General features: G+C 36.3%; 15 protein-coding genes and 3 long non-coding RNA genes across 30 annotated transcripts in view; 14 read left to right on the top strand and 4 right to left on the bottom strand.

Annotated features, from left to right (window-relative positions):
* The window catches only part of LOC113730901 (F-box protein At1g61340-like), a 2,138-nt gene extending 501 nt beyond the window's left edge, over window positions 1–1,637 (top strand). The window contains exons 2-4 of one of the 3 annotated variants that reach the window (XM_027255883.2): window positions 21–388; window positions 709–783; window positions 896–1,637. In XM_027255883.2, the coding sequence (XP_027111684.1) occupies window positions 92–388; window positions 709–783; window positions 896–1,147 (624 nt within the window). In that variant the 5' untranslated portion in view covers window positions 21–91 and the 3' untranslated portion in view covers window positions 1,148–1,637. Of the gene's footprint in view, window positions 389–708; window positions 784–895 lie in introns of all 3 variants that reach the window. The other 2 variants (XM_027255884.2, XM_027255882.2) reach the window with 2 other exon arrangements.
* A 5,479-nt stretch (window positions 1,638–7,116) lies between these two features.
* Window positions 7,117–12,475, top strand: LOC113730900 (uncharacterized). Its single transcript, XM_072078886.1, has 9 exons — window positions 7,117–7,378; window positions 8,612–9,375; window positions 9,493–9,681; window positions 9,811–9,919; window positions 10,026–10,084; window positions 10,168–10,264; window positions 10,527–10,889; window positions 11,023–11,358; window positions 11,880–12,475. The coding sequence occupies exons 1-9, from the start codon at window positions 7,213–7,215 to the stop codon at window positions 11,975–11,977; spliced, it is 2,181 nt and encodes a 726-aa protein (XP_071934987.1). The 5' UTR covers window positions 7,117–7,212; the 3' UTR covers window positions 11,978–12,475.
* A 6,061-nt stretch (window positions 12,476–18,536) lies between these two features.
* Window positions 18,537–19,250, top strand: LOC113730899 (uncharacterized). Its single transcript, XM_072077370.1, has one exon. The coding sequence runs from the start codon at window positions 18,537–18,539 to the stop codon at window positions 19,248–19,250; it is 714 nt and encodes a 237-aa protein (XP_071933471.1).
* Window positions 19,248–21,282, top strand: LOC140036645 (uncharacterized). Its single transcript, XR_011840210.1, has 3 exons — window positions 19,248–19,817; window positions 20,172–20,193; window positions 20,284–21,282. It is a non-coding gene; the product is annotated as an uncharacterized lncRNA (long non-coding RNA).
* A 1,720-nt stretch (window positions 21,283–23,002) lies between these two features.
* Window positions 23,003–28,800, top strand: LOC113730898 (external alternative NAD(P)H-ubiquinone oxidoreductase B2, mitochondrial-like). The gene is made up of 10 exons (XM_027255879.2): window positions 23,003–23,293; window positions 24,225–24,507; window positions 24,808–25,014; window positions 25,315–25,565; window positions 26,381–26,600; window positions 26,741–26,845; window positions 27,344–27,616; window positions 27,700–27,821; window positions 28,168–28,287; window positions 28,418–28,800. The coding sequence occupies exons 1-10, from the start codon at window positions 23,205–23,207 to the stop codon at window positions 28,503–28,505; spliced, it is 1,758 nt and encodes a 585-aa protein (XP_027111680.2). The 5' UTR covers window positions 23,003–23,204; the 3' UTR covers window positions 28,506–28,800.
* Window positions 28,801–29,927: 1,127 nt separating this feature from the next.
* LOC140036101 (uncharacterized) lies at window positions 29,928–31,680 on the top strand. Its single transcript, XM_072077369.1, has 3 exons — window positions 29,928–30,281; window positions 30,782–31,520; window positions 31,646–31,680. Exons 1-3 carry the CDS (start codon window positions 29,928–29,930, stop codon window positions 31,678–31,680), a joined length of 1,128 nt encoding a protein of 375 aa, XP_071933470.1.
* Window positions 31,681–33,242: 1,562 nt separating this feature from the next.
* LOC140036100 (heat stress transcription factor A-6b-like) lies at window positions 33,243–34,376 on the top strand. The gene is made up of 2 exons (XM_072077368.1): window positions 33,243–33,482; window positions 33,849–34,376. Exons 1-2 carry the CDS (start codon window positions 33,243–33,245, stop codon window positions 34,374–34,376), a joined length of 768 nt encoding a protein of 255 aa, XP_071933469.1.
* Window positions 34,377–39,911: 5,535 nt separating this feature from the next.
* On the top strand, window positions 39,912–46,842 carry LOC113730897 (protein TRANSPORT INHIBITOR RESPONSE 1-like). 4 transcript variants are annotated; one of them, XM_072078881.1, is made up of 6 exons: window positions 39,912–40,059; window positions 40,173–40,584; window positions 41,275–41,810; window positions 43,414–43,906; window positions 44,601–45,362; window positions 46,194–46,842. In XM_072078881.1, exons 3-5 carry the CDS (start codon window positions 41,290–41,292, stop codon window positions 45,351–45,353), a joined length of 1,767 nt encoding a protein of 588 aa, XP_071934982.1. In that variant the 5' UTR covers window positions 39,912–40,059; window positions 40,173–40,584; window positions 41,275–41,289; the 3' UTR covers window positions 45,354–45,362; window positions 46,194–46,842. The 4 variants fall into 4 exon arrangements, with proteins under 4 accessions (XP_071934982.1, XP_071934981.1, XP_071934983.1 ...); XM_072078880.1 differs by lacking the exons at window positions 39,912–40,059; window positions 40,173–40,584 and adding an exon at window positions 40,597–40,806; XM_072078882.1 differs by lacking the exons at window positions 39,912–40,059; window positions 40,173–40,584 and adding an exon at window positions 40,937–41,107.
* Window positions 46,843–52,572: 5,730 nt separating this feature from the next.
* On the top strand, window positions 52,573–55,112 carry LOC113728544 (uncharacterized). The gene has a single exon (XM_027252940.2). The coding sequence runs from the start codon at window positions 52,936–52,938 to the stop codon at window positions 54,694–54,696; it is 1,761 nt and encodes a 586-aa protein (XP_027108741.2). The 5' UTR covers window positions 52,573–52,935; the 3' UTR covers window positions 54,697–55,112.
* Window positions 55,113–68,665: 13,553 nt separating this feature from the next.
* On the top strand, window positions 68,666–71,966 carry LOC113730896 (sugar carrier protein C-like). The gene is made up of 4 exons (XM_027255877.2): window positions 68,666–68,978; window positions 69,141–69,463; window positions 70,527–71,156; window positions 71,277–71,966. Exons 1-4 carry the CDS (start codon window positions 68,846–68,848, stop codon window positions 71,751–71,753), a joined length of 1,563 nt encoding a protein of 520 aa, XP_027111678.2. The 5' UTR covers window positions 68,666–68,845; the 3' UTR covers window positions 71,754–71,966.
* A 7,371-nt stretch (window positions 71,967–79,337) lies between these two features.
* Window positions 79,338–83,116, bottom strand: LOC113730890 (vesicle-associated protein 4-2). Its single transcript, XM_027255870.2, has 7 exons — window positions 82,574–83,116; window positions 81,112–81,182; window positions 80,831–80,912; window positions 80,595–80,713; window positions 80,013–80,090; window positions 79,807–79,926; window positions 79,338–79,673 (listed from the first exon to the last, which is right to left on the bottom strand). The coding sequence occupies exons 1-7, from the start codon at window positions 82,824–82,826 to the stop codon at window positions 79,614–79,616; spliced, it is 783 nt and encodes a 260-aa protein (XP_027111671.1). The 5' UTR covers window positions 82,827–83,116; the 3' UTR covers window positions 79,338–79,613.
* A 1,825-nt stretch (window positions 83,117–84,941) lies between these two features.
* On the bottom strand, window positions 84,942–86,052 carry LOC113730891 (uncharacterized). The gene is made up of 2 exons (XR_011840209.1): window positions 85,642–86,052; window positions 84,942–85,495 (listed from the first exon to the last, which is right to left on the bottom strand). It is a non-coding gene; the product is annotated as an uncharacterized lncRNA (long non-coding RNA).
* A 3,577-nt stretch (window positions 86,053–89,629) lies between these two features.
* On the bottom strand, window positions 89,630–90,369 carry LOC140036644 (uncharacterized). The gene is made up of 2 exons (XR_011840208.1): window positions 90,137–90,369; window positions 89,630–90,039 (listed from the first exon to the last, which is right to left on the bottom strand). It is a non-coding gene; the product is annotated as an uncharacterized lncRNA (long non-coding RNA).
* Window positions 90,370–93,354: 2,985 nt separating this feature from the next.
* On the top strand, window positions 93,355–99,964 carry LOC113730889 (putative 3'(2'),5'-bisphosphate nucleotidase, mitochondrial). Of its 4 annotated transcripts, none has more exons than XM_027255867.2 (9): window positions 93,355–93,722; window positions 93,833–93,935; window positions 95,451–95,553; window positions 96,362–96,570; window positions 97,074–97,133; window positions 97,413–97,801; window positions 98,704–98,782; window positions 98,858–98,908; window positions 99,459–99,603. In XM_027255867.2, the coding sequence occupies exons 1-9, from the start codon at window positions 93,628–93,630 to the stop codon at window positions 99,513–99,515; spliced, it is 1,146 nt and encodes a 381-aa protein (XP_027111668.1). In that variant the 5' UTR covers window positions 93,355–93,627; the 3' UTR covers window positions 99,516–99,603. The 4 variants fall into 4 exon arrangements, with proteins under 4 accessions (XP_027111668.1, XP_027111669.1, XP_027111667.1 ...); XM_027255868.2 differs by having other exon boundaries at window positions 99,419–99,489; XM_027255866.2 differs by having other exon boundaries at window positions 93,356–93,722; window positions 96,401–96,570; window positions 99,508–99,964.
* A 7,106-nt stretch (window positions 99,965–107,070) lies between these two features.
* Window positions 107,071–108,763, top strand: LOC113730888 (transcription factor MYB102). Its single transcript, XM_027255863.2, has 3 exons — window positions 107,071–107,345; window positions 107,495–107,624; window positions 107,714–108,763. Exons 1-3 carry the CDS (start codon window positions 107,213–107,215, stop codon window positions 108,612–108,614), a joined length of 1,164 nt encoding a protein of 387 aa, XP_027111664.1. The 5' UTR covers window positions 107,071–107,212; the 3' UTR covers window positions 108,615–108,763.
* Window positions 108,764–118,822: 10,059 nt separating this feature from the next.
* Window positions 118,823–120,257, top strand: LOC113730887 (protein MOTHER of FT and TFL1 homolog 1-like). Its single transcript, XM_027255862.2, has 4 exons — window positions 118,823–119,196; window positions 119,438–119,499; window positions 119,619–119,659; window positions 119,794–120,257. The coding sequence occupies exons 1-4, from the start codon at window positions 118,993–118,995 to the stop codon at window positions 120,018–120,020; spliced, it is 534 nt and encodes a 177-aa protein (XP_027111663.1). The 5' UTR covers window positions 118,823–118,992; the 3' UTR covers window positions 120,021–120,257.
* Window positions 120,258–124,181: 3,924 nt separating this feature from the next.
* Window positions 124,182–129,282, top strand: LOC113730886 (uncharacterized). 3 transcript variants are annotated; one of them, XM_027255861.2, is made up of 5 exons: window positions 124,182–124,671; window positions 125,172–126,510; window positions 126,899–127,168; window positions 127,305–127,335; window positions 127,687–127,725. In XM_027255861.2, exons 1-5 carry the CDS (start codon window positions 124,634–124,636, stop codon window positions 127,704–127,706), a joined length of 1,698 nt encoding a protein of 565 aa, XP_027111662.2. In that variant the 5' UTR covers window positions 124,182–124,633; the 3' UTR covers window positions 127,707–127,725. The 3 variants fall into 3 exon arrangements, with proteins under 3 accessions (XP_027111662.2, XP_071934980.1, XP_027111661.1); XM_072078879.1 differs by lacking the exon at window positions 127,305–127,335 and adding an exon at window positions 128,643–128,835 and having other exon boundaries at window positions 124,185–124,671; window positions 127,687–127,842; XM_027255860.2 differs by lacking the exon at window positions 127,305–127,335 and adding an exon at window positions 128,855–129,282 and having other exon boundaries at window positions 124,192–124,671; window positions 127,687–127,842.
* A 244-nt stretch (window positions 129,283–129,526) lies between these two features.
* On the bottom strand, window positions 129,527–139,028 carry LOC113725900 (lysine-specific demethylase JMJ28-like). 3 transcript variants are annotated; one of them, XM_072078878.1, is made up of 14 exons: window positions 138,038–139,028; window positions 137,760–137,890; window positions 136,764–136,866; window positions 136,539–136,671; window positions 136,399–136,462; window positions 135,562–136,300; window positions 134,521–134,685; window positions 132,199–132,780; window positions 132,044–132,116; window positions 131,817–131,902; window positions 131,274–131,393; window positions 131,113–131,180; window positions 130,123–130,340; window positions 129,527–130,004 (listed from the first exon to the last, which is right to left on the bottom strand). In XM_072078878.1, the coding sequence occupies exons 1-13, from the start codon at window positions 138,680–138,682 to the stop codon at window positions 130,313–130,315; spliced, it is 2,937 nt and encodes a 978-aa protein (XP_071934979.1). In that variant the 5' UTR covers window positions 138,683–139,028; the 3' UTR covers window positions 129,527–130,004; window positions 130,123–130,312. The 3 variants fall into 3 exon arrangements, with proteins under 3 accessions (XP_071934979.1, XP_027105132.1, XP_027105133.1); XM_027249331.2 differs by having other exon boundaries at window positions 134,521–134,850; window positions 138,038–139,016; XM_027249332.2 differs by lacking the exon at window positions 130,123–130,340 and having other exon boundaries at window positions 134,521–134,850; window positions 138,038–139,018.
* Between the last annotated feature and the right edge of the window lie 258 nt (window positions 139,029–139,286).

The raw sequence follows: 139,286 nt of genomic DNA, 5'->3' as shown, positions 1-139,286 counted from the left end.
GGTCTGTGTGTTATTTATAGGTAATTTGTTCGAGTGGGAAAATTGGGTTTTCCTTTCTTTTCTTGGTGTTTTGGGTGCTGATTGATTTTGTATGCTTGGTGGAAAAATCAGATCTTGGATTCACGGAACTTTGTTGAAGAGACAGAACAGGACAAAGATGGCATTGGGGAAGAAATGTGGTTGCAATTCCCAGAGGGGAAATGGAGGGTTTGGGATGGGGTTGGTCAGGAGCACCTCATTTGGGCGGAAAAGGGTTGCTTTACCATCCAATGATGTGATGGAAATTGATTGCTTTGATAGAACTCCCACCAAAAAACGCTGCAGCTATGAGGCCTCATTTTTCACTTCAGACAAGTCTACTCTTGAAGCATTGCCTCAAGATGTCCTGGTGAGTTGAGATTTTAACTGAGCGTTGTTCTTAAGCTTTCTGTGTTAATCATACTTGGATATGCAGTTTGTACTTTAATTATGCTGAAATGTAGTTATTGGCTTGGTTTTATGGAGTAATTTTTTTTAATTGCTTAAGAGTTGAAGTGAATGTTCTGCCCTTTTCTTAGGGGCATTTGCATTTACGGTCACTAATTAAGTTTTGCTTTACTGGTGAAAGATGAGGGCTTTTTTGGATGGTCATATTTGGAAATTAATCTTAAGGTTACCTTTTGGGCTGAATGCTATTACTCAAGGATGGGATTTGTTTTTGTCCTGCAGATTAGGATATTATGTGGTGTTGAACATGATGATTTGAAGAGGCTGTTTTTTGTGTCCAAATCGCTAAGAGAAGCGGTAAGCTTTTATATATCTCTATGAATTGAATTAATTTAAAATTTGAGTGCTTTCTTCAACTTGTCTTGAGCATTAGTTGATTTTGATTTGGATTTCTTAAACAAAAATGCAGACTTTGATTGCAAAGCAATGGCATTTTGCATATAGTACCCCCAGGAAGACCCTTGGATTTCCAAATGCTATTGATTTGGAAAATCTGGATGAGTTCAATGAAATCGAACAAGCTCCAAGGCAAGTGAGAATTCCGAGGGCTCGATTGAGCAGCAAGAAGTTGGCTGACATTTCGGTGGCCTTATTTACTTCTGCTGGCGAAGAGAATTGGCCACGAAGAGAGCTATTTGTGGCAATGGATGCAGAAATATGAGTTGAATAATCTATGAAGATCCAGAACGGTCTTCTTCTTGTTGTACAATTGGTAACTTGGTTAAGCCAAATAGATAGAAGACAGAGAGAAAAATCTGACGTGCGGGTCAGATTTTTTGATAGTTTGTACATGACAAAACAAATCCATGCAGGCCCATTTTCTTCAATTCTTTCATTGAAGATAGGATTGGCTTGTTTATACTTTGTTTGTACATGTAGAAGAAATGGTTTAGGGATTTCATTTAAGGAGCTGTAGTGGCCCTTTTTATTCTCAAAGGCGTGTATATATGAGCCTCCTAGCTCTTTGGTAAACTTATTCGAATTGGTTGAAGGAATACATCTCTTCCAAGCTGATTTTGCAATTTGATTGTTCTTCTGTTCTCCCGACACAATGTTGTTCTTCCTCCTCCATGTAATCACTACGGTGCAGTAGAACTATGTAAGAGATTATTGTTGGCCAATTTGAGACGTCAGCTGAGATTCTTGTTTCATTTAGCATATGTACTATATTTTTTTTTGCCCTTTTATGTTCTGCATTAATGCATCTGTGTCTGAACTCCGCTGATTCTATTTGGTCAATACCTTTTCAACAATCAGGTGATGGGGGGCTACCTGTTGATTTCTTGTTGAAATTATCAGTATTAAATCCTTTTGTTTTCGGGGACGGTTATCGCCAAGATTGTCAGGCAGAGATTAGTACATTATGAAAAGGAAAATGAAGGATCTACCATTATGTTTATTTCCATTCCCTACTTGTTTTGGTGAGCGGCGTCTTCAGAGAACATGGACCTTGCGCTTTCTGCATTAATAATAAGATGTTAATTTCCTATTCTGATACCTAGGATTTCATTGAGGATCTGGCTGTATCGGAGTTAAAGGTTTGAGGGAACCTGGCTGGAATCCTTGAACCTTAATTACAGGATCAAAATTTGCGCCGCAATGATCTGTCCACCCAGTCAGGGTTTAGTTTTCGGTGCTAAGCTGTCCCAATCTAGAAAAGCATGCTGATAAGCTGCCAGCCAGATATCACCAGAGAAACACGCGGCTTCGGAAACTCCTACTTCGTTTTCCTTTTACCAACAAAGAATCTACTTTTAAGTCCCAATTATCCAACCATTCATATATTGTTACCATTTGACTCGTAGGGAAGGTGCCCTTACATGATGAAGGTCTATTTGCGGTTACTTTCTAGCACCTTGCAAATTCCATTTGTACTAATCCACAATCCTTTAGTTAGCCTTACCTTTCAGAAGATTTTCTTGTAGCTGGCTATGATCATGCATGGGAAGTAAAACCAGAACAAAGAGAAGGAAAAAGAAAGACCAATGTTGCATGCTTGAATACGGTAGGCACAACACAACCGATGTACATACCTTGACACTCAGAATTTAGATACAGGATTATGCCTACTTTTGTTGGTCAAGAATATCTTGTTTGATTAGCAAGTACTGGCACTCGTTTATAGTGTAGTACCTTATAGTCAGCATATAAAATAGGATTAATCTTATATACGTTATCAGTGTATACACTACTATCACCATTAGATATATCACATGTGCAAAATTTGAATTTAAAATTCAAAATTTGCTTCTGTGTCGCCCATCCAACCATGATAATGTATACACTGACAGTGTATATAAAATTTACTCAATATAGGCCGTACTTGTTTTATTGGTTTGTATGGAAGTGATTTTATATTGACAATACTATCCTCGATCTGGAGTTCGAAATTTGCATAAAAAGAAAACAAAAAATATAAATGAAGATAGATAAATATTACTTCAGGTGGAAAGAAGAAGAAACATGAACTTAGCATCATGATAAAATAATAATTTTTATTTCATTTTCCTCGAACTTTTTATAAACAACGTACTAAAGGTTAGAGCAAATGACACACATTGTCACTAAACTATTTAGACTTCTCTATTTTGATCACTAAACTCTTTATTTAACTAAAATGATGCGTTTTGTGACTACAAAGTGTACACTCTCATTAGATTAGTGACTTAGAAATGTAAATATTTACTACGTGGCTGACAAAAAATTATACTTTTTTTATTAGTTCAATGATTATTTCGGCTAAATAAAATGTTGAATTACTAAAACAAAGAATGCCTACTAGTTTAGTTACTAGTTTTGCCATTTGCTTCAAAGGTTATTAAGATGTAAAACAATTTACATAGTCTGTTTGGTTTTCACATTGGTATTTCGGGCTCAAACACTAATGTCATTTTGTCCTCAAAGCATCATAAAAGTAGAGGCAACAACCAACCTCGATATTGCAAATATAATTGCAAGTGTTACCAGAGTTTGTGACCAAGGAATAAACAAATCTAGTATTTCTTGATTGGTGGTTAATTTGCTTGCAATGGGTTTTGTCGTTCTGGTTACGAGGCTTTGTTTCAATGGTGCTCGAAATGATAATATTTATGAAGTTGTTTGGGGTCTATTGTTTCATAATTTTCATTTCAGCTATTATATTGCTGGTTCCGACTATATGCTAGTTTAATGAACCCCTTGGAAAAGCAATTACCGTTTTTACAAATCTCATACACACGCACACATAAAATAAAAGTGTTTGGATAGCACAAATATCTCAAATAATATTTCGCTTGCATCATAAACACATTTTCCAACCCACCTTTTTATATTCCCAATTACTTTTTTATCTCACATACATCACATCACAAAAAGTACTACAGTAATTATTCCAAATAATATTTCAAATAATACTCTATCCAAATGGTAGATTGCTGAGTTGAACGTATCCGCATTTTGTCAAGTTGAACATATTCATGTTCTGTCAAATGGACTATCCATCTTTTCGCCACTTCTTAAGAATTTGTGTTTTTTTTTTAAATTCTTTTCTGCTTTTTTTTGTAATAATTAATTCTCTTCCTTTTTTACTTCCTTATTTATAGTAATTTTAATTAATTTATTAATTTCCACTTTATATATATATTCGTATCACTTATGTCTTACTAAGGCCCTATTTGATAATTCAATTCAGTACTTAAATTTAATGGATTCAAATCTTAACATATTCAGATTGTATGATAACCAAAAATTGAATATCTGAATTAATTTAGTAACACTGAATTTTCTGGGCAAAACTTGCTCCCAAAATTAAGTGATAAGTTATTCACTTGTCACTGAATATGACATACACTCAAATGTATTAGATTTAATACTTAACAATTCAATGACTTAATATCAAATCGCACCCTAAATCTTTTTATCAATCAACTTATAGTTTTTCTTTTTTAAAATCTTTCAACAAATTATGGGCAGTTACTCTTAAGTAATAGGTTAGGAACTAGTTAAACGAATATTTCTGGGTTATGCTCCCAATTGCTTTGGGGCAATTTCTATGCCTTGATTATTTTGGGGCAATTCCTGTACCTAAAACTGAAAAGTTAGTATTAGTCGCATGGACAAATCTTTTAGGGCTAAAGGTACTAAGCCGTGGTTCTCTTCTGCAAATGAACAGAACTTTGACAGGCGGAATTGGCAAATTGCTTCCTCTGTTAAATACTGTTTGGATTGCTGTGGCCTTCCTCTGTTAAGCCGTGGCCTTGCTTGGATTGCTGTTTTCCGTAGAAAAATTTCGTCATTTTCTGTGAACACATTTCCCTATTACCTTTTTTCCTCACATACATCAAATCGCTACAGTAATTTTTCCATGAAAAATGACGGAAAATGCAATCCAAACGGAACCTAAAATGTCTAATGTTTCAATTTCGTCCTTATCTCCATTTTCTTTTATTCTTTTTTCCCCTGCCCAAGCTTCTCATGTCATCCATTTTTAACAATGCAATTTTTTATTTTTTTGGCAAATCAAAAAGTAAGTTTCCAAAACATTCCACTTCTATTAACAAAAAATTATACCATATTAAGTAAATTCGAAAACTTTGCTATAGTTAACCTTATTCATTCTCAGATTATGGATATCAATAGATGGAGGTAAGTTACAAATATGGTAAGATGTCTCTTATACACATATCGTGTAAATTTAAATATTTAAACAGAAAATTTTGTTTTTAAAGTTATATCGTATTCTTTCTTTTGCAATCATTTTACGATTTTTTTTGGCACTTGAAGTGATTTTATTTTAAATTCTAAAATAGATTTCAAGGGCACGTGATTTTTTTACGTGGTTGGATTCCATTTTTAAGAACATTCGCTTGAAACAAAAAGCCAAATCTTCTTTCCGAGTATTATTTCTACTAATTATTGTTTTGAGATCATTAATTTTTTTTTGCCAAACTATTAATATTGATTGTTAGTTGAGGGAAGAAAGTGCAATAAAAGTAATGTTAGGGGGAAAGATGCAAATGGAACCAAACCATTAGCGGAGGAGAAGGAAGGGGTTAGTGCTTTTAACCCAATCTTTCATATGTAAGTCAGATACTGATGACCTCACTACTTCTCGAGAAAACTAAAACCAGTATGAAATAAAAAGATTTTTGTAATAAAACAAGTACGAAAATTTTTCATCCTCAAGAAAACTTAAGAGTTAGTAGTGCTAGGGATAAATCTTTTATCTGTAACTTAACATACTGATGTCTTAATTATCAAAAAAAAAAAAAAAGCATACTAATGTCTTTAATAAGACATCATTTTCTAGGCAGGAAAAAAAAGATTTTTGTAAAAAAAGAAGGGACAATTTCAAAAACCTCCATTGAAGCTTTTAATAATTTCACTTAGCACCTTGAACTTTGAAAAACATCACTTCTCTACTTTTGACTTTTTGTAACAATGACAATCCATTTCAAAATTTATTATTACAAAACTCAATTCTGAATTGAGAAATATTTTCATTCTAAAAGTGCCCTTTGTTGTCCTTTTTTTAAAAAAAAAAATTTAAAAGTACATTAAAAAAGGCTTGAAGTTAATAGACAAATTATGTGCATGTGCAAATTTAGTGGGATGTAATATAACAATAGGCACTTTAAGGTATAAATAATTTAAAACTCATTTTGGAATTGAGAAGATGTTTTCATTCTAAAAGTGCCCTATGTTGTCCTTTTTCTTCAAAATTTAAAGTATATCAAGAAAAGCATGAAGTTAGTAGACAAATTGTGTAAATGTGCAATTTTAGTGGGATACAAATATAACAATAAGCACTTTAAGGTATAAATAATTTATTTTTAGGAGTATATTTAAGGTGTTTCCAAACTAAAAAATATTATTAATTATTACAATGTGTTTACAATCAACTCGAGGAGTTTTTCAAATTGTTAGAATTTCTAAAAATTAGAAAAAATTGTGTTTAAAATTATGTTTATAAGCTCATTTGAGATGTCTTCAAAGACCAAAAAAATTATTCTTTTACTAAAAAGTGTTTTTGAATTTCTAAATTTTATATTTACTGTGCCAACTGATTTCTCCATTTCTTATTAATTGCATGATCCCTTACTATTGTATCCTTTGCAAGTCATGAATTTGGGAAAATTAGGAGGGGAAAATTGTCTAGTCCTTTTATTTATATAGTTTGGACTCTCGTTAAAGAAATTGGCGAGGGAAATTGAAAAAAAAAAATTAGGGTTGAGGGCTTGTGACACTTTTCTATTTAGCTTTATATATAATTTTTTTTTTTTACTTTTTACTAATGCACATACCATGCACGTCATCAATTCCATTAGTATTCTTAAATTTTCGATCCAAATCATCTCTCCATTAACCATACCTTAACGGGATGAGAGATTAAACATAATGGATCAAGACGACCACAAAAGATGATTGACTAAAATAACTTTTTAAATGATGCACCTAAAGTGCACCTGATTAGTTTCTTTTAAGGTTATTAGTTTCATCATAGAGGCTCCCTAGTGGTGCCATCAACTGCAATCCCAGATTACAAGTGTGACGCAACCAATAAAAGTTAAAAACACATGTCACGTGCCATTGCACAGGCAAGGCGGTGCTCAGGTTCTCTATAAATACCCAACTCAACGTAACGGATATGCCAGCAGAATACTGGCTATATATAGTGAAGTGAAATGAAGTGAAGTGGAAGCGAGCATCAGCTTACCTGAGAGAATTTGCGAGAGACATTGTTGAGCGATGGCGTCATCTGCAAAGCGTCCTCAGCCGATCGAAGAGGGTTACGGGGCGCCGTGGAGGGATGCCAAGAAAGGGAAAATTGAAGCAGAAGAACAAGCCTCTGCTGATTATCATCCGGCGCTGCCGGTTCGTCGCGTCCTCCTCAATCCGGCCGATTGTGATATCGGTATGAATTCCATTTCTTGATCGCCGATTTCTTCAATTTCGCAAGATAGAGGGTTGAATTTCGATATCCTATAAAAGGATTCTTTGCATGTTTTTTTTTTTTTAATTTGTTGGGATTATTTTGTTTTGTGGCTTCTCTTTGTGTGCATTGGGAAATGATTACATGCATTGGTTAATCCGTCAATTTTAGGTTTCTGTTCTGTTGCTTTAGTTTTTTAATTGTGACAAAAATGTGTGTTTTTTTTTAAAAAAAAATTTAGGTAAGAAGTCATTCGATTAGGCTAGTAACTTGGGTTCAATTTGCCTTCTCTTATCGTTGTTTAAGAAAATGGGAGAAGAATGGGAGGATGTAAAAATCAAGAGCCCCTTTTCCCCGAGAGTCAAAGGAGGAAAAGCAGGGTTTAGGTATATGACAAATAATGCTTCTGAGTGGTTTCGGTGAACTTTTTCAAAATTTTTCCCTCTTCATAAGAGACTGTCATCTTCCTTATTGCAAAGGACTGAAAGAAAATTTTGTTAGATAATGGTGGGTTGTTGGAAATTCTTGCCATTTGTGTATACCTTCTTTTACTGATAAAATGCCTCTTGAATTATGTTCTTGGTGAGGCGGAGGGACTTGAATAGGTTGAACAGATCCATTCTGTATAAAAAATTGGCACATATGACAATTAAACCTTTGTGTAGTTTCCCTCGTATGATGATTGATTAACTTAATAATAGGTGCATCAATGAAATTGTTTCTCAACCTATGTATATGTGTGTACACAAGTACACAAAAATTGTGATCAAACAGTAACTCCATTTGGAAAGTTACCTTGTACCTTGTATCATTTAGCATTTACATCAGACATGTCAGGACCCTGAATGTTTAAATTGAGGTAGAGGTCAAGTATATAGAACATTTTTCAGTTAAACTAATCAGAGCTGGGATTTTTTTCAACTAAAACAGTCAGGGCTTGGATGCATTCTACTACCCTATGAAAAGAAACCGTCAGGCATATTCTTTTTATTATTATTATTATTTTGATATTGGGGGTGATACACTGCTAGTTTTCCAGCTCGTATGTGAGATTTTCTTCAATTGTTTGCAATCAAGAAGTGTTTCTTTGTGATAATCTAGGGTACAACTCAATCACAATGAACAGCTATCTTCGATCTAATATTAGGAGTAAATACTTTTCCATTATTGGTTTCACCTTTCTATAGCTTGATGTCGGACATCACTCTTTGACAGATTTCAATATTGAAGAAGATGGTCTGCGTGGTTCAGCACTTTATGAGGAGGGATTTGCTTATTGCTGGTCTGGTGCCCGGGCCAACGTGGGAATCACTGGGGGAAAGTATTGCTTTGGGTGCAAAATTATTGCACATCAGCCAGTTGATATGGATGACACTCCACTGGACCAGCAGCATATATGTAGGGTTGGCATCTCAAGGGGAGATGATGTTGTTGGAAATCTTGGGGAGACCCTACACAGTTTTGGTTTTGGGGGCACAGGAATGTTTTCTAATGCAGGAAAATATTCAGGTTATGGAGAGCAGTTTGATGATGGTGACACTATAATTTGCTGTGTCAACCTTGAAAGTAAACCCATGGCTTCAATTGGTTTCTCAAAGAATGGGAAGTGGCTGGGAACTGCAATTCAGTTTCATGCAGGTTTTGGTGGCCTCGAAGTGGTTAATTGTCCAATCAAAAACTTGCAATGGGAATCAGCACTATTTCCTCATGTTTTGCTAAAAAATGTTGAAGTTCAGATGCAATTCAGGACTGAAGATGGATTAGTTCCACAAGAAGGCTACAAACCGTGGGCCTCTGCAATTGAGGATCGGAAGGTGATATTGGGACCTACGTTTCAGAATGTAAGTGATTGTGAACTAATAATGATGGTTGGATTACCTGCTGCTGGCAAGTCTACGTGGGCTGAGAATTTGGTCAGGGCTCATCCAGAAAAGCGATATATTCTGCTTGGAACCAATTTAGTCCTGGATCAGATGAAGGTTGTACGCCTTTCATATTCACGTCTTAGTATCCTTGTTTTAGTTTTAGAGCTTTTTCATTTTTAAGTAGCATTTTTCTCTTCTCAATTTTCTGATAAAAGCTTGAATTTCATAAAGGTGCCTGGTCTGCTTCGTAGACATAACTATGGTGAACGATTTGATCGTCTGATGCAACGAGCAACTGCGATTTTCAATACTCTTATGTCCAGAGCTTCCAAGGTGCCTCGCAATTTCATAATCGACCAAACAAATGTCTACAAGAATGCACGTAAACGCAAGCTGAAGCCATTTTTGAACTACCGTAAGGTAACTTTTTCTTTCTCTTCAAAGTATGATTCTTTCTTTTCCTGGAGATTTATGTTAAAAGGTTGAAATTATGCTTCCCCATGCTTGCATGAATATTGTGATATTAAAGGCTGTGTTTTCTTGAGGCAGATTGCCGTTGTTGTTTTTCCGAGACCGGAAGAGCTCAATAATCGTTCAGATAAAAGGAACAAAGAAATGGGAAAAGAAATTCCTGCTCAAGCTGTAAATGAGATGTTAGGTTTGTCTAGATCAGTAGTTCCTTCTATCTAAATTGCCATGCTTTGGCCTTTCCTTCTTCATCATCTGTTTCCTTTTTGTGGTGACCTGTAATCGGTGCATGGCAGCCAATTATACTTTGCCAATGAGCAAGGACATGCCCAATACAGATGAGTATTTTGATGAGGTAAATTGCATTCTTATTCTTCCTTCCTCTATTCATGTTTGGGTTTTAGGCTGCATTGTAACCTGTACTTTTTGTGCTGTAAGGTTTTTTTCCCAGAGCTCAGCCGAGCAGAGTCGCAGAGATATTTAGATCAGATGAAAGCAAATCTCAATGCGAGTGTGGTGGTTTCCTCTCATTCTGGTAAAGGCATTGTCCATTCTCATGATAGTCCTTCATTGTCCTATATAGATCTTCTAATCCTTCATGTGGAGCCCCTGTGCAAAATTATCAATGAAATTCTCATGAAACATCTATTCCTTCCTATGGAATAGAAAACATATATTCCAATGGAACCCCTGTGCAAAATCAATGCAGTTTACCTAGTTTGTCTCTCTTTTGTGGTGTCCAAAATTGCCACATGCAAATGATATGTTTTCGTCTTATAAATAATTTTCGTTTTCAGATGGCATGGGCTTTGCTGGACCTTGGTCTAATAATGCATATTCGCCTTATCCTCCTGTTGGAACACCTGCTGGAAGTAACTCATATTTGTGTCATGGAGGGTATTCTCATTCTGGTGGAAGTGATTGTGGAAATAGATTTGCTGCTTCTCTGGATGTGAATGAGCCTTACAGGAGCTATGGAGCAGGATATACGTCCATTGCTATTGATAATAACAGAATGCACATGACTGAACCCTATGCAAGTTTGGCTACAGTTCCATTCAACTCTCAAGATGTGTATGCTAGTCAGCCACGAGGAAGTTCTCATGAAATGTCTATTCCTTCATTTGGAGCCCCCCTGCGAAATAAAGGAAGTTTACCTGGTTTGCCTCTTTTATGGTTTCTAAAACAGCTACATGTTAATGCATTCTTTTCTCGTCTTTCTTAGTTATATTTTTTCCTTTTTGGATGGCTTTGCTGGACCTTGGTCTAATTCATGCTCACCTTATCCTCCAGTTGGAACCCCTGCTGGAAGTAACTCTTATTCGTATCCAATTAATAGACTTGAAAGCTATGGCAGTCATGGAGGGTATTCTCACTCTGGTGGAAGTGATGGTGAAAATAGATTTGCTGCTCCTGTGAATGGGAATGAGCTTTATATGAGCTATGGAGCAGGATATACGTGCAGTGCTGCTGATAATAACAGAATGCACATGACTGAAACCTATGCAAGTTTGACTACAGTTCCGTTTAACTCTCAAGTTGTATATGCTAGTCAGCCACAACGTTCATCACAGGAGCTCTTGGGTACAGGACCACCTACATTTGGGTCTACTACAGCAGGACCATACGGTTAGTAGCTTCCTTCATCACATTATATTTCTTTTAAGCAGAATTTATGAATTATTTGTTGTTCTGTTATTGTGACATCCTTGGTGATTTCCAGTAAAACTTATATTTGGAAAAATCTTGTTTTCATTAATTTCCAAATATTTGTAATAGGAATTAGGAAAATATTCAAGTATGATATCGAGTTACATTTTCTTCTAATATCTATGTGGTAAAACTTAATCAACTTTCAAAATGGTAAAAGTGGGTCATGAGTGCCATACACCAATATGCAACTTTAATTTTATTGCATCTTGGACCAACTGTGATGAGTTTCCTTCCTCGCTGGGTGGAATGTTTTTCTTTCTGTATTTTTGAGCTAGAGATGGTGACAACCTGTTGAAGAATATCAACTTAGTCGTTACTTTGTTTCTCATGCTTGGTATAAACATTTCTTTTTTATCTCCATTGTGATTCGAATGTGTTATTTGATTTCTTCAATGTACAGTAATGTCCAAAGAGTTTTCTTCTTATTATGATCCCAGGTTCTCCATATGGAGCTCCTGTTCCAAGGCCTTCATATGGAAACTTCCCCCCCGGTAAAGAGCATCATGGAGGTTATGGCCCCCCAGGCCCATGGTAGCATTGATTTCTCGGGGATGCCTTTCCAACTTCTTGAAATCCAAAGCGTTCTTGGATGGGTTGAGTTGGTGGCGCAGTTTTAAGTGAGAAATTGACCCAAGGTATCAGAAGATCTTGGAAGCAATGAAGAAAAAGGAACTGAAGATGTATGGAAGAAATACTCATACAGCCCATGGAAGGGCATCATCGATAGAATGACCTGCTAGGTTTTCAAGGAAATGCTTCTAACCACCTCCTAGTATTTCCATACATTCCAAGGTGGATAGGATTTTGCTATGTGCTTATTGTAGGTTACTTTCTTTTATGAGTATTTATTATATACAACGTTAAAAGTTTGTGGGAGTTTAGAGTATTGCACATTGTCGCTTGACTGTTGTCCTGTGAAAAATGACAGTAGTGCTGTCTGTAAACTAAAGCTGCGGTTATTTACATACAACGTTAGGCCGTTCTATATCTCCCGTTGGTTTGAGAAATGAAACAGAGAATCCTTGGGGCCAAATTTTGGCTGGCTGTTTGGGATGCTTTTACTCTTGCCTAGCTGCTTTCTGGTGGGCATCTGTCGCTTCCTCATGCAGGAACAACAGTATTCAAGGAGTCGTAGTTTGGTTTTCTCCATGATGGTCCAAGCTAATGTGTAGGATGGTAATGGTGTCTGAATGACCAAATGACCCTATCAGAGAAATCTTCTGTGCAATGTATTTGTATGTCAACTATAAAGTTTATGCTCTTTATGTATGTGGATAAAGAAGAAAAGAACTGAGATGAAGAGCTTCAAACAAGAAAATGTTTAATTCTTTGCTCCACTACCAATTCCGTTCTTGCCATTCTATTCAGAACCTTCTTGTCTATAATTTTTTTCAACCCAAACGACAGGGGAGTGTTGGGGGGTGGGGAAGAAGAGCTCTCATTTTAGCTAGTGGAAATGTGCCTAAACCATAAAAGCTAAAGGTTCAGATATTCATCAACATGAGGCTTGGGAGAGAAATAGAAGGGCCCTTAGGCATGTGCTGAATGCTGAACCCCCCCAAAAGTTTCTTGAATTGTCAGATGTTAAACATTAATTTTGAGGAACTTCTTCTCCCAGTTCCAATATCTTCAATTCGTCATCCGACATGAACTTCTACTCTGGTACAAATCATACACCCTTTAACGTGCACTATGTATCAATCGAACTGACGGCCGGGATTTGCTGTCTGCCACATCTAACTATTAGCCAAAAACCAGTCAGTCGTCCATGATCCTGCAGCCCCATATCCTCATACAGCTCAAGAGGGAGTTACATCAAGCAAAGCAATCCCGACTGTCATTGCATGGCCCCCTCCCCTTTCCTCTCTGCTTTTTCTGGCCTGGCCAATGGCCATGGATGATTTGTTCCTGAAGCAATGATGAGATAACAGGACGCTTATCATTTGAATATTATCCGATCACTTTACGGAAAGTTTGTTCAGCAAATCTGCCTGCCTACTCGATCTATCCAAAATCATGTAGCATTAAAGATTCCGTTCTCTGTGCAGGAATTAAATATTTACGCAATTATTGGTAGTTATACGATACCGTACATTGGGAAAGGAAGAAGTGGAACCTATTCCAGGGATCTGCATGACAAAATGATCGAAGTATATAAGAGCTATTACCAAATGAGTTGCATAATCAAGCCATTATTACTTTATGTTGAAAGGTTTCGATATCATTATTATCTCAGAAGTTGTCAATTTACTACTAATTTCACTGTAGTGTTTATCCTACCTTATGTAGGTTAGGGTTCATATCATGCATTCATTTTTTTTTATCATATCATGCATTCATTTAAATCCTTAAATTTCTGTATAATGTTTATCCTACCTTATATAGGCTAGTATTCATATCATGCATTAGTTTTGTATCCTTAAAAAAAAAAAAAATTAACCAGTCATTACCGACTTCATCAACTATTGCATTGGAAAACCCTTGAAACATAAGGTCATGTTCAATAATTCTTGAATAATGTCTTTGCCTTTTCGAAACCTTTCTATGCACATGCTTAGATTCCATATTGTCCAAGAAACTCGACTATGTGACAATTTCGCAATTTTAACTCTTAAATATTTGCTTTTTTTTTTTTTTCCATTCACTATGTTTATAGAATCTTCTAATTGATGATTTGCAGTTTAGAATATACATTCTAAATGTGCTTTAATATATCGAATTGTTTAATACTTGCAATAACTCTCGGTCAAATCACCATCAGGCAATCAATAACTTCGATACAATGATATGTCATTTGTATCATCAATATACAGTTAAATCAAGTCGAGATCAACTTAAATTAAAAGAAAAAAAATTCTTGAGCTGAACTCAGCACCACAAGTAGATCTTTTGTATCTTCAGGAGATGTCTTGTATCTATCGCTAATTTCTTGAACATTAATTACAATTTTTCCAAACGGAAGACGCATAGTAAAAGAAAAGAACCTTCGAAGTTGGAGAACCAAAAAGCAAATGTGTACTCCGTCATGTCTTTTCAAGCTAGTTTAATGGTAACCTTTTCGAGCAATTACTAGTTCTTTGCTTTTTCATGGGGACCCCTTTGCTTCTAGAGGCAAAGCAGTACTTGATAAAAATTAAGCAATTTTTTGAAGAGATGTTTATAACTTTAAAAGAATTATCACCTTTTATGAAACAAAAACTTGTAGTTCGTGTGTTGTGATGATATAAAAAGGAGCACCGATACATAGTCAGTTAGTTAGTTAGTTAAACATCTAGTACAATTAGAGGCTTAAGAGTTAAGACTTAAAGCCCACAGTGCATTTATTGAGTAAAATTTTCCATTGGGAATTTAGGTTACCATCTTTTCTGTTTTGTTGGTGCATTTTGGATGGAATCATATATAGAAAATCATTGTTGTTTTTGAGATATTCTTTCGACTTTTCATTGACTGTAAATGAAAGTGGCAGACAAGAAAAACTTTAATGGTAGATTTTCCATTTGGAAAGAACACGATGCTGTTCCAGGTTACCAATCATTTCTTAAGAATTTCAGGAATGAATTTGCATTATACGATTCTTCGTTGTTTTATCTTCGGCAGAAGCCTGTATTGTTGTATGTTATGGCAAATTGTAATTTTGATCTACGAGTTTAGAATTAGAAACTGTGATGGCTGTTGATTTTGTTATTCTGGTAATTAATTTGGTGAGGTGATGATAGTTTAACAGTATGTGTATAACAGCGTCTATAAGTGTAATAGTAGGATTTTTCCGGTTAATTAATTGGAGATGCATGGTAATTAAGTTGTTCTCCATTAATGAACTAAAAACACTGGCATCCAAGTTACATATTCATTAGGCAATGTTGTACTAATTGGGCTTTGCATTTATTAGTTGCTTGTCTTAGCTAGGGCGCAGTTGGATCGGTTTCAATGGTATCATAAATTTATTAAATTGTTTGGATATCACATTATTTGTAAAAAAAATTATTTGCTTACATCACCACAAATACATTTTTCAATCAACATTTTTATCTTCTTAATCACTTTTCTATTTCACAAACATCACATCATAAAAAATATGACAGACAATAGTACAAATAATATATTAAATAATCTCCTATTCAAACACGCTCCGTAATACTTGAGCTAAATTAGCATCATAGCGTGAAACTAACGTGTATACCCTATTGAGGATAGCTATATATATATATATATATATATATATATATATATATATATATCCCTTTTTGGACCTTGTGGGAGGAAAAGAGTATGAATCCTTGATTTCTTGTACATTTAGTTCAAAGTATCCAACTATCATACTACCGTACAAATACATATGTAACACTAGCTATTCGCTTCACTTGCTCCCCCAGCCCACGTCTTAAAAAACAAGCAACAAGTGTGACTCGTTGACAAGAATGCCTTAAAAGTATTGCCACTAGTCCCATCCCTATGTTCCCATACCCATAGGCATAGCATACATGTCGCTACACTTCTTTTCTTTCTTTCTTTCTTTCTTTGTTTTCTTTCTTGAATGCTTTTAAACTATGTAAATGCTACTACAAGTTTAATCAACCCATCAAGAACTTGGCAGTGATAAGATAGCAGGAGATGGGCGCACTATCAAATGTTGATCTCTTTCGTTCAAATGATATTCATGGCATTAGATGAATATCAGAGCCAACAATGGCTTAGGGCCAAAAAGCAGCCTAACTGGTTTATTTCCAGAAGATAATTGAACTGCAACAGATTAACCCAAAGGATATTCATGATAACACAACAATTGCTCCGTTCAAGAATATATGAATTAGTATTCAATGACAACTACCAGGTGCAATGTTCGCAAACAAAGATGGCAGAAATTTACCAAGGGAGATGCATCATAATAATATCTCACCACGTACGGGGCTTCTACAGGGCTAGAATTCTCATCTTGTATTATTGCCTTGGGTGAGGGTAATATTCAGCAATAGTTATAAAGTCTTTGGTTTTTTTTTTTTTAAGTTTGATAGGTATCCTGCATGTATATACAGTTATACGTTTATCAAATTAAAACTGTGTTAGAATCTGGGGAAATTCTACAATGTGGTATATCACATTATGGTAAATCATATTGTAAAAATAAGAATGTAAAAAAGAAAAAAGAAAAAACTCATGAGGTACCACAAATGTGATATACCACATAGTAAAAGAGCCACGAGCTGAGAAGTATTGATGAAGTCGCAGAAACCAAAGATTATCTCAAGAGCAAATCTTATATACACTGACAGTGTATATACTATCACGGTTAATTTTGTACGGGAATGAATATATTGGTGGACAAACCAATGACCCGCCAAGAACTCCATTCCCCCTTGTTTCTTTATTTTTCTTGAGTCAAGAACTCCATTTCCCATTAGTCTCCTAATATTCTTTTTAGTATTATTGCATTTAGTTTTTTCTTTTGGTCTCTTGATTTTTCCCCAGTTTCAATTAAATTCAATGACAAGGTAAGATTTGAACTTCAACAGATTATCCAGGTAGGAAGGCTTATTAAACCTGTCATTATAGTCTTTGACAAATCCAAACTCGGCCCAACAAAAGAATCTCACCTCTGGGCAGGCGGCACATCTGCATCTAGTGTCGAGCTTGGCACTTCCGGCAGAATGGGCTTCCATTTGAGATTGGACTACCAAATTAGTTTTTAATCCTTTAAAAAAATTGAGTTCCAAAAATTACGCAATACAATCTAGGAAATATGCTCCTATTAACCCCTTTTTTTTGTTTGCATACTAATACCTAGAATTGCTTCAGTACACCTGAAAATCCCCACAAAATTGGTACTACTTTAGAAGTTAATTAGGCACACGAACTCCATTTCGATTCTATGCACTTATCTTGTAGAGGGGCCGTTAATAAGGTTGAGGTCCTATGTAGTTATGCTCAACAATTTCCTTTTCAGTTAACTTTTTATGCATCAGCAGTATAATGATTTTTTTACACTAACAGTTATAGATGTATATTACGTTTGCATGATTTGAAAAATCAACTTAAAGCTTAATAAAAAAAATGCTAATAATTCTTTGTTTTATCCTTTTTTTTTTTGGGTTGGGGTTGGAAGCATTTTGTTAGTAATATTCAATACCTTACTTGTAGAACAAGCACTCAGTGTAGTTGTGTTTTGTGCAGTTTCATCCTATTGCTGTACGTATTCAAATTTTGGATGTATAAATATTGAATATATGTCAAATATTTTATTTATATACATCACTTTTACTACAAATACAGTAATTAGGCACACGACCTCCAGTTCGATTCTATGCACTTATCTTGTAGAGGGGCGTTAATAAGGTTGAGGTCCCTATGTAGCTATGCTCGACAATTTCCTTTTCAGTTAATTTTTTATGCATTGACAGTATAATGATTTTTTTATACTAACAGTTATAGATGTAGATTACGTTTGCATGATTTGAAATCAACTTAAAGCTTAATAAAAAAAATGCTAATAATTCTTTGTTTTATCCTAATTTTTAGCCTTTTTTTGGGTTGGGGTTGGAAGCATATTGTTAGTAATATTCAATACCTTACTTGTGGAACAAGCACTCAATGCAGTTGTGTTTTGTGCAGTTTCATCCGATTGTTGTACATATTCAAATTTTGGATGTATAAATACTAAATATATGTCAAGTATTTTATTTATATACATCACGTTTACCACAAATACTGTAATGTAATCTTACACCAAGTAGTTTAAATGATACGAAAGACATAACAATCAGATCGAATCGTATGGAACCCAAGCCCTTTCCATTATTTGTATGATCATTTTTAACCCATCATACATTGCCACCCCTATACCAAAACCCATAAAAAGCATTTTCTTGCTACAGTCCCATCCACCCCACACTCGCTCACAAGATATCAATGCATGGGATGGATTTAAGTCTCGTCAATCACGTAATCTAATTCTCTTCCTCTCTCAACCGAATCCCATTACTTCCAAGTCCCCAAGTCTGATCTCTTTAGTGCTAGCATCCATCAAATTCTTGCTATAGATAAAGGCAATTCAAATGATCAGATCCTTTCCCCGTCAAAATTTCCCCCTGAAAACAACAATGTCATTCCTAGGAAAAACAATTTCCTCTCTCGTCAACGACCCATTATTCTCCACCATCATCACTCTCTGCATTCTAATTTTCCTCTACTTCCCGACTCTTTTCCTCTCCATCATCTTCTCCCCGGTCCTAATTTCCACCTCAATTCTCTTACTTTCCCTTCTTCGACTGGGCGCAATCCAGAGAACCATAACCTCCCAAGAGGAAACTTTAAAGGAAAATGATCCCATTTCTGCGGAATTCAGTGTCACCCATGATGATGACCATCATGTTGATCGCGGATGGGTCTCCTCCAAATCCAAGGAAAGCTCCGAAAATGGATTGGGTTCAGACTTTTGCAACATGCCGACGTCGTTTCGTACTGATTCCTTCGTTGAGTGGGACGTCGGGGCGCCACTGGAGGTGATATATGAGGAGTATGAAGGTCAAGAAGACGATGAGGACGACGTTTTGGAGGGAAAAAGAGATGCCCAGATGGCCGTTATTGAGAGGTACGCATCCCTGTCGAAGTTTTACCCGGAAACCGACGATTCGGATAGCTCCTCGGATGAGGATTTTCCGGCGATCAGAGATTGGGACCCGCAGGAGAATATGTGTTTCCGGTGGGAAGGGGAGGATAGAGATGGGCTGATAGAGATCAAACTGGAAGGGAAGGGGTATAGTGATGGTGAAGAAGAGAATCTAATTGAGATCGATCTTTCTCCAGCGATGTGATGGGCTTCCCGGCGGAAAATCAAAAGGTTTTCCGATGAGGTTTAGATACAATTATTAACCTTGATCAACGCAAAATAGATACGACTTACGAGTAGTATAAGTAGGATTTAGAGGGTTTTGGGTAAATACTGTTGTATAAGATCATTGTTAAGAGTGCTTTACTGTTAACGAGGGGGCTGTGAATGACTAATATGCCCTTAGCTTTTTGAGAAATGAAAAGGGCTCTTCATCCTTCTTTCTTTGTTTTCCCTCTCCATCTTGGACCGCTAGATTAAAAATTAAAAAAAGCAGTGGGAGAGCAAAAGCCAAAAGGTTGTTTTGTAAAGTACTTTGCAAGTGAATGTATGGAGGCATGTGATATCCTAACAATAAGGCGTTGGCAATTGAATTGACATCCAAAAAGTTGCTGAAATTGGCACTCAACTCACCATCTGGATTTCTTTCTTTCCTTTTATCTTTTCGAGTCTTCTTCGTTCCTTCCTGATAATGTGATTGCTACCAACGCTGGAAAGTCAGGCAATGAGCCCCATATATCCCCACTTTCCTCTGCTTGGCTAAGAAAGCGTGGTATATTTCTACTTATGGCTTTCATTCTTTAGCAGATTGGAATATTTCACAGCTTTTTAAACCAAGAAATACAGAAAAGCAAACCAACTTTGATTGGTCTTGCAATAATGACATTCTTGAAAGTTTTACGGTAGTTCTTCGCTATAGAACATGATGATCTGCTGCACACTTGCGGGTGCTAACCAACCATTCGGGTTAAAACTGTGTGGGTCTTTGATTGATTTTAGATTATGGCAGAAACTCTTATCCATTTCTTGATGGCTTTGCCTCTTGATCTTTGTTGTACTTTAGTGATTGATTTGCATTAACATATCTTGATTGATTTTTTTTTTTTTTTTTTGGGATTACCTCTAGCTGTGCGCATATTCTTGCAAAGGTGAGCATTATTGCTTTCTACAGTGTATTTTTTTTTTGGAGAAAGGCGTCCATCATTGCCAGTCCCACTAACTTTCAGTTCTCTAATCAGATGCCTTGACCGTAGCCACGAATTAGAGCTCCATCAAAATTATGCCATTTTAATCAGTACTTCCTGTTCTTCTTGGTGCATGTGGGAGTTCAAATTCTACTGCAGTGAAAAAAAATTTAAGGATGGTGTCAAAGCACCTCTTTGATCTAATAAGGTTTGTGTATCTGACAATCTCTGACACAAGTTTTTTTAGGTTCTTCTTTATAGTTTAAAATAGAATAGATTATATAATAGTTATCGTTTTTAAAAAAAAAAAATAAGGACTTCCTATCTTATACCTGCGCTTTATACTCTTTCATATAACATTTACTGTTAAATAAAGGAGAAAAGACAGTAGTGAAGTGTGCTCCCAACAAGCACAAAAAAAAAAAAAAAAAAAAAAGAAAAAAAAAGAGGAGAGATTGACTAAGGAATTTGCTAAAGTCTTTGTCCCCATCCTATCCCATCAGCCATGAAATATCCAAACGTAGCCCACTTAAATTGTCGAACAAAACATCGCCAAGAAGAAACCTTTATTCATGATGTTGAAGCTTTGATGGATTTATCATAGGGATTTCGACCTTAGTTGGCTCCATTAAATGACATAGATGTCTCTTATTGTATCGTCTTCTTTCTCATTAGGTAATCTTCTTTCTAGGTCTCTATTTTAGCTACAAGGAAATAGTAAAACCCGGATATTATTCTTCATTTTGCTAGTGGAAAATATCTCATTTTGTCTACTATCTCTTACCTTTGACTAGCTAACAACAAAATATCAATTATAGTAATGGGTTGTACTATCAAAATGGTGTAATTTTACCATCAAATTGAGGATAGACTTATTGGGCCTGGTTCAGTGGATGAGCCATGAGCGGTGTTATTGTTTCCGGCACTGGACACTTGGGCTCTATTTATTCGCATTGCGGCCGGAAATCATACTCGTGAAGGTGAAGTACTCATCCTCAATCTTCAACGTTCCAACTTCCAAACCACAAAAAAAAAAAAAAAAAAAAAATTAAAGTAACATTTTTATTCGCGTGCCCCAAACCCTCATAAAAAAATATAGTAAAGTTTGTGCGATTGATACGTGTTGATATATAGTAGTTTAATTTTTTCTTACTTTTCGTGTTAAAAAGGAACTTTAAATTTTGGCAATGAGGAAAATTCTTGAATAAAAATTTGAATTAACTTGCTCTACTGGATACTTAGTCCAAAAATGTGGGAGACGAGACGACAAACAAGCCTTCAACAGATTAATGAGTTTTCCATCCTTTCCTCCTCTTTAGCTGTCTGCCGCCATTGAACTTTTCCGCAAAGAAAGCAAAAGACAAGAGCAAACGAAACTTTCTTGAAATTTACAGGTCTGTAATCACTTAACGTTAAGGTGCAATGAAGTGCTAATTTTTTTTTCAAAAAAAAATAATTAATTAAAAAAATATGGTATAAATATAAGAGAGGACAATAATTATTAACGTATACACTCACATGATAAATTAATATAATCTAAGTGTATTAACGAGTATTCAATAAAAAAATTCATTTGAAAAACTCAAAATTTATTATTATCTGTACACATCTTAGCCGTCAGATCTCCGTTGACCAGTCGCCAATTCAAAGGGCGGCCTGACTCTAGCCTCTGCCACGAGATCTATTCTTTTTCCAACCCCCAAAAAAAAAAAAAATGCTTAAAATTTGTTCTTTTGCTGACTACAAAGTACAACAATGGAGGCACAATGTACCACGGCGGAAACAAATTGCATTATTCAACGCTTTGGCTGGGGCCCGTTAGGTCAAGTAAACGTAAAGGGAGGGCAATAATCTGCAGGACCTGAACGTGGTTGCCAAATGTGCAAAGACAAACGGACGACCACAAAGCACATGTGGCACATGACACTCGCACCCCCGTTCCGCTGCCGATTTACACGTGTCTGGTTCTTGGGCTCCAAGTCAGGCAATCAAAAATAATATAATATTTCAGAACTGTCGTACAGGTAAAGCTCCGTTTGGCTGGATTTATATCAGTTTGAGTCCTTTTTTGAGTGCGAGCAACTTAAGAAATTGGTTCATGTGCTGAATCTATTGATGTGTTTGGTTTTTACCTGTAAAACTCTTCACGCGAAATCCACAGTAACACGACAAGGTGCGTGAGAAATATTTTATTATTATAGGGAGACTCAGGATAAAAATATAGTTTAAAATAAAAATTTGCTTAAAAAAAAGAAAAAATATATAATTGGTAATAATTTTAATATAAATCAATATCTTGATCTAATCTTGATCTTGTCTTTCAAATTTAGATGTAATAAAATCTCTATCATGCAGGTTATAAATTTAGTCCTACTTTGTGACTTCAAATATCCATCATCTCTACACCTTATAATTCATCACATTAAAATGATGAAAAGTCATAAAATTTATGTAGTAAATTCTAGGTTTGGGTAGTATCATTTATAAAAACTTTTACTATTTCTGGCACACATTCAATTATCTTTTTCATATCACATAAGTTATATTATAAGAGAAAGAATACAAAAGAAAGGAATCAGAAAAAAAAAGGAAATGAAATGCCAAACGGATCCTTCAGAGAAACATAAGGAAAAAATTAGGAGGGGAAAAACTGTAACTAGAATAGCAAAGAAAAAATTTTGAAAAAAAGGGGAAAAAAAAGCATGAATACAGCGGAGCACCGTAGAACTTTCTTCTTCTTCTTCAGCTGTCTTTTCCCATTTCCCAGCTCTTTGGAGTGTTAGGCATCTTTGGCTTTTCATTTTGGTTTCGTCGTCTTCACATGCTTTCCTCATTTCATTGGCTCTGTTAACTAAAACTCTTCTCAAACTCAACTAATTTCATTCACGTCACATAACCTTCCGTCAAAATCCTTTCAAGTAGGTAGCGCTTGCTTTCAAGTAGAGGAAAGAGAGATCGGCGAGAAGATCATCAAAATGCAAGGAATGGCGTTTTTGGAGAGATTTTCGAGAACCTTCCGTCAAAATCCTTCCACTTCTAAGTTGCTGCTGGTCGTCGCCCTCAGGTGTTTCATTCCTCCTTTTTTTTTTTTTTTCCATTTTCCTTTCTGAATATTTTTTGGTTTATAATTCATGTAGTTTTGTTGTCTCTCTCTCTCTCTCTCTCTCTCTCTCTCTATTTTTTTTTTTTAAAGTTTTTACTTGTTATTCTTCGTTTTGGCTGTTGAGTTTGAGTTTCGCTCCTTTTTTTTGGGTTAAGATTTGTTTTAAGATTTCTGAATTTCTCCATGTTCATTTGAGTGTATAAGCGGCTAATGAAGTGAAAATGATGACGATAGGTGAATCATTTGATTCCTTGTGCTGTTTGACATTAATTTCTCCGTTTTAGCTGTTCTCTTTTCTAGGAGTAAGTGAATTAGGATTTGGAATTTCAGATGTACTCTGCTAGCGTGGAAAATTTGCTGTGGTCCTTAAGGAGCTAATAATGATTGTTAATTAGGTTCTTAAGTTGTGATTCTAGGCTACGAGAAAGTGGTTTTGCATTAATATTCGCTGTGATTGAGTCAAAATTTGGTGGTTGTCTATGTGGGCATCACAATAAGCAAAAGATTCACCCTTCTATGTACTTGATTGAACTAGTTGTTGATATGCAGGCTCGATCTTGGAAAATGAATAGATGTTTAACATCTACTGATGATGGTATAAAGCTGCCTTAGTTGTGTTGTTGTAGGCTCACGTTGAAACTAATGGTTCTTGCTTAGCTATTACGTGTTTACCAAAAAGTGAAAAAAGGAAAATTTCATTATTCTAAAAGTTGCTCCTAACTCATAAATCCACTATCCACCAATGTTAACGACACGTGAAAATCTATTCAGTTTTCTGATCCATTTCCCATAATTTTCATGTTCCTCTTTCCTATAGCTCCTTTCATGGGGGAACTACTCTACCGTGATTCACTGGATACTGTCTTAAACTCTATATCTCTTTAATTGTCAGTGGTGGAACCAGTGGCCTTGTTGCGTATTCTGATGCAACACCACAGAATAGTTCTAATATTGTTGATTCAGCTGAACCCGAGATTAAGAAAAAGAAGGTGGTGGTACTAGGAACTGGTTGGGCTGGAACAAGCTTTTTGAAAAATCTGAAGGATCCTTCATATGATGTCCAGGTGATATCACCACGTAATTACTTTGCATTCACTCCTTTGCTGCCAAGTGTTACAAGTGGTACCGTGGAGCCTCGCAGCATTGTTGAACCAATTCGCAACATTATTAGGAAGGTAACTGTAGGGATTGATTAGACATTTGTTGGATGGTTGAGTTACTGCTGACTATTTGTTACGAGGATCTTCAAAGTTACTCTTATCAAGTGCTATTGGCTTCTGTTTAGGTTATTAAGTATTTCTTGTCCGTTTCTGGTGGTAGTGCATTTTTCCAAAATCTATCATGCAAAATTTTGTTGCAATGGCCAGAAGAGGAGTTCTTCAGTTCCAGAGTTTAATCATCCATTTTGTTCAGTCGTTAAAATCTTTCATGAAGTTATAGATGCAAAGATAAAATGCTTCTGTCTTCTATTGCAGAAAAAAGTAGATATACAGTATTCAGAAGCTGAATGTGTTAAGATTGATGCTGCAAATAAGAAAGTTTACTGCCAATCTAATGCAAATGCAAATCTGAATGGGAAAGAAGAATTTTTTGTCGACTTTGACTACCTTGTGATTGGCGTAGGAGCTCGTTCAAATACATTCAACATTCCTGGAGTGGTTGAAAATACTCTTTTCTTGAAGGTAACTTCCAAAAAAGTCTACTTATATGTCCTTGGCAACTTGTTCTTGCTTGGAACTCAATCATCTTAATTAATGAGTTAAAATGGACCTAGTTGCACTGAACTCTTATTTTCCAAATCAATTCAACTATCTCAGTTTACTTTCTGGTGATCCATGAAATGCAAATGCATTAGTTCTTCTTCATGTGGATAATAGTTTTTTCTTTTTTCCCTGTTTGAGGGTATGATATTATACTGAATGGGTCTTCTATATGTGTAGAAGTACTCTGCTGACAGTTCCTTGTAAATGCTCACCTTGCAGGAGGTGGAAGATGCTCAGAAGATTCGTAAGAGCATCATTGACTGTTTTGAAAGAGCTGATCTGCCAAGTCTCAGTGATGAAGAGAGAAAGAAAATTCTTCATTTTGTCGTTGTTGGTGGTGGCCCAACAGGGGTGGAGTTTGCAGCACAACTCCATGATTTTTTGACTGAAGATTTAGCCAAATTGTACCCTGACATCAAGAATTTGGTCCGGATAACACTTCTTGAGGCGACAGATCATATTTTGAATATGTAATTTCTTCTCTGCACTTCCTTCTCTTTAGGATGTTTGATTCATACTGAAGAAAATAGTGTGGCAAGATTAGTGTAGAGGTTAACATGATAAAACTCAAAAGGCAGCCATGCGATATATTGGTTGACAATTTTAAGCTGAAACGCAAAGTTATGATAATGAAACTCTGCTTGACCGAATGTCCTTGAGTATCCTGTGAATATTGTTTCTATTCATTGGGACCTGTCATAGCTTCATATGCTGCCCTTGTTAATTCTGGCTGTAGCTATGTGTAATTCTTTCGTTCCATGCCTTAATTGCATCTGTGTATGCTACCTTCTTTTTGTCTCCTTAATTCATGGTCTATTATCTCTTTTAAAGTTTTTATTTGTGGATTATGCATTTTACTCTGTTGTTTGGAATACTGACTTTTACCTTTTGGTAATCAAAATTTTTCTTTGCTCTTTAGAAAATCATATTCCTAGAATCAATAGTATTCTCATATTAAATTCGCAACTGTTGAATGTGCACTAATGCAAGATGAGCAACTGTTGACCTTATGGCCAGAAACACCCCAAGTAACGCTTGTATTACATAGAGCAACTGTACCACGTTGCTTTTGTAAGATTTATTAACATAAATCGTGTTGTCAACATCATTCCACGACATGCTGCAAGCTGTTTATGTCCCTCTACAGAGTTGTTCGTGTTTTGCCTAGATGATAATTGCTTTCATAGTAAGCCATCTCTGCTTGGAAGAATAGTACAGATCTGACTTCTAGGCATGTCTTGTTGTATCTTTTGGTGTTAATATAATAGAACTTTCTGATTTGTAGGTTTGACAAAAGAATCACAGCTTTTGCAGAAGAAAAATTTAAGAGAGAGGGGATTGATTTAAAGACCGGGTCAATGGTTATCAATATATCTGACAAGGAAATTTCGACCAAGGAAATCAAAACAGGGGAGATATCATCAATGCCTTATGGAATGATCGTTTGGTCAACTGGGATTGGGACACGCCGTGTCATAATGGATTTTATGAAGCAAATTGGTCAGGTATATTCTTTATACACCAGTGTCCATATGATTGAGCTTTATTTTGCCAACTTTGTGCAGATCTATGCAGAATATTGGTGCCTAGACATAATTGGTTGATTATTACATCTGTGGATTAAGATCCATTTCATTGTTTACAGAGTAATAGACGTGTTTTAGCAACTGATGAGTGGCTGCGAGTCGAACGATGTGACAACATATATGCAGTAGGAGATTGCGCCACTATCAATCAACGCAAAGTCATGGTAAATCTTACATTCATCTAAACTTCAGAAAAAAAAAAAAACCCTTTTGTCCTAGTCTCTGGCACTGTTTTGGTGTCAACTTTAGTGGTTGACAAAACACCTAGAGTTTCTATTCTATAACCATCCATTTACATTCTCTTGCTGTTTAAAGTCATGTAGTCCCATTCTTATGTGAAGAGTTGACAAAGGAAGAAAACTAAGAAGCACACACTGAACCATGCACAACAAGAGAGCAGAGGAAAAATATTAATGTGCATCCACCCTTAGCAGCTGATTTCTGGTCTTGGCAGTAGTACCTGTTTCAGTTTTTGTAAAGCTTGAAACTCATTGTGCAGATATCTGTTGTGTATTTAAATGTCTTACCACGATTCTCCATAAATCATGACTGCAAAAAGAAGTGTCTACATGCAGAACTGCCCACGTCTCACCTATTTTTAAAAGATAGATGAGAACTCTCTTAGTCTATTTGCTATCACTGTCTTTTGGTCAATTCATCAGGAGGATGTTGCAGCCATATTTCAAAAGGCGGACAAGGACAACTCTGGTACTCTTACGGTCAAAGAATTTCAAGAAGTCCTTGATGACATATGTGAGAGATATCCTCAGCTGGAACTATATTTGAAAAATAAGCAGATGCATAGCCTAGTTGATCTTTTGAAAGATTCAAAAGGGGATGATGTAAAAGAATCCGTTGAGGTGAACATTGAAGAATTTAAATCGGCTCTCTCCCAAGTTGATTCTCAGATGAAGAGTCTTCCTGCAACTGCCCAGGTTTGTTAACTATGATGTCCAAATTTGGTCAATCGTATCATGCGAGTTACAGGAAGCAATATGTTTTTAGGATATTTTTACAGGTTGCATCTCAGCAAGGTGTCTATCTTGCCAATTGTTTTAATCGGATGAAGGAGGTTGAGACAAATCCAGAAGGTCCTCTTAGGTTCAGGGGAGAAGGACGCCATCGTTTTCGCCCTTTCAGGTATCAAGGGAACCTTTAGTTAGATATCTTCTGTATCCCCACTCATTAACAGTTCCACTCTTCTGACACCTACTAATGCAATTTGGAGAATAAGATGAAGTTGGAGATTAAAAAATCTTCTTTTCGGATGCAATTTGAGAATGTTAGCTTGTTTGGAGGCAGTTTATTCTACCAGATGATAAGAGATTCTTAAGAAACACCATATGAGAATGAATACTTGGATCAGAAGAAAAAACTGTCTGTATAGAGTTGGCAAAGATAGAAATCTAATGAAAAGTTGCTGGGTTATTGCATGAGCAGCTTATAGTTATCTTACTTGTGCAATGTACTTTGATGCTTGTTTCAGGTACCGGCATCTTGGACAATTTGCTCCTTTAGGAGGTGAACAAACAGCTGCCCAGCTTCCAGGAGATTGGGTTTCAATTGGGCACAGCAGCCAGTGGCTCTGGTACTCAGTTTATGCAAGGTCTGCTGCTCAATTCCCTCTTCATTTCACCTACTAAAAAGTCCTTTGAACTTGCAAGATCTTGCAATTGATACATGTCCACATACTGTTATGCTTATGATTTATTTGGTTACTACCGTTGAATTGTCAGCAAGCAAGTCAGTTGGCGTACAAGGGCATTGGTTGTATCAGATTGGATGAGGCGTTTCATTTTTGGCAGGGACTCCAGCAGCCTTTGAGGGAGCAAGGCTTCATTTTCTGCTTTCATTTACTCTACGGGCTTTGACGGAAATTTTGCTATTAATCTATCTCAAATTTTTCTCCCAATTGTCTTGAGCAACTTGGTGTCAATTGTTTTGGAACAAAGGCATTAGAGATCACAATTTTGCAGCTAGTTTGGTGTTAAATCTAAATGTTGGTTTATAGGGATACACAATCTCCCTGGTTTGTTACAAAAAGCAAGGAAGGAACCAAAAGGCAACAAAGCGGGTGTTTTTACCAATAGATATATTGACTACGCGGCGTTCTTGTTTCTGTTTAATTGTTTTCATGCTTTTGCTTGCTTATTATACTCGATGCGTGCATGATGTGTTGCTTTCTCTTTTTTTTTTTTTTTTTGGGGGCTATTTGACTTTTAAGAGACTTGTAGATACATGTTGAGATTACCTGCCTATGCAGGAGAATTCAAATGACCATAAACAATACAGATAAGAGAAGGCCGCGATTATAGATTGGGGCAAAAATGAGCGAGTCATGTCTCGTAAGTTAGCCCCAGCTTAGTGAAGGTGAAGGTTGTTAAAAGTCAAGACATCCGTTATCTATAAATTTGTTCAAATTGCAACAATTGGATGGGAATGTCGTTCTATTCCAGAAACATTTCTTCCCCAGGGTACTAGTATCTATTGTTAAAGACTTGGATAATGTGGCTATTAAGCATTAAGTTAACCAACAAAAAACAAAAAGTTTTTGTTCAATTCAATTCAGTTAATCATATTGGCCTCTTGGGTTACACGCAATAGCACTAAATAAACAGAAGGTAAGGTATTATTCTAACTCAATTTATCCCGTATGTCAAGAATAGGGCTTCTGTCTTGCCCCTACCACCTCTCCCCTCATCCCCACGAAAAGAAAAAGAATAATAATAATAATACTTCATAAATAAAAAATAAAAAAAAAAAGCAAAATTCTGTGTACCTATTTTAGAACTTTTTGGGGTTTAGATCACGGAAGAAATAGAGTTTTAATATATAATCATTGAGCAAAGTGTAGCTTTTATGACCAAATAGTGGACTGATTATCCATGTACATTTGGAATATCACGATAAAAAACAGAATATGAAGGACAGATAGTACTGCTTCTTTACCAAGATAGAGTAACAAGTGAAGATGGTGTGGTGTACAAGGAATATGAGGTGAGTTACAGTCTTCTGATGCATTGAAACATTTCACATAGAATTGGGGATGAGAAAATGATATAGTAACTAGTGCATGTTTGGCATTCAAAACAAAAGCTTTGTTTCAGAAGCTTGTAGAGGTTCATCCTAGAGAATTGGGTTGGCTACCATTAGCAAATGTCAAGTTGCCGAGTTGCTACAGTTTTTATTATCAAAAGATATTTGTAATTTTTTTTCCCAAAAGAACAAAGAAACTACTTGCCAATTATGGAAGCAACAAACCAGGAGACAAGTGAGGTAACAAACTCTATCAAATATGAGCTGAAAAACGGTGAGAACGAGGAAGAAAGAGTGAATCCAACAATACCAATGGGAACTGATGTTAGTGAAAGTAGTAGCAATGCTATTGTTACAGCTGCTGCTGCAGTTTTTGCAACTCCTCTTGCGAAAGAAGGTCGTGCTAATGGTGCATCCTCTTCATCCTCACGGGTGAGAGCACCACCTCCTTTCTTGCTCAAGGTTTATGACATAGTGAAGAACCCTGAGACAGATTCCATCATATCCTGGAGTTCCAGTGGCACCAGCTTCATTGTGTGGGATCCTCATAGGTTTGCTGCTGAGGTTCTTGGAAAATACTTTAGGCACAACAACTTTTCGAGCTTCATTTGCCAACTCAACACATATGTGAGTATCCTTCTTCAATCATACCATTTGCTTTGTCTCCTGTTTTTCCATCTTCATGTAGACTTCTTTAATTATTTAATAATGTTTTGCCTAGTGTATGTGCTTTTGCGAATTGTTTCTTTTTGAAGTGGCACTTTTTACTGTTATATTAAGAGTTCTCACTCTTCTTATGTGCACTGTAGTACATAAGTTGCAAATCAAAGCAAGAAAACTTGAATACCAAATGAACTTGCCTACTAGTATTAGTATAGATGTATGTGAGGTATAATATTCTGCATATCTTATAAAATCTTCTCTTTGCTGTTGTCGTGTGATCTGATATCATGGTTCTTTCTTTGTCAATCTGTTTTTCCTTTAGTGACATGGGATGAATAACTAGAATTTTGAAATTAGAAAAGAATGAGACATAACTGATTGATGCTGTTATAACATTTTAGGGGTTCAGAAAGATCAATTGGGATAGATTGGAATTCCAGAATGCGTGGTTTCAAAAAGGGAAGAAGAGTTGGCTAAAGAATATTAAGAGAAGAATTCAAGGAACTCAAAATGCACATCTATGTAAGCCATTAGAAATCGAAGGACAATTGAGTTTGTCTGGAAAGCAAAAAAAATTTGAAAGTCTAATGCAAGAACATGATGCGTTGAAGGTGGAAATAATGAAGCTGAAAGACATGGAAGAAAATTTAGTGAAAGAAATAGAAATCCTTGAGAAACAAGCCCAGTGTATTACATCCAAGCGACAAAATATGCTAAAGTATACGATCCATGAACTTCTGATAAGAAAAAAAAAGCTGCAGAACAATGATGTTGCAAATGAACAGGGATCAGGTGGAAGACAAAGCATTGAGAGCTCAGTAGAGCTCCTGGTTGAAGGGGGAACATCTCATGGAAGCCGGAAAAACTCTCCTAGGGCACAATCAGGTACGGGAAAGACTTTTTCAAATGTTGACTTGAGCACTGCTGTTCAGGAGGAGGAGGATTGTACTGTTTCCATGGGAACATTTTCTAATTTCTATACTACAGTATACTCATCGCTAGAGAAGCAGCTAATGGATGATATAAGCTGTGAGAATGTGCCTGAAGAAGAAAGAGCAAATCTTCGGCAAAATGAAGTCATCCATTTGGAGGATTTGATTGAAGGACCGGCAGATTGGAATGAGTTTGCTAAAGAAATAGGTAACAAATCCAGGAGTTAGGAGTTCAAGAATTGATTTTACTGGTATTACCTGGACCTTTAATTTCTTTTTCACAATTGAGATATCAGTTTCTCTTAATCACATTTATCTGCTATTCTATGTCAGGTACCTCATCATGGTGTTTCACTGGATTGCCATAGCTCTTGCAAAACCAGTTCAGGAGCAAATCCCTCTATAGATATCAGATGATGTCCAGCTTTTATTCTATCTTTCTTTTTCTTTTTTTCTTTGTCCATCAGACTATTTCAACTCATTCACTACTGACTTTGTCAGACTTCTTGAGACCTGTATTACTTCAGTTTGTTTTAAAGGTAAAAGATGTCTTGATCAATTGAACTACATTTCTTTCTAGTTTGTTTGGATGCCTTGCTACTGCAAAGGTTTGAACACAGCAACGACCTCTAAACATGGTTTCAGAGTGCCTTTTATTTGGAACAAATTTTCTTCCATTAGTCTGTTTACAATCTGGTCTGGATTTTATTTTTTACCACAATAACACCAGTAAATGAAACCAGAACTTTACTTCAAGTGTTAAAGCTACTAAGCTTGCACTTGTATCCTATACGGAAAGAGAGACTGCACTGTAGTTGCATCACATATTCTCTTTGGAGGAATTAAGTTGTTTTCAATTGAGAAATCCTTATGTTTCTATATGTTGCTTTACTGTTGTTATAAAAGCTCCCATTTGACAAACAAGGAAATGTTCCAAATGCAAGGTTTGTTACCCACTGCAGTAAACATTCTGAAACAAGATTTTCTGGGAAATGGGCCAAATTCTTAAGTTAATTGTGATTATCTCTCATTATCAATTAGGAATGGAGGTAATCACTATAAACGGATGAATGATTTTATCTCTTTTCCTATATAGAAATGGTTGTTAATCTTTCACAGTTTTTTCTGTCACACTAACAGAAGTTGTACTCATTTGCCAAAACAAATAACAGGAGTTTCACATATCATCATTCCTCCTTGTCTTAATTGCATATCGATGTGCCTTGGATTATGAAAAAGACAACCAATTCATCCTTAAAACTAAATAATGACTAGATGGATCAAAATTCATACCATATGTCTCCTTTCTTTTCTTCAATTTGTTTCCTCTCAGATTCCAAAATGCTTCAATCTTGTAACAGCATCAAAGTTAATTTACATGACACTTTAAGGAACAAGGCCGGTTATGGCACAAAACTTAGCTACATCCTAGTCGCTTGTTTTCGAATGATACTTGGAAAGGAAAAAAAAGTAGACGAGGTAGATTGCTGATCTATATAAGCCTAGAGTACACTAATGCAGCTTCTATTAACAACTCATTTTGAAGTACAAGCACACCAGAAACATGCTTTAAAATTGATGTTGTCCTCCCCCCACTTTGATTCTTAGATGAACAATCAAGGCCACTCAAATATGGAGATAAAAATCAGATTGTACTTTGTTACGAAATAAGTTGAAAGAGGAATATATTCTTGGTGAATAACGCAGTGATATAACAGTATTAGACTCGTTCTTGCTAAGGTTGGTAATTGAAAGATAGTGAATAGAGAGTCATGATTTCACCAGAGGGGGACTAACCTTTTTGATGAAATTTTACTTAAGAACAGCCACCGCATGCATTGGCAGTTTGTTTAGCCCATTTGAACATCTTTCAACTTAAAACAATATTGACTACTACCTCATGGAATGCAAAACAACTCGTCAAGATACAATGGAAGTACGTGGTGGAGGAATAGCCGGAAATGGTGGGATTGTTAGGCCATCTTCGCTACCCTCCAAGCAGGCCTCAGAGAAGATGAAATTCATGAAGGGAGTGCATGGTTTTACTCCGCCCCCCTTCTTGACGAAGACCTTTCAAATGGTGGAGGATACAGAGACGAACAACATGATTTCCTGGAATTCTGACGGTACCAGCCTAATAGTCCGGGACCATCTCAAATTTGCTGTAGAGGTTCTACCAAAATATTTCAAGCACAGCAATTTCTCAAGCTTTATCTACCAACTCAACAACTATGTGAGTTTATGCATTTCAGATTATTGCATACCTTTTAGAACAAATCCTTTTTCATAGCATGGATATCGTATTTTTAGATAATTTTTTTTATCATCATTAGAAAGTCTCTGTAAGAATTTGTTATGTCTATCACAACTCGTGAACCTAGGTAAATGACTTTTCTTATACTTATGCTTGCTACTTTTGCTCATGCTTTGTGTTTGCAGTTTGAATGTTAAATAAATTCCTCGTTGAGACTCGAATTCAACAACAATTGGGATCCTCCCTCCTAATTTTTGATTGTTTGCTTTCTAAACTTAACAGGGATTCAGGAAGATTGGACTGAGGCAATATGAATACGAGAATAAATGGTTTCAGAGAGGGCAAGAAAATTTTCTAATGAACATTAAAAGGCGAAATAATGAAGATCCAACAATCAGGAAAAGACGAGAATCGAGAGAACAACACGTAACGGCTGCAAGGCCTTCAATGGAGGCAGAGCTGGAAATTTTCGAGGATCACATGAATGCACTGAAGGAAGGAATCATAAGATCAAAATATCATATAGGGAAACTTGAGCATAGCATAGCAACCTTCAAGAAAAATATGAAAAGAATGGAGGCTAAGTCAAAAGCATTGATCAAGGTCTTAGCCAGAATATTCAGCCCCACCTTAGTTGAGGAGATAATTCAGCGTGTGGAGGAAGAACCAGAACTTGAAATCCTTCAGACCATGAAGAGAAGAAGAGTGATTCTACCACAAAGCTCTAAAACCACAACAAAGTCCACGGATGATGGAGCTTGTGGCATGGACCAAGATGATCAGGAGGCAACCACTTCAATGGCAGAATAAAAAAAAAGTGCTAATCAGAAACTATGGAAGAGGTTCATGGGAGATGATTCAGTTAGCGAGGATGAGTCGGAGCAACAACTGTTGAAGCAACACTCGAGGATTGATATGGGATTCGATGATTTGATGGTATCCAAGATTGTGAATGCCAAGGAGCCTAATTTGGACGTGGAGGGTGAAGTTGCTGTTGACCTCTGGACGTGATTATTTGTTTCGCAATCGTGTGATCTTCTTGCCTTGCTTTCCATTTTCCATCTCACAATTGACTTACTTTTCAAGTTATTGAATCGTTAAACAAAGTTTCATCAATGTTCTGTAGGGTTTCACTTGGTGCAACATTAAGAAGATGAGAGAAAGCAGCTGCTAGAAGAGTTGATGCAGCAGAATTCTCTTCTTCTTTTGGCTACTTTTATTTGCAAGATATGCATTTGATATTTGTAGATTGGGGTATCCCTATTTCGACCTGTGTTTGCAGCTTTTATTTGGAGATATTACTGGTTTGTAAAACTAACTAGTTACGTTGGAAAACATCTGTGGTGATATTATGCTAGCGACTGTTATTTATTAGTGTAATAAGCAGATATTGATGGTTGTTACTGCTAAATTTGAGAAATTATGAGTCTCAAATTCTTTCAATCAGCAGAGATGGCTACCTAGTACTTATTATTACTGGATGATGTCGATGCTTGATGCTGCTAATCTTGAGTAGTTGTGAAGCTGAAGTTTTTTTTTTGAGGTTCTTTCCAATTATTATTTCACGCAAAAGGCTGGTTTTGGGCCTTTTTGGCTGATAAGGAATATGTTGCATCAAAATTTTGTATGTTTCAAAAATGTACAATACACAAAATTGTAATCCCAGCAGAGTGATAGATAGATAGTATTTGGGTATTACGTGTAAGGCCCTACCCCCTAGACATCGAGTAAGGGGGAAAGTGGGATTGCTAAGAAGTCATCCTCTTCCAGCATAAAAAGATTAGTTAGGCACAGACACTAGACATACACACAGAAATTGAAGAAAAAGTTAGCCTGTTGGTTGGGGGGGGGTTGGTGGTAACATGGGGTTCTTAAAGCTTTGGAGACAAAAGATAAGAGGGGTCTCTATTCTAATCAAATGATGCATAAGAACAGCCATCTACTTCGGGTTCTTGAGAAACAACAGGTTTATCTTTATTGTTCATTAGTGATGTCAATTCCCCCCTTTTTTGGTCAAGTACTAGGCTTCATAGACTGGTTGATCTTATCCTCCATATTCAATATGGGATGAGAAGTGGCATACTATATCTTTACCTGATGCCCCCACACACACTCACACAGAGACTTGCTAAATTTTTTAAGAAGGGCTGCATGGGTCCAAAATTTGTTGACTTTGGACGAGAAAACTGAAAGTGTTAATTCATCTGTTTTAGAATTTGTTAGTAGCACCAAATTAAGGTTCTTTCTTTTTCAAGAAAATCAATTTGCATAAAGCAAAGCCCCAATGACTAGCTTTTGGTGGAGATCATAAGAGGTATATTGAGGGGTTCTACATAGAATTTCTCCATACAAAAAAAATGGCGATTTTGTCAAAAGTGAGATTAATTTCTCCTTAATCATTTGGTTTTCCCTCTAGTTTTTTGAGGAAAAATGGTAGCTCAGCTCACATATAATTTGTAAATTAATGTTAACCTTTGCTGTAAATTAGCAAGCATTCATGTTATCATTACTTTATATGTGATTCTATTGAAGATTTTGTCTTATAAATCGTAGGTGCACTTTGACCCCACTAACAACTAGGTCATCTTTGTCTTCCTTACCCTGAAATTTGATCTCGTAATTAATTCCACATAATACAAAATTAGTTTATGATTACATTCTTGAATTGATGAAACAATTGTTGCTTTGAAAGAATAAGTATCATCATCTTACTTTACATCATTTATCCATCAAAAAAACTTGGAAACTAGAGGGAAGGTTGGTGTAATTTACCCTTCTAATTAAGATTGATAATTTGAGATGCAATTCTTGGCCAAATGATTTATGCTAGTATATCTTTAGAGAAATTTCCCTGCATCACTAACAACAGATTTTCACTCCACCTTTCACTTTTCTCACTTTTCACTTTTCTAAAGTAAACAGAAGAATCAAATACATAAAATCAATCCAACTAATTCACTTATAATTAAACTCGAGTAATGGATATAAACAAGCAAATCTAGGTTGGCAATTGGCAAACCTTAAACCAAAATTCTATCGACCCCTTCGTTTTAAATTAGGGCCTTTTTTTAAAAAAAAAAAAAGACCCTTTTCACAATAATTGTCGGATGATTCGTTTCTTGAATTTTTCTTTTTATCTGTTTTTTCTAGAACAAAAAACAGGGTACCATGAGGTCCATGACCATCTATTGAGATTCAAGACAAATATTAAAGTTGATGAAAGTTACACACCACTGACCTCGTGGGGTTGAGGGAATCACGTGATCCCCTCACGTGACTAATAATTTTTATTGATGAATGAATGTACTCAAAACAGCGCGTGAGTGCCACCTTGTGCATGATTCTATCTCTTTTCCATGATTTTCCTCTTTTTCTTTTCTCTTTTTCACCACTTTTGGCTAAAAGGTTTTCTCTTCCAAGGACTTCGAGAAATTGAAATGCATTCCTGTTTATGTAGTTTTCAAGTTTCTGTGGAGGACAAGATTAACACGACTAGGGTTGCAAACGGTCAACGGCTCGAGTCCGAACTCGACTCGATTTCGAGCAATATCAAGTTCAAGACGAGATCAAACTGATTCAGTCGAATTCGAGTTTAAAAATATTCAATTTATCTCGAGTCGACTCGATTATATATATATATATAATTTTAATAGTAAAATTATATTTATATTTTATTATTTGTTAAGAAGAAATTATTATTTTATTCATTTTTTAAAAATAAAATAATTATTTTTTAATTTTTTTAAGTTCGAGCTCAAGTTTTACATTTTGATCTCGACGAGATCAAACTCGAATTCGAATTTCATAAAACTAAGTTGAAACTCGACTCGATTCCGCTCATTTGCACACCTACACGACTATAGGATTTAATTGTTTATAAACGTTACAATCTTGGTATATTTGGATAGGAGATTATTTAAAATGTTATTTGAAATAATTACTACAACACCTTTTTTATGATTTGATGTATATAAAATAAAAATATCATTGAGAAAACAAAAAAAAACTGAAAACGTGTTTGTAATACAAATAAATAATTTTTTGTAAATAATGCCAATCCAAATATAAAGTTATGAAAGGATAATGTACAGTTTTAGATATGTTTAAAGTTTTAGGATAATGCCAATACAAATATAAAGTTTTTCCTATGATGTTTTAATGAGTTTATTATTTCTTCTTCTGTTGCGCCTTTCACCTCATTATGTTGTTTTCTCTTTCAGCAACAATAGAAATAATCGTAAAAAAAAAAAAGAATTTGTCCATTACATGTGTTGGATAAATTAATGAGAGGAATTAAAATCTGTTGGGTGTAAACTTTTTTTTTTTTTTCCGAAACAGAAATAACACACACAATCAACTAATTTAGACAAACGCAGGAGCAAACGAGAAATCGGCCCGAAAGCAATATGAGAGGGTGTAAACTGATATGATGAATTTTGAGTGGCGTGGTTAGCATGAGAATATAATAATCCGCCTTTAAACTTAAAGTCAAAAGGCGGAGTAATGGAGTCTAACTTAGAGTATAGCCTTTTTAGTCTTTAGGCAAAACGGCTCCAACCCATCTCCTAAAGGCGCACTAGGAAAAATCACGCCTTCTGTGCCACCCAAAAAGGCTTAAATTATAAGAAAAAAAAGAAGCCCATGCGTCACAGGGCATTTTGATTTTAGAATTTACTTAGTCTTATTATTCTAAATGATTTTAGAATTTGTGAAGTTTTAGAATATATTTGGATTGCATATTTTTTAAAGAAAGACTATTGTAACACTTATTATGAAATCTAATATATGCGAGATAAAATGATGATTTTCAATATACACAATAAACGGAGTAATTGATGGCAAATTAATGGAAAAATTTTTTCTTCAAAAAATGCAATCCAAATAAGTCCCTAGAATTGTAGTAACGCTTTAATAAATTCTTGTTCATAAATCCAAGTTAACGCCTTCATTTCAGATTTGGAGTTCTTCAAAAATCGAACTGAGTTGACCGATCCTGATGGGCCACTACTAATCCAACTGGGATGCCAGCTGCTTATTAGTCACCCCGTCATAAATAACTGATACACATGAGAGCAACTAAGCAGCAAGATTGAAAGTCAATCCCTCACTTTTGCACTTTCTGGGATTAATTTACAGGATGAATATTAATGGAGGAGATTCCAACCCCTGGCTAGTAGTTAGAAGCGTCTTAAATGGTTTCTGAAAGCATTTGATGATACTTTTGCAGTGAAATTTTGGGAATATTTTCCAAAATAAAGGGTTGTAAATTGTAACTTGTACCTATACATGTTTGGCAATCATTTATTTTGTCTATTGATATTCAATTTGGAAGAGTCATGGATTTTTTCTTTTTAAATATTACTAATCATGAGTTGTTGGGAGAATCTAATATTCTTACTTTGTCAAACATTTTGATTGATTAGTGATTGATTTCATAACTGCAACATACACACAATCCCTAGATTTTCTTATGTTCTAGATCATCAACGATTATGACAGGGGCAAATTAAACGTTTGAGGAACCCTACATTTGCAAGGCCCTTGAAGCCATCCATCTTATCCAACATTTTGGTGTTGAGGAATGCTCTTACTTTTTTCCTTACATGAACTCAATTACGAACATCGGATCGTAATTACTCATGAAAATGTGCGAAAATTTCAGAGTTTTTTATCGTGAGTTTAAAACCTTTCACTTAAAAAAAAAAAAAACTCAGAACTTCCTTTCTATTCATGAATTTTTGTGCGAGCCTCAAGAGTTGATAATCTGAGAGCCTCAAGGGCTCATAGTTCTTCCCCCTCTTGACCAACCGAAAATGTGACAGTTTCTTGGATGCTGGCATAATAAATGTACTTGTTAGTTGCTATCGCTTATTTTCTTTTGATAATTCCTTCTTTTTTTTTTCGATATACAATTTAATTTCAAGGAATTGAGGAAGTTTCTACTGAACTGAACCTAAAGAGAATCAAAGATACCTCATCCACGCAATTACACTGCAAAATAGAAAGAGTTGAGTCGGAGTTTGAGTCAAGTTTGAACAAACTTGGCACTGTCGAGCCAAACTATATTTTGGCTCATTGGCTTTTCAAGCTGACTCAATTCTATATATTTTTACTAAATTTTTTATTAGATTCAATTGGATTCAAATTCAAGCTTGAGTCTTATACTCGAGACCTTGATTGATTTAAAACTCAAATTTGAGTTGAATTCGAATTAATTCTAGCCAAAGCTTGACTTGGTTCCATTCTTTTGCAGCACTTAGATTACAAGAATTCTTTTCTTTCGTTTTAAGCAAAAAGAAAGAAAGAAAACTCGTTTATTCAACCACAGTGAAAATTGCAACCCTCTCAAAGTTGCAGTTTGGCTTTGTTAGTAAATAAGCCTAATATTTGCATTTAGTTGTTGAACCATGAGTTTCTAAGCTAGATCTTCTAATCTCACATTTATTTCTTTTCTTTTATAATGTATTGTATTACCATCAGAGGCTAGAGTCAGGTAAACACTTTCTTTTTTTTTTTTTTTTTTGGGGTTTCTTTTTCTTTCTGTGATCTTTGGAAATTTTCTTGATTGACCCATTGTTAACTCTTGCGAAAAAATGCACGTGGCAGCAAATAAGAGAGAAGGGTGGACAAATCACACACCAAAGTGTACGTTGGGTTCCGCTGCCATGTCAGACTTGTCAGTTTGCCACTGCCAGCTTAAGCTAAGTACTTAAGATGGGATTCTTTAATCAATTATTTAGAGCTTTCTTTCCTAAATTATTGTGCATAATTACTGCTCCCCTTTAATAAATTATGCTTCATCTCAGTTCTCCCACACTTCAATGCCTTTAAGAAAAGCAGAAAAAAAAATTTCAAGTATACCTGGTTCTTTTTTACTTTTTGCTTGTCTATATCCATAATATGCAACAAGGAGTGGTTAAGTTGTGCTACCCCTTAAGTACGGTCTTGTAGCCTTATTTATCAAATGTGGGGTGGCCCAATAAATTTCTAGCATTCAGCAATCAAGAACGCAAAAGAGGTAAGAAAGTGAAAGCTCAAAGCTCCACCCTTTTGTTCATGGCCTCATGCATCCCCCACTCAATCATCCACTTCTTACTTGTATAAAAAATTATACTTGCATTGATTTCATAGCTGTCAACTTATAGCATAATTTGTGTGTGTAGTTTTTTTGGGCCTTTTTCTTTTTGTTCTACTGTTTCTCTTCTTCTGATTTCTGAGGTAGTCTTGAGTAGTTGTAATGGTAAGTAATTATGTTTCTTTGTTTTTGTGGTGGATCTTGAGTTTCAGTTATTGGGTAGTGCTTCTTGTTTTCTAATTCTCTTTGTGTTGGGGTTGGTTTTGTTTGCTTTAGGGGAGAGGGAGGGGGGGAGGAGGTGGAAAGGGCCATATCAATGCTTGAGATACTCATGAAATTTTGCTGAGTTGCTGCATTAAGTACTTGTCATTCATGAATATCTGTCAGAAAGGTTGCAACTTTGGGATGAAAATCCCAGCATGAGGTGTAAGCGTCTCGGTAATTCATTTCAAGATTTGGCTGTCATGTTAGTATCATTTCTTTGAGTGTGGAGTATTCCCAATTACTTGGTACTCTTTGATGTTTCCATTTTTCCTTTTGCATTTATTAACTAATTTTAGAGAATTTCCTGGAAAACAAATATATAGTCTCAGTGATGCTGTCTAAACTTTGGTATTTATGTTAATGAATCAGAACCAGCTGTGGAAAATGGATCCGAATATAAAGAAAACCAAGAACTCAGCAGATTCGGCGAACTACCCTGAGGCAATTCAGTCACCATCCCAATTTCCAGATGAGGTCTTAGAGAAAGTCCTCTCTATGCTGCACTCCCACAAGGATAGAAGCTCAGTTTCCCTCGTCTGCAAAGATTGGTACAATGCTGAGCGTTGGAGTCGGACCAAAATATTTATAGGCAACTGCTATTCTGTCTCTCCTGAGATTGTTGCCAGAAGATTTCCAAGAATTAAGAGTGTGACTCTCAAGGGAAAGCCTAGATTTTCGGATTTCAATTTGGTTCCACAGAATTGGGGTGCTAATATTCATGATTGGCTTGTTATGTTTGCGAAAGTTTATCCCCTTTTGGAGGAGTTGAGACTAAAAAGAATGACTGTGAGTGATGAGAGCTTGGAGTTCTTGGCTATGTCATTCCCTGGGTTTAAAGCACTCTCATTGCTTAGTTGTGATGGTTTTAGTACTGATGGGCTCAAATCAATCGCTACTCATTGCAAGTAAGAGTTCTTTTACGTGTTTTTCCCATTTATTTTTCTGAGTTTCATGTTTGTTGGACTAGGATCAGGTATTTATTTCGTGACTTATCTGGGCTCTGTTTGCAGTGTGTTTATGCAAACTGTGTTATGATTGATTTAAAGATTCAAGATCTGTTATTTGAGTGTCTTTCATGTGCTTGTTCTACGTGTATTCAGATTTGATTTATGCTTTGTTGTTTATGAATCATCTACAGTTCCCTCATTGATTTTTTTTTCCCTTGAGAATGGACTTAGGAGAATCTGATCACTGGAGGGGGAAAAAAGTAATTACTCTTTAGGGTCGAGTTTCTCTCTCTCTCTCTCTGAGTGTTCATGGACCAGAAAAGTTGAGAAAATTGTTTATGGTTTGATATGTATAAATTATCTGGGAAAGTTTTGGAGGAGATAGATAGGAGGGGGTTTTTGTTTTCTTGCTTTCCCTGTACAAAACAGAGTAGTAGTAGTGGAAGTTGAGTGCTTCTACTTTATGGGTTCTTTTTCTCTTCCTTTTGCTGTTGATTTCTGGATGTGACGTTTGACCTGTTGAGGAGCATTCAATGGATAGATTGTCCTTGATACCATAATTTATACAGATACGGTCATTCTCACTGTACAAGGCAAGCCGCATTTGCCTTGAAATCCGACAAGCTATTTATTCTTTGCTGGAAAAGTTGTCTTTTTGGCTGAGTTCAGATACCTCCATTTCAATACAAATGTTGGTCGTAGAAATGTTGATATGCAAAGATCTTTGCTCAGTTATTTGGTCCAAATCTGTATGCCAAGGCAAGTCTGCTTACTGCCCTGAACAAATGGAGTTCACAAGTCAAAATGCTGTCAACCTGGAAGATGAAAATTCTATCAGGATACTTTGGATGTCTTGTAATTCATATTAGCAAACCTGGAATTTTTACATAGCAATTGATTATTCGATATTCTTTATTTTCATTGATATTTCGTTGCATCTTGTTGTAGGTTTTGGTATCATTCTGTCTGAGGAAAGACCTTCTCTTTGTACTTATATTCTTTTTTTCTTATGAGTGTCTTTTGCTGCTGAAAAATCAGAAGGATTAAAGCAACTGGAAGTTATTTCGCTTTTGATTATCATTAGAGGTTTTACCAAATTAGTTTGTTACCACTACGTGGTTTCCACTGACATTCATTTTCATGGCTAAGAAAGAGAACCACGCAGGAAATTCAGTCTTGTGAAGCATATGTAGTTTAGTAAAACTTGGATCTACTCATAATTGGCAATTTGGCATCTTGTCATTTTCTTAGAAAATGCTCCACGTCTTCTTCAGAACATGAGTCAGCATTAAAAATTATCAACCTCGCCTCAGATATTCCATATTACAAATTCTGACTCGTCAATTACTTCTGCATCATTCTTTGGTGAATTTCATCAATCAAACTGAACATTCTTGTACATCATATACTGCTCTTCAACTTTGGTGTTTCAACAGTTTATCTTCTTTTATGTCCAGATCTATCTTTTTCCCTTGATGATCCTAAAGCCTTCTTTTTTTTGTTCTTTTCATTTTCTTTTTTCCCTCTCTAATGAGAATATAACTTGTAATTTGGCTTGCAGGAAACTAACTGAGCTGGACATACAGGAGAATGGGATCGATGATGTTAGTGGAAGTTGGCTAAGTGCCTTTCCTGATAACTTCACATCACTGGAAATACTGAACTTTGCCAGCCTGAACAGCGAGGTCAGTTTTGATGCCCTTGAGAGACTTGTCAGTAGGTGCAAATCTTTAAAGGTCTTGAAGGTCAATAAAGGCATTGGCTTAGACCAGTTACAGCGCCTACTTGTGCGGGCACCTCAGCTTATGGAGCTTGGTACTGGTTCTTTCCAGCAAGAACTCATGTTTCGCCATTGTATGGAGCTTGAGAATGCATTCAGAAACTGTAAAAACCTGCAAATCCTCGCTGGATTATGGGATGCCTCTTACGTCTATCTCCATGTTCTATATCCAGCTTGTTCCAGTCTGACTTTCTTGAATTTGAGCTATGCAACCCTTCGTAGTGATGAATTCACGAAGTTAATTGCTCACTGCCCTAACCTGCGGTGCCTCTGGGTAAGAAACTTTGCGTTTGAAGTTGCTTAGAATCTGCACAATCAGTTCCTTTCATTGGATCTGTTAAAACTGCAACACTGAATGAATGATCAAGACTGGAGGATTATCGAACATAGTAATTGCTGACATCATGAAAACCATGAACAATTTCGTGTTCAGACATTGGCCAAGTGAACAATCTTCTCTACCAGTCACCAATCTGAACTATCAGCACAAAATATAAAACTTTTTAAAGTCATTTGTATAAAACTGAGCTTTTCTATTACACAATCCCTCATGTTTTCAATGTGTTCGTCTTGCTGATGTCTGATACAGTAGTGCACAATTTGTCTACTTCTTGATGATTTGTTTGAGAGGTTTCTTTTTACTAGTATCCTTATTTTTTTTCATACTTGTTGCTTGGGAGATGGGAATGCATTGCCCCTGAAGCTCAGATATGCACATGTACTCTCTGTTCATGACATTTCATATATACACCTCTGACAAAGCTTAAATTCACTTATATGCTTATGCTGAAGAAATTAGTTGTTTAACTTAGAAAACCTCAGTGCTTACTCTGAGTTGAATATAAGACTGTTAAAACCACCAAATTTTCTACACGTGAAAAAGATAAATTGAGATTTGTTGCTTGGAGTACACTGAATATGCTATGCTCATGGAATTTGCATTCTCATATGTGAATGCTCTGATACAGGTTCTTGATACTGTTGAAGACAAGGGACTAGAAGCTGTAGGATCCTGCTGTCCCTTGCTTGAAGAAATCAGGGTCTTCCCTGCACATCCTTTTGATCAAGATATCAACCATGGCGTGACTGAGTCAGGTTTTCTGGCTGTTTCTCATGGGTGCCGCAAACTCCACTATGTTCTCTACTTTTGTCAGCAGATGACTAATGCTGCAGTTGCAACTATAGTGCAGAACTGCCCTGATTTTACCCATTTTCGTCTCTGCATAATGAATCCAGGCCAGCCAGATTACCTGACAGATGAACCCATGGATGAGGCTTTTGGTGCTGTGGTAAAGACTTGCACTAAGCTTCAGCGGCTTGCAGTTTCAGGCCTCTTAACTGACCTGACATTTGAATACATTGGGAAGTACGCTAAGAATCTTGAGACTCTCTCGGTGGCTTTTGCTGGCCGCAGTGATTGGGGTATGCAGTGTGTGCTTGGTGGTTGTCCAAAGCTGAGGAAGCTTGAAATTAGAGATTGCCCATTTGGAAATGCTGCACTACTGTCTGGGTTGAAGAAATATGAATCAATGCGTTCGCTCTGGATGTCAGCATGCAATGTAACAATGAATGGTTGTCGTTTACTTGCAAAGGAGATGCCAAGATTGAATGTAGAGGTCATGAAAGACGAGGAAGATGATAGCCATGTGGACAAAGTTTATGTATATCGTTCTGTAGCTGGGCCAAGAAGGGACGCCCCACCATTTGTTCTTACCCTGTGAGATTCTAAGGTAATCAGTTCTTGGTCATCTTTTTCTTTGAAGGTATGTGCATGTGCATCTGGTTTGTGATTTTTTACAGCAGACTCGTACATATTCAAGAACACGTGTTAAGGTTGGTTCATTAGTTCATTGGCTGGGGCAATCCCTATTCTGATATCTGCTGTGTCCATAATCATATTGGACATATCCTGGATACGGCACTTTTACACTAGCAGTGAAGCCTTGATAATTTATTGAACATGTTATAAAAAACTCTTGTTGTCAATGCATTGGAATAAAAAGATGTGCTTCTGGAGAGTTCTGCTAGTTACCTTGATAACTTTGATGTTATTGGATCTTTGAAACAATCTGGTTGCCTCATCTCCAAGTGAAAATTGTAAAAATTTGCTGGCATTGCATATGTGGTACCACATGCCCCATGAGTTTAACTATGTGATAGGATATCAATAAATGGGTTGAAGCAACACAGGAAAAAAAAATAATAAAAAGGTTGAGCCAACACTATGGCGTTAGATAAATTGTATAAGCCGAGTCCTGAGTATAATATGCTCTTGAATTTGCTATATTAAAGAAAAGCTGCCAAACCTGGCTGACAGTGTTGGAGCTTTTTCCTCTTCAGTCACACACATCTAACTTGCTGTGAATTTGGATATAAAATATATTCATATTCAGCTGACAAGTTCAAAAGCCTGTATTGAATGTCCCTGGTATCTGTGCCCGGGGTAATCATCTTCTCTTGCACTTTGTGCTGTCAGTTTCCCCATAGGCTGTTCATGTTATTTTGTTAGTTTCCCCATAGTTTTTGAGGCACGAGCAAAAAGTAACAAGTCGTGCATGCAGGGTTTATGCAGGTTTACGATGAATAACTTCCTAGCAGTCTTCCAGCTGGGATCTGATTATTGAATGAATGTTATAGTAGTGGTAAAGAAACTAAAAAAGTCCTAGTTCTTGACTGATGGCTCTTTCAAGTATATTATCTGTTCGCTTTGCATGGAGGAGCGGGATAACAACAAAAGGCAAGGATTGTGAGGCCCTCCTGCTTCAATTGCTGTGGAGTTGGTTGTACTTGCATCTGATGACTGAAGAATCATCATATATGCAAGCGCTCCAGCTATCAAGAAATGCAATCGACTGAGAAAAATGCCTTGCCTCTAGAGAGATAGATATATAAGGTGAATTCCAAAACCAAAGTGCCAAAATGAGCTACATCTTTAGAGGTGGCATGATCAAGACACAGGAATAGCCATTTCCCTTGAGCTTCTTCCCAGTATGTCATTCTAAAACTTCCAGTCCTTTTTGGCCCTCCTGTGTCGTGGTTTATTAATTTTCGGGGTGAGATCTTGTGCAGTAATTCCATTGTTGCTACCCTTATCTGCACTGGAATTACTTCCCCATTATTGTCACCCGGAGGAGGAGGATACTGTCACATAAAGAAGGAATAGTTTCTTTATTTATTTATGAAGATCCAATGCAACCTGTTCCAACTTCATTTTGTTGAAAACAACATACAAAATTACACAGAAGAATGCTGTCTATCCTTGTTTCATTTCCTAAAGACAGCCGGTAAGACAAGGACTAAATGCTGTTGACAGGAAGATACTAATTCATCCCCCCAAAAAATATATATATATACAAAAGACAAAAACCAGTTCAACTTTTAGTTTTGTTGAAAACCACAAACAAAATTACACACAAGAATGCAATCTTTCCCTGTTTCATTTCCCAAAGAAACTGCCAATAAGACAAGAACCTAAATGCTGTTGACTGGACAGCACTAATTCAACAATAAATAAATAAACACCGTAGCACTACTTTACTTGAGTGCCGCAGGGGTGTAAATTTTTCTCTCAAGCATATCATATGTGCAAAAATAAGATTTTTAATCTAAACAAAGATTATAGGACCTGTTTGTGTTTAAAAAAAATTTTTTTTTTTTTTACACCACCTGTGTAAGAATATGTAATTCTAAGAGTGTTAATAATTGTAGATGAAAAATGATCGGAGAAGTCCAAGTAGATCATATAAATTATCCATGTCCTAGGTCTTGAGAAGAGTCTGAGTGCCACTAGTGGATAGCCACCCAATGTATATCCCAAACCCCAACCAAATTGTTAGACCCAATAAGGGAGGAAGGCTTGTAGGACAACGGCCCACCAATGCTCCATCACCTTTTTTTTTTTTTTTTTTTTCTGGCAAGGGTGGTTACTGGGGATGGCGAGGTGGCGGTGGACGGCCGAGGACCCGGGGGGAGGGGGGGGCTGTGGAACTTCTATGAAGTACTTTTTCAAAAAAAAAAAAAAGAACTTCTATGAAGTAGCAAGCTTCTTTTGGTTTCTCTCTCCACCACAAGAATAAATAAATAAATAAAATTCTTTTGGCTTTTCAATATCAGTAGTTAAAGAAAAAGAAACCACTTGTAAGTGTAACCTGATTGGTTCTGCACAAACCCACTTTGGACAAACTTCAATATTTTTTTTTTGGTTTATAGAGAGACTTCAAACTTTACAAAAGGGGAAGGGAAAAAGGATTGGGATCGAGAATCAAATTAAGAACCTCACGATCACCTCACCTGATCAATTTTCCTACCAATTCAGTTGGATTATAATTTGACCAATACAGTTATTAACCTATATATAATATGTTTGGTTCTTCAACATTACCCATAAGTGATTAGGGAATGCTAACCGTTTAATTTGTGTGTATGTTTCTGTATGTGGTTGCACTGTTCAATTTCAAGAAAATTTTAAGCAATCTTTAGTATGGTAGGTTGCCTTGATTTGACCTTCTAGGCCAATAATAACCATTTATCTTAATTAGCCTATGAAACACTGTGCAGATCTCGTGGATGACCCCTAAGCTATATCTAGCATAAACCACCACAATGACTTGCGACCTAAGATGAAGACTGATCTAGCAGTTAAACACTATGCTAAGACCATATAATTGTTAGATATCAAGCAATTAAGAAGAAACAATCGTGTCAAATCACCTATCAAGATGTAGACCATAATAGAATCCGATCCTCCAATCTCAACTTTCCTGTATTATCTATCTACGGTATACATCTGTCTGTTCAACTTCAATCATGTCTGTGTTCACACTTAAAAAGGTATTGTTTCATAACTTGTAAATCAGGTAATTTGATATGATACCTATTGGTGCACCTGATTAAACAATGTTTAGTGTGAACTAGATTGGTCAGAGAGCATATGTGCAGGACATTCTATATGAACATGATGCTGCACAAAGTTGAGCTTCTTTTTTCGTTCGAGAATAAGCAGTTCCTACCGACCATTATACAAATATTGATCTATAGTATCATCCTAAATTCTAGAAACCCAATATATAGCCAACAGTTAGCAATCTGCAGTTTGGCAAATGGCAATTGAAGTCATGAAATGCACCATGCAGCAACCAAAAAATTGCACAACGCCAAGAGATTCATGGGTTTGGCTCATCTCGTCGCACAACTTCAAAGCTGACTAACTAGCAAATGCAAATGGCTGGTGGTTCCCTTGAGGCTTGAATGAAAAAGACTCGAGAGAGCGTAATAGAACACTAGTATATCCTCTTGCAAGTGTCCGTACCAACAATTGCAACAAGCCAACAGCCCTTGATCGGTTACATCATGGCAGCTAATTAAAGCACATTTTAACTAATTCCGAAAGTTTTTATTGCTATACCCTAGTATTTCCATTTTCTTCTGGCACTATTAATTGCTAAAGGAAACTCAGTTGATTTTTATTTCTATGACCAGTCCATCAGGCTCTCATCATCTCTTGATCTTCCGGGGAATTGTTGCTTAACAACTTTCTTGAGGATTTACTTTGAAGAAAAAAAAATCTAACACTTGGACAAATCCAAGCTTTAACAACCCCCAAGCCCTTTCTAAGTATTAGCTGTTGAAACAAATTCAAGCCCTTTGTACGGCAAATGATGATTGCATTATTTGGATCTACTTTTTCGTTGATTTTTTGCAAGCACTCATTTATAACAAATTCTCCTTTCTCTCTTTGTTTTTTTTGGCCCTTTGTTTTTCTAGTGGTTTTTGCATGATGAAGTTGGAGAATGCATATGAGCCTATGAAATTGTAACATGTAGTAGTTTTTTACTTCGAAGCTAAGGTATTTGGTAGCAGAGGATGTTCAGTTATGAATTTCGCTTCCTCTCCACTCAAAGGTGTCTTGAATATGATCACTGGATTTTTGTTCCATCTCTCACATATCGCCCTTTCTACCTAACCTTTGGATCCGCATTAAAAGACCACCACAGCATACAGTTGATGCAGCAAGCTTGTGCTTCTCCCCTCATAATTTCTTCACTATTAGACAACAACAGCTTGGCCCTTTATTTGCCTCACGTCGCAATCTTCGAAAATGAAAGATGTAAAGAGATGTTAAGGTAATTATACTCTGATGATTTGATTTTCGCATAATAATCATCTAGAAGAGAAAATCAAATTTCCTCCAAGTCGTGTGCAGTAGAATGCAGTATGTAGTAGTAATTGCTTCACAAGCAAATTCTTTCCGAATTTTACTTCGATAAAGTAATGCACGTGGCAGCAAAATGTTACCATAGAATGCAGTATGGTTAGAATAATAGAGTAAGCAAATGGGAAAAGAAATTAAGTTCAAATTAATCTAATGATTGGGAATAAGACTCTTAGTTGGATTTCAACAAACATTTGATGGATGAATTGGTCGGCCTGCACGCTTGCAAGTTAGAAAGCCCTTCAGGATAAGTTAACAAATAGAATTGATGCAGATGCTCCACTACTTTAGTCCAATTTGGCATGGCAGTAAAGTTATTCTTCAAAACTTTGTTAGAAATGCAATGCCGTAGACAAGAAAAGCTGAAAAGCTCTTTCTATAAAAATAACAATCCGTGACCAACAAAGCAATCCATGCTAATTTTGTCACTTAGTGAACACCATTAATTAGTAGTAAATTGGGCATCCAATCATATCCTAAATAGTACGTTTTCAATGTATGCTGTGTTTTGTGATGCCCGTTTTTCACCATTACTAAAGCCAATACTTGATTTGAATGTTTAGATATGCCAGATTACCAAAGCCAACACTTGATTTGAAGCAAACTTGACCGGTTAGTTCTGTTTATTTTTATCTTGTGAGGTGAGGATACAATACATAATCTTGATTTCCTAGTGAAAAGGTGAGGCACCGGAGCTTGGGGAATAGAACAAAGGGGCTTCACATGGTGGGGTGAGGTGGTGTCATCTCTACACTGAGGGGCATTGAAAGCTGCCCCCCCCCCCCCCCCTCTCCTTCCTTTCTTTGCCCTTTTCACCTAATCAAGAAGGGTGTCCTTATGAGGGTGGTCCATTGTCCCTCACGTTTTTCCCAGTTGAATGTTAATTGTCTTGCTTCGGCATCTTTCCTTTCCATACTTAGCCGTCACGCTTTTTGTGGCTTGGTATGTATGTGTATATAAATGATAAATCAAAGTGAACTTCAGCAGACCATTGCTGATATTTCCCAAATCAAGATTTTCTTTGACCTCTAATTTGCACTGGGAAAATGGCACGGGAAATTTGGACCAAATGCAAATTTGGCCTCACTATTTTGGGTATGGAATAGTTTTAACAGGTATTCTTCGCACCTCCGCAATACTTAAGAAGGAAGGAGTAGATTTTACTGCATTTCCTGCTGCACTTGTGTAGTGCCAAACTGCAGAATCCCCCGGATTCTGAGTTACTAATCATTCTTGAAAACCTGAATATATCATTAGTTATAACGTGCACGAAATAAATATTTTCCATCCCACGAAACGTCTCTACATTCATTAACCTTTGCAAGCCAACTCATGCCCGAAGAATCACTAGGACCTATACCATAAATCAGGAAAAGGTTTTGACAAACGTAATCTACCAGATGAATGAATACAACCAAAAGAACGTATACAAAATTTACATTAATACTTTCTTGATGATCGTAACAAATTTCAGCTGTACCGCTCTACTTAGGTAGTTTTTTTTTTTGAATCACCGTCAAACCACACGATGCACCACACACAGTATGAATTTAGGACAAACCTCATATTGAGGCACATTGATGGAAGGCAAGATTTGAACCCTTGACCTCCCACCCCACAATTAATATGGTGGTCAACTCCTCTAGAGGGAGTTGGTTGCTCTACTTAGGTAGTTAGGTTACATTAAAAAATTTTAGGAATTTGTTTTCTGGTACCAAATTCCCTATATATCCGTAGGATGTCTAACAGGTTCCTGATTATTTTAATTGTACAAAGAATTTTGAGGCAAAACAACAATGTCGCTTTCTTCCTTGTATTCTCTCTTCAAGACAGCTCACTAGTTTGGATTTTTTCTTTTCTTTTCTTTTTTTTTGGCCCCCCTGTCTTTTTGTTAAACTCAACGTCACCTTGTCATCAGTCCTAAACAACTTTCAACAATATGTTTAGGGTTAGGTATTAATCTGGCTTTAACTTGTACATGCCTATCTTATATATCAGTTATTATCACTCATGTAGCACCTAGCTTCACTGTCTCATCTTCGCCCATCTTCCCCAACAAGAATCCAAAACCCACAAAGATTGAGAACAAAATGGTTATACATTCCAGTTTTAGGATCAAAAAATTCGATGGGTAACGAAGATCCTTCATTATCACCATTCACCAGTCCCCCCTGCATCCCCAGTAATCAAGAACCAATAGAAAATGAAATGCTGGTTTTTTTTTTTGTTGCGTGAACTAAGATGATGTCAACCCCTTTTTTTCTCTACAATTGTGTGTTAGGAACTTAAATCTTGTTAATATCCTTGCTATATTATACTAACGTAACCAAATGATTTGGGGAGAGAAATAGATCGGATGGATCGTAAGAAGAGAATGTGGGTGAGACGTCTCGAACTCGGCCCCGTTTTCAAGCATTTAGTATATTTTTGTATCTCCAATTATAACTTAATTTATCCTCAAAAGAATGCCACTAAAAGGTAAGAACAAATAGTGCCATCTTTTTACTACTTTTACAGAAGTTATTTTTCTGTTAAACAACTTTACGCAAAGTTCAAAATAAAGAGAATAATACTTTCATCTTTTAGGACCAAAACTTCTTTTTCTAAAAATAGGACCAAAATATTAGATCGTGACAAGAACAATTAGGTAAATTAACCCATAGATGTCCTTCCATGTTAGACGGCAGAGAAACTTCCGATTCCTGCCATTTGCATATTTCTCAAACAAGTTGTCCTATTATTTCTCATGCTCATCCCTTAACTGTTGCAAACCCCTCAACTCAACCGACCAAAGCAACCATTTTAGGCTCACTAAATTTCATAATTTACCCTTCCAATTTCCCCTATTGATATTAGGCTCCCATACTAAGTATAAGGCCATAATAGTAGTTTCACCCTCCCGTCAGTTTCAGCTACATGCACTCGCTACGAGTACTGCAGATAAGATCCGGTATAGGAGACCTGGTCATTCTCTTCAGTTGATAAGATCCTTAACCCTTACTACACTCTCAACTGTCACCGGAATCTTGAATCCCCCGGCGACCGGAAAGAAATGAGCATCCCTTTTCAGCCAATGAGCAATTAGTACCAATATGGGTGAAGAGAGCAGAAGCTGCCTAGACACGAAACAAGCCGAAAATTCATCTGGATCATCATCATCATCAGCCCTGGAACAGAGAAGTATTGAGCATGCAATTCAGGTCATATCTTCACTGATTTCTATCTCTCATTCCATAAAAGTTTTTGCTGGAAAATGGCAATCTATTCGCGACAGGCTTGAAGAACTTCTTTCCAGCCTCACGGTTATAGAAAACTGTGATTCTATTGACAACCCTTCACTTGTTAGCACTCTCAAGGCCATATTTCATGCTCTTAAGGATTGTGATGATCTTGCAAAGAGCTGTTTGAGGCTATCCTTTAGTGGGAAGCTGCTCATGCAGAGTGATCTTGATATAGTTTGTGCAAGATTGAGCGATTATACTAAAAGTCTCTCTGATATTTACACTCTTGGATTGCTTACTCAGAATTATGCAATAGTTTTATCAAGGCCGAATCTTGGAGCTTCGAAAGATGACATGAAGCTGTATGTGAAGGACTTATTGTCAAGACTCAAGATTGGTTCTGCAGATATGAAGGTACAAGCTTTGATTTCCTTCAATGAAGTCATTCAAGAAGATGACAAATATGTCAAGATTGCGGTGGAAATCGAGAATTTTGTCGGTCTTCTAGTGAATTTTCTTGATTCACATGAGACTGAAATTCAAGAAGAGGCTGCAAAAGCAGTTTCTGTGATTGCAGGGTTTCAGGCTTACAGGGGAGTATTGGTTGGTGCGGGGATAATTGCTCCACTGATCAGAGTTTTGGAAAGTTGGAGTGAATCGAGTAAAGAATTTGCTGCAAGGTGTCTGCAGAAATTGACTGAGAATTCAGATAACGCGTGGTCAATTTCAGCTCATGGTGGGGTTACTGCCCTGATGAAAATATGCAATAATGGAGATAATTCTGGTGAATTAGTAGGATTGGCTTGTGGGGTGTTGAAAAATCTTGTTGGAGTAGAAGAAATCAAGAAATTCATGGTTGAAGAAGGAGCAATATCTGTCTTTATCAAGCTGATACGGTCTAGAGATGGTGCTGCAGTTTCACAAATAAGTTCAATTGATATTCTTCTAACAATGGCCTCAGGAGATGAATCAATTAGGCAAATAATTGTCAAAGAAGGTGGGGTTCGCGCACTAGTCCGTGTTTTGGATCCCAGATTATCATTCCCCTCAAAAGCAAGGGAGATGGCATTAAAGGGCATCATGAGCTTTTGCTTTTCCTCTGTCAATTGTTTTAACATATTGTTAAATTATGGTTTCTTGGATCACATCATGTATTTTCTTCACGATAGGGAGGTTTCACTCCAAGAATTAGCATTAAAGGCTGCATTTTGGCTGTGTGGAACGTCAGAGGAAGCAAAGAAAGCAATGGGAGATGCTGGATTTATGCCTGAATTGGTCCAATTTCTTGATTCTAAGTCATTGGAGGTGTGTGAAATGGCATCTGAAACACTCTATACAATGATTTTAGTACCCAAAAACAGAAAGAGATTTGTGCAGAATGAGCAGAACGTGGGACTTCTTCTACAAAAGCTTGACCGAGTGGAGATGAATTCAGGTAACAGAAAGTTACTGCTTTCCATTTTGATGTCACTGACCAGCTGCAACAGTGCAAGAAAGAAAATTGCAAATTCAGGGTACCTCAAAAAGATTGAAAAGCTTGCGGAGTCTGATAACTCAGATGCAAAAAGGATTGTCAGAAGGCTTTCCTCCAATAGATTCCGTAACATTTTTAATGGGTTCTGGAATTCCTGAACGTTACTTTTACTTCTTATTTATTAAAATTGTCCTGTACATCACCATTATATTAAGTGAGTTTCAGTTGTAATTTTAGGTAGATCTCCTTCTTACCCTTTTGTCTTCTGCAAAAAGAAAAATACGTGTACAACATCTATCTAGTTCATCGTAGCATTAATTATTTATAGGGTTCCATTGGAATGAGAATTTTGTATTAGGCCAATAATGCCTCTGAAGGGAAAAAGGGCATTTAAGTAGATCTTTTCTATGGTTTTGTGAAGGGCACATGGGAATGGCATGAAATGAAGATAATAGGCATGTGATCAGTAGCAATCAATGCTTTGTCTTCCTTCAATTTGTACGAAGAAGAGAGTGATGGATGATATGGGCATTTGGCTGGCTCAGTCCTGTAATTGCTCGTCTTTCCTTCCTCAGCCAGTGTCTCTTTCTTTCTTTCTTTCTCACTATGTGTTGTGCGTGTAAATAACGTGTGCGCTGCTCCTCTCTTCCCATGAAGAACTTTCGTCTTGAAGAGCCAATGCAAAATCCATCCAATCTTGTGCAAACTTGGCTTCTCGTCTCTGATTCAAACCATTTCAAGTGCTGGCCCGACATTGTTTCAGTATTAAAAGGCGAAAAGAAAAAGGGAATGTTTATCAACATTTTCACCAATTTATGAAAACAGCATCTGTGTTATAGACTTAATAGCGGTCAATAATAGAGTAGTAGTTCATTGTGAAACAACCATGGTTCAAAGTTGTGGTCGCAGTTGCGATCACGGTTCGGACCGTTCCATATCGGTTTCAGCATATTGATCACGATCTCGGCAAAACGTAAATTTTTGAAATATTTAACATTCTAAAAATTGATAAAAAAAATAATTAAAAAATTAGCGAAACTAATAAAAATTTAAGCTGACTCGGGATGAATCGAGACGACTCGACCGTTTCTATCCGTCTCGGAGACGTCTCAGCCAAGTTTTCGACGATTCATTATCTCGGAATCATATCATCCCGGTATCGGAGCCATTCCAGTGCCGAGTCTTTGAACCATGGATACAGCTGGTTTTAGTGCAAAATTCAGTGAATTATAGACACGATGATGAGGGAAACATTGGGGACCATCTTCTATGTCCACAAGCCATTGCAGTGAAGTTATTGGACCGGTTTGCCGGCCTTGTTCAAATGAAACTGCCCCCAATAGACCATATCTATAATCTATGGGAGTGGCGCAACTTTTCAAGTGAACTGATATCCATATGTTCCATGGATGTTAACAACTGTTATGTTGTTATGTTCACCTGCAGATTGAAACGACACAAAATCCTGCTCCTGCACAACAACACAAAAATATTTTCTAAACTTTCTTGACTTTTTGTTGCAAAGATTCCTTGCAAAATTTGATTAAACGGCGCATCACGGGAGGCTGTTCCATGTCGCATCAGAATGTTGTAGTGGAGCAGCAAGTTTCGTGCACGTCATCATTAACATGAATTTCTTGATAATATGATGCACACGATTTAGGAGTTAGACAGGCCCGAGCACAGGCTGAGGCTAATCACGGCTCCTTTTCAACAGTATGCGGTCACTTCTAGAGATTTGGCAAGTCAGAACCCAAGATTATCACTTCTGTTGTGTTGTTTACAGGGTAAAAAAAACACCCTTTTGTTGTTCGGGACGAGCTAGTGCTGTAATTCTTTTATTTGGTGAGATACGAAAAGAAAATTCCCAGTACCGAAAAGGGAGATAGTTCTTCTCGATGTCAGATTCAGGAGAATTAAAGAAAAAAAAGGACCATTTAGGAGATTCCACTGCTTATATGTCCAAATAAGCCGACAGAAAAATTGCTTAGGTGGTCTACAATAGCCTATTTGGTCATTCATCCAACCATTAATAGAAATGAATGAATAATGTCTATTGCTTTGGTGCAGGGGTTCTTCGACTCGCAAAATATCCTAGTAAATGATAACCACTTTTGACTTCTTATGACTCCACTAATCCACCTAATCCGCTATTTCATTTTTTTTATATATATAATTTAGAAATCAATCACATAATTATATTAGCTCGCAAATTATCAAATACACATGGTACCATTATTCTAATTTTCACCAGACTAGACTAGGGTATGCACAAAATCGCCTAGTAGAGATAAAACATGATTAATTTTCCATAAAAATTTTGATACTAACAAGGGACAATCACTATTTGGGCTGTCTTCATGGGAAAAGTGCCCAAAGCAAACTGAAAGTTTGGGCCTAACCCATGGGTGCAATAGACTATTGGACATTACTTGGGAATGGGCTGACTGTGGCCAGAAAATCTTTCCTGGCCGAATGGAATCAGCCCATTATTTTAGGACTCTCTGACCTTTTCCTTGCCTCGTTAGGAGTCCATGTCAGTGAAGACAAAAACTAAACTGGACACATGGGCTTGAGAGCAAATTGTGCTGATGTGAGAAATGGCCCAACAATCTCCAGCAACTCTTCTGACAAAACTTGCCTCCCATGAGTTTGCACATGCGTTATGACGATTTCGCATTTGATTTAGAAATTTCTTTGTTATTGTATTCAATGTGTCTTTGGCATTCACGAATTGTTTTAAGGGCTTTTTTTTCTTTCTTTTGGCCTATAAACTGTCTGCTTCTAAGTTTTTCAGATATGAAATTTTATCACCCATTAGAAGGGCTACGCTAATTTCTTTTTTTTTTTTTTTTGTCAAAACCCGATTTACTATGCAAAATTAGAATCACCTAAGATTTACATTCTAGGAGAGAGTTGAGTTGGATAATAAAACAAACAGATATGTTTTGAATTTTCTTGCCCTAGTTTCATATTTTACTGCATCGGCTCATTCGTTATTTTCTTCCCTTTCATAACTCACAGTTTTTTGTATGAGTGTTTCGATAAATGGACTCTGCGAAGACACTTCAAAAGCCGGCAACTTTTGAAGTGCTCCGCAGCCGTTATTTTCTTCCAGTTCTCCATTAATATACAACTGGTACAACCTTTCTCTGGACTCAGAATTTTATGACGTTGGACGGAAACTTTTAATCAAATAGATCTCGTGATCCCAAAAAAAATAATAATAATAATTTCTGCCGAGTTTCCCTCACTGTTCTTTCATGATTTTAGTAGTTGAAGCCGCACGTTATTAGTTGTTCCATTTTAGCTGTATCCTTGGCGACTGTAGACAGCAATTTGACTTTGAGATTAGAGTAATGATGCTTTCATATGGTGTATTACGCGGTAATGTGGAGTACAATTACTGAGTTGATCGTTGCTAAATTAACGTATGAACTTTGAGGTTTGAATCTAATTAGCCGTTAAGAAAGGTGAATAAACTAAACTTTGTTCTATAAAATGTTTGAATGGCAGTATCTGCTGTATACTATTTGTTGAAGTCAACAATTATTTCTGCAAAAGATAATTTAAACTACACATTGACCAAGATCCATTGGTTAAGAAGTCCTGTTTTTCCAGCATAATTTTTGTTTCCGATACTTTAAGAATCATTATTGATGTTAAAGAAATTCTGTTAAATTATACACTTCATTGTACCAAGTACTATGCATGCTTTCTGCTCTGTCGTTATCCGAATCCTAGAAAAATTCATTGCTGAAATTCCACTCTGTCATGATGTGAAGTATTACGCTTTCTTGCACGTAATGAGCTAATGTAAGACACGTTCACTTAAATGGAAATATGTTAGTATATATAATTTGTAAGTACAAATTTATGCGTGTATTGTGTATTTAGAATAGAATAGCAATTTATTCCGAAAAATATTCACACATGTAATTCTTTTTTAATTTTTTCATCTCATGTTGTATCCATTGTACTTGACACATAAAAGACCACTAAAATGATTATAGAAAACTAGTCAGTTGAATGAATACTCTAATAGACATCTAAGAATCTTTGCATGTATCGTATGCAATGTTAAATAGCGTGGTTATGATTGATCCCAATTTAATGTTTCTTTTCAACAGGCATATATATATATATATATATAGACATAGTTCCTCTTCCTCATCTTTTATTTCCTTTTTATTTTAAGATAAGATAGAGCTATGAATGGCCATTGAATGTATTTGGAACTTCCAAATTGCAATAAACTTTCATTTTCGAATTCATTTGCATACCTAATCAATCACTTACTTGGAACTCTTCACCCCCAACAAAACCAAAAGAAAACTGAAAAAAGGTGCTCACAAAACCACTTTTTAAACCAAAACCAACAGTGTATGGATAAGCCAAGAATAGATCCCAAGAAAGGTTATGTTTTAACTTTGGGTTGCTTCTAATGAATGAGAATAAACGACACATGTCAACACAAATTGATTCGGTTGATAAAAATAAGTCGTTTTCTTACAACAGATTATGTATTCGAATTCTATTACTGATGCGAGAGTTGTGTAAGTGAGCGATCTGCAAGTGACTTGTTTTACCTCCAAGGCCCCAACAAAATGCTGTGAAAAGTTTACTCAAATGCATTCTTGGTTTATCCCAAATAATTGAGAGAACTATTAACAAAAGAAAAAAAAATACTAGCAAATTTACTATTGAGCATGGATGTCGACTAGTGATCTAAAATATTAAATGCGCTTCTGGGCTATAATCCCGATCTTTTGCCCCCCCCCCCCCCCCCCCAAAAAAAAAAAAGGCTCATACGAACGAAGCAGCTGCCCGAATCCATCTCGTGGAATATTGCAATAAACTTCTGGTGTGATTGCTACAACTCAATAACGTCTGGTGAATTACCAAAGACTATGGAAATGGCGAAACTAAGAATCTCCATGTTACACGGGAACGGTCAAATTTCATTTGTCCTCACAATATAGACTTGCCTCTTCAGAACAACCAAATTAATGTGGTGTAGTATTCATATGATGATACATCCTTTTCCCATCACTTAATTGGTTAGGGGTCAATGTTGCATCAATTTTCCTTTTTCTGATTTCTGAATTGTCAAACTCGAAACATCCTATTAGGTAGGAATTAGTCCTCTCTCGTACTTGTGCCCATTCACAACTTGCATGTGCTTGTGTTTATTTAATTATTTAAGCATTTGCAAAGGATTGATGAGAGAAAATCAAGAATTTGCCCAAACTGTAATAGTTATATAATGGATTGTTATTATCATTATAATGTAGCTTAACAAAATACTATAGATTAGGGTTAATTGTGATATGCAATTATTATGCATCTCTCAACCTACCATTTTACACAATAAACTGTCACTCGTAGCTACTTCAATACCTTTTACTATCAATTTGATCACTTGTTAATAATCTTGGGTAAAACAAACTATATTTTTTATTTTTTTTGTGGTCGACGAGAACAAAATGCAACTTTCAAGTTGACGAATCTTTTTGAAGTCCACTGGTGATATAGATCCAGTAATCAAGCATGGAGGTAAAATATCCCCACCGTCCCAAGTGGTCCTTTATCGGAATTAATATGATAGGGACGGACTTTTAGTTTCTTATCACTCTAAGACAGGCCATGAACTGGCAGCAGAGCAGTTTCTTTCCAATGCCCAAAGCTTACGAGATATGTGGCAGTAAATTTTTATATATACATCGTCCGTGGATAACTAAAAATAAAAATCTTGCTTCATCACAAATTTTGCTTCAATTATAAATTAGACATGAATTCATCGGACATAATATGTTTTTCTTTTTAATATAACATTGGGACCCAAATAGTTGCGCGTACTCATGGTTTCTCTCCCAGTGGGCATATGCTCTCGAACGAAAATATTTGAGTGCAAAGCATAATAATTTCCATGACCACGATGACTGGTTTTTCCACAATCGCTATTATATTAAAGGGATAATTGTAGAAACCTCCCTGAGATTACTAATAGCTGCACTCACCTCTTCTGAGGTTTCGAAAATAGCACTAACCTCCTCTGAATTTAAAATTTTGATAGCATATTCAGCCCATGTTAGATAAAGTTGCATTAAAAAAGTTTTTTTAGGAGAAAGATAATAATTTTGTTTCATTTGTACCCCTTTTGCCTCTTGTGAGGTTGAATTACTAAAAGAATAAATAAAATTAAATGTTGGAAATAATTGGTGAAACTCATATAAATGTAAAGAGAACAAGTGCAGCAGTAACACTAACAACCGGAAGAAGTAATGAACACATGTTCAGAAATCTAAGGTTCTAAAGCATATAATGTGTACAACCAACTTCAAAAACTCGCCTTCACTAGTGTGCATAGAAACTTTGTGTATTAAGCTGAAACTACAAAGGATTATTTACGTATTATCTTCTAATTACCGCAAATTTTTAACAGAAAAATTCTCAAAATTCGCCTTGATTTTTGCTTTCTTTCTCCTTTTGTTTTCATGAATGTTTAAGACGAAGTGAGTTTAACCAAAATCACCAGAACTTATTTTGTTATGGAGCTTTACTTGGAGGTTCCTTTCCCTTTGCTTCTGCTTCTCTTCTATGCATACAATAGATGATTTGGATTGTCCTTTCAAGTGCTGTCAATCACAAAATAACACCATATTAGAGCATCAATTAGCACTATTTTGTGGTGCCATTTTGTAAGTGCACTTACAGTGCCTAATCAGGTAAGAAATAACCATTAACTTGTTTAATTAGTTAACCTAATTTTTTGCTCCAAATTTGTTTACTAACAACCTTAACCTCATAGGGTATGGAAGTAAATTTACCCTATTTTATGTCAATTATAGGCCCAAATTCATGTCAGGGGAGGTTTATGCAATTATCCTAAATTAAATGGTAAAGCTCAATCACCCTAGATTAATTTATCAAAAGTTGAATCAGCTCTAATATTGACAGGTAATCTTTTGTTATAATCCCAATTTTTCTTCGCCTCTTTTGGTAATGACACAGATATGGATAGATACTATGGATAAAAAAAGCATTTGGAAGATCTTACAAATCCAATATTGGAATGCCACCTTATTACTAAAAAATACTTGAAAAATTTTATGGCCAATATGAAAGAGTAGTCGCATTTCAAATATGTGATGTCACGGTATTTTGTGAATTATCTTCTTTCATTGCAAACCCTTGACTTGCAAAAATAGAAAAAAAGATAATGCCTACAACATTCACATTTGTTCATTGGCTGCATGCTTATATTCAACTCTTCTGACCATTCTTGATGCAGATACAAAATTATAGCACGTCACTAGCTAGAAATTAGCAGTAGTGTTTTATTTGTAAACCATTTAGCCATAAAGGCGGAAAAAAGCTTATTTAACAGACTAGGGATGTCTAATGACTGAATAAGGACACTAAGGTTCATGAATCTTGAATCAGACCATATATTATTAGTTATCAGCAAGGTTTATTAGGCAGTGAAGAATTTGGGTTATGTGAACGAAGGAGCAATGAGAAAAAGCTCAGCTGGCAACGGGTCCGGACCTAATAATGCACATGACTTGAATTTTTGGCAATGGTCCCGAGCATCAGATTGAATGCTTATGAAGTCTGAACAGGTTGTTCAAAAACCGAGGTCTAAAGCAATCAGGTGGGGAAGAAAAGAAGGAAAATCACTGAGAAAAAAAATATACAATGAGAGAGCCTGTATTTATATGACGTCAGAAAAAAAAAAAAAAGCAGCCACCGGAATTTAAAGAAAAGTATTTGAGTACTTGATGGTTTCTAACAAAAAAAGGATGATGGCATGTGGTCGGCCCATGTTTCCGGAAGGCTATGGGGTTTAATCAGGGGATGGTCCGTCAAAATGGAACATAGGGTTTTAAAAACAATAGTTGACTTTGCCACATGATGGTGCCTCAGCAGTTGACTTCGTCATGTAAAGATTTTGCCCTAATCATGTTCTTGTTATCCGTTGAAGCATTTTTATACTACAAGATATTAAGCATGGGGGATGCCAAGAATGCACCAGCCTCTATGTAATTTTGATTGGGAATAGGCCAGCAACCAGACAATAAATTCGTTGTAGGCTTGTAGCTTCGAACAACATCAAAGTTCAGACAGGGGGCAACCAAGAAAATGTTTACCGGTAAATAGAGAAGGGAAGCTTAGAAATATATGTCTGTCTCTTCTTGGCTGCTTGTTTTCCTCATGTGCCATTGAATTCTTGGATAGAAAATTATCTCAAATATTATTTTACCTATATCATAAACACATATTTTAACCTACTTTTTTTATTTTTAACCTACTTAAAACTTTGCTCTTCTGTTCATAACTTTAGAGCACGAATTCAAGATTAATGCCCATATGCATATTCAATCGTAAATTGATCAATTTTTTCCTCATGCGACAAAATTTAACACCTATTCTATCCGTCTTTTTTAATTGAGCCGGGAGACCAATTGGACTATATGAAGGGTTAAAAGAGCAAGATCCATCTAGATCAAAGAAATATATTGCTATACCTTCATTGTGTTTTTATGACAATAAATTTAATGATTCGAACGCCTAACTTACAATTCAAGAGAGATTTTAAATCCGTTCTTAATTACCAACTTACCAAAAGCACGTTGGTTTTGCAAAATAATCAATTGATGATTGATCAAGTGCACGCAAAACCGACATACAACATGCTTGAGTCCTGCAACTTACGAATGGGCCAAGCTGTGGGTCCTTAAATAATGTTGTTTGGAACAAAAGCAAGTATGCTGCCATATCATTGACAGGTTATTTTCTTAGAATGTAATGGCATCAAAAGCAATCGCCATCACGAAAAGAAAGCTTGTTGAGTTGATCTTAAGTAGTTCTTAATTGTATTAATGTCTCAACTCTCTAGACTCAAACAAGATGGATGGACTGCCATCTTGATGTCTTTGGCTTTGACTAGCTAGTGTGAAATCAAGATAGTTGCATTTTTGTCCCTTGTTGCGACCAAAATTTCCTTTTTGGTTCTTCTTCCTTTTTTTTTTTTTTTTTTTGGGGTTCAACTGTCTACGTTAAATGGGTAGATACATTTGCATTTAGCCCGACAACGAAGGTGTCAGATTTGAATTCTCTCTTCTATGCTTCAGTTGTTTTATACTTCTATATACTTTTAGATGATTTTGCATTCAAGGTTTCAGACTATAGCTATTAGCTGTCTTTGGCATTAATTCAACTGTGTTAATACCAAAATGAGTTACTTGGTTTCAACTAGCACACAGAGCTGCCCAAAACAGAAGAACAAGTGCTCCGTACAAAACTTCCTGTTTTCTTGATTTCTTCTTGTTAGAAAAAGAGAAAAGAAAATATCGATGTTAGAGATTCTGCGCGTGATTTTCTTGCGCAACCCACATAGACATACGTAGAGCTGAGCTTTCAGGTTAAACCGTCCATGATAAGAAAGCAAACTTATAGGCTCAACTGTTTTATGTTCTTTCAGAGGAAATATAGCACAAATGGTCCCTCAATTCACCATTAATCCTTTTCTATGTTATGTTAAACCAAATAGTAACTACAAACAACATATATTAAGCAATGAAAATCTAAATAATTTATCTCTAGCCATTATTGTCGAATAGAAATTAATCCCGTATATTTTCTTTTCTTCCTGTTGCCTTCTTTTTTGGTCTATTCTAACAAAGTATTTAGAGTAAGAGAACTTCCAACTTATGACTACTATCTTGTTGATGGAGTACTACATAATTAATCATCGACAAAATGTCAATCGATTAATTAAGATATCAATAACTTTAGAATCAATTATTTGGATCATAATTGCCTCTGCATGAGGCTAGTCCCTAATTAATGTAAAACAATGCATTTGGATCTCTAAAGGTGATAAATAAAAATAAAAACACAACTTTGTAGTCTCCAATTCCATTTTTTGCTACTTCTGAGCCTAGAAAGTATACTCAATATTATGCCACGATAAACTGGGGACTAAATCAGGATGCCGATCTATTTTGCTACAAAAGAAAAGCATCAATCTATCGTATGTTTTTTTCCCCAATTAACGAATTTAGTGAAATAGCATAGTACCTGATTTTTAATTAAAAAAAAGTTTTTTTTCACCCTGATAGGTGTTCGGTAGCTCTTGGTTCTCACAGCTGGTTTCTTCGTAAAGTGAAATTAGGTTTGAAATAGAAAGAACGCAATGAAATGTTGAGTGTATATTGCATCTCAAACAACAAATTTGCCCTTTAGAAGAATCCAAAAGGAAAAAAAAATATTTCTGCATCTTAACTTCCTAGGAAATGCACTTTTTTTTTTAATAAAAGTTCAGAACCGATTGCTCGATTCAACTGGTTAAGCTAGGAATCGACAATCGGGATGCTATTCGGTCCCATCAAATGCTTAAACTCGATTGCTCATTAAAACTCGACCAAAATTGGGATAAACTGGAGAACCCAAAAAAAGAAAAAGAAAAAGAAACAGATTGTTTTAAAAAAAAAAAAAAATCTTTTCTTCTCTTTTCCATTACCATAAGAACCAAGATTTCCAATAGCAAGCACCAAAAATAAAAAGGATCAGGCAAAACTTGGGGTGAAGGAGATGAAACAGGCGCCCGTGCGGCGGAATAGTAAATACTACTCCATAGTCCATACCACCGCAGCAGAATTTGAGTTAAGTGGGACGTCCAGAGAAAATTGTTGACCAGTATTTTATATTTTAGGGTCAAGTCAAGCCACCATGGTTGAATTCCGAAAACAACCGCTAAAAATTTTCCGGCATATTTGAGACTTGAGCGGTAGGCCAATAAATGCCTGCCTTTTCTTTTGTACATAATTCAGAAGTTTAAAATCAAAAATTCACGTTTCATTGTGGTTATCTAGCTACACGTAAGTATGCCTATTCAGAACTATTTATCTTTGGGTAAGTAAAAGATGTTGAATTTATATTGTTTCAATTATAATCCCTCTTATTTTATCATCTAACTCAACTCTCCATTTATCCAAAGGTTACTATACTAAAATCGAACTAATACATGATTAGTTTTTGCCCAATCCAGTGTTTGACAGTAGTATAAAATATGTAAATTTCCTTGACGAAATCTTAATTCTGATTAATTGTTCACCTCTTGAGAAATAATTAACATCGTTTACATTGTTGAATGAATAACCTGATCCTCAGACTGTAGTATCAAAGTCTAAAACGTAATTTCAACGGTCAGGAAAAGGACCTGCTCTGCTCCTGGTATATGGGGATGGTGTCAGCGGGACCGACGAGTCTTCTATTCCAGAAAAATAAAAAAAAGCAATTAAACTGTAGTGGGACTCACGGGTTGGGACAAAACGTCCAGGTCTAAATGCAGGGCTGGAGGTGATTAAACGTGGCCCAATTGCTTCGTGATTTTTATTTTTCCTGTAAATGGGGATGCGAAGTTTGGAGTTTCGCCCCACTTTTTTTTTCCCTTTGGTTGGTTGATGCAAGCTTTTACCAGAATGCAGTTGCTTTCTTTCTGCCTTGGAAGAGGACAGGGAAACTGCGCAAGTTTTTCTTCAAGAAAATCATACATGCATCAATTGACAACGCAAAATGTTCAAGTGGGCGGTCTATTGTGATCCCACTCAGTAAACACCAAATCATACTGCTACCACTTGGTTTTAGTTTAGTAACTGGTAGCTCCACTTTGTTAATCATATATTGCATTAAAGAAGAGGAACCTGTCAAGCTTGAGATAATGCATATGCTTTAAATCTTGATACCTTTCATCAATTTGACTAACCTTTGCATTTTTCTACTTAGTTTGATAGAATAATTAAGTAGAATCAAGTAGTAATAGACGCTCTCCCTGGGTTAGCTCATCCGGTAGCAAGCGCCTCTTCAGGCCACGCTTACCAGGTTTCGAGTCTTACCTGGGACTACCATGTTCGAGGGGATAGGGCCTCCCCTCTCGGGTCACAGGGGATTAGTTGGGCCGAAAGCCCGGATACCCCCTGTGTCTGAAAAAAAAAAGAAGAAGAAGTAGTAATAGACAGCGTGACTACGACCTAAAAACCCAAGCACAGCTCTAAGCTATCAACTCTATTTTGCCATTGCAAAGAGTCCCATCCCATAGACACGTATGGTGAGGGGCAACATTAGGCAGGTGATGGTGCATAAAATTTGCAAAGAACTAGTTGTAATTTACTTTTATTTTTGGATTTTCCAATAGAAAAATCCAAAAAAAGAAGAAGAAGAATGTTTGTTAAAGTTTTTGGCAATCTTAGGATTGAAAATATTTCAAAACTTTGATCACTTTACGGAAAGAAAAACTTGAGGTGATGAACTATTCCCTAGCGTCGATTCATGAAATTAATTTGATGATTTTTCATTATACACCTTATAATCATTTCAAGCCGGTCCAACTTCCATAACATGTGACGATTTTTTTTTTTTTTTTTGATGCAAGTGAAATTGTTTTTGTGATACCAAATGGACGTGTAAATTGCAATCCACACAAGAGATTTATGTTTTGCACAAATAGTCATTACGATTAGGGAAATGACTAATGTGTGCATTGAATTTTTTTTTTTTTTTTTTTTTTTGGGGTATAAGAAAGCGTGTGCTTTGATGGACATGATGGTACCGAACATTAACGAAGGAACTTTTTTTTTTTTTTTTGTTCAAAATTTTAGCAAAGGAGTTGAAGAGAGTCACGTTTGGGGAATCTAAGCCAATAACTGCGACGTTATCCAAACAAAGATAAAGGTGAAAATTAGGTGGACAGTGATTTTGATGACTCAGCATAATCCATTTCCTACATATACATATACTGCTTACGGGGAATTTTAGGAGTCATATCTCCCACCGACATGTTCTAGTTCTAGTATGCTTAACTTCCTCAATAGTGATTAATAGTTAATCCAAATCATAAATTTCTTTCCATTCCCATGCTTCTACGTTAATTTGTTTATCCTTCCTCTGTTGTTTTCTTTTTCTTTTTCTTGTCTTTTCTTAAAGGCCAATCTGTCAACCTCTAAAATCCAATTTAATTAATTAGTAGAGATATTAACAGTTAATCTTGGACCCTTTGTTTTTTTTAGTCTATCTACTAAAAAGTGACTAAAAATGACAATATTTATATAGGATAGGCACAAATATTAAATTTCTAAAATCAAGAAGTTGGAAATCTCTTAATTTATTTTTGTTGCTTAGATCGTATCGCTTAGTATAGTATAGGATTTTCACATAAATTAGCTTGAACTTGAACCTAAGATTTTCGAGTCATCGAAATCTTCGTGATTTGAGGTCAATGCATTAAGAGCCTACAAGTTGTTCCTGCTCTGCAAAAGCTTTTAGCTTTTCCTACCCCTCTTTAATCCACTAGTGATGTTGACACACTCTGAAATTTGCGTTTGGATTGCAATTTTCCTACCTCTCTTTAATGCACTTGAATCACTGCAATACATTTTCTATTAAAATTTCAAAAAATTATAATTCAAACACAACCTTAAGGCCTTTATAATTAAGAAGTACAGGGAAAAAAAGTCCCTGTGAAAAACAATTTTTTTTTATGTGAAGACTTTTAGATTTCAGTCCACTCCCAACTTTGTAAGATAAAGATAAAAAAAAAAAAAAACACGATGACTAAACACTGATGTGTCCATGCCAGCAAATCCAAGATGGCAACTTCCCAGCTTCAATTTGCAATTTGCAATTTGCAGCAACTCTCCGAAATCCGAGTTCCCACTGTCCTATGAACTGTAAAAGATCTATGATTACTTGGACGGTAGAAGTCTAATCTTTCGGTTCATATCTTATCCACATTGCAATGCCACAAAATTAAGCCAAAGATTACCCAATTATTTTACATCCCAATTGGACAAAGAATATTGAAAGATACACTCTTTAGTACCGTTACAATTAAGGACTTTTTGTTTTCTTCCTTTTGCTTTTTGGGTCCACTTGTCTTGTATACTAACCCAAGATAATTCTATTACCATAATAATTATAATCCTTGGGACGAATGGTTTAATCTGATAAAATACGATAAAATAGGCCTTCATCTTTTTATTGACAGCTAAATTCTCGTCGGCTTACGAAATACTTGCACACTCTTTCCATCTATATATACTCCCTACAACTCCCTTGCAAGACCTCCCATTACTGGTTCCTTTTTCTAAGCCGTCACATATTTATTTCTTTCTGGTCTCCCTTATACTATATTAGTCCTTCTCTCCATCAGCCCTTCATCAATTTTCTGTGAGAAACTTGTTTCTGCATAACTTGTGTTGATAATATTGTAGAGTTGGTTAGGCTTAGAAGAACTGCCAAAACATGGCCGGAGGTGGCTTCGTAGGTCCCGACGGAGGGAAAGCATATCCCGGAAACCTTACTCTTTTTGTTACCGTAACATGCGTCGTCGCAGCCATGGGTGGATTGATCTTCGGTTACGATATTGGAATTTCAGGTCTGCATTTATCCATGTCCTGCTGGAAAAAATAACATAACGCCTCCCAAAACTGTTTTCTTTCTTTTCTTTTTCTTTTTTTTCCTTATTTGAAGAAAAAAAATTTTGTTAGTTTTGATTATGATTTTAACTGATCATGGATTGGACTGAATATTGATGCAGGTGGGGTGACATCCATGGATTCGTTTCTGCATAAGTTCTTCCGATCAGTATATGACAAAAAGAATAATGACAAGTCAACAAACCAGTACTGCAAATTTGACAGTGAAACTCTAACCATGTTCACGTCGTCTTTGTACTTGGCTGCACTGGCTTCATCCCTTGTGGCTTCAACTGTGACCAGGAGAATGGGGAGGAAGTTGTCAATGCTTTTCGGGGGAGTTCTGTTTCTCGCCGGGGCTTTGGTCAATGGCTTTGCTCGGAAGGTTTGGATGCTGATTGTCGGTCGTATTCTCCTTGGTTTTGGTATTGGATTTGCCAATCAGGTAATAATATAGTTTAGTTCAGATTCTCCTTTTTACTCGAGAACAAAATCATCCTTTCTTTTACCTCCTTTTTTCAGTGTGAGTTTCGGAGTTTGGTGTGCAAAAGTTGTGGAATTCTTTGGGTTCGGATAAAGAGATTTGCATGTTCTGATGGCCCCTTGGTCTGTTCTGTTTTGATGTGGTATGAGTTGTTTATGCGGAACAAAGAACCTTTTTTTTTAAAAAAAAAAAAAATTCCTTTTTCTAAAAATTCGCATCTTCTAATTTTGAGGGCTTGTTTGGCTGTCTCAAGATTTTTTTTTTTTTTTTTTTTCAGTTTTTGGTTTGTTCCTTGTATGGTTAGTATAGAGGTTTTGAACCAAAAATTGACTTGCGAACTTACAAGTTGTTGGTCAAAAAGCTGTGTCCCAGATCTGATTCGGAGTTTATTGCACAGATCATGCGATTTAAGTAGGTTAAGTTATTGACACGCAGGACAGCAATGGAATGAGTACCAATCTAGTCGTCTTGGGCTAAAATCAGGCTGGCTATTTCGCTTAATTTTTGCTACGATACCTACACTGGTATAAATTCAAGATTTGATGAGCTGTAGAATTTTTCAGTCAAGTCTTTCATGGGGTCGACTCAGTTGAATAAAATAGCAATCCATCATTTTTATGGTTGTGGAAAAAAATGAAACACCATTTTTTTTCTTGGTAAATGGTTGGGTGATACTTGTAGGTGTGCACGTTTTTCTTCGCATATGACTTCTGCAGAGGGCCCTCACCTCCCCACCTTAGTTACCAGTGATGGCAACGGCGTTTAATATTTGCAAAAAGTGACAAATTGAATTGAAAATGAAAGGCCCCTTTTCTGTTTTTCTTGGCTTCAATTATAAAATTGTTGTCCTCCTCCTCGAAATACGACGAGAACATGAGGTCCCTTAGACCACGGCATCCTTTTTATTTTTTTTGACATTTTTGAATCTGTTTTCCAGTAATTTTAATGTATGATGAAAATATACGAGTAAAAAGTTAGCTAGCAGTTATGAAATTGACATTTTTACTGGTTTTCTTTTCTACAGTCTGTGCCTTTGTACCTGTCTGAAATGGCTCCCTACAAGTACAGAGGCGCATTGAACATTGGGTTTCAATTGTCCATCACGATTGGTATTCTGGTGGCAAATGTGTTGAATTACTTCTTTGCAAAAATTAAAGGCGGATGGGGTTGGCGACTGAGTTTGGGAGGTGCAATGGTGCCGGCCCTGATCATAACAGTTGGATCACTAATCCTTCCGGAGACACCTAACTCAATGATCGAACGCGGACAAACAAATGAAGCCAAAGCCAGGCTGATAAGAATCAGGGGTATTGACAACGTTGATGAAGAGTTCAATGACTTGGTTGCAGCCAGTGAGGCCTCCAAGATGGTGGAACACCCCTGGAGGAACATCTTGCAGAGGAAGTACAGGCCACAACTTACGATGGCCATCGCCATTCCATTCTTTCAACAGTTTACTGGGATTAACGTGATTATGTTCTATGCTCCTGTGCTTTTCCAAACAATTGGATTTAAAAGCAACGCTTCTCTTATGTCTGCTGTAATTACTGGAATTGTGAATGTTGTTGCAACTATGGTTTCGATTTACGGTGTGGATAAATGGGGTAGGAGAGCGCTTTTCCTTGAAGGTGGCGTACAAATGCTCATCTGCCAGGTACCCCCCCGCCCCCCACCGAAAAAAAATCACCCAATTAATGCCTAATTCTCTTTTGGAATCGAAGAAAACGGTTCTGGTTCTGGTTTTAACACTTGAATAACTTTGCTTGATTCGCAGATCATCGTGTCAATTTGCATCGGTGTGAAGTTTGGTGTCAATGGAGTTGCTGGCCATTTACCAAAGTGGTATGCAGTTGTGGTGGTGCTGTTCATATGCATATACGTCGCTGGATTTGCTTGGTCTTGGGGACCCCTTGGATGGCTGGTGCCTAGTGAGATTTTCCCACTTGAGATCAGGTCTGCTGCTCAGAGTGTTAACGTTTCAGTGAACATGCTCTTCACTTTTCTGGTGGCCCAAGTGTTCTTGAATATGCTTTGTCACATGAAGTTTGGGCTGTTCCTCTTCTTTGGGGGATTTGTCCTGATAATGACCATCTTCATATACTTCTTCTTGCCTGAGACTAAGAACATACCAATTGAAGAGATGCATATGGTCTGGAAGCAGCACTGGTTTTGGTCCAGGTACGTGACAGAAGGTGATTATCCCAATGGAGGTATCAAGGACGTTGAGCTGGGGCCGACCAAGCGAGTATAAAAAAGGGCCAGATGAATTATAAATTACTCAGTGAAGAGGACGAAGAAGCTGCATTGTTTTTATTCAGTTAGGAAGTATAAATTTGTCCCTTCTGCTGTTATAATTGATTGACAGTGATATATAGAAGTGTTTTCAAATTTAAATATGTTAGCATTAGACACTGTTGAATTCCAACATCAAAATGTTATATGTAAATTGTGTTATGTTTTACCAGCCCTCTTTGCTAGCTTTATTTTATCGATTTTAATCCTCCATAGTGACTGTAATAATGTTCTTGTCTATTGTATCCCTTCTGGAGAAAAAACACCAATCAACAAAAAGGAAGCAAGAAACCGTCCACATCTTTCATCGATCCACAAAATTCTGTTGCAATGCAAGCAATTATGCTTTCAAAAAATGAGCTCCAAACCAAACTATCAAAGATCGAACGGTAGGTTCCCCTTAAAGATAGAATTTAGCCAAATCGATTCGGTGCTAAAACCTTGCTTAAGCAAGGAAAGTGTTTCGAGGTGCAGAATGCATGTTTCCCGGTTTCAATCCTGTTGTATTTGCTTTTCTTGCGGGACATTCAAACAGCACTTTGCTAGGCTTTTCCCAACGGTTAGCTTAGCCCACTATTGAGGTCATATACTCAAATTGCCCCTTTTGTACCAACCAAAAACCCACTTTTTTTCTTGGTTTTTTTTTTTTGGGGTGAAGAAGATAATTGTATTTATGGAGATAGAGGTGTCAATAGCTACAAAACGTGGGGAAAATCCCACATTTTTCTATTGTCTGCATTTATGTTTCTACCAGAATACTGTAACACAGGAAAAGCGAGTACTTCCGCTCCTTACAAATGCAGGCCATGGGAAGGCATTATGGCACCGAAACTCACCACCATATTGAACTGGTCATGGCAGGGATAACATGACTGTTTTATTTTATCTTCCCCTCCGGGGAAAAAAAAAAGTCAAAAACTAGGCAGAAATAAGTACTTGGGTTACACGAGTATGGCACTATTATAGTAAAGAAGATAGAAAATACAAGGCATCAGGCATTGAAGTTGCAGCCTTCCATGTCCCACTGCCCAACTGCTAGAAATTTTGATAGGTATTTGCAAAATTTAGGACACTTTCCAAATAAGAAGAGAGAGAGAGAGAGGGAGAGAGATTATTTTTATTAGGAGATTGGAGTTAAGACTGTCAATGGGTCGGGTTTGGACCCGGATTCGATCCAGATCCGATAAGTTTTTTCGAGTTTGAGTTGAAAAATAATTCTGATACTCGAACCCGAATCTGGATCCATTTACTCTAACAAAAACGGATCGGATATGGAATATAAGATTCCGACCCGTATTCGACCCGGATCCGAACAATATATTAATAATTATAAAATATAAATATTTCTAAATACATTCTTTTACCAAATTAACAATTTAGTAATGACTTTGTAGAATGATTTGTGGTTAGTTTCAGATTAACTATTACGAGTTATTTGTGATTTAGTTTTGTAATTTGATTTATTTAAGTTTGGAGATTAGATTTGTGATTGATTTTTTATTTAATTTTAAAATATTTATATTTGGACCTTTTAGACCCGGATGCAACCCGGACTCGTCGGACCCAGTTTCGAACTCTAAAGTCAAGACCCGTCGAGTATACGGGTCGGGTTCATATCTACTACATAAAAATGGGTCCGGATCCGAAACTATAAAATTTGATCCAAACCTGACCCGTTGACACCCTTAATTGGAGTCCACTAAAACAATTTGATCAATTCTAATCAACTTGAGACATTTTAAAAAGTGGAAAGATGAGTTAGGTGGTACGAGAGACAAAGCATAGGCGAAAGGTTCCAAATTTGAGAATCAAGACCTCCCATTGATATTTAAAATTTTTTTTTAAAAGCAAAGTATTGACATACAATTTGAATTCAAATTATTAACTGCTTAAGGTAGGAGGGAATATCTTTCTTCTTGTCAAAAACAAAATTACAAAAATCCAAGGCTAAAGAATAGAAAAGGAAGGAAAAGTTGAAGAGGTCAACCTCCTCCTTTTTGTTCCGTACCGGCCCTCAGAATCTCGATAAATTACACTAGTCTTATTGATTTGCCATCGGCCGTTTGGTTTTCATTTCATCTGTTTTTGGTTACCACTAATTTTTCAATGGCTACTAATTTTGTTGTATACAAAAGGAATCATTAAAATACTTCTCCTAATGGCATCAAATATTTTTAGTGAACACTATATGGATGAGTGCTACGTCTTATACTAAACTAAAACTCTATAGAATTTTTCTAAAAACCTTTTATCCAAACATTATCCATTAGAAACCGAACTTAAGGAAACTGCATTGTCAGGTAATGGACGACAGAGAACAGAAATTCCGAAAGTTGCTCTTTCTGATCATGATTCATGGAGGCCCTAAGGCCATGATATCCATTTCCGAACAATTTCACAATGTACAAGTGGAAACAAAAAGGGAAAGAAAAAAAAAACTCACGTTTCAGATTAGACTAACCGAGTCACCATCTTCAACTTTTTCCATGTAACAATAATTAGGCTAAAGTGCCCTTTTCGTGACAAAGAACAATAATGTTGATCTTCATTGCATTGGTGTTATATCTGGGAATCAAAGGACGGATGGCTAAATTAATTTGGTCACGATATTGTTCACATAACCACCCTTGCTGGTTTAAATGCCATTGGATAAAGAACGTAGGAAGTTGGAAACTCAGCCCCAAGTCACGGTTCTGCAAATACGGATTGAAAAGATGAATCACATGATTCCACGAACAGCTTTCCAATTGGACAACACCTTTGCATCTTGCAACCAAACTTTTGCAATTGATACTAATTTTTGGATAAGGATGATTTTTGAGAGGAGGCAGTTGTGTGGTTTGTTCTTGTTCGCCATTAATCAGCAAATATAGCATATTCTCACGACTGCAAGGAAGCAAGTAGGGATACATTAATGGCTCCTTTTCCTTTGGATCTTTTCTTCACTATATATGGTGAATTCTGATACAAACATGAATGAATACACGGTCTCTTTTCTTCTTGAAACGTACATACCAAGCTTCAATATAGCTTCTTCTTTTTTTTATATATCTTTTAGGCAAAATAACAAAATGATGAGACTTTGATTTAGTGTTAAAAAAATACTAATAGATATGATTGAGATTGAGAATTTGAATATATAGTTAAAGATGCATATACATTGTATATATAGATGTGTGTGTATATGCGGGCGGGGGGTTCATTCCCGTGAAAAAGCATTGAAAGGCTAGACGAAAAGGAGACGTAAAGACGTAGTGCTTGGCTTTGGAAGCTGCTTTTCGTACGTAGTTATCTTCCAAGATTAAACTTTTTTCATAGAGGGAAGCATTCGGAACCACAATGTTGCTAGAATCTTGTTTCCCACTTTCGAGCCAAAGAGAAAAAAAAGGTGAAGAAAAGGGCAAAAAAAAGTCTCGTTATCGACTTTGTGCCTTTGTCCAAAGGAGAGGTGGTTGAATGAGGAATTGATTCGTTATCTCATAATTGGTTGGGTTGATGATAACACACATTCAGCCTATTTAAGAAAACGTTTCTCCTCGAAGGAAATGCATGAACCTCATGAAAGGCCCATTCAGCCTATTTAATAAGCGATTAAGGGCTTCCGGCATCTGCAGAAGTAGGAATTTAGCTCAAGTAGGCCACATGTATTGGGCTCAATCTGAACGTCCATTAACGCCGGGCCACTGGCCTATAAAGAGTCTAGAACAGTTGAGATTGGGGTTCTCTCGTTTTTTTTTTCTTTTTCCGCCGACACTGTAGATTCTATGTTACAATTACTTCTAATGTACATTAGGGGAAGGAGACCTAAATAGATCGAGGGAAACTTGGCGAACCACACCATTGGTCCAGAAGGGTTCCTATGTACACTGACAAAATATTTTCAAGAAAGTCTGGATATTAGAATGTAGACCAAAGGATTTAATCCCTTAACCTACACTCAAATAGAATTTTAAATTTGTCTTCATGGCTAACTATTGTAGGAGTGGTTGAGATTGGGATTCATTGCACCAAAGAATGCGATAGAGATAATGTGGAAATTCTGGGACACGGAGAAACAAACAAGTATCTCCACTTTTCACACCCATCGCTTGATCGCATTTTGGACTTGATTGTGCACTAACACTTAATTTCAACAGCAGAACGAACGATACAAAGAAAGTCTTGTCATATGAAATTCAAATCTGAAAATGTTAACAAGTGATTGGATATTTTTGCATCATTATGATGATCATTAGGGGACGGAAATACTGAAGGAGAAAACCAGTAGGGATCGTGGATGGATTGTATATATGCCAAGACTTACCATGAATGGTCCGGTCCATCCAAATCCAATATCAGCCGACGTGATAATGAAAAGAAGCCAGATAAAAGCAGCCATGTTCACAAATTCGGTGGCTTTGGCCATCTTATACATCCACCTCCTTGATACAAAATTTCAAATTTTTTTCTACTTACGCCATAAACACAATTTTCAACCACTTTTTCATCTCACATACATCACATCATAAAATGTGCTACAGTAATTATCTCAAATAAATATTTCAAATAACCTTCTATCCAAACAAACTCATTGATATTTTCACTACAAGTTTATAGTACTACAAGTTTCATGAGCAGAGCCAACGCATGCCAAATTGCATTATTGTTATCTTGAATGAACCAGAAAACAAGGAAAAAAACAATTGCATTGTTATCTAATCATTGGAGCCGGTGACAACAAAGAAACCATGTCAAGGTGGAGACAGGAGAAGTACAAGGAGGGATTTGAGAAATACTGCTGTCTGACATTATAACTGCAGAATCTAACTAATAGTAGTAATCTCTCATGATTTTCACCGCATGAGGAAATTTGGCCTCTATTGACTAGAATAGAAAAGGCCGCTGAGCGAATACTACTCTTATCACAGCAAATTTGGCCACATCATTTGTGGGCTTCACGTATAGACTATAGAGGAGATCAAACAGGGCGTGTCGCAAACTTGAGATGGCTCTGAAAACATGAGCTTTTTAAGGTATTTTGCAGCTATTATGTACTAGTTTAGAGTGGAATTGGTTGCCAAACATCTAAATAAATAATAATGCAGCAAAACATCAATGGTAATGAAATTGTCTTGAATCTCATTGCTGTAGTCACATTTATTCCTTTCGACACAATTGTAGTTGCTCGAATATTAAGTCTAAAAATGCTAGCTCTGTGACCAGCAATTCAAAAACATGACCTTCTGAAAAGACTCATCCACCAGCTTTTTCCTATCTTCTTCTTCTCCCTGACCACCTGCTCTCGAAATTCTTGCATCTTCTTGCACAATACTGCTGGCACGAGAGGTCCTTTTGCTACGCCAACTTGGAGGAAGACCGAAAAAGCTAGAGCTGCTGTATTTGGAGCATTGGTCCTCTTGGCCCTGGACAACTGTACCAGTTTCCCCCCTAGAAACTCTGCTTACATAACTCATTTATTTGATCAATTCAATCAACAGTTCCCTTACAAATTCTTGTCCTTCATTCAATACTTAAGATCGAGTGACCAATTGTTGATATATAGGACTTCTAGGAAGATAATCAGTTGGCCAGGGACAGTGGTTTTAGAAATATCTAGTGGCTTGAAAACTGACCTATTTTGTCTGACTATTGATTGTTGGATATCTACCTCACTTTTCGTAGTTGTACGGCGACATATCACCAATTTTGTCTCTGCTAGTTCTGTTTTTTAGTTGTACAGCGACATTCATATTTGTAGTTTAGATCATAATAATTACATATTGTTTTCCACTTCAATGGGATACACCCCGTCTATAAAATAGATGGATAGAATTTAGATAGGGTATCTAAATGAATTAGATTCTATTTCTTCATCTTCTTTTTTTTTCCTCTTGTTTGGTTAAAAAAGAATGTTAATGTTTAATTTAGTCAGTTGAGGTCGAATCTAGAGAAGTTGAAATATGCGAGAGATACAAATAAATAGAATTCAACATCTTTTAATTTTTTAGGGGGGCATAAATTGACATAAATAGGAACCTGAAGAATAAATAGAAATTATCAAAACAACCTATCTGCAAGCAAAAAAGCGATGGAAAATGTGACAAAAGTGCCGAAAATTTGGTGTTTCCATAAGATCCATTTATTTTCTAGCAGATATGTCACGAAATCTATTTAATTTTGCCTTATCAACACAAGTTGACTTAATGCCCCTCGGGGTCAGCTCGGCTGGTGAGCCTCGGGGGTAATCTTCGGGGTGGCACAGGTTCGAGTCTGACCTCACATACCGCCTGGGTGCTCTTGGGGGGCGGGGTACTTCAGGCGCAGGGGATTAGTCGGGCCCCCTTCGGGTCTTGACCCGGACACCCCTGTGTTGACAAAAAAAAAAAAAAAAAAAAAAAAAAAAACACAAGTTGACTTAATTGATAAGAATATGTCACTTCCTTATAAAAGATAGTATGTTCAATTTCACTGCAAATGTGAAAATTGTGTTGGTGGCTATCTATAATTTGGAAGCATGTGTTGTAGGTGTGAGAATTGTACTATCCATGATTCGGAATCATGTCTTGTCCCATGGTGGTTACTAGAGCCAAATCCATCCTTTTTTTCACAAAAAATAAAAATCTAATGAGCCTAGCTTGCCGGTTCAACTCCACGATGAAGTTTTGCTTTCCCCTTAAAACAATTATCATGACTATTGAAACTATGAGGTGCCTTCCGTTCTTTCATTTTACGCCATTGCTTTTTTTTCCCTTTATTTTTTCCAATTCAGATGTCCTTTTACATCTTAAAATTATGATTTTTTATTTTCCCAAAAAAAAAAAAAAAAACTGGGCTCACAAGCCACAGTTAGGTAGTCCATTTTTCTTTTTTTTTTTTTACCGAATTTTCTCTCATTGCATTAAAAAAGTAATTCAAAAGGACCACAAACCTGCAAAAATTCACTCCCGAGTCATCATGGGGCCTCTAGCTCTCTGTTAACACAGGTTGTCGACAGCCCACCCAATGCCCAAACTTAGTTAAATGGTCCAAATATGTTTCTGTGTGCTTGGACCGTCCCCCAATGCCTTTTTCGGCTACTACGTCGCAGTTCTTACTGAGGCTGAATTATTGCATTTTCCAGTGTGATTTCTATTTTCTAGGACATATGTATACAAATGTATAAAATTGAAGCAAAATTTTAAGACCCAAAGCATAACATTGCCATAATGGATTGATTTCGTAACAATGCATCACAAGTACATTGCTTATCGGGTTGATCAGGCTTTTCCCCTTGTAACTCTCTTGCATTTTTCTTTTTTCAAACACATGCACCTTGCACTGTCTCCTATTTTCTGATGATACAAAGAACCACAATTAGATGGAGCGATACATACTCATAAAAATAAGCTGTACCAGTTCAGAGTGACACCTAAGGACATCAAGGTGCACTCTTTCGATGCAGGCTCAACAATGAAACTTACAATTTCGGTCATAAGATTTGCAACTTATCCTTTTAGTTTCAAATAGGAAATAGCTTTTCACGAGAAAGGAAAAGCTAAGGAGGTCAAGGTCATAGTCTCAATAATTGAAAACCATAAATTCATTCATAAAATTTGCAACTCATGCCTTAACCCAAGAGAATTTGATTCTCTGAGGTTTGGATTACATTCGGCTGGATAGGCATTTTCGGCCTTCTACAAAACAAACCACGCTATCCACAAGAACCAAATGTTGTAGCGCCTCAAGTTACAGGACTGCACACTAGCATTTTTTACATTTGACTGTCCACTGATATCTTCAAACCAGTCACGGCAAATACAGGATGCTTTAACATAGTAAAACCAGATACACACTTCATAATTTACAAAGAGTCTACCCCTTCAACTTGCTGTCGAGCAAGGTATCTTTCTCTTCGCTCTTTCTGAAAGTAAATGCAAGCAAGAAAGCAAAAGTGAGTATTTATTTCACTAAAAACACAGTTGGCAGTAAATATTATAGAAGATGCGCAAACAAAGGGTCATATGATTATAGAAGAATGTTAGAAGATTGCTCACCCATTCATCAATAACCAGTCCTTCACCTATAATCTTTGGACCTGTGTCTTCTGGAGGCTTCTTGCGAGCCTCAAGCGCAGCCTCTGCCTCTGCCAACTGGCGTTTCAGTTTTTCTAGTGCCTAGCAAAATTAACAGATTTATTAAGTACTTATTATCGTCTATGTCATTAGAGTTGTTAATAAGGTCGGAATTAATATTGGCTTACAGGACTTGGACGTTCTACATCTAGAAAAACGACCCGCAGTATCTGCTCCACAGCCACTTGATCCTTCTGCTCATCAAACTGAGCCCACAAACACGAAAAATGACAAGAATGTATAGGAAAAATCCCAAAATGAGGCTTTTTTCTGTTTCGTAAAAACCAAGGAAAACATACCGGTTACCACATCTTGCTGGTTACTAATATAAATGTGAACGAGATATTGCATACATGCATGCGTAAAAAGCTGGGTAGTGATCCACAAGTCACTTTTATAGTGAATGAAGTAAGCTGACTGCCAATTTCTTTTTTTTTTTTCCTCAAAATATCAGAACCTAATTATGGCTAAGGCCTAGCATATTAAAGTTACCATTAGTGATTATGGATTTAGAAGTCGACACTCAAAAATAATCTAAAGTAGATAGTGGCTTCAAAGAACGTTTTTCAGTTCGCCCACCAAGATAACATATCTCAATTGAAATAAACAAAAGCGTGGTTAACTGAAAGTCGCTCCATTTTTTTCACTTATAGCCAAACAGCAAAGCAAAGATAAAGGATAAAAGGCATAGAAAGAACGAATGTCGATACCAGCTCAGGTACGTAATCCATGGGTTCCTTCACCTTTAGGCTCATGATTTTAAACTTCACCCTGTTCCTCTGATCAGTAGGTTTTTCATTGTTTTCAGGTTGCTCTACGAACTTGAATACTGGAAACACCCAAAATAAGAAAGACAAATTTGTCAGATTCACAAGCACACTTATCAAAAAGGAAAAAAGCAATGTAGATAGCAAGCACAAATTGGTTAACATAATGATCAGGTTACCTGTTGCTATAATGCTCTCACCAGGAGCTAAAATAGCTCCAGGAGGTCGCATGAAACAGCTTTTTGGTGCAGTTGTTTGGAACTACAGGAAAATAGACAAATTCCACTAATCAGATAAAAGAAGCAACAAAAACAAATGGTTATAGAGCTCTGATCTAGATAGTTCGAACCAAACAAAAAGGAAGAGGCTGTTAAGCAATGCATTTGTCTACCATTTATCAGCAGTCTTTAAGCATTTACATATTCTGAAAGATTGCATCAGAAGTACTCATGGTACATACCTTGAAGGCAACATGAGATTTGCTGGTGTTTTTAATCCTAATAGCACTTCGTACTTGTTTACCAGGTTCATCTGGGAAAAGGCAGAAACAAATAAAAGACGCCTATCACTCAATACACAAAGATCAATCAAGAAAGGTAAATATTCCAAGTTACCAAATACTACATAAAAATGTAGGCAAAGCAAAAATGAACCTCCAAAACAATCTAAAGAGATTATTCAATATCAGTATTGGGAAAAAGGACTGGAGAACTATTTGCAGCCAGGAGGTCAATGTTTATTTGACACCAAAATGAACATGTGGTATCACAATGTTTATTTACAAAATTGTTTGATCATTAACATGATTAGTTGTTGTATACAACAATTTACATGTAAGGCACAAAAAGCAGAATGCTAACTAGTTAAAAACTTGTGCTGAACTAATAATTAAAGACCGATTCTTGACATTTGTAACCCTGTCCCAACTGAAGACACGATGTCACGACTCTTCACCCAAATGCGCCAGTTCCAAACAGAAGGCACATTGTCACGAATCTTCGCCTTCTTGCTATTTTTAGCTAGCGACAAAATACGACACAATTAATAATTGCTGCCAAAACAATCAGTGGAACAAATTCTGTCCTTTTGCTAGAATATCAGCAAACACCATGAAGCGGGCGCAGAAATAAAGTAATGATTAGCAAAAGGTAAAAAATTTATTTCCATTAGATTAGTTAAGCAATAGTAACACAGGCAAGGCATTCAATAAAAATTTATAATTCTGCGCATTCTCTAATTTGACTGCATTTTAAGAGAGAGATCGGTTGACCCAGTGAAGTTTTCTTCCTAGGGAATCAAGAGGCTTATACACACCCCACCCCAACCTTACCAGAGCATAAACTCCATTCCATCATAGCCATCCAAAGAAAAGGAATAACGGCACACTGCACACACATGAAACACCAGAGACAACAGTAACAGGAAATCTCACAATCATATACTTGACATTGGCTTTTTAACAATAACTAAGCCGAAGCCTACCTTAAAAGGCTACAATTATTCTCAAGAGAATCATACTACTTCTTTAGAACCATATACTTCCTCATTTCTCCTCAAAAGCTAAATCTACGTGAAAAACTTACTTAAGCTTTTACCATCTCTAAACCTTTGTTTAATTCCTGTTTTGACGAAATCTACAACAATCATTAATTAGTGAACCAATTTAGCACTTCATATCGAATACAATTAACTGAAAATTCATATTCAGGGGGAAAAATTCCAACAGCAACAGCTAAAGCAAGCACTTAGACATATGGACATTTATATGCGAAAATTACCAAAAAAAAAAAATTACAGCTAATAACTTTCTTACCTATTTGCACTGATAAACAGTACAACTTAAACTTTTACCAAATAGGCAAAGTAGGAAAACGTAAAAGAAATAGTTGACTTGAAGTAGTACGAAAAGGCGAGTAATTTACATGGAAAATAGAGCTTATTGGAAGGATCGAGTTTCAGACGACGTCGTGTACGGAGAAGAGATCTGGCGACAGAGGAGACGGAGCTGGAACTGTTACTCGCATTTGCATTCGATCCATCGGCGCGTGTGTTGTACTGCTGCTGCTGACTTGCATATTGCGAAGACGAAGCAGAAGAATTGGAACTTCGAAAGGGAAGTTTAAACAGGCCCCAGACTTTTCCATCAGAAGCCGACTTGTTGTCGGCGATTGCCATAACTCGCCGGAGGTATAAGCAACAATTTAGCTTGTTTACCGGTGAGTATGAAGTGGAGGCGACGGCGCTTTGGCAATCAGTTCTCTAACGGGAAAGTTTTCGGGAGAATCTGTAGGTAATATAACAGGTTGGATTTGAAGCAGATAAGAAAGAAGAATAAAGATAGAATCTTAATGGACGGATGAGTCTACGTACGAGCTGCCTAAGTAGGTTAAATACTTAACATTTCTCATGGGGATACCAACACAAGCGCAGTAATTTATTGCTTAACAAGGAAATTGATAGCAACGCGAAATGGGAAGAAAAAAGAGATTTTCTCGTGGAAAATTGGACATTGCTGAATAAAGAAAATCGGATATTGCTGAGTCAAGATATATTCTTTAAAATTTTGAGTAAATTTTATATACACTGACAATCTATTTATAGGAGGAAATTTTGACATTGTTGAATCAAGAAAATTGTATATTTTTTAGTCAAGAAATTTTTTAAGATGTTTGAATAAACTTATATACACTAATAATTTATACACTATCACCTTCTATAATATATATATAAAAATTAAATTTTAAATTTTAAATTTAAATTTTACATAATTGTTATCTATTCAATGCTGATAATGTACATATTGTTTGAACGATTCTTAAAGTTTTTTGAAAAGTGCAAATAAAACATTTTCCTTTTCTTAGGGAAGAATTTTTTTTTCTTCTTTACGGATGCAACTGCAATTAAGCATCATATGTACCCAATAAAAAAAAAAAAAAGAAAAGAGAGAGAGAGAGAGAGAGGAAGATGAAATAGAATTAGGTATTAGTGGGGCTAAGAATGAAAATTTCACGCGGTTTTATCAATCTCACTTGGACTTTCTCCCCTTTTTTGTCTAAAATTTATGCGATCAATGGGTACCAGTTTTCAAATTTTAATATTTTATAGCACTGGAATTTCGGTATAATGGAGAGAGTGGGTCACCAAATAAAATGACTCCGCGTATTGACTTGAGAATTTTGACCGCGAATGTCCGAATCATATTAATTTTTTTTTCATGTGGTCAGTGGAATCTACTAATCAAATAATAATGTCGATTTAGACATATGATTCTATAAAGGGAGGATTAGTAGTGTTTGGTTTGCAAAAGATGATTTTACAAACAAGATCTAATTGAGATGAGGTGAATTTACACACGTGTCATCCATCCATGGATCGTAATAGTAATATTAACCCATTTGCAATTTCAGTTCAAATTCGAGATGTTTGAATGAACCCCACGGGTATAATTATCCTTAATTTAATTAATTTCTTCATGCATATAAATTTTGGTTACCTATTTAAAAATTTTTAAAAAAAAAAACTTCCATACCGCGCAAGTTGCATTATTCTATTAGCTTGTTGGACTGCATTTGTTGGGAGCATCTGCTCCATCGTCTTCAAATCCTGCGGCCGCCTCCTTCCCTTCTGGCTCTATGGCGACTTCAAACTTTGATTCATTGATCCTGAATATTGATCCAGTCTAAAACCTCAAATTTTCAGTCTCAAATACTGGTTAACATGCACCATTTATCATACAGATAGACAAACCCATGTTCAGTAACTTCTCTTCTTGTTTTTAGTCATTTTTTTCGAGTTAATTATGATTAAAAAACAACAACCGTACAAACTATTAAAGTACTGAGAATAATTTTAACTTGGAACTAAAACACGAAACCAGTAAATTGAAACTATTTGAAAATTCAAAGGACTACAACTGTAATTCTCTTGTTGCTTTTGAACCAGTCTTCTATTTTAACACAAAAAAGGCCCTCTGCAGTGGCTGCTGAAGGTAGACTTCAATACTTCTCTTGTTATTCTCGTGTGAGAATTGGAGATTTTTCTTTATTGTGGTTTGGTTTGGGATGTTGTTCTTAGTGGACATAGAACTGCATTGGTTTAATTATCACCTCTCGGAGCAAGTGACTTTGATGAAAATTACATGTTCTTTGGTGCAATACTTCTCACAAACATTTTTGGGGGGAAAATTAAAAAAAATAAAAAAAAAATGGCAATCCAAGAAAGAATCCCATACCGAAGCTGTCCAGTGGACCAAAACCTACAAAAGCTATCAGTTGCGCAAGAACATGAATCTGCCAACTTAAACAGGTACTACCATTGATAATTAATATAACCAGATAGACGAATATCATCCCTTACCCCATTACACTTTTACGTGGACATGCAATTGGAGAACAAACAAAAAGCGACTCATGTTTAGGATTAGGATTAAAACAGATCGTTGAGTACTTTTGAGCTGTCAGAATAGGAGCCTCCCCTAATTAATTATCATCAACAGCTCAACGCATTAATATCCTCCTTTAGTCAATAATCACCTGCAGAAGTTGTTCAAGATTTATTTATGTCATTTCTTGGAGGAGCAATCAGTGAATATCAACTCAAATCATGAGAAAATTTTGGAATGACACATCTGTTTTTGGCAGGAACCTAGGAGTAGACGTGAATAAGGCTTAAAATTGGAAATCTGGACCATCATCATCATCCCATTGCAGGACCGCAGACTCCAAATTCTGCTCCCTCTTTAGCTTATCTTTTAAAAACCAATCACAAACTCTCCCCGCATTCAGCTCCTCAATCGCACACCCTTCCTGCTCTGCTATCACTTTTAGCAGATTCAGTGACGATATCTGCACCATTTCATATGTAAACTAAATAAATTACTGCTAAAACTTAAACACTTAGAGCTCAGATTAAATCGCATGGGCACCCCTTTTTTTTTTTTTTTTTTTTCCTTTTTAACTTTTGCGTAATTGTACCAAGAGAAGAAGCATACCGTTAATCGACATAGAAAACGCTCATGAGGGCTGAGGCCGGATACTTCCACTAACCCCGCTTCTTCTAGAGACAAGAAGCTACGCCTTGCAGTCTTTTTCTCTCCGCCGCTACTACTAGGACTGCATGCTTTTACTGATAGTTCTCTTCTCGAATAAGCAGCAGTGTTAGTGTAATTAGGTTGCCCTTTTTTGATGCTAGCTTTTGGAAGCTTGAGATGATTGGAAATACATGGTCTTTTACAAGGATATTTGAGTGCAGGATTCATTTTGGAGATGTTTGGACGAAGAGATATATGCATATGGGTTGAATGTAATTTTCTTGGCGCCCGGCTAAAGAATGGCAGAGGGGTCGAAGCTCAAAACTGAGGGGGTTTATCGAGTTTGTGTGTGTGTGGCTGAAATGGAATCGAACATTTGCATCATTTCATGTTTATCATCATCTTTTTATTTATTTATTAGTTTTATTGGTACGAATGTTCATCATCTCTAGTCATTACACAAGTACGGCTAATTGATTAGAATATAGGTGTAAAAAAAAAAATTCAGACACTTGCGGGTCTGGCTCTGTATATATCTATGGGTGCCGGGCTCTCTCAGCCCGGCACCTGACACCAAAAAAATTTTTTTTTTTTTTATAAAAGACACATGTGTCAGCCCGGCACCTGACAAAGACTGCAAATGCTGGCTGCCGGGCACTCTCTGCCCGGCAGCCAGTCAAATTGTTAAAAAAAAAAATCGGCAGGCTTCAAAAAAAAAAGCTGGCTAGCCCTCCTTGTCCCTTGGCTTCGCTTTTCTCATGGCCACCAGTTTTTTATTCCGTCCCACAAGCAAGCACTTAATACTATGTGAATTGACGTAAAATCTAACGAGGCAAAGATTCTTTGACAGCCTACTAGCCTAGCCTATTGTAGATTATCGAATAACTTCATAACCTCAACGCGCACCGACTCTATCAATAATAAGGAGGTTTTTTCGGTGCATTTTTTTATGTAGTGTTTGGATAGGGTATTATTTGAGATATTATTTAAAATAAATATTATAATATTTTTTATAATACAATATATATGAAATAATAAAATAATAAAAAATATAAAAAATTGATTAAAAAATGTGTTGATAATGCAAGTCAAATATTATTTAGAAAAAATTTCAGATTTCTGTATTTTATCATGTTTTTGTTTTACTAATTACTTTTTTAATCTATATGTCACATTACAAAAAGTATTAGAATAAACAAGAATTCTTTTCTTGATTGTAATCATATGGTACAAAAAGTGGCTTAAAAAATAAAAGATAGTTAAAAAGATACTGAAGAAGATTAAATTTATAAAAAGATGACTATCTGAATTGAAAAATAAGAAAATAAATGCAATATTTCATATCCGTAAGTTAAACAGTAGATGAAAAATTTGTTATAAAAAAATGATTAAAAATATAAAAATGTTGGTTAAAAAATGTGTTGATAATGCAAGCCAAATATTATTTAGCAAAAATTTCAGATTTTATCATGTTTTTGTTTTACTAATTACTTTTTTAATCTATATGTCACATTACAAAAGTTTAATGCGATTCACTTTATTTGTTAAGATAGTTGATAATTAGTTTATGTTTTTTAGTATACAATTATTTTAATTATTTTAGTGGATTAATTAGTTTAATTAATTGAATGAATTAATTTAAAGAGGTTTGATTAAATGTATTTAATTAAGGTGCTGGGCTGACCTAGTCCGGCACCTGACATCTTTTTTTTTTAAAAAAAAGGCACCTGATATCTTTTTTAAAAATAGGGAATCTGTCAGGTGCCAGGCTGATATCTTTTTTTAAAAAAAGGAACATATCTGTTGTTTTTAAACCTGTCTGATTTTTTTTTTACACCTATATTCTAATCAATTAGCCACAGAAGAATGCATTTCTGACAATATTCTTCCATCCACGGAATTAAAGTGGAGGTAAGAATTAAACATTGGTTACATTTCTATGGTGGAAAGTTCACTTTTCTGCGCACAATAAGCAGAAGCAATGCAAATGTGGAGATGCATAAAGAAGTATATTGGACACTCGAAAAAACGAATTATGCATGGATGAAAAATATTATATATATTAAAATTATAATAAAAGTCTTTTTAAAAATTTATAATGATCAGGTGCCGGACTGGGTCAGCCCAGCACCTTAATTAAATACATTTAATCAAACCTCTTTAAATTAATTCATTCAATTAATTAAACTAATTAATCCACTAAAATAATTAAAATAATTGTATACTAAAAAACATAAACTAATTATCAACTATCTTAACAAATAAAGTGAATCGCATTAAACTTTTGTAATGTGACATATAGATTAAAAAAGTAATTAGTAAAACAAAAACATGATAAAATCTGAAATTTTTGCTAAATAATATTTGGCTTGCATTATCAACACATTTTTTAACCAACATTTTTATATTTTTAATCATTTTTTTATAACAAATTTTTCATCTACTGTTTAACTTACGGATATGAAATATTGCATTTATTTTCTTATTTTTCAATTCAGATAGTCATCTTTTTATAAATTTAATCTTCTTCAGTATCTTTTTAACTATCTTTTATTTTTTAAGCCACTTTTTGTACCATATGATTACAATCAAGAAAAGAATTCTTGTTTATTCTAATACTTTTTGTAATGTGACATATAGATTAAAAAAGTAATTAGTAAAACAAAAACATGATAAAATACAGAAATCTGAAATTTTTTCTAAATAATATTTGACTTGCATTATCAACACATTTTTTAATCAATTTTTTATATTTTTTATTATTTTTTTATTTCATATATATTGTATTATAAAAAATATTATAATATTTATTTTAAATAATATCTCAAATAATACCCTATCCAAACACTACATAAAAAAATGCACCGAAAAAACCTCCTTATTATTGATAGAGTCGGTGCGCGTTGAGGTTATGAAGTTATTCGATAATCTACAATAGGCTAGGCTAGTAGGCTGTCAAAGAATCTTTGCCTCGTTAGATTTTACGTCAATTCACATAGTATTAAGTGCTTGCTTGTGGGACGGAATAAAAAACTGGTGGCCATGAGAAAAGCGAAGCCAAGGGACAAGGAGGGCTAGCCAGCTTTTTTTTTTGAAGCCTGCCGATTTTTTTTTTTAACAATTTGACTGGCTGCCGGGCAGAGAGTGCCCGGCAGCCAGCATTTGCAGTCTTTGTCAGGTGCCGGGCTGACACATGTGTCTTTTATAAAAAAAAAAAAATTGTTTGGTGTCGGGTGCCGGGCTCTGTCAGCCCGGCACCCATAGATATATACCGAACCCCTGTCAGACCCGCAAGTGTCTGAATTTTTTTTTTTACACCTATATTCTAATCAATTAGCCCACAAGTACGGCATTTTCATTTCTATCCTGAACAAAAGACCAAAGTATCACATTTATTTTAGATTAATTTTGTATATATTGACGATATATATATATATATATTATTATTATTATTACTATTGGATGTATTATATTAATTAATTTTAATTTTAATTATATATATCATACATTTATATTATATATATTGATAGCATATACCAAATTAGTGTTTTTTTTAGAAATTTAAGAGAAAAGTTGCAACATGGTCATGAAATTATGACTTGTCCGATTTGCACAAACCATAGCAGGAAAACATTGGGGGACGGTCCAAGCACACAGAAACTGACTCCAACTTTATTACAAGTTTTGGTTATATGTTGGTTATGTACAGGAGCAAGCAACAATTTTAACGTTACTTGCTGTTTCATATTACGCTCTACTCCAGCAAAACAAAAACATGAAAAAAAAAGAAAAAAAAACAAATAAATTCTAGAAGAAGAGAAATATGGTTAATTAGGACCCCAACAGCTTAAGAACATGACCGTCCGAAGAGATTCTTCAGCTTGTTTCAGCTTGTCAGTCTTGGCAGCAACCTTGTTAATAGTTGAAGAATCAAGGGCACCTGCAGAGACCTTCCTTGAGTAGTGCCTTGATGATGAACCACAAGTGGAATCCTTCAAAGTCTTGACAGCAGAATCGTACTTTGATGCCTGCTCTTTCATCCCCTGCACCGCCCTCATTCCTGCCTGGTACACCACCCTACTCAAAATATGAGCAAAACTCACCAAACTTCTCACAATTAATGGTTGTGCATGGAAGGGAATTTGACGACTCCTTTTGTTTCAGCCGTATTGAAGGGTTTATATATTGGGATGAATTCATATGGGATAAGTGAAAGGATGATTTATGTGATTTGATGGATTCTTGGAAGCTAGTGTCCACCGAGGGAGGTTTGTAGTCAAGCAACCGGCTCTGTGAGACGGGCAAACCGGGGGCTGCTGAGTCAGGCTTGAGCCTTGTATTTACCTTGGGCGGAGTTTCCTGCAGTAATTTGCACGCCCCAGCTGGGTGTTAATGTTTAGAAGTATCTTTAATAGCAAGATAATGATCTAGTCGTTTAATGAAATTAGCATGATACCTATTTCGGTTTTAGTTTTTACTTTGTCAATACACCTTGCGGAATAGATCTTTTGCGGCGTAACATGAAGGTTATGGAGAACACATTCCAGCAACAGAAAACTCGACAAGCAAACACTGGGGTCTTGATGGGAAACAACCTCTTATTTTTAATAGTAACAAGATAATTAATAGAAAGTGTATTTGATATTTCCACGTCACACACACTTGGAAGGAGATTTGTTTCGAAACTTATCCACATGGATGGCAATTAATCAATGATTTGTCCAGGAAGTGGGCTCCTCAAGCATATCCGGATTAGATTTGAGTGGTTCAACGGATATCCATGTCGACACATGCGATTGTTGGAAAAAAGTTCAGCACCGCTGCCTGAGTATTGGATAAACGGCGCCCCGTGCAATAATCTGTCAATCACAAGGAGAGGTCAAGTCAATTTGATTTTCATTTCTTACCAAAAGGGAACAGAGCATTTGCAAATTGATGATTTTTTTCTCGATATTGTAATTTTGATGCCAAATATTTGGAGCATGAGCACTCTTAGTTCTTAAAGTTTGAAAGAATGTAAATGAAGTTCCAAATGTTTTAATATCTAAATACATTTAGTATTATTGACTTATTTTTATCAATTGCTATCGAAATCTAATTACATGTTGTTATCGCACTAACTAATTTTCTTAAAATAATTAGAAAAGTTGAAAAATATTGTTGACCTTAATTTATACTAAAATAGGACTAATTAATCGCATAATAATGATGTGAATAATAAATCTTTAACCCAAAAATGTAAAAATTCAGTTGATGAAAAACAAATTAGGTTAAAACTAGTCACTTACATGACTAGCATATGAGTAATTAGTCAATTTTTATTACAGATCATGACCAGCAATTTTTTATATTGATTTTTTAAAAATTTAGTTGCTGGCACATGATTAGATTCTTGTAGTAATTGATAAAAATCAATCATTAGGACTAAATGTGCCTAAAAATCGCAACATTTTGAATTACATTTGCTTTTATCCAAACTTTAGAAATTAAAAATGATCATATGCCAAATGTTTGGTATCAAAACTGTAATTTCCTTCTCCATAGCTAAGGCTAAATCTGTTGTAATGGATCTAGCCCACTTTGATGGAGTTTTTTTTTTTTTTTAAGAGTTTGTATAAAATTTTATTGTAATTTATTATAGAAATTATAGATAAACTTCTATGTATTTGAGGATTTGGAGAAAAAGTTTCTTTTTTTCCTTTTTCCCTTTTATTTTTTCTTTCTTTTTTTCTCCTTTATTTCCTCTCTTCTTATTCCTCCTTGCACCACCATTGCTCTTCCTCCTATCTCCCCCCACCACTGGCTGCAGCTGACACCTCACTCCTCTTTTTTTTTTCCTCTCTCACCTCTCAATCTCTTCCGCATCTCTCTTCCCTTCTCCTCATCTCCTCCTTTCCCTTTTTCCCCTTTCCTTTCCCTTTCCCTTTCCTCCTGCCCCCCTCCCCTTTCCCTTTTGAAAAAAAGAAGAGAAGAAGAGAGGAAAAGAGAGGGAAGAAGAATGAGAGGAAGGGAGGAAAAAAACAATAGGGGAAAGGTGGCGATGACAGCAACAATGGTTGTTCGTTAAGGGAAGTACAGAGGTGGGTTGAAGTGGAAATTATTAGAGAAGTTGGTGGTAGAAAAGGGAAATGAGTGTGTTTTTATATGACTTGAATGGCGTTTTTATAAGTTTTTCTCTTTTTTAACCTTCCACCTTGGAATCTTGAACTTAATAGTAAAGAGAACCTTAAAAGTCCTCCCTTGACCATTGGACCAACCCAATGATTTGTTTTTACAAGTTATTGTAGCAAAAGTTGGAGAAAAACTTTGGTTGGATTGCACTTTTGTTTTTTCAAAAACTACTTTTGTTTGTAAAATTTACAGTAACAACTCAAAAAACACACACAATCTAAAATAAAACTACAAAAATTAAAAAATAAAAATAAAAAACCTATCACATTTTTTCTTCCACCCACTACCACCCCTCGCCTCCTCATTTCTTCGCGAACACCTCCGCCACCGCTTCTCCTCCCTCTTTTTCCTCAGTCCTTCTCCTCTCTCTTTCTCTTCCTCCTCTCCCCTTAATTCCCTTTCCCCCAACAAATTTGAGATGGAGGGGGAGGGAGCGACTCTAGGGAGAGGGAGAAGGAGATGGGGTGTGACTAGGGGAGAGGGGGAAGGGAAGGGAGAGGAAGAAGAGAAAGGAGGGGAAGAGAGGAAGAGGAAAATGGAGGAGGAATAAAGAAGGAAGAGAAAAAAGGGAGGGAGGAAGGAGAATGGTGGTGGTGATCATTGATAGTAGTAGTGGATGATGTTATTTTTAATTTTTAAAAAATATTTCAAAAATTTTAATTTTTAAAAAATATTTCAAAAATTTTAATTTTAAAAGTATCATAATATACATTTCTAAAAACACATTAAAAATATCTAATCATCTACCGTAAAAGTTTTTTTACATACATAAATATAAATTTTTTTAGAAATGCACTCAAAAACACGAGTGCAGATCCTCTGTCCAATTTTTTGTGTCCAATTTCCTGTCCAATGTGAAACTACGTAGTTTCACTTATTACATCTGCTGATGTGGCAACTAAAAATAGATGGCTGTTTGGTTGCCTTATACTTCTTTTTCTTTCTTCTTTTTTGGATTTCTTTTGTTTACATAACTTTGTTACAATTCCCAAAATCCTATTGCTACTGTTATAATTCCCAAAACCTGTTGCCACCATTTTCCGCCTAGAAGACGAAGGAAGTTCTTCAACAAAGCAATTTTTAACAAGGAAGAAATGGAATGCATTAGGACATTGAAACACTCACGGTGAGAATTTTTAGATGCAATCAACGTTCATCCCCCATCATACACTAAAGATTGATGTTAGTCGAACAAACTTCGCTTTCATGTAGTGGTGACGTTGGCAACAAGAAATATGTAGTGGTTTTGCTTTGGAGGAATTCACGGTGAATGGAAATTATTTGATAGGGCCGTTAGAAAGAAAAAGAAATATAAGGCAGCCAAACAGCCACCTATTTTTAGTTGCCACACCAATAGATGTAATAAATGAAACTACGTAGTTTCACATTGGACAGGAAATTGGACACAAAAAATTGGACGGAGGATCTGCTCTCGTGTCCAAAAACACCTAAGCAACACGGATCTTTTGTCTAAAATGGACAAAAACAAGGGTACAAAACAGACCCTTGGTTTAAACTGTACACCGATCCAAACCATTGAATTACTCGAATGCAAAAGCCAAAAAATGCTTTAGATTTATTGAAGTCTGAAAAAGTCCGGACACCAACCAACAGACACAAACTGGCCGTCCTCGCCCGAGCTGCGACTCCTATCCTGAGTAAACCTCCGCCAATAATTCAACTAACGCGGGCATCAGGTGTTGTACATCACCGGCGGGGCACCAATTAAAGGCAAAATAAAATCCAAAACCATCTTTCTTGTAATTGAGGCACCTCATGGATCTCCTCCGCTACTCAATCTCCCGATTACCTACGGCTAATCCTCACCTTAACTTCCCTGCACCTCTTCGTCGACGCTCTTTCACAGTCAGGTTTAATATCACCACTCTCCTTTTCTCATTTATGAAATTTGTCACATATTCTAGATTTTCAGAGTTAATTCTGTGAATTAAATTACATTTTGGAATTTTACCTTCATCAGGTCGAGCTTGAGTCTACCTTTCTCGGAGGAGAAAGCAGTGTACTACAAGCATCTTGAAGCTGCAGTCGACGTCGTCGAGAGAGCTTGTCGTCTCTGCGTCCATGTAATCTCTGCAACTCTTTTTTTTTTTTTTTTTCAATTTTAATAACTATGGTCTTTATTTTATAGTAATATGACCTTTACTTTCCCTACCTTTCTTTAATTTTCGGATGCTTGTATATGATTACTGTTTTTCATTTTGCTAGCTGAGATATTCATATTCAATTTGTGAACCTATTTTTTCCAGGTATTTAATTTATTGAGACAAAATTAAGGGTCTGTTTGGTTGGAAGTAAAATGTTTTCCTTGGAAAAATATTTTCCGTGGAAGTAATTTTTCATGAAAATCATTTCTCTTTCATCATTTTCAGGTGTTTGGTTAGCTTATTGAAAATATTTTCTTACTTTATTTTTCTGGTGTTTGTTTAACTTTTGAAATATTTTCACTTTTATCTCTATCTTTACTTTCTACACATTATAACTACATGTTTTTTCCCATGCAAAATAAGAAAATTTATCTCATTGTTTAACTTTAAAAAATCTTGGAGAAATGTATATATGAATAAAAAATATCTTCTTAAGCAATAAACAAATTGCTGGTCATTTAGTGTCAAATATCAATCAAATGCAATGCTTATTGTGACATATATCTTGCACTCTCACTGTTGAAAGTTTCTCTAGAAAAGAATGTTCCTATTATACATAATTAATTACTAGCATAGGATGAGTAGGATGAGGTTTTTTTTTTATTTTGAATATACTAGGGGGAGGGTTGGGTTGGGTTGGGTGGTACGGGGGAGGGAGTGTAAGGAAGAGGTCTTGGGTTCGAGTCCTCCTGTTTACACTAAAAAAAAAAGAACATGCTACAAGATGTTTTCAGTAAGTTTAGAACATACTACAGGCGGGATGCATGCATTTCGGAAAACAACTTCAGTAAGTTTGGAAGGGAAGTTATTTTCCATAAGATGAGTGAAAATATTTTACATAGGAAAATGTTTTCAGTAACTTTTGTGCAACCAAACACGGGAAATTAGGAAAATATTTTCCTGGAAAACATTTTCACCCGAAACAAACGGACCCTAAGACTTCATTTTTGCTTTCATAGCTTCATTGTTATTTATACTATGGATAGTGTAATTAAAGCTTTGGAGCAGAATATTAATTTTTTTCCCCAAAATTTAGGTTACTTTTGGATGGTATTTCTTAGAAGAGTTTTACAAAAAAGTTTCACTGTTGCATTTCGGACACAAGCGTATTTGTGAGATAATAAAATAACTAGTTGAAGAAAGTGCATGGAAAATCATGTGTTCAATATCACGGTCAAATGGATCCTTCCGTAGAAAAAAATTTAGTTTCAAATCTTTTCTGGAAATACGCATCTCTTTTCAAACTAGTTTATCTATTTTATCATTTTATGATTTCTTGACATCATGAGCCCAGAAAAAAAATACAGTACTTATCTTGATTATTTTTGTTATAAGTTCATTCGTCAAGTTAGCAGTTGGTTCTATTGGTGCAAAAAAAAAATGATTTACATTTTTGTTTTTATTGAGAACATGGGATTGTGTCAAATCGTTTAGGTGAAAAAATCTTTGTTCTCGAGTGATGGAAGTATCCTCGAGAAAAACGATCAAACCCCTGTGACAATTGCAGATTTTGGGGTGCAGGCTCTTGTTAGCTTAGGTAATAATGTCTTTTCTCCTGCCCTCCACCCATGGTGGTGAAATTATTGCATTTTACTAAGCTCCTTTGCATGAGTACCACATTCGTCTTTTTAACAGGATATTGCATCTATAGCAGATCTAAAGTTTTAGTTGTTATATAAAAGTTTGCGAGTTTTGGTGCAGTACTGCACTTCACAATTCTTGTGAGTTTGTGGTTCTGGTGCTGAGTACAACAAATATGTACTCTGTCCACATTAGAGTCATGAGATATATTGCAAGAAGATATGTACTTTACAACCTTCTGACCCGATTGAAAACTGTCTTCAGTACACATAGGAGTATGAGTTTTCCAAAGGCTGCATTCACGAATGGTGTACAAGATTACTCAGAGCTTCCTTTTGTTAGTCATTGAAACTTCTTTAGCCCATCCTTTTAACATTTTAGTCCATGTTATAAATGCCTAGGTGACTAATAAAGTGACTTTTGCCAAATTTCTTTTATTGGATACATCATTGTTACTGCACTGCATTGACAAGAGAATTGGGCGTAGTGCTACAGCTAATCATAGAATCACAAAGACTTGCATAGTGATGAATAACAGATTCCGTCTGCTTTATTGGGTTTAGCACTGTTTATGCTTCATGACTTGCTTCATTTAAAGTAAGATTTTCAGGGAGCCAGTTCTGGAAACTCATTTTTAAACAAATTTGTTGAGTTATACAATAAATCTTGAAACAGAAACTTCGTGTTTGTCCATGGAAAATGATTTACGTCAACTGCTCCTCTCTATCTGGTATTTATGACTTTTTATCCCCTTGCTTTTGTAGAAATGAGCAAATTATTTCCTTCTATTCCTCTGGTAGCAGAAGAGGACTCCATGTTTCTGCATACAAACAATCTGGTTGATGCTGTGGTTGATGTGCTTGCTGATAGAGCAACTTCCAGAGATAAACTGACACAAGATGATGTTTTAGAGGCAATTGACCGAGGGGGCAAGGATGCCTATGCTTTTGGACCTAAACCAGCCACTTATTGGGTGAGTTATTTTGACTTTTTAAACTCTTATTCAATGAACCCAGAACAGCTATGTTGATCCTATAAATAGCTGTTATGCTTTTCATTGTTTTGTTTTGCCGACGAGATTGTTCTCGAAAATGTGTATAACATATTTAAAACAAAAATCAGAACTGAGTGAAAACTTTTAGACAGAAGATAGAGGTAGTTATAAACCAGAGTTGGCTTGAGGAAGGAGAAAATTGGTATTTAAATAGTGTTTAAGGCTGAAATAATAGAATTGGCTGCCGAGCTTCTCTTTAGCTGTTAACCTGAGCCTTTAACTCCCTATATATCAGTTAATTTGTCCTTGTGTCTCTCTGCATGTGTGATTGATGGCAGATCCTCTGACAATGTTGAAATGTGTATAACATATCCAATTACTTCCCTGCACGTGAAAATGATATGAATGTCGTTTTACATTTGATGTTACAGTTTCTTTCTCATAGCCTTCTCCTAATGATTACTGTCAATGACATGATTTAGGTATTGGATCCCATAGATGGTACCAGAGGATTTGTAAGAGGTAGTGAGGCTCTTTATGTGGTAAGTTGTGCTTTGCTTGAGTGGTTCTCCATCTATTGAGACAATATCTTATAGATAATAGTAGGGTTGCTTACAATCCAGTGTTCTGCTAATGTATTTTCTGTGCAAGATATAAATAGTCAACTCTTTGACTTCACTTTCTTAGTAGCACCTACCTTTATGCATTTTTCGTGCCAATTCGAATAGTTTATACGCTCGCAATCACTTGGAGTAGAATTTCCAATTATTTCAATTGTTCTCTTTTTCAAATTGAGGTAAGCACGTGAACTGAATTTTCAGGTAGGCTTGGCTCTTGTAGTTGATGGAGAGATTGTTTTAGGAGTCATGGGCTGCCCTAACTGGCAGGAGAGCCACCCTGACAAGTCTAGCTCAAAAAACCAGGAAAATGAAAATGCTGTCTCCATGTCTGGAATAATTATGATCTCACACATAGGGTGTGGAACATGGAGAAACACTTTGTGGGAAACAACCAATATGATGGGTGGATTACTAGATAATTGGATCAGATGCTTTGTTGATGATTGTCAAATAGTTCATGAAGCACGCTTTTGTATTCCTGATAGTCAAACATGGGAGTCACTGCCATTATCGCTTTTATATAATGCAACAACTGAAGCTGAGTATGTTGGGAGTAAGGAGGTTCTCCTTCTACCTGCTTGCTGTGGAAGGTTTGATTTTATCTCATGGATTATTAGAATGGCATTCTTCAATTATTTGATTTACTTGAAATAGCTTAAAGCTGTGAACTCAATTGGTTTTATCCTGTCATTGGATGAGCGGGGAGCAAATTCTCATGTCTTCTTTTTGGATATCTTATAATTTTATTGGATGTATCAGAAGGTTCGGCATGTACTTTCATTTCAGACGCTAGTTAGTTTGCTAATGTTCCACTAAAATGCCTAGTTCTATGTCTACCTCGAAAGAACTCAGTGCATCAGATCTTGGAATTTTCCCTTGCCTTGTCAATCCTTGGTCTGATTGTTCTGCTGTGAGCTCCACTACACCATTTCCAACCTGAAGTAGCGTTTTCTCAAGGATAATATGGATCTGTGATGTAACAAAAATTTTGCGCAGCATCATTTACTTGTGGTCCGTTATATCAAGTGCTATATATAATCTACCATCATTCTTTGTTCTGTTCTTTGACCGTTTCATACATCTCACCATAGTCTTTTCCCTATTCCTTGGGGTTCTGTCAGATGTCACAATCAATCTCAAGCATGAGAATTTCACAATGGCACCACAAGATCTTTACTTCTTTGTCCAGTTTTCTAGTGTCAGACGTGTTTTTCTCTGTCCTCATCCGTCCAATGCATATTCCCCTGGTTTCTCTGTTTCTGTGGGCAATCTGGAGTTGTCAATAAAACATGGCACATAATCTAATTCAACCTTCTTTGTTGTCCCTTTAGTGATCAAATAACCTCTACACTTGTATATTCTCCTCAGTTCAGTGAGTTCTTCAAATCTATTCCAGAAAAATAAAAAGATGAGTAGAATGTGTAAACAATTTGATGAGATGTTTAATGATAATTTCATAGTTAAACAGATGGTCTTTATTTCCTGTGTACAGTTTGTGCAAGTATCTGATGGTGGCTTCAGGGAGGGCATCTGTTTTCATCCAAGGTGCAAAAGCTGGAAAAGTTATAAAGGTATTACAACAGCTTCAAGCCATTGTTAAGAGTGATTTCAGTAACATCATTGATGTCGTTACATTCAAAATGCAGGCTTGGGATCATGCAGTTGGTATTATTTGTGTCCATGAAGCAGGGGGAAAGGTACACTACCCAACTTCATTTCTTTGTCCGTGTGTACTAGTTTACCCCATTGGATTGAATAGCTAATTCATGAAACTCCGCACCTGAAAGATTGTGAAATCTACATTGGTGATTGTATTTGAATGAATCTGTTGCAGCATATAGTGGAACAACGTTCTTATTTATTTATTTTAAAAAAAAAGGGGAAAATTTTGAAAAGATACAGAAGGGATTGAAACCTGAAACTTAGTTCTGCTGCATACATGCACCAGGAGAACGGACATGCAAATGCATGGCAAACATTTAAAGCGAACTATCTTTTTATTTTCCATTAGCCTCAGTGTGGGCTGCTTTGTTGAGGTTGTACTTGGGACCTTCAACTTTTCCTACCTTTTGCTGTTGTTTTATGCCAATATGGTAGTATCTTTGTCAATTAAGGTAGTCTACTTGTACGCTTGGAAAGAAGCTTTTATTCTCTTTCATTTGATTATGTGCTATACAGAAGAAAAGTTGGTTATTTTCCTGATGCAGAATTCATAGGTCCACAAGTATAAATCTGCATTTTATACAGTTCTACTTTATTGCTGGTGAAAGATGGAAAAGGATTGGCTTGTTAACAGGTGACTGACTGGAGAGGGAGTGAACTTGATTTTGCAGCAGATCAAGTCAAAAGGAGAATCATATTTCCGTCAGGTGGTGTTCTTGTGACAAACGACAGCTTACACCAAGCTATACTAGAGATCATATCATCAGGTTCATTGGTGGATTCATAGTACAAGGCACTTGAGACCTCTTTTGACAACATCCTTCATTCCCTTTTTTTTTTGGTGCCTGTTTCACATTGATTTCTACATTTATGTGCCCTTGATGGCTTCATTCTTTCAGATTCCTGCTATTGTACCAAATACCTTGTTTTACCATACTGAGGTACATTGGTGCAGAGACAGAAGTTATGAATCATCATGTAATAAAATTGTAGACCGCAGAGGAAGTTGTTGCAAGTAGTAAGGGTTCATTATTTGTAAGAGGTTCTGAAGCTACTCTCGTTCATATTATTCATCAGATATTTTTTGTTTCTATGATTTTCAGACACTTTTGAACTCGAGATAGCTCTCTCTCTGGATATTGATATGGTTTATTAAATGAGAATATTCGACTTGTCTTAAGCTACCAGGATTAGATGTCCGTTCCACTAGACTATCTTGAAGACTCATTTTCGTGCTGTTTGTGATATTCATTTGCCAGCATTTGTTGCTATTCCTAACCAGCTAGGCTGCTCTGAGTACATTATCAACTCCAAAAGTTTGCATTAGTTTGGCAAATACTTGACGCTAATCTCATTCAAGTTTGTAGGCTTTTTTTTTTCGCAACATAGATGTCCTATAACCTACTCTAATCTAATCTAAGGGAAGGGGTAATGGGAATGGTCAACTAAGACCAGCCATATATTGTGGCAAATTTTTTGTGGGAGGCAGGGGTTGAAACCCTGACTTCCAGCATCACCATTAAGGTGATGACCACCGGATCAAATGGCCAGTGGCCATTCAAGTTTGTAGGCTCGTTGTCAATGTTTTCTCCTGTCGTACATAAGAGCCTTTTCTGGTAATCTGTACGTCTTTTCGTAGTAAGTACAAGCTTTTTGTCCCCTTTTTTCTTTTTGTGTGCGTTTAGTCGTCCAAGTTCTTGAAATTGAACCCCATGAATTGGCTTTTAAGTCAATAACAAACTTCCTAGTGAACAGAAGAACTAGTATTTATTAGTTTGGTTTAGTGTTCTAATGTCAAAAGTCCTTTGTTTGAATTATTGTCTGTCGAAAGTCTAATGAGAGAGCAAGACGTTCTCTCTAAGAGCTTCAACTCCATCCAAGAGTAACAAATTAGTTTAAGTTGCTTGCAATTTCCGATGAAACAATCTATTACTGCAAAGCCTCTGCGGACTTTTTCCCGGGCTTTGCCTTTGTTATATAGATGGCATATTTCTCGTATACTTTGTTCATCAGACACAAGTTGTTGCTCCCCTAATCTTCGAGGCTCTCGTATAAAAACGGTAAGTTTGCAATATTGCAATTGACAAAACAGCAAGTATCAAAATTGGCTTTTCATCCGCCACGTAAATGAAATACTAAAATTACATAAGCTAAAATTTCCTCTTCCTACAGTGCAAAATTAATCTAATTTTGTAATCTACTTGGGGTGTTATAAAAATTAAACAGTTCACTAGTCTTGTGGCCAATTAGATACCATAAGAAATCTTCCATTTGTCCCTTCTCATCAGAGTCTCCATTATTACTTACCACAAGAAGTTTAAAATTTGGGGTTCCTTTTGCTTCAGTTGAATTCAACCTAACATCGTAGCTTGTTCAAAATTAGCAGCTTTTTTTTTATATATATATAAAAAAAAATTCACTGTGTAGATTAAGCATTCTTCCACGATAATCCTGTGATGACACGCTTTGCTCCCGTTTAATGTCGTCCATGAGATAATGATACCAGAGATTTTAATTATTTATCATCTTGCTTGGAGCACCCACGTATCCCTCCATTACTCCTTTAATTTAATCTTTGATCTTTTCTGGGAATGGTCTCGAATTTCAATTACAGCCAGGTAATCTTCTTCTTCCTTGTAATATATCACCACGTTCTGATCATCCCATTAGAGTATTCTCCATTAACACAGACTCCATCCACATGTAATGGTGACTGAATCCCAAGTCAAATGCATGAAAACGCCCGCCGTCCACCCCTATAGCTTAAACAATATGCACGGGATTTCTTGAAATAGTATCCATATACCTCAAAATAGTTCTAAACAAATCATGAAGTCTCACCCACAACTGGAGATATGGCAACAAATAGAAAATTACATGAGCTTGATTTAGAATTCAGCCAGGGTTTGTTGGGAGCAATTGAGCAGCTCAAAACAGAAACTAGTTGCATTTTTAGATGATGTATTTCCACCTAATATCTATGCTATGCGTAGGCCGGTCGATTTGGAAACTTACGCATAACATCGCGGAAGAAAATCCCGGATTTGGACAAATTGTTGTCTCTTCTGTTATAGAAAAGGTTGTAAGCATTTGCGACTCTTTTTATGGTGTGAGTGCCTTAATCATGACAGCAAGCACGGAGACATTAGCCCAAGGTTATGGAATTGTAATATGTGCGATATAGCTAGCTGCCATAGTTTGATTCGTTGAGGTCAATCTTCCATGAAAAAAAAAACATAGAAGGGAGTGAAAATTTTCTAGATTTTATGTCAGCTTTCTCAATCAGAGAAAGAAGAGGAAGGGCATGGAAGCAAGCAAGCTGTATGGGGTTTGGTCAAAGTTGTACATAAGAAAAGAGCCTAAAGCATATCCGAGTAGACAAATAAAATAATATTTGACCATCTGAGCAAAGCAATAAAGTCGGACGATAATGAGACACTTTTGCACATGATTTTCACTGTTTCTGCAAACTCAGCTTCACATGAATTTACTTTTGCACAGGAAAAAGGAAAAGAAATAAAATGTAGATATTGTATACGCGTCCAAACGTAACCAGTTAACTGCGAAGGCGTTTGACTTTCTTTTGCAAATGTTCTCTTTCCATCCTAATTTTCCAGGTTTCAATTAAATAATAAAGGATAAACGACTCTTGCCTCCTTAGGGCTCCTTTTTTCTTTCTTTCTTTCTTTTTTTTTTTTTTTTTGTCTGTGCGTAAACTTTATAAGAGTCTCGACACCGTATTGGACCCTAACTAATGAATCCAGAATTGAGCACTGTTAAGCACTTTTCACGGCTGATTCTCCCGACTTTATTTCCTCCGTTTATAAGAATTGAACCAAAATCTTGTTTTAGGGACATTAGCTTCTTTAATTATCACTTGACCTAACAACCGTAGATTTGTACCCTAGGATTACTACGCTTTCGTTTTAAAGAAAAAGGATCAAATGTCAAAATTCCGTTGATCCAGACTTTATTTTCTCAAGATCACTAATGGAATCAATAAAATCCAAGGTCCATGGGATCAAAACTTTCATTCTACGTATGGTGCGGTGCATCCAGGATTTTTGTGTCTGCAACTCGACAGTGACAATTCAAAAGTATATATTGGTTGTAAATTAATTCCAAATCAATTTGGTCAAAAAAAAAAAAAGATAAAATTAAGAATTTGAATATTCTTTTACTGAAATTAAGAAATCAAGCTAGAAATGAAAAAGTAAAGGCTATGACACGATGTCCACTAATCAAAGATTACCACACTGATAAGTGACAACTGCGTTTGTCAATGCAGTAGAATGATGGATCTTAATTTGGTCTAAATAACTCTTAATCAGACCTCAAAAAGTACGGCATTGATGTTACATCACTTGGTGTAGTAGACGTGTCCCATTCTTGATGGGCTGAAGAGTCCCAGTTTTTCATGGTGCGGTCCCTCCAAGAAGGGGATTGTTAGGGTATTGCATAGAGCCACGTAGCAGGTGTTTTAGGTTTTTATCATATAAGGCCTTGCTTGGATTGCTGTTTTTCGTAGAAAAATTTCGTTATTTTCCGTGAACGCATTTCCTTATTACCTTTTTTTCTCACATACATCAAATCGCTACAGTAATTTTTTCATGAAAAATGACGAAAAATGCAATCCAAACGGGACCTAAGCATTCTGCTTAATGACAATAATAAATGTTTCCATTCCATCTTAAGCATTCATTAAATTAATAGGAACAATTAATCACAGATAAATTTGAAGAGTTGATGCTGGTCAGATTGAGTCGTCAGAAGGTTAATGCAATACTCATAATACTAATGTTGAATTTGGCTTGCCTTGGCTAGGCTAAAAGATGTCCTAACTAACATGGCACAACAAAGCTACTGTTTCAGCCAAGAAGCCGATATAATCATCAACTCTAATCATGCCCATTTTTTTTCTGTTTCCATGTCACGTCCCAAGATATCAATAATGTAAAATTCTTGCCCTTTTTTTGATTATGAAGTGAACCCTTTGAAGAGTACTGATATCTCTGCTTCTAGGTGTGGGATGTTTCACCTACCATATCCTCTATATATGTATATATATTTTTTATCAATCATGATAATTAATAATAAAATGGAAAAGGCTCCACATACGAAAATTGCAATAGCGCATGTATTGAGTACAGGTGTCTGTACGCATACATTCAAGAAATGATCTTCATGAATTTCCAGCTCGTTCAAAAGTTCAAACCGCCAGTGCTTAATTTCACCTCTGAAATGAGACGGGAGAGGGTGGGAGATCAACACGAATGCAGAGAAGGTCATAGGGTACAAAAATTTGCGGAGGTGATTTATGGGGATGTAGCTAGCATGCGGAGTTCGTTAATCATTGGCAGTCTACTCATACTTTGGATGCTGATTGCTATATAAAGTCAATAATCGAATTTGAAAATGTTTGACATTATAAATCACTAATAGCAAGCATCCAAGGTCATCCATCACTAACAAGTTCTACATTTTTCTTTCAAGACCATACTATACTGTTGAAGATTTAATCTTCTTCACATAGAGCCGTAGACTATACTGCAAGAAAAAAAGTACTCATATATGATAAGAAATTGCAGTTTTTTCTCCCTATATATGTACGGAGCCTGTGAAATTTTCATCATTTTAATTTACTAATTAGAAATGTTGACTACATGTTTAATTGATCTTATTTCTTCATGGATGATGCTAGATATGACGGCAATTCATTTGCTTTGGTCAATTCTCCATGTGGAAATGGAAGGCCCTTGCAATTGAAACTGTTCATCTCTGAAAACAGACAAAGACATCAGTTGAATTAGTGGGTAATAGGCCTAACTTTGCTTGCATTTGTTCTGTATATCACCTCTTCTTTTCCCGTCCACAATTTCCATCAAATGTCATTTTCACTTCTTGATTTCTTTTCATATTTGACCAAGACTTAAATATAATCATCATTTCCTTATTTAATTTAAGCGGTTCTGGGGCCGCAAAACCACAAAAATGTTTTTTTTTTTTTTTTTGCCTTCTTTTTAGGGTTAACAACCACGGATTCTTGATTTCTTACAGAAGGCAAAGGTAAAATTCTTCCCCTGTACCACTTTTTTTTTTTTTTTTTTTGGGGGTGTGAGAACCCTATGCATGAATATCACTCACGGGCATAAAATTGAAGGGGCTGATTAGACCCATTTTGTTTTTCCTTTAATCGCTGTTGTGTTTTTTTTTTTTTTTTTTGGGGGGGAACAGCGGTGGAGAAGATTCGGTGGTTAGAAAAAGCCTTGCCCTCCCATGAGTTTTTATGAACTTGTTTGGTCTCAACTCCCGTAATTAATCTCATGTTCAATAAATGCTCCTGCTTATATTTCGGCACATCCCAAACTCTATTATTGTCGCCTTGAATTGAATGCTCTCTCTTCAACGTTCAAACCCCTATCCAATTATTATTTCCCTTTTCGTTTTGTCTCGGTCTAAAATGATGAAATGAGCATTTATGAGTCCAACTAAACGCTAGACGGCCGCATGATTCCAAATCATATATTCTTGATTTTTTTTGAACAAGAAATTTTTTGATTAAAATAGGAATGCTGAACATCCCCTGTATTTTTTTTAAGAGAATCAATGATAGTTCCCTACTTACCCTTTGATGATTCGAACTCGTAATTTATCGGTTACAGGTGAAGCGTTTTATCAACTAAACTATTTTATATAATAAACAATCCCCCTGTATGATAGAGCCAAAGCGTAATATAACATAACTTCGGGTACCAAGAGTAATTATAACAATCGTACCAAGGAATTAGATACAATGAAGCTCTATAGGCTATGGCATGAAAAATGTATGATTGAACTAACGAAGCCTTTCCATTTGGCTAAAAAAAAAAAAAAAAAAAAAAACTTTTGCCACTAATTGTAAAAATGGTTGAGATTTATTAACATACAGTAATAATTACGTATGAAACACCTAGATTAATACGTAATGTCCTCTATATACAAACCCTACTCGCCTGACCAGCTCGGCTCTGCATTCCACATGGCTCAAGTCGGCTTGATTTCAAGCCATGCACAAAGACGAAACGCCGTGAAGTAGCAGGACTTTAGTCCGCTTTTGCGACACGAAGGTCCAGGTAAGGAGATCCCTGGGTTATACGTGTCCCTATTTCATGTCGATGACAGCTAATCTGATTCCAGGAAGCAAGATTGCTCACGCCCCAACTGGAAAATGACCTTAGGTTGTAGTTCCTTTATTTTTTTTTTCTTGGAAAATGGAAATGCCTGAGTTGTACTTTACATTTTACAAACAGATAATCATATGTGAGAGGAAACTATTTAAGAATTACCACGAGATTTTATGATTGATTAGTTTAATGTTTATTTGCATTTTTTATAAGATGAATGTGGATTAGTGGTAAACTAAACAAGTGCATGAGAATTCTTTCCTACTACTATGACGACAAGTCACTTTTCAAAGTTTTTTTTTTCTTTAATACTAATGGTATATTTGATAAAATTGAAATCTGAAATTTGAATGCGTTAAAATATATTGAATTATGAAGTACTAAATCTGATATATTTAAGTAAGCGTATATCATATTAAGTGACAAGTGAATAGTTTATCACCTATTTCTAGAGCAAGTTTTATTTGAAAAATTTAGTGTCATGTAATTAATTCAGATGTCTTATTTTTGCTATCAAACGTGTCCAAATATGTTAAAATGTGAATCCATTAAATAATTTAAGTTTAGAATTGAGTTATAAAAAATCCATAAAACAAGTGTATCATTTACTGTCAAAATATCGCTTTTCATAGTTTACCTCGATGCTTTTTCTTTGCTCCTTCCTCCTCCAATCTAAAATTTAAAGAACAATCCTTCTTTGTTCAATTGCTTACCTTTACTAAAACATCAGAGTTTGTTGTCTGCTGGTCCATCTTTCTTCATGGCTTTTTAACTGATTCTAGTAATTCAGCATCATGATTTAATCGTCTAAAGAGAAAAGAGAGGGAAAACACACACACACACACGCACACACAGAAAAGAGGAAGGAGAAAGAGAGAGGGGGCGGGGGGGAGGGGGGGTTGGAGAGGGAGTTGAATTCACACTTTCTCGAAAAGAGGGGACACGTCGCGTTCGCGATAAAAAGAGGACGGCACCGAATCCCTTTGACTTGTCGTTAACCCTTCATCCCAGCTATATATATACCTTGGTATTTTCCTTACGGACCTTGCATCTCTTCTGTCTCTCTGTTCATTTTCTTCTGCTCCCAAAAGTTTCTCAGCGACCGGACTACTCCACCCAAATCAAACAAGGTTCACATCAGTGTCGATCATCTCACCATTGTACAACTATATTATCATGGGAAGATCACCATGTTGTGACAAAAATGGACTCAAAAAGGGGCCATGGACACCTGAAGAAGACCAGAAACTTATTGATTATATTCAGAAGCATGGCTATGGAAACTGGAGAACACTTCCAAAGAATGCTGGTAAGCTAGCTAATTCCGTTGTTCTTCGTAGCATGCATCTCGTTTAAACATATGTATTTGAATTAGATAAATAGTAGAAGTAGGAATTCTTGTGAGTATTAAAGCTTATGGGCGCCTATGCGGCCAATTTTCTTGACTTTTGTGTATAGGGCTTCAAAGATGTGGAAAAAGTTGTCGACTTCGTTGGACAAATTACTTGAGGCCTGACATCAAGAGAGGACGATTCTCATTTGAAGAAGAAGAGACAATTATTCAACTGCACAGCATACTAGGAAACAAGTAAGAAGTTGTTTATTTCTTTTCTTTCTCTTTTTCTCTATGGCCTGTGACTTTTGTGGTTTAAATTGAACTGATTTCTTGTGCCATAGGTGGTCTGCAATTGCTGCTCGGTTGCCAGGAAGAACTGACAATGAAATCAAGAACTATTGGAACACACACATTAGGAAAAGGCTTCTTCGAATGGGAATTGATCCGGTTACTCATAGTCCTCGACTTGATCTTCTTGATCTTTCCTCAATTCTAAACTCATCAATCTACTCTTCATCTCAGCAAATCAACCTTTCCAGGTTATTAGGGGTGCAACCCATGGTTAATCCAGAACTCCTAAGGCTAGCCACCTCTCTTTTCTCCTCCCAAAAGAAAAATCATCATGATATCCCGACCCAAAATGATGTTCAAGAAAATCAAGTAGTCTACACTGCCCCCCAAGTGCAAAACCAATTGCCCCCATTAATACAGCCTAGCGAACTTCAGACCTCAGTTCAAGATATCCCTACATCCGACAACCTGGGCACAAGCTTGAGGACAAGTACGTCCTGCGTTCCATTTTCTTGTGATCAAGCACAACTCATGCAACCCAATGCGGAGCAATTCTCATCAGCAAATCTCTCCGACTTCATTAATTCACAACAAAGTTGTGAACTTAACGAGTGGCAAAACAGCGAATTCTTGCCTCCCAATTTCTCAGAAGATTATTATGTACCTCTACAGCATTACGGTTGCTATGGCTCCGACAACCAATCCGTTTTGGACACGGCTCCATCTGAGACTACTTCAACTTTCCAATCCAACAACAGCAACAGTTTCAGCTTCCAATCCGTTTTGTCAACTTTATCGACGCCTTCGTCAAGCCCAACACCATTGCAATCAAATTCAACTTACATCAACAGCTGCAGTACTACCACTACTGAAGACGAAAGGGAAAGCTATTGCAGCAACATCTTGAAGTACGAAATCCCAGAGCTTTTGGATGTTAATCAATTCATGTAAAATTGTAAGGATCGGAGATTAATTAGAGAGGCCTTTTTAAGTGCTCTGGGGGGTTTGTCATACAGCTTGTTCTTTCTTGTATAATTTCCTACTACTAAGAATTTGTTGAAATTGTCTGATCAAGTTAACTGATCAATTTTCTCGTATAATGTCCTTTCGTGGTTTTTTTTCATCGTTGATAACATTATCGTATGGTTGTCTTTCCCTTATTGATGGACAAACACGAGGAATCCAAATCAAGAACTCTTTGGTCCGTTACCGAAATTATACGTTACTGGTATGTAATTATGTATCCTATAGGATTAACATAAAAAAAAAAAAGCGTGTTACTTTATTTGCATACGTGTTACTACGACACACATTCACGTAAAATAAGGTTGTTCAGTTGACATAAGTAAGAAAAAATAATAATTGCATGGTTTAAAAAAACATTGAAACGTATGCCATCATCATACCAGAAGCTTTCCAATAATGATCCGACAACATATTAAAACCAATAGTTCTGTTTAGCAATAAAGCTCCCATGCAGACCTTTCCTTTTGCTGAAGTTAAGCAAAAAGGCCAATCATGATCTAAAAGTAGAAAGATAAAATCTAGCGGAAAGTGTTTCACAGATCCCAGCAGTCAGATTCCGGCGACACCGCCTCCGATACGGCCGGAGAATGGGAGCGTCGCAGGGCATGGCGCCACCTGTACGATAACTGTCAGTTCACGTAGTAATAAACTAAAGATTTTCATTTTCTTGCTTGGCTGGGCTATGTAAAGCGTTGACTAAATAAAGCACGTGTCAAAGTGTCAGCGGTGGATAATGTAGTGGGGACCACTCAGGAAAAGGATTTTTAATTATTATAGATAGCTTTATTGCAAATCATGGCGTGCCGCTTGTGGTATTTTTTGTCCTTCCATGTAATTAATGCGGCTGTGTCAAACTATTGGTGACGTCATCATCTCAGACACGTGGAAGCTCAATTATACGAAATCTAGATGGGCCCTTATCTACTTTTGTTCAGCATCGTCGTCCATGTAATTTTTTCCACCCCCTCCCTCTAAAACGAAAGCATCCCTGTTAAGACATGCCAAAGGAAGAAGAAGTTTTACATATTTGTCTTCGACATCTTATTTGGTTTGAATTTATATTTGATTGAGGAGCAAGGATTTGAATATAAGCTCGTTGGTTGGCTTCCTAATTTAGAAATCGAGTCCCACAATGCAGTTTTAACTTTTCACCGAAGTTTATTGGTGGAACTGGTAGTACATCTGGAAACCTCTCGTGGTACGTAGGGAAAGTTCATTTTGTTAAGTTCCAAATTCAACTGCTTATGCCTTCTTTTTTCCCCCTAGCATATCCATCATTGTGCTTGCGTGCAACTTCAATCACTAAAAGTTAGTATAGGTTATGGTCAGTCCTGTTTTGAGTGTTATTTTCTGAATTTTTTTGTTAAAAAAAACATTGTAACGATTCAATGCATGTAAAATAAAGAGACGATTAGAAAAATGTATTCATAAAAAACGTAAATATTTTGAGAAAATATGGCAATCCAAACAATTGACAGATGTCTCGTATAAGTTCTTGAGTTTCGATAAAATGAGAGATCAAATGCATAGATGATCCCTTCTTCTGTGTAAACTTGTTACCATAGAAAAAGAACTATCGACCCTAGGTAGATAGTAAAAGATATCTATAGTTCATTCATATCGAAATATCCCACGATCGCATGTATGTTCAAGGCTAATTAATATGCATGCCGTGAAGATTTGAATCATCATTTCGTGCCATGTTATTAATCAGATACCATGACAGTATGGCCTCACGTAGGCCACAAACATATTATGTAGTAGCAGGACAATCAATTATTTTTCGTGACATGCATGCATGTGTTTACAAGCTACTTTTATCTGCTTAAGTTTCTTTTTTGTGGTTTAGGGTATAGCAACACTTATCAGTTGGGAAAATGTCGTATAATTGCACTAACCAATCGTGACTAGCAAGGCTATCTAATCACCCAGCCTCTCATGACTAGTAATATAAGGCATGCATGTATGGTTTCCAATCTGATTCTAGACGTTTCTTTTCTTGTGCGACTCTCGGGCAAGGAGCTGTTGAGAAAATGGACAAAGATGAAAACAATGGTGAGATTGATACACCAGAGAAGAGAACCAGATCATCCAAATGATTGGAGTGAAGCCAATTATTGTATCATACTGTAGAATGGACCCTAATGGTTTCTTCCGCCAATTTAATGAACCTAAGTACTTTTCCAAAAATAACTTAATCCAGCTAGTTTCTACGCGAGGATCCAAAACATTGTGGCCCCAACATTTTGCATGAAATGTGCGTACACATTGTAGTCAAGTCTACACACACAACACACAGTTGCCACAAAGAAGTGGCCTAGTTGATGAGTTATAAAGAGATTGAAGAACAACCACAAAATTGGAAATCCCACAATCCCAATCAATCATCTTCTAGTCGTACGATCCGGAGCTGCAAATGGTAAGTGCTACACTCTAAGTCAAACCCTTCTTGGGGATCAAAGTCTCCATGCACGTCCGTCAGCTCTACGTCATTTGTGCGTCAAATATATACGGTGAAGATAAATACACAATCATGCAACTTTCTTCTTAGAACAAATGCTGTTGTTTTCATTGATGAAAAACCGAAAATGATGTGTATCTCTAAGGGATTAACGTGTCGAAGCATCTCAGGTTTTAATGTTAAGGTGATACGGCTGGTGTATGTTTGACCATCAACCGACCACGGGCACCGGGGCAAATGAGGGCAAAGGGGCAATCAGATACGCACCCTCTTTTTCAGTCCCTCTCTCCTCGACCGCCCAAAGAAAAAGCCCGTCAAATGTTTTGAAATCCTAGACTTCAAAAGTTGGTCTGTGTCTTTTCCCTTTCTCATGTTTTTTTAAAAAAAAAAAAAAAAAAAAAAATTCCCCCTTCATGATTTCTCAACTTTCTTGAAAATATGGGCTCCTTAGACAGTACATCACTAGACGAAAACTGTGTTCAGATCAAGGAAGTTGGTGTTCAAAAGAAACGGGAAACGAGACATGGGGTTTGGGATTTGGTTTCTTTTTGTTTTTTTTGTTTTGTTTGGTTGTTTTGGGGTAAATTAATCTTGGTAATGTATGACCATGACTGTGATTCAGATTCGTTTCCTAGTGCCAAGAAGTGTACTAAATACAGATCGTATCATTACATTTCGTAGAAGTTCTTGGGTGATTAGACAGGCGTACATGTTCAAGTTGATCACTTTTTTGGCTCAAAAGAGGAGCAGCATTTGATTATTGATTAATTCGTTTGTTGCCAATGTTGAGACTGTGGGATTAAAGTTAGGCAAGACTTTTGTTGGATTGTTGGCCAATTTTATATTTACATCTTACATTATTAAAGTTGGACATTGATAAACAAGTTTATCCTTGCAATCTCAGTCCAAAGTGGTCCAATACTGAAGAAAAACATCAGTGCAAAATTGTCATACAAATCTCCAGAGCCTGATATTACTGAATTTTATACAATGTATCAACAATGTCGTTGATAATAATAAGTGTATATATTTTTTTATTATATTTAAAATGAACTAATCTTGTCGTTCTCAGACAAGCTGTGTTGAAATCAGAACGTGGATCCCACACATTTCGACATTAGCTGAACTTTCAAGCCTATTATTGAGCAGCTTAGTCAATGGCAAATGTATGAAGTATGGATCAGCTCCTTCAATTTTCCTCCATGCATAGTAAACTCTTAACTGGAACGAAATACTGCCCCAAAAACAAAAAAAAAAACAAAAATCTTGTTGACTTACTAGTGGCATAATTTCAGGCCGAAGCGAAAGCTGCTTTCCTAACACTGAGTTAAATGCTTAGAGCCATATGCGATTTTCCAGCTTTCCGGCCCTAGTAAGTCCTCGGTGCCCTTCAAATTCTTGACATCTTTTTACCATCCTCGATTTTAAGCAATGTTTTGACTTCTTTGAAACTAAACTACTTGTGTTTTCACATGCCTATGAATTTTGCAGGAATTTCCTTTACATATATAATAAGCATCACTTTTTTTTTCCAACACAGGAACTATCTCAATTTTGTCAACTTAATTAATCTCTCTGTGCCTGTACACCCCGCCCCCAAGGATACACAAGCGATAGAAAGGTGACTCGAACACACGACTTCGAGACCTAATTAAACTATCTCGAAACCATCCGAGCCAATCTCAAGGGCTAATAAGTATCACTTATCCTCGAAGATAAATTGAGGGTCTGAATTGAACATCTCCAAACTGCAAAAAGGGTACACTTGTCGGTATACATGTGGCCCAAGAGCTAATGATCTTATCGGTTATCACCAACTCTATAGTCAAGGATGTCGGATTTAAAGGTCCTTTTTGAGCATAATTACCTCTCCATTCTGAGAATATACAGCATTCTTGTGTGATGACAAAGAAAAACGTTTATGCCACCACAGAAAATCTAGCAAGATCCGCCCAGGATCAAAAAAAGCACGTTAAGAAAGAGATGTACATGCATGTGTATTGAATCACTCTCTGTAATTATGTCATAGCCGAAATACAAATTTGACTTGGTGGTGGATCGTGATAAACACCACAGTATTAGATCATATCTTTAATTCCTTTTTAATTCATTGTGCTGGCTAATGTGTGAAGTTGTCAATACAATACATCAGCAAGAGATTTCCAGCAATTCATGGAGCCATATTGTTATTTTAGTTTCCCTGCACACGCGATGAAATAAATGGCTAAATTCATTGAAAGCAAAGAAACTCGAAAGGGAGAAGGCATCTGTGTGGCTGCTTATGGATTTTGTTAATGCTCTACTATACATCAGCAACAAGATAGCTTTTCCATAGAGAATCAGAATTGGCCAAGTTTTTATCATCGAAGGAGAATTTCGTGATCAATCTTGAGGAATTTCGTGATCAATCGTGCCTAGTCGAAAGAAATAGTGCATACGTACACAAATATATAACAATTCTCGTGCCTAGTGGAAAGGTACAGTGCATACGTACATAAGTAGATATTCTCCGTTTTTAAACATGGTTCTTCATTTCTTGAAAATTGACAACTGAGAAGAGAAAAGAACAGAAAAAGACAACTATTGTAGTGCTCCGTCCATGTAATAATTTGGCCTATTCCCCTGGATTGGTATCAAATTCCGGGCCATGAACGGAAGAAATGACAAAATTATTTTTATAGTAACAACAACGTATGTGTACCAATCAGACTAGCTAAATATATGTCATATGTGTAAAATTTAGAGTCGAAATTCAAGTTACGGGGATACAGAAATATAGGTACAGTGAAAGGATGCCCCAAGCTTTATGTTATAGGATTGTTACCTTTAGTTTTAAGTTGAAGATAATTACTAACTACATTTCTTCTTAGCAAAACCAGCGCATTTGGACCATAAAGGCATTTTTGGACCTTTAATTACGCGTACTTTTAGTGCCTGCACCCAAGGGGGCGAGCAGATTGCGAGTAACCCTAAAAAGATAACGCTAATACTAAGCATGCGTGGTGTACTGAGACAGGAATGAACGCACTAAAAAAAGATGTTCTTTGTATTTTTCCCGTGTAGAACTAGTTCACCCAGTGTAAAAGACACCATATTTATCATGTGGATACATGATCGAGGCTGCCCAATTATTTGGTGCTTTTGTGGGAAGGATAGATTGGTGAAAGACGCAATGACAAAGTTGAAAGGCGAAATCCATCGTGGACACGAAAATTGGGAATTGACTTAGGATTGCCACCATGCATCTACACCACCGACCTTTGGCCAAAATATTTTCGAACTCAGTCATGCAAAGGTAAAAGTGCTTCAAAATTTTTCATCTTCCACTTTGAATAAAAGAAATAGGAATTAGCACGAGCCACAAGTATGGGTGACTGATTCCGACAGAAATGGTTTGTTCTGATTTATCAAATTGGTTATCATGCATGTTGATTGCGTATAATAGTATACTTTGCACTTATTTCAATCAAATCCAATTCAAGAATCCAATCTAATTGCGTAAGGAAAAAAAAAAAAAAGAAGAATTCAACCTGATTTGTCAAAATATGTTGAAGACATTTTCATAGAAATAAACTTAAATAAATAAATAAAAGAGCACAAGTACATCTTTTTTTCGTAAACAAAGAAAGGTGATTAGGTGATTTATTACAAGAAACTTTTGGTAAAAATAAATGCTGAATAAATGTGTCGATGGGCCAAATTGACATGCATTCTTTTTACTGGTCATCTAACTATATGAAGCCAAGCAACAACTTCTTCGATGCTAAAATTTTCTTTCTCTTACTTTTTTGAGACACGACTATTACCCCATAATGAAGAACAAAATTATATAAATTTCTCAAACAACTTATTAACAAAAGCAGTAGCCTCTTTTAATATTTCAAAATAGCTTGAAGAATATCCATCATTTTTTCCTTTTTTGAGTTAAATAGACCTGAAGTGTGCCAGAACCATATTGATAATAGTAGTACCTCAAAGTTAATTGGAGGAAACCGACAACATAGTTAATAGGGTAAAACTCATAAAATTCCCATCATATCCGTCAAGTTTATGATATTTACATCGAACATATTATTTAAGACGTATATGAAGAACTGGGTGGGCAATCGGTGCTGCTGGACGGTGGGTGGAATTCATTGTGCATCTACGTTAACCAAAAGACATCTCTTATGAGGAAAAGTGAAGTAAAGTGACGTAAAGTAAAAAAAAAAAAAAGAAAAAATCAATTTCCTGTGTATGTTTACTTAATCAGAAAAATTCTAAGAGAAAATGAGTGGTTAGAATCGTTAATAGAAATACTGTTAGTAACCAATAATTTTCCTCCAAAATCTTGGCGAAAATTAAGGAAAAGTACAGGAATAACAAACACTACTTTTTCTACTAAACAAACACAAGAAGAAGAAATGACTAGCTTTTCCTCTAGATGAGTGATGGGTTGGACGGTACAGAAAAGGGAATGTAAATGAGAGATTCAGGATACGAGACCTCCCACTTAAACTTTAAAAAAAAAAAAAAAAAAATTTCCCTCACTTTCTCTTGCAAACAAACAATACCTTATGGAGTTTTTTCTTTTTTTTTCCCCATTTTTCTTAAGAGTTTTTCAAGGTCACTGGTGGGCCTCAAGCCCATTCCCGTAGTTGCTACAGGTATTTCGGCTGCCATGCCCAAGAACGAGAAAGGTAATAGGACGACAGGCCGGCAAGGTCCATATATTCACCCAATGGATCTGGGTGTATTTGGATATTTGTTTAGAAAGCCTGGTAATTGGATTTGAATCGATCGTCCAATGTCCGTTTTCTTTTTCTTTTTTTTTTTAAAAAAAAAATTAAAAGAAATTTTTTTTAAGCCATTCGGAGTCCCAATTTAAATTGCTAGAGAAAGCCTTTCCTTTTATTTTTTATTTTCTTGGTGTGCACTCCCAATGTCTAGTGACTATATTGGACTCCGATTAGTCTAGAATCGAGCACTGTCGAAACCATTTCAAGAGATCACTCTCCTAACAAGACTCGTATTCGAGACCCTGCTTAAAGGCCAACAAGTCTCTTCCTATTTGATTCAATAACCATTGGTAGGGGTGTGCAAAATCGAAAAATTCCGATTTACCGACCGAATTCGAATTGAATTTGGAATTTCGAATTCAGTAATTCGGAATATCCGATTTCGAATTGGTCGAATTCGGTAATGAGATTTTTCAAATCGAAAATTCCGATTTCGAATTCACAATTCGAAATCGAAATCAAAATCGGAATTCAGAATTCCTATTTCGATTTCAAATCTGTTTTTCATATATATATATAATATAACATTTATATTATAATAATAATTTTTTTATTCATGAATTCGGTGAAATCTAAATTCCTATTTCGATTTCAATTTTGTTTTCACACATATATAATATTATATATATATGTAATATAATAATAATAATAATTTTTATATTCATGAATTCGGTGAAATTAGAATTTACCGAATTCCAAATTGAATTTGGAACGAATTTGAATTCGGAATTGGTGAATTCGAAATCGAAATCGGTCAAAAATTCTAATACAAAAATTTTGAAAAATGCCGATTTCAAAGTTCCGAATTACCGATTTCGATTTTGATTCACATCCCTAACCGTTGGTGCCTTTTTGTTTTATTTGATGTCATTATTTTATTTTTTTAATGCTTTTGTGCATAGTTATTAAATCCAACATGGGAAGGAACTCAACGAAAAAATCGATGGACGAGACACTAGTTCAATCAATGAGTCACTAAAATAATCTTTTATAAATACATGTAATGTATTAATTATTTTAATAAATGTAGAATTTACAAGTAAATTACTTATAAATATTATCCAGTCTGTTTCAATGGCTGATTCACTGAATTGAGCGGTTTAACTGCTAGGCTGAGCTGAGCCGAGTTTAATAATGCTTTCTTGACTCCCTTGTCAGTTACCATTTTGAGGTTCCAAGGCTTAGATGTCTTGAGCTTGTAATTTCCCTTCTCTCTCTCTCTCTCTCCATTTCTTAAATCCCATTCATCTCTCATTAGAAAAGAAATTGTTTTTTTTTCTTTAAACAAAAAAGTTGGTGTTTCCTTTGACAACTTGCAAAGCTGACGAGTGCTGTCTTCAATTGACGTGGCAGCTTACAAGACATCCCTCTTTTTAGTGGTGGAGAGGCTTCCAAATTCCAAGAGAGGAACCCATCAAAAATTTTATCGGAAGTGGGTAAGCAAACGGCGTGAAAACAAAATACTTGCACTTTTTCAAATGAGACAGGCACTTTACATAGTGCATTGTACTAAAAAGCCCTCTACAATTCATTAATTTGTCATTCAATCAATCGTTTATCGAATATAATATATTAACTTTCCAGCTATTCGTCCAATTTAATTAAATCAAACTAAGCGGATCTTCTTCCATCAACTATTCATATCTGATTTGGTTTTTTCTTTTTGGTGCGAATCTGATACGGTCACAAAAGTTAAAAGCACTAACATTTTTCATTTTGGTGCGAATCTGACGTGGTCACAAAAGTTAAAAGGCACGAGGTCGGATGGGAGCCCTTTCAAGACATCTATTACTATTTTTTTTTTCACTCGATTGAAATACCAATAGTGAGCAATGATGATGAAGGCCTAAGGCGTAGCTTTTTTCGAAGGAAAAGAAAGGCCTAGCTTTAATAGTACTCCAAAATAACCTGAAGTTACGTCTCAAAACTAACAATAATGAGTAGAATGGCCTAGCCACCAGCCCAAAGGCGGATGGCCACCACCAAAATATTAAAGTTTGGTGAAGTGGGAGGCAAGGTTTCGTTAAAATGGGGTGAGAAATTTTGTCTTCCATCGATTGTCACATTAAAAGTGACTTTATTTAAAAAATTCAGACGGGTGTGTAGTGTTTTCGTTTGATCCGGTGATGGTTCAGTTCCTTTTGAGTTATCCCTGACCTTCTTTAGGCCCGCCCCCTTCCCTAATATATAATAGATTAGATTATACAAGAGTTATTGCCTCTGGGAAAAAAAAAAAGAGTAGAATGGCTCGATATCTTATTAGTTAGTTTTATTTGGTATTGACTAATTAACATGGGATTATGTTGTCTAACAGCTACATAATTAGATGAATTTATGTATTTTGGTACCTCAAAGTATCACTTTCATGTAGGATCGCAAATGAATTGAGTTTCAGTATTGGTTTCATTTAACCTTAGAAAAGTTCGAATAATATTTTTATATTTCGAATAAGTATATGCCTAGTATTTTAGGCTCGCATGCATGCGCTCGTGCGCACGTGTATATATATATATATATGTTGTTGGTTTGTTGCATAATTATTGAATACAATATCGAATTTCCTCAAAAAAAAAAAAATATTGAATTGAACTTGAGCTCTAATTTTAAACCATGTGAGATTCTATTTTGAGCCCAAAATCTTGAATCGAATTCAACCAGCCAAAAGATTGATTCGATTTGATCCGTTTACCTTTTTTCTTTTTGGACCCGTTTACAACTCATCGAATTTTCGTTTTCAGACTGTTTTGTGGATTTCAAGCCGAGGAACACTTACATGGTCAACACGTGTCCATCACGTTGGATTAATACAGATGGCGAGCCCACGTGTCAATCATTTGAAACATTTTGCCACGCATCCAACTCAATTATATATTCTCTCGCCTGCTACTAACACTACAACACTGAATTGATCTGAATTGATCCTGCTATCACTTTACACAAAAAAAAAAAAGATATTCCTCCTAATTAATTAGGCCCAAAAGGGCCAGGCGACAAGGGAATAGGATATAAAATCAGACCAGAGATCATATCAAATCATATTACTTGTTTGTTTCAAGCTTCAACAATGGCTAGGCCAGTTGAACCGCTGGTGGTGGGGAGGGTGATCGGAGATGTGCTCGACATGTTTGTACCAGCTGCTGAATTGATAGTACAATATGGGTCAAAACAGGTCGGAAATGGTTGTGAGATAAAGCCATCCCATTCTGCTCACAAGCCTGCGGTTCGCGTAAATGGCTCTCGTGCCCGTGCCGCCAGTCTCTTTACCCTTGTAAGTGTGCCATCTCATACATACTCATTAGTATATACTCACATACAAGCACATAAATTGAAAAAAAGAAAAAGAAAAAAAAAAAACCCTGCAAACTTTTGCATGAGTTCAATCAAGTACAATTTACGAAAAGTTTATGAGGATTCAAATGTTCTCTCTCTCTCATTTTTTTATCTTTTAGGTTGAAATTTTCAGTAGCATGCATTTAGAAATTGAAGGGTCGGTTCTTGTTCTGTTGCAGGTTATGGTCGATCCTGATGCGCCAAGTCCAAGTGATCCAACTTTCAGAGAGTGGCTTCATTGGTATACTTTTTCTTCTTTGTATATCAACTTATACATGTAAAATTGTCTGGCCTCGGATACGGTTACCTGAATTTTAACTTGGAATCGTTTTGGCATTTTTTTTTGTTTTGGCGTTGCAGGATTGTGGTGAACATCCCAGAGGGTGGGGATGCCTCCGAAGGTTAATTTTTTTTTTTTTAAATTTCACTTTATCATCAATCATTCCCTAACTTTAATAATCTGCATTCGAAGTATTTTGTGGTATATTTTTAGTTTGATCGAGTAATGTTATACTATTGATTTCTCTAATGGAAGGCAAAGAATTGGTAGCATACCAAGGACCTCAGCCACCAACGGGCATCCACCGCTACGTTTTTGCGCTTTTTAAGCAGAGAGGAAGAATGGAAAAGCCAAAAACGCTACCAGAACCCCGTCACAACTTCACCACTCGACAATTTGCAAGCCACAATGAACTCGGACTTCCTGTTGCTGCCGTATATTTCAACTCACAGAAGGAACCAGCTGGAAATAGGAAACGTTGATGCCTTGTCTGAAAGCGTGCTAGTTCCTGTTTTATCCTCCAACATGCATGGTATAGAACAGGGTATGTATAGGTGGTTGTATAATCTGTGTGCTGTTTTTGTTCGTTTTGGTCATTAAGAGCTTCTTAAGGGATGTGCAACCGTAGTCAAGTTTTTATTTTTAGTTTATCTTCTTGTACGTACGTGTCATTGTAGTATATAAATTGGGCAGTAAATATAATATAATTTGAGGCGCTATTTACTTTTAGCCTTTTACTTTTAAAAGTGGATTGGGAGGTCTTGAATTCAGAACCTTTTTTACATGTTTTGTTTTTAAGTGGATTGAGAGATCTTGAATTCAGAACCTTTTCTACATGTTTAGAAGATTCGCTCTAGGACACAAAACGTCTGTCCTCTCCAAACCAAAATACACTTTGCAATCCCAGATATGAACATGTATTGTAACATTGACGTGCTTATTTATATCACTTTCATAGTTTTACCTAGCTTAGTAGCTAGAAAAATAGCAGAATTAGCTCATCAAGCTGCACGTATGCCCTAGATGATAGTCTCAACTTGTCATTATGGTCCCTGAAATGTTAGAAAATTACACTGAAAATATGCATGCTCCGTTGACTCATTGCCTTAAGATAATCACAATTATAAGTTCGGGTACTGAAATTATCAAAGTATTTTTAGCTCCAAAATATCATCCTTGACGTTTTGACGGGTAGCTATCCCACAGTGCAGCTGGGATCTCACATGTTGATTTGAACACAAAGCATATCTGATCCTAATTCCTAAACCCCACCCCACCCGGGGCCCGGTGTTTTTTTCCTTGATGCTTAGCAAATCAAGGGATGCGAGTTTCGAGTCTTTTGACACATGATTAATGTTTTGAGAATTCTTGACTCATTTGCAGTCACAGTAGGTGAAAAACTCTCAATTCTTCGAGGAATAAGGCTTACTTGTCAGTGGAAGAGGATTGGGTTTGATTGTACGTTAGGAGGGATTATGAGTAAGAAATTCAAGAGGATTGAATTGGATAGTAAGATAGGAGGAATTAGTAGCAAGAAGTTCTGAGTTGAAAATCTTTTATTTATTAAAAACAAAAGGAAAAAAAGGAGATTTATTTGTCAGTGGCAATAGCTACTATTTCTTCATTAATTCATATTATTTCCTTTTTTTTCTTTAACCTATTGACAAGGTCATATTTTCAAACTAATATGGTTTAAAAACTTTTAGCATCTATAAGAAAAGTTCTAAGAATATAACTAGACCGTAGTCTTGTCAAAAGATTACAGGAAAAAGAAAAAGAGGAAGTGTTAAAAGATTTGCAGATACTAATCTTTAGTGGTTTAACTGTATTGGGAGTTTTAAAGTGCTTGATTTGACTTGAATTTCCGTTTTCTAGTCCAAAAACTTTTAATGTTACAGATAACGTTTCACTTTTCTATGATTCAACTCGAACAGTCCATAACTCCATATAATGTTAGGGGAAAAAAAACTCCAATATTGAACTATCAATTTACATTTTTTTTTTCAAGCCAGTTGAATGACTTTTGTTAATTTACAAACCTAAACCCCGAGAAACCACAAAAGCCGGCAACTCTTATGGTTTCTCAGGAGACTTATAACCTAACCCAAATCCCCCCCCCAAACTCGATGTGGGATAACTACCTAAGCAGAGTAGCTGCTACTAAAACCTAAAGAGACCTCACTAACCCCGGTACATGCAGTTGTCTTTTTTTCAAGCCAGTTGAATGACTTTTGTTAATTTACAAACCTAAACCACGAGAAAATCACAAAAGCCGGCAACTCTTATGATTCCTCAGGAGACTTATAACCTAACCCAAATCCCCCCCCCAAACTCGATGTGGGATAACTACCTAAGCAGAGCAGCTGCTACTAAGACCTAAAGAGACCTCACTAACCCCGGTACAGGCAATTGTCTTTTTTTCAAGCCAATTGAATGACTTTTGTTAATTTACAAACCTAAACCCCGAGAAAACCACAAAAGCCGGCAACTCTTATGGTTTCTCAGGAGACTTATAACCTAACCCAAATCCCCCCCCCCCCCCAAAATTCGATGTGGGATAACTACCTAAGCAGAGCAGCTGCTACTAAGACCTAAAGATACCTCACTAACCCCGGTACAGGCAGTTGTCTTTTTTTCAAGCCAGTTGAATGGTACTCCCACTTTTTGTAGTTTCCGAAATGGCCACATGACCGTAAATTTCTCTAACCAAAAGAAGGAAAAATAAAAATGGATTTCATAGTTTGGATTGTGATTTTTTTAAAAAAAAAATTATTTTTTACATTTTTCGTGAATACAATTTTCAATATCCATTTTACCTCATATGTATTAAATTGTTACAATACATTTTCCTACAAAAAGTTTTAAAAATAGTCATCTAAACAGGAAACATTTTTTCAAAAAATAAAAATATATTGCAACCGTAAAATATAATCAATGAAAAGCATAAATATATAGTGATATTAAACTCTAAAATTCAAGTTAACTCGGATACCACCAAGCACATCTTGAATATCAAAATGCTCTTCGAGATTAATTATACTTATATAAATAAATAAATAAATATAGTGCATAATTCATATCAACTCAAGTACGAATTCAAAAATTTGTTACAGCACTCATCTAGCCCAAAGAAGGACAAGTTACAATGGGAGCCAAGCCCAAATAATAAAGTGATTAATATAGTGATTGCACCCCTATTATGTAGACATCCTTTTCATTTTGTTTTATCGAGAGAAGTATTTGTTAGGATAGCTCATCATTTGACCAAAAAAAAAAAAATTATCACAATACATTTTTTATCATTTTTTTAAATTTTATATATATCACATCACGAAAATATTAAAATATTATTTAAAAATAATTTTCAAATAATCTCTTACCAAAGCACATACTTGGTCAACCGACCTAATCGATGTCCAAACTCCTGTCCCAGATCCAACCAACTGAAGTCCTAGCAAGGGATGCAACGCCCGACTCCAAAATTGCCCCGTTTTGGTGTTTTACAATACTCCTCTCCACCGCCCCGGCCCCCACTCTCGCTGTCCTGCACCGCCCTTACCGGGCTCCAATATTCTTGTGGGTGTACCTATCCCGCCTCACTATCATTATTATTATTTTTTACTTAATTTAATTTTTTCAATTTATATAGATCTATTAATAGTTTTATTAATCACTATTTTGAAATTTTAGCAAAAAAATTACATCATTTTATCATAATAACATAACATGTTATTTATTTCATACAATATATTTATATAATAATAATATTATAGCATTAAAATATAGGCAAGTGCGGGATGGGGGATAAGGTGGGGGGTATGCAGCCTTGCCTCCTACCCCATTTAATACATGGGGAGGAAAATCCCCCCGTCACTACCTTTGCCTCACTCTAACTCCTACCTCATTCCTAGGTCCCTGAGGGTAGGAGTGTATACGAGTCGAGTCGAGTTCGAATAATGCTATATTCAGGTTCGACTCGAACACTATTAGCATCTTATTTGACTCGAGCTCACTTTACTTGACTCGAGTTCGAGGTCGATCGAATTCAAAAATTGAAGATTGAACTCGACTCAATGAAATGATAAAAAAACCCGAACTCAACTCAATATGACTCGAGTAAAAAACGAGTCATATCGAGCTCGAGTACTTGATGCTGCTTTTAAGTATAGAAGTTCGATTAGATCCCATTTTTGAGCATTTAAGCTCAAGACATGGAAAATGGAATTAGATTATATTTATTTCAAATTCTATGACCTTTTTGCCATCAAAAAATTTTATTAAGTATACAAATCATCTTGTAAATTATTTGCAAGCATAAATCTTTAGTGGTAATTTCATATTTAAAAAGATATATATTATTTAAATTAAAAAATACACCACTTACATCCCCGCTCAAGCTATTCAAGCTGGGGCTCGAAAATCGAGTTTGAACCTCGGTTGACCAAGCTGTCCGCTCGCAATCAGCCCTACCTAAGGATACTTGTCCTTGTTGCCATCCCCAATTCTAGCTCTAACTGAGCCGCGTCGGCCTACATAGGAAGTCAATTTTAGAGCGTTAATTACAAATTGACCGTCAATTAAACCAGCACCGACCATGGGCTCGAATTTGGTCCAACCCTGACCCAACTAATATTTCATTTTTTATTTTTTATTTCACAAAAAAAAATCGATTCTGTTCCTAGATTTGCATTTACATTTTCTTTTGGGTTTCTTTCCTTCTAATTTCCAATGGCGTTGTTTCGCCGCCGCCCAGCTTGAATACTATTCTCGGCCTAGGTCTTACACCCAAAAAGAAGAAAGAACCATAGCTGAGTTGTCCGAGTCAAAAAGAAACTTTCTTTCAAGTATCAACGTAGACAAGAAGATATAGAAACTAAATAAATAAATAAATCCAGAGACCTAATAATAGAAGTAATACAGAAGTGGAATATTATTGGGCAGAAAATCCATATGTTTTTCCTTAATTCTGGGAGGGTTTAGTTTTTGTTTATGGTTCAAATATATCGTCCGCCGCCGATAATCCTCCGTAGAAAATGCTCGTCGCCGATCTTAGCCTCCTCTGCCGCCGCAGCTGTAGCCGCTCCTTAGACCTCTCATGTCTTCATTCGTTTACCGTCTCTTCGCCATGTCAAGGTTCGCCCCTCCTCTTTCGCCTCCGCCTTCCAATTGTCTTCCTTTTCCCCCACTTTCTGGTTTCGTATTTGATTATTCGTTGATTATAACTAATCGGATGTGATGGGCAAAATCATTAGTTTCTATTATTTCTGAATTTTGTTGTGGATATTGCTATTGGGCCCCCAAATTACTTCAAATTTATGCTTTGCTCATGTGGAAAGTAAGAGGGGTTCTAGCATTGTATGGTGAGGTGCTCTGGTTGGTTTCTGGCCATTAGAATATGGACCTTCTGATGAGATAGGCCTTCAGGGTTTAAATTAGTGTTTGTAGTTCTCTAGCTTAGAATATGGATTTGATTCACTACGTATTATTCTTTTTTTGTTCCTACTCTTTGGGACAAGGTTAGCAAACCATTCAACCCAGTAATTGTTTCTCATGCTTTTTATTATGTTATAGAGCAAAATGAGAGGAATCTGGATATATTACCGCCTTTTTAAACTCTGTTTGTGGGAATGCAGATTCTTGACGGTTAGAAGTGTTAAGAGAGTTGTGCAATCTGTACGTCAGAATCAGTCGACCATTATATACTCTGATGGGTTGCAATATGGACCACTTTTTAGACCAGGATTATATTCACATAATTATAGACTATATTCACAGTACGGGCTTCCTGCTAGGAGACCAGTTTCATCTTCATTGTGGGGAGCTAGAAATCAGACCCATAGCGGGTTTGTCAAGAAGTTTTCAGCAGTGTCACCTGGTAGGACACTAGCACAGCGTGCCCAACTTGCTTGGAAAAGTTTTGTCCGGAGACCTTCCTGCAATACAGGAACTCCACAGCCAATCAGTCGGATTGCTCAGGCAGTTAGCTTAGCATTGAGCCGCTCTTATGTGGTTATGCCTGGAATGTTCGCCTTGGCTTTTGGAAGAAATTTAGCATGGGCACAAGCCCCTGTAGACGTGGATTTCTTTCAGCCAAGGAATACAATATACATGCGGGCTCAGGATGGGCATATTTTTGTTGTCAAAGTGGTCCTTGCTGTATTACAAGGGATTGTTTTGTTGCTTCGCGCCCTGTATCTGGCGATTTTGTTTTCACCAAGCATTTCCATGGCTCCGTTTGTGGATTATTTTGGGCCTCGGTACAGGAAAGTGTGGCTTCAGCTTGTCCATCAAACGCTGGAAAGGGCAGGTCCTGCTTTCATAAAATGGGGTCAGTGGGCTGCTTCACGGCCAGATCTTTTTCCCAGAGATTTATGTGCTGAGCTTTCCAAGCTTCACACCAAAGCACCCGAACATAGCTTTGCATACACTAAAAAGACTATTGAAAGGGCTTTTGGCCGAAAGCTAACTGAAATCTTTGATGACTTTGAGGAAGTACCTGTAGCATCTGGAAGTATTGCTCAGGTGCACCGAGCTTCTTTGAAGTATCGGTATCGTGGTCGTCACAACAAGCCTATGATGGTAGCTGTGAAGGTGAGACATCCTGGAGTTGGTGAATCAATTAAAAGAGATTTTGAGATAATCAACAAAGTGGCAAAATTATCAAAATTCATTCCGGCACTAAATTGGTTGAGATTGGATGAGAGTGTTCAGCAATTTGCAGTTTTTATGATGTCTCAAGTTGATCTTGCAAGAGAAGCTGCCCATCTCAGCCGCTTCATTTATAATTTTCGCAGATGGAAGGATGTCTCTTTCCCAAAGCCTGTGTATCCACTGGTGCATCCTGCTGTGTTGGTGGAAACCTTTGAGCAAGGGGAATGTGTTTCACACTATGTTGACGAGATTGTGGGGCATGAACGACTTAAAAGTTCACTTGCTCACATCGGAACTCATGCACTACTGAAAATGCTTCTGGTAATTTTTTTTTTAATATTGTCCAATCCATGTATGTTGTCACTTTTTTCTTTGGGTTCCTGTGCCCCCCTTTTGGGGGGAGGGGGGGAAGGGAAGCAAAGCGGGCTTCAATATTTTGTTGACTTTGTTGCAAGTAAAGTTTAACCATGTTGATATAGTGGGCAACGTGGTATTTGATCTATTGTTTGAATTTGTTACAAATTTTGAATCCTATGTCACTTCCAAAAACACCCTCTTAAGTTGAATTTTAGTAAATAACACCAACCTTCCTAAAACAATGCTGAGATTGTCTGGTCACACATTTGGGGGAAGATACGAACATTTACTTAGTCTTTAACATTAAGTGTTAGTTCTCATGGCTGAGAATTTTTTCCCTTGTATTTAACAGGTAGACAACTTCATTCATGCTGACATGCATCCTGGAAACATCCTTGTTAGGGAGGCTCAGACCAAGCCTTCTCGGAAGCGCCTTTTCAAGTCAAAGCCTCATGTTATTTTCCTTGATGTAGGAATGACTGCTGAGCTTTCTAAAAGTGATCGAAGTAATCTATTAGAGTTTTTCAAGGCTGTTGCTCGTCGGGATGGTCAAACAGCAGCAGAGTGCACACTAAGATTATCAAAAAAACAGAATTGTCCCAGCCCACAGGACTTTATCCAGGTAATTCTCTTATTATATGCCATAGGAAGTAGTAGGCTGACCTGGCACGTCAATCATCACACTCAACACTGCTATATTATTTCTTTTAGTGTTTTCTACTATATATAGCTTTTGATACCGTTTAAAATTGTGCCAGCATCTACACTATTATGGAGAACCAAGGAGGGGTATGGACTAAAGGACCCTTCCACATTTTTCCGTCAGCATCTTACATATGATGTTTGATATTAGTGAACCTCCTTAAAGGATAGTTCCTAGTCCTGCTTTTGTGTTTCCATTTGCATTGGAAACAGACATAATCTTGGGGTTCTGGAATTCTTATCCTTTACACCTTTATCTGGTTTGTGTAGGATTATCTTCTGTAACTTTCAATTTCCTACTGGTTCATCAAATAGAAAATCAAGGAAAAGATTCTGTATTTTTGGGTCAAAGAATTGACTTTTATTGTGTAAAGCTTGTGATTAGTGATCCTCCTAATTTTAGCATAGTTATCATTCTAATCATCTGCTTTTTATTAGGAAGTGAAAGAGTCGTTTGATTTTTGGGGTACTCCAGAAGGTGATTTGGTTCATCCGGCTGATTGCATGCAGCATTTACTTGAGCAAGTTCGGCGTCATAGAGTAAACATCGATGGCAATGTGTGCACAGTCATGGTTACAACTTTGGTTCTTGAGGTATAGATTCCCTTCATGTTGGTGTGATTTATGACACATTTTGTGAAAAGATGCTTGATGGAGTGCATGCTCGTTCTTTGCTGATTGGTGTCTGACAGTTGTATGCATGTCATGCCCATGCCCTCAGGTGTTGGAAGTACTTATGCTGCTTTTTTACTGAAATGTGACTAGTTGCTTGAGCAAATTTGCTGTCCTTTCCTCCACTCCAAAAACACCATCTGCCCGAAAAGAAAATGAAAATAAATTAATAAATGCTTAGAGACTTTAAAGTTTAAGGTCTTAGAGAATAATTGTTTTCAATAAGACCACTAATGCTCCTATGCTCTTAAGCGTTTGAAATCCCCTTGTAAAGATATATTATTTCTGGAAGAATTATTTCATCAATTTGTACTTTCATGTTTTGAGGCTTCGAAGAAGTTCTGCTGCTCGTTAAACTAAGAGTTAGAATGGATAACTAGAACCGCCCTGGGTATTGGGGAAAAGGATAATGTGCTTTAGGCCTAACCATTTATCCCATACTCATTGTTGCAAGCACTGTAGTGGGCATTTTGATGATCCAGTTTGGGGCAATAAAAAAATTATATTATGGTAAAGTTGACTTTCAATAACCCTAGTAACCTGTGAGAGCTTGTATTTTAGTTTTAAACTTTCACCACGACCCCATAACTAGTCCATTCATATGATTATGGGCTTTTGATGTAATATCGGGTGCTGACAATGGTGTTCAGCATTCAGACAACACATTTTAAAAATGTTAGCATTAAATTTGTCTCTCTTTTGAAGCTTTTGTCATATTGCAGCATTCAAATGATAATGCAGAACTTCCCAATAATTATTCACTGGCTGATATTGGTTCTGGTTTTTCTTATGTCCCTTTTTCATTCGTTTGTCATTTTTATTATTGTTAAGGTTATTCTTGTGGTATGTTTCTTGCCACTGTTTTGGTGTTAGTATGAGCCTTGTAGTTTTGACCTTTTATTTTTCTTTTATGCCTTTGATTTTCTGTTTATAGGGTTGGCAGCGAAAGCTAGATCCTGATTATGATGTAATGCATACACTTCAGACGCTACTACTCAAAGCGGACTGGGCAAAGTCACTCTCTTACACGATTGAAGGACTCATGGCTCCTTAAGGAAATCTCTAACCGCTGCTATGGTTACATAGCAATTCTTTTGATCGCATAGAACTTCAGTAATGTATACCATCTCACAGCGTACTAGTATTCTTCTTGCGTGTATCTACTTAGACCTGTTCCAACTAGACTCCCCTTGCGCTGCGTCACAAATTTTGCAATTGGAAATTTTGTCTTTGTATTCATAAATTTTTGTTTTCAAAGATACTACCTCGAGAGGCAAAGCTTCAAGATTCCCTGCTCACGAGACGAGAGACGAGACACAAGATGTGAAGAAATAAATTGAATTCCTTTATTTTTTTAGCTTATCTCTTCATCTTTTTACATTCGGCAAAGATGATCATGAACTTACTTGTGTTCTTATAATTTCCATGCTCTTTTTTTTTTTTCTGTTCTCTAGTTTTTACGCAAGGATTTGCTCTTGAGTACACGTCTTCTCATTTTTCTTGGAATTATCCAGAATGGCCTGAAAGTTGAAACTACCTGCTGTACCTCAAAAAAACGATTTACAAGCTACGATTTACAAGCTTTATTTGGTTGCAGCCAATAAAATTGCGTAGGAAAATAAGCTAAATTTCATTTTGACTGAGTTTTCATTTATACTTCCAAAATTACATATTTTGAAAAAATAAAGGAAATAATCGTGGATTATGTACAATTCAATATCGGGTATTCCATGCGGTATATTAATTGAAGATGCGGATCATTTATCTCACTCAAAAGGAGATTTTGGGAAAGAGCGCAGAACAAATTAGTCTTCTCTCAATCAAAACCTCCTTTATCACCGATTAAGCTCTCTCTTGAGTTTTGCTTATCTGCACCCATATTAAGAACACAGGCACAATTATCCTGAACCATCAGGGAATCAAATCACAGCCTCCTTTAGAGAAACGGGGCAGCCAAATGTCAAACCAAGTCTCTGTGAAGCTCAAAGCTCTAGCTCTAATTGAATGTCAAATACCTCCCAGTTGATATGCAATCCACCTTTGCCTCATCAAGCTAGCGAAGCACCCCAAAAGGTTACACATAACTGCAAGTAATAAAGAAAAATTATCACGTATATACCAACTCAAAACAGATGAAAAGAAGTAAGAAATGTAAGGCAAAGACTCAGAGACGAAGTGTTTCGTTCAGCAAAGGACTACTACCACTTTACAATCTGAAAGTTTGGTGGCATAAGACCCTTGTTTAACTGTAGGCCATCAATTAACTGATGTGGTGACCTTCAGCGTTACAAGCTTTGTAGCAAGACAAGGCCATTAGTTATCAAAAAGAAAGCTCCTATCTCCGGACAAGAAGCTGCTTAAAGTATAGTTGCTAGTTGCTACCCTTTGTACATCATCTCTCAGCAAGCTTGCCACCAGTCCTGGACTCAATAGGGTCAGCAAACAACTGGAGAAGAAAAACTATTCTTATCTAACTCCATTAGCCGTTTACATGAATTAATGCCATATTGTCCATCTAACATCTAGTAACTACAACAATGAAGATATCTCATAATTATTCTCAGAGTTCTTGCTTTGGACCCAAAAGCCTTACTAGTCTAGAAGAATCACAGCCAGTAACCTCAATGAATGATACGTCACAGTAAAGGATGAGAGATATTGACTAAATACTAGACTTCGACAAATTTGGTCAGAGAAGATGCACTTGTAATCCACTACATTGAACTACTTTAAGAGGACCATAATCTTCAATTAAACCATAATGTAGATCAATCTACTACTAAAGGAAGTAAATTAATAATTTTTCTCTTTGTCCAAATACTAATTACATAAATTCAGATAAGAATTTTCCAGTGAACAAGAAGCTAATATTTCCTTTCACACCTCATAACCACAGCCACCAGCCCTTTACATTCAATTCTTTTCTCTTTTTTTATATTTTATTTTTTGGGGGGTGGGGGGGTTGGGAGGAAGAGAAGGGTGAAGAATGTGTATTCACCACTCACCCAACTGAATTTAAGAACTTGAGATGGACCCCCACAATTGTCTTAATCGGACACTGAGTTGCTATCCAGTTGTTTTTTTTTTTTTTTTTGCATGTCAAATGAATGCTCAATAGCTAAGAGATAGAGGTAAAAACATAAAAGCATGACAAACTACTTGTCACGTTTTGATATTTCCAAGAAAACTTACTCTCTGCACATTAGCTTTTGGATTTCTTCAATTGCACTGCTGATTCCATATGCTGTCATCTTCCTAACCTGTAGATGTGATTCCACATTATTTTCTTTTTCTGTTAAATGCAGCTCAAATTCCGCAGAAGTAAATTAGTAGTGAGTTTGATCCAAAGTCACCTCCAACACTTTTCCTCTGGCTCTATGGCGCAGTGGGAGAAGACGGATTTCGTCAGTTAAGCGAATGCATTCAGTTGTATTTTCCGGTGAGATGAAGTCTAGGACTACATTGACACATGGCTGCAGTTTAGAGGATATAGAAAACCATTCAGTTAGCAACTATGATAGCGAACCCTTAAACATCCAGGTCCAAAAACTATTACTCGAGAAGTACAATGCTTAAATACAAATTTCAAGAAGCAAAACTCTCAGTAATAATGCAATTTGGTAGAAGATTTCACAATGGAGTAACAGAGACTGTCCTTCAATGAAGTCAAGCAAACATTTTTATAACAAAGGACAACCCTAAATGTAGAATATAGAAGTTTTGTGACAGTTTTGAGCTTAATACTGATATTCAATTTTTGCTACTTTTAGAGAATGTTCTACAGTAGACAACCTTCCATGCTGGTAAAAGCAATTAAATCACAAAGGAATTATGAGCAACCATAAAGTTTCACACTCAATCATATCTGCAACACTAGACTGAATGGTTTACGTCACCTTTAGTTTTCTAATTTGATATGGACATCCTGCTGGAATCATGATAGCTTCTCCTAGGTGTTGCTCAAAGGTCCATGGCTGAACACCTGGCAACAGTGAAAAGCAGCTCCATGATAAGGAATGTTCCATGTTTGAAGTACCATTAGTACGACTAAGAACTGCCTCGGTTACAATATTTCTTCTTCGTATGGATAGAGAGTAGCTAACAGAGAAGAAACTATGCTTACCAAATTCCTCCTTAAGCTTCATCTTGTGATATGCATCGAGGAAGAAACTTTGATCCAGAATTGGATGAACCACCTGCAATAGACACAAACAACTTAATCAAGATGCTCTTACATCCTCATCTTATTTGAGAAGCTTGAGTCTCAGAATATATTACGTGTCCGCCATAGCAGTATGCAGAACTTAATTCATCAGAATGCCGTCTGAGGTATTCTAGAAGTTTTGGGACGTCTTGTCTACGGAAAATGTCCCATTGAGCACCAGATGGATTGGCTGTTTGTTTCTCGCAGGAAGAACTAGAGCTCTCGATATCCCTAAAGAAAGTCTCATCATCTGAATCTTCCAATCCTTGAATGTTTCCAGAACAAAGCATTGAGGACTCAGAATCAAATTCAGACTCATTTTCAGAATCAAAGGGTATATTCCCATTTTCAAAGCATGATATTTGTCCTTTAATTGAATTGCCAGTGAAAAGAGGCACTTTCGCAATTCCATTAGGTAAGCTTAACCTTTCTTCCATCATATCTTGCAAGCCTGATTCTTGACTTTCTTCACTGTGTAAAGATGATTTTCCTTTTACTTCAGTAGAATTACTGCTGGAAAGCAAATGACCTCGATTATTGTTCTTTCTGCTTGATTGCAAATGGTCTTGACCCTTGTACTTCTTCATCAATGTTTGAATATTTTTGAACTGTTCTCTGGTGATTGGAACATCCGTAACACATGCAAGAACATTAACCTGAAATGCAGATAGAGTTAGTTGCAAATAATTTTACAACTTCAGAAGAATCCTAACTTTATGTGCAAGCTAGACTGAAAGTTGATGAGTCAAGGAGCAATTATAAGTCATATCTTGATTAGTTTCACATCCTCCTGCCAATTTATTGTGGACTGACCTAGAATTTGTTCTGACAATACCAGTACACAGCTGCAAAATTGAGGGGCACAATCTCATACATCATTTATTTGTTCCCCCCCCCCCTCTCTCTCTCTCTCAAAAGATTAGATGAGAAAATTAAATACAAGCACCTCCATATATCAGTAGATGTGTCGCTTTAAATCTTCTATTAACGAAAAGCCTACTGAAACAGGATCTTTTCCTATGGCTATCCACACCAGATATCACATGCAAGTACATGAAGACCACCTTTTATCCAAAACAGTGTATGGTTCCTGGTGACTGTAAACTAAAAGTGACCGTAGAATGTTCAGTCTACTCATTTTACTGCTTAATAAAATAAGAAAACTGAAATTAAGTCTCAAGAGGTCAAACACAAATAGTCAATAGTAACAGAAAAATCAACAAAAAATTGCAGTGATAGCCAAAACATAGACATCAATCAAGGAAGTAACCAATATTCTGGATTTGAAAGTAATGATGATGCACAAAAGAAGTGCAGGATAACAGAAAAAAATCATGTATCCACGATTTAGCAACAAGTAAAGCTGCTATAGCCAAGATATTATTGCAAAAGGTGGGTCAATGTATATGCTTTCGTCTATGTGCACATGCAACAGATGGAGCAATGATGATCTCTTTATTGCAGTTGCAGGACAGCCCTCCTTTAATCCTTTATATGGTCAGACAGAGAGCTAGTAAGGCAGCAAAGCATAAAAAGACATTGGACACATTTCCTTTATTCAAGTGAAATGAACTCTTCCAATAATGAAGTTCAAAGAAGCCCAGATCCTCCTAGTAGAATATTTTCTCAACATATCCACCATAAGAACAATGTTAATCACACATTGTTTCTTAAACACTATAACAAAGCAATGAAATTTGAGATGGGAAGAATCATATTAGACAAGGCATGCACGAGTATTTCCGCATGTTATGCAACTACATAACACGGTCGAAATCCAGTTTAACATGCACAGCACACTATCAATTGCAATTTATTTTGAACCCCAAGTATTCAGCACCAGGGAATGTTCTGCTTCCAGCAACGACTGCCTTCCGCTGTATCAGCCTATAAGTGCGTGCACTCAAGTATGCTCAGTCACCGAGAGCATATAGAATGAAAGAGAGAAGCAGATGCAAAGGTCATTTCAACTGAAAGAAATTCTATTCATGGGTATTCTAGTGTTCGCAATAATGGTTATTGTTACTTAATATGCGAATATGGAAGGTCAGTCTGATTTCACAATTAGATAATAAAATGCTTGTAACTGAAGAAAACATGAACATGTAATAAACCAATAAATATTAGGTCACCTTATTGCAACATATAAAAAAGTGACAGAACTGCCATGACAAGTTTTCTTGAGCAGAAAATTATGACATGCACCTGGTCACAACTTTAAACGACCTGTCAAGCTGTAAGCTCAATTAAAATGCTCCACAAAAGAAAAGAGGTTCCCACAATGAAACCTAATTGCAGCAAGTTAAATTGCATACTCACAAGAATTGTACTGACCGTGAAGGCAAATAAATTCAAATGTAAAAGAACTTTGAACGTGCACAGAAATATTAATTTACCACATCATTTGAGTCAAAGCAGAGTTTTGTCAAAAAATCAGCATTCATGAAGTCCTCCAGACCACCACATGAAATATGAATACAAGGACCAATTTCAGGTTTCGCCGCTTCTTCTGGCAACTTGAGTGCTATATTCAGATGGCCAGAAATTGGATTTAGATACTCCTGAAGCGGTAAAACATGCAAGATCTCAGCATAATGAGAAGGGAATTGCTCTTGAAATACGCTAGAAGAAAGCCAGGCTTTAATTTTCAGGGTCTGATGCTGCACATTTAAATGTGTGCCATCCACCATTGACCCCATGAATATCTGTTTGGCAGAAGTTTCTACCTGGAAAAGAAAATATGACTGAGACAGAGATAGAAGAAGATTCAACTACAAAGATACAGTAACAGAAGAGATTCAACTAGCACCAGAAGAAAGTGGGATGCATGAGACAGACATAAGAAGATCCAAATGCATGCAATAGGTCTTTCTCCTACATAGTTTGACAGAATACTTTGGCAACAAACTTGAACATTTCTCATTTCTACTTGTCCAGCAGCTTGCTTTACAAACATCAAAGCAGCATAAGAAAACCTACCCTTGCAAGCCCAATTTTGCACAGAAACCAGAAGTGGAAAAGACAACGAAAAGAAAAAACAAAGAAATTAGAAGAAAGAACAACAGCAGTCCTCACCTAATAACATAGACAAATGTGATTGTGACATATGCAGTAATTTATGATATGAGCATTGTTTATCCTATGTGAAATGCCTCACTAGATCTAAGGACAATGGCAAATTGTCTAACATACAAAATTGACATGCTGGTAATCAGATCTTATATCTTTTCAAAATCATGCAGCCACAATTTATTTATAATTTATTTGGGCGTCACATAACTAGTTGTTCCACCTGCTGACAATCAATAACATCTTCACAGCATACTTAACTTTCAATGGTAAAACCGAAATGTAAATTATTGTTAAGCTGCAACAACAGTTGTAATGAAGTTCACTAGATGTCTGTTATGTAAAGAGGGAGAAACTCAAACACTGACCTCACACCAGTCCAAGCAAGTAGCTCCATCAATCACTTCCTTCTTATTTTGAGACTTAGAAATTGTTCTTTCAAGGTAAGTGGAGAACATCACAACTGGATCCCAGTTCAGAACTGATGTTCTTCGAATAACATTTCGCACTATAACAGGATGACCTTTAGCCCAGTGCAGCTGGAAATGTCCAAGTTTCTCTTTGTTTAAATCACTTAAAGTGGGATAATAGATGAAATTATCATTGGATTCTACTCTCTTAGCCAACTTTTGCAGTGGCTGAATTTCAACTTTGTCCTCAGTTCCCTTGCACAATGAGTCACAAGAACACACAACTACAGTTTCTGGAAAGTCATGGCACTGAAGCACCTCTTCTGCTCCTGCTTCCAGCTCTTTCATCCACCTTAAGGGAAAAATGCATCTTAAATCAAGGTTTCTCTCACCACATCCACCAAAATCCACTGGAGGACAAAATACGCTTCCATCAGAACAAGCTTTCAAGCTCTTCAGTGACATCGGAGACAAATGGGGCGCCTTGCAAGAACTTATGCAAGAAGTGCTAATGTGATTTATCTTCAATTGCAGCTCACCAGCAGACCGATGAATTTCCCTACCATTGCAACCTTTGGAACAAAATTTCTCATATAAATTTCCTCGACAAAATTCCCAGCAACAACTTAAGCAGAGATTATACGAGCAGTTCGCACAGCTTCTATGGTAATCCACAATTGAAGTTTTGCAATTGTTGCTGATCCAGGATTGAAAACACCACATAAAAAACACGCAGCAGGACAGTTGTATACATTCTTCAACAGCATTAAAACATTTCAGCATTTCAGAACTCACCAGCAACATAACTTCTTGTTTCCCATCTCTGACTGCTGAATCTTGATATTGGATGGTACTTCACCTGTTACATGTGAAACTTGAAACAGGGTGCTCGATGCCTCAATTACAACTTGATTTCTACCAATTACTGTATGTACCTGTAATCATGGCCTGCATCTCAAGCTCCATGTTCTGTTCTTGGTTAATTTGTTTGAGCACAGGAAGAAGCAAGGAAATGAGATAATGAAGTAGTTGGATTTTCGCAATTTTCCTTTTATCCCTATAAAACTCCTGCAAATAGATTGCAGAAAGGTAGAAGCTTGAGTAGTCAAAGTACATATATGGATGTGCTAATTCATGCTTTAAAATCTCATATGCCAAACCTTATGACTCATTTCCTTCCATCGACGTTTTAGGCAGATCATACAGCTACAAGTTTCACGACAAACAGGGCACGCCACCTTAATCTCTTTCTTCTCCAAGTATCTGATCACAGTCAGATGCCATAGCTTTCAGTTTGGCTCCGGTTTTAATTAGAAACATGTAGACTAATTTAAGAATGGAAAATGTACACCATTTAATATGAGAAATAAAATCCAGACCAGCATTACCTGTCCGGTTCAAATGTGATTATTAAACAGCTGTTCAAATCTAGAATAATACACATTCTCATGTATGCTTCTGGAACAGAATATATTGCAACTCTAAAAGAATGACACAGTTTAACCATCAGCAAACTTCTCACTAGACCAGACATCAGTTACTCCTCTTTCTGTCAGAAACAGAAGTCCATTTCTAACCACACAGTTCCAATTTTGAAAACTAATACTATTAATTGCTCCATATTTCTTTTTCCTAAATGCTGTTTACAATTGAGATTGAGTTAACAATAAAAAATGTAGGGACCAAAGAGCCCCTCATCTTTATTGTGAATTTGTTAGTTTAGCGATCATCGCATACTTGGGAAAGAGAACCCAGACAGGTTTAGATTTAGGATAAACAAGGTTCTAATTCTTTTAATATACTGGTTCGGTAATATCTAAATCTGATCACCTTCTTACACTCTATCCAATTATTCGTCCATTTTAATCCTAGCAAATGTACCAATTAAACATTACTTGCATCCAAATAGACACTTTTTTTTTTATGAATGGGCTATAATTTTTGCATTTTCTAAAGTAGCTTAACCAGTTAAATAAGGTAATCCATTAATTACACATCCAACTCCAAGTCACTCTGACTTTTATCCATAGAACTTCGATTTCAAGAACATGCATGCTGATCAACAAAAATGCAAGAGAAAACAAAATAACAATTACGTAAATATATCAACATAAACAACTGCAGTATGCAAATAAGGCAAGAGAGAAAATAAGTACCTTTCTTTAACACAATCCCAACAAAAGAGTTGCTTCCTACATTTCAAACACTTGATCAAATTACAACCAATACTCCTCCTACACCAATGGCATTTCTTCACTCTCCTCAAATAATTCACAGATGGTACAACCTTTTTCCACGGAGCCAAAAAGTTCCACAAGAAAATCAATAGCCATAAAAGAAGAATAGAAGTACACCAATTCAACTGAAAATGAACCAAAAACAAATGACTAAACAAGATAAGCGATTTAAGATCCTGAACTTCAACTGCAACAACCTGCATTGTACTCAATGGTACGGGTTCAATATTCTTGGACCGAAAACCCCTCTGTGTGTTCCATCCCGAGCACGAATTTTCTCCAATTTTCACATCAACAGCATCATGGCCACCAGCATTGTCGGAATTCTTCTGCGAAATCGCCATTATGCCATTTGGCAACTCGCGAGTCAACTCAGTCTCCCCACTCCACTCATTCTCCCTCTCCTCCTCCTCCTCATTCTTCTTCTTCAACCTTTTCTTCTCTACTTGCCTCTTCAAGAACTCCCTGATCAACTCCAAATGCAAATCACCTCTCTTCAATTTCATCCTCCTCAACGCCTCATCCAAAACCTCAGAAACGCACCGTTTCTTCTGCTTCTTCTTCACAGCCGCCGCCAACGCCATTTTCACTATCCTCCTGGACGATGATCTTGACGAACAAGCCCTGATTTTCTCCCCATCTTTCTTACTAATTTTCTTGCTTTTCCTCTCCAATTTCAGCGACTCCGGAACTTTCTGCTTCAGCTGCCTTCTCCGGCCCTGGAGATAGTGAATATGACAGAGCTTTTTCCCTTCTACTACTTTCCGAGTACACCTCCATTGCCGACCGTCCGTTCTCCGGCACCGGACTTCGTCCGGCGGAATATCCTCCTTTTTAGCCATTCACAGATAAAAAAATCAGAGCTTTCACAGAATTAGGGTTTTAGGTGGATTCTGTGGCTATCAGTGCGTGAAGTGCGTGTGGCAGTGGTAATTAATAGCGGGGAGAAGTGACGATGAGAGAGTCCTGCGGTGGGTTGGAGACTGTTTGGGGAAAAAACTTTTTCAGAGGTGGGAATCTAAGGGGGACTCGGCTCTGGACTCTGCTGCCACCAATCAATTAATTGGACTGTCAATCTTTATTATTCTCATCATTTTATCCGTATTTTTCTACACCAGCTTTATACTCCTGTATCTTTAATCTGGTATACAAGCATGAGTGGGGGCCATTGTGGGAGTTTTTAATACGACATTTTCTTGGAAATGTCATGTGTCATTTTGTGTCTGTTGAATTTTGATCCTTATCAGACAATGAATGCAGTACAGTGATTGAGAGAGAGGATTCAAGATTGTGATTGACACTAATTTTTTTGGCTGACGATCAATTTGGGTTTTTGGAGTTGTTTTGATGATTGGTGGTGGAATTGTTGGATGATCAAAAGAGGGATGATGGCTGATGATATGTGAAGGGTGAGTCTGGCCAGTAGTTCAAGAATTGGAAACAGAC

Source organism: Coffea arabica, chromosome 2e (assembly GCF_036785885.1).
Source record: "Coffea arabica cultivar ET-39 chromosome 2e, Coffea Arabica ET-39 HiFi, whole genome shotgun sequence".
NCBI classification, from domain to species: Eukaryota; Viridiplantae; Streptophyta; class Magnoliopsida; order Gentianales; family Rubiaceae; genus Coffea; species Coffea arabica.
Note: the sequence above shows the minus strand (reverse complement) of the source record. Positions and strands in the feature narration are given on the sequence as shown.

Bases quoted from the DNA above. Each gene is read 5' to 3' on its own strand.
- LOC113730900 (XM_072078886.1), top strand. From the start codon at position 7,213: ATGGCGTCATCTGCAAAGCGTCCTCAGCCGATCGAAGAGGGTTACGGG. The intron at 9,376-9,492 runs GTTGTACGCCTT...AATTTCATAAAG, and splicing joins TAGTCCTGGATCAGATGAAG to GTGCCTGGTCTGCTTCGTAG. The intron at 9,682-9,810 runs GTAACTTTTTCT...TTCTTGAGGCAG, and splicing joins CATTTTTGAACTACCGTAAG to ATTGCCGTTGTTGTTTTTCC.
- LOC113730899 (XM_072077370.1), top strand. From the start codon at position 18,537: ATGTCATTCCTAGGAAAAACAATTTCCTCTCTCGTCAACGACCCATTA.
- LOC113730898 (XM_027255879.2), top strand. From the start codon at position 23,205: ATGCAAGGAATGGCGTTTTTGGAGAGATTTTCGAGAACCTTCCGTCAA. The intron at 23,294-24,224 runs GTGTTTCATTCC...TTTAATTGTCAG, and splicing joins CTGCTGGTCGTCGCCCTCAG to TGGTGGAACCAGTGGCCTTG. The intron at 25,015-25,314 runs GTAACTTCCAAA...CTCACCTTGCAG, and splicing joins AAAATACTCTTTTCTTGAAG to GAGGTGGAAGATGCTCAGAA.
- LOC140036101 (XM_072077369.1), top strand. From the start codon at position 29,928: ATGGAAGCAACAAACCAGGAGACAAGTGAGGTAACAAACTCTATCAAA. The intron at 30,282-30,781 runs GTTCTTGGAAAA...ATAACATTTTAG, and splicing joins CTCATAGGTTTGCTGCTGAG to GGGTTCAGAAAGATCAATTG. The intron at 31,521-31,645 runs GTAACAAATCCA...ATTCTATGTCAG, and splicing joins TGAGTTTGCTAAAGAAATAG to GTACCTCATCATGGTGTTTC.
- LOC140036100 (XM_072077368.1), top strand. From the start codon at position 33,243: ATGGAAGTACGTGGTGGAGGAATAGCCGGAAATGGTGGGATTGTTAGG. The intron at 33,483-33,848 runs GTTCTACCAAAA...TAAACTTAACAG, and splicing joins ATCTCAAATTTGCTGTAGAG to GGATTCAGGAAGATTGGACT.
- LOC113730897 (XM_072078880.1), top strand. The intron at 41,811-43,413 runs GTAAGAGTTCTT...TTTGGCTTGCAG, and splicing joins TCAATCGCTACTCATTGCAA to GAAACTAACTGAGCTGGACA. The intron at 43,907-44,600 runs GTAAGAAACTTT...GCTCTGATACAG, and splicing joins CTAACCTGCGGTGCCTCTGG to GTTCTTGATACTGTTGAAGA.
- LOC113728544 (XM_027252940.2), top strand. From the start codon at position 52,936: ATGGGTGAAGAGAGCAGAAGCTGCCTAGACACGAAACAAGCCGAAAAT.
- LOC113730896 (XM_027255877.2), top strand. From the start codon at position 68,846: ATGGCCGGAGGTGGCTTCGTAGGTCCCGACGGAGGGAAAGCATATCCC. The intron at 68,979-69,140 runs GTCTGCATTTAT...ATATTGATGCAG, and splicing joins TTACGATATTGGAATTTCAG to GTGGGGTGACATCCATGGAT. The intron at 71,157-71,276 runs GTACCCCCCCGC...CTTGATTCGCAG, and splicing joins TACAAATGCTCATCTGCCAG to ATCATCGTGTCAATTTGCAT.
- LOC113730890 (XM_027255870.2), bottom strand. From the start codon at position 82,826: ATGGCAATCGCCGACAACAAGTCGGCTTCTGATGGAAAAGTCTGGGGC. The intron at 80,913-81,111 runs GTATGTACCATG...ATTTTCCTGTAG, and splicing joins AATCTCATGTTGCCTTCAAG to TTCCAAACAACTGCACCAAA. The intron at 80,091-80,594 runs GTATCGACATTC...TTGTGGGCTCAG, and splicing joins TGGATTACGTACCTGAGCTG to TTTGATGAGCAGAAGGATCA.
- LOC113730889 (XM_027255864.2), top strand. From the start codon at position 93,628: ATGGATCTCCTCCGCTACTCAATCTCCCGATTACCTACGGCTAATCCT. The intron at 93,723-93,832 runs GTTTAATATCAC...TACCTTCATCAG, and splicing joins CGACGCTCTTTCACAGTCAG to GTCGAGCTTGAGTCTACCTT. The intron at 93,936-95,450 runs GTAATCTCTGCA...CAAATCGTTTAG, and splicing joins CTTGTCGTCTCTGCGTCCAT to GTGAAAAAATCTTTGTTCTC.
- LOC113730888 (XM_027255863.2), top strand. From the start codon at position 107,213: ATGGGAAGATCACCATGTTGTGACAAAAATGGACTCAAAAAGGGGCCA. The intron at 107,346-107,494 runs GTAAGCTAGCTA...TTTTGTGTATAG, and splicing joins AACACTTCCAAAGAATGCTG to GGCTTCAAAGATGTGGAAAA. The intron at 107,625-107,713 runs GTAAGAAGTTGT...CTTGTGCCATAG, and splicing joins CACAGCATACTAGGAAACAA to GTGGTCTGCAATTGCTGCTC.
- LOC113730887 (XM_027255862.2), top strand. From the start codon at position 118,993: ATGGCTAGGCCAGTTGAACCGCTGGTGGTGGGGAGGGTGATCGGAGAT. The intron at 119,197-119,437 runs GTAAGTGTGCCA...GTTCTGTTGCAG, and splicing joins CCGCCAGTCTCTTTACCCTT to GTTATGGTCGATCCTGATGC. The intron at 119,660-119,793 runs GTTAATTTTTTT...CTCTAATGGAAG, and splicing joins GGGTGGGGATGCCTCCGAAG to GCAAAGAATTGGTAGCATAC.
- LOC113730886 (XM_027255860.2), top strand. From the start codon at position 124,634: ATGTCTTCATTCGTTTACCGTCTCTTCGCCATGTCAAG. The intron at 124,672-125,171 runs GTTCGCCCCTCC...GTGGGAATGCAG, and splicing joins CGTCTCTTCGCCATGTCAAG to ATTCTTGACGGTTAGAAGTG. The intron at 126,511-126,898 runs GTAATTTTTTTT...TGTATTTAACAG, and splicing joins CACTACTGAAAATGCTTCTG to GTAGACAACTTCATTCATGC.
- LOC113725900 (XM_027249331.2), bottom strand. From the start codon at position 138,682: ATGGCTAAAAAGGAGGATATTCCGCCGGACGAAGTCCGGTGCCGGAGA. The intron at 136,867-137,759 runs GTACTTATTTTC...GACTGTGATCAG, and splicing joins TGGGATTGTGTTAAAGAAAG to ATACTTGGAGAAGAAAGAGA. The intron at 132,117-132,198 runs GTAATATATTCT...TGTCTATTGCAG, and splicing joins CATACTGCTATGGCGGACAC to GTGGTTCATCCAATTCTGGA.